Source organism: Ursus americanus, chromosome 29 (genome assembly GCF_024610735.1).
Source record: "Ursus americanus isolate L20-20 chromosome 29, mUrsAme1.1.p, whole genome shotgun sequence".
NCBI lineage: Eukaryota > Metazoa > Chordata > Mammalia > Carnivora > Ursidae > Ursus > Ursus americanus.
Genome location: NC_142155.1, coordinates 4,947,463 through 5,091,641, shown reverse-complemented (window position 1 = coordinate 5,091,641; position 144,179 = coordinate 4,947,463). Strand labels below are relative to the sequence as shown.

At 41.1% G+C, this 144,179-nt stretch overlaps 1 protein-coding gene and 1 pseudogene across 1 annotated transcript; both read left to right on the top strand.

Moving 5' to 3' along the window:
• Positions 1-48,061: 48,061 nt before the first annotated feature.
• On the top strand, positions 48,062-106,271 carry SH3BGRL2 (SH3 domain binding glutamate rich protein like 2; the record flags this gene model as incomplete). The annotated part of the gene is made up of 4 exons (XM_045805462.2): positions 48,062-48,514; positions 82,789-82,974; positions 98,311-98,391; positions 101,383-106,271. Coding segments are annotated over 4 exons (732 nt in total), but the record flags the coding sequence as incomplete, so codon positions are not given.
• A 2,270-nt stretch (positions 106,272-108,541) lies between these two features.
• LOC123797532 (striatin-4-like) lies at positions 108,542-133,318 on the top strand (annotated as a pseudogene).
• Positions 133,319-144,179: the final 10,861 nt, after the last annotated feature.

Sequence of the window (144,179 nt, the reverse complement as noted above, 5' to 3'; positions counted from 1 at the left end):
AGTTTTAAAAATCAAAATTAAAATTCACATCTCCTGGGGGAGTCTGGGTGGCTCAGTTGGTTAAATGTCAAGACTCTTGATTTCAGCTCAGGTCAGAATCTCGGGTCGTGAGATGGAGCACTGTATCGGACTCCACACTTAGCTTGGGATTTTCTCTCCTTCTTCCTCTGCTCCTACCCCACCCAACCTGCTTATGCTCTCTCTTTAAAAAAAAAAAAAAAATATATATATATATATACACACACACACACACACACACACACGTGCATATATATATAGCCATTTAGATTAAAAATATATGTTTATATGTATATGTATATATATATAAACTAGAAAATTTCCTTTGCTCTATGCTGTATTATTTATATGCATGTTTAGTTATACAATATTTATTTAATATTCCATTTTATATCTATTTTAGTGTTTTAGATTTAGAACATTTTATATTTATATTTATTTTTTAAAAAGACATACATTTTTAAATGAATGCTTATAAGTTCCACGGAAACAGGAATTTTTTTTCCGATCCACTGACACTTTCCCAGTGCCTAGAAAAGTAATGAGATAACATTAGGAGCTTATGAAATATTTGCCGAATGAATGAAGGCAGGAGCAAACAGTTACACGATGTCATAATCATCAGCTCTGTGACTATTTTAACCAGGCTGTAAGCTAGATAATGGCAGGTACTATGTTCTATTCACTTCTATCTTAAGCACCCATCACTTGGTCTCATATCAATGGCTAAGTAATTTTTCTTGAAATATTTATGAAATGTGATTTACGTGTACCACAAATTTAATTTTGATCAGAGGCAGCATGATGTGGTAGAAACAGCACTAGACCAAGACGGATAGTCTGGGTTAAGCTCTCAATTCTGCAATTAACTGGCTGTATAGTTTTGGATAATGTCCTTAGTCCTCTGGGCAGTGCCAAAATGAAAGGCTGAACCACATTTCCAATCTCCAGTTCAACTCTAATACTCTAAGATTAATCTCCCCACACCTTTGCCAAAAAAATTAGTAATTTTGCAAGACTCCAGATGTAAAAGCTTAGTAATTCACTGATTTCCAAATGTATGACATTCATCTGAAAACTCTCACTATATCCCATAGGTCACGAGGGAGTCAAGACATAAATTTGGGTTACAAGTGCTCTGAGCAACAATTGCCAACATCTAGATCACAGAGGTAAAAGGTTAAAAAACAGACGCTGTGGCAGTGGCAGAAGAGATGTGGTAGCAAAATATTCTGACTCCTGCCGCTACAGGTGAAATGTATCTCAGTGCAGATGTTTCTTTCAATTCAGAACATAAGGACATGGAGAGTTGTAGAATGTCCCTTGAGCACACAGTAGGGTGTGTGAAACAATAGGTCAATGATCATAACTGGCTAAATCATTTTCTGCATAAAACTGACCATCGCTAGTAAACTTTACTTAGTCATAAACTTTATTCAGTCATCCCTCCCACCTGGTTAAAGCTATAAAATCCATCATAGCCAACAGTCTATTTTCTCAAAGAATTCCGCTAGTGTGCTTATTGTTTTCATACCCTGCCCACCGCCACTCCTAATTTGACTTGACTTTGAATGGAAGAAATATTAATGACTCATTACTTGTTGTTAGTGAGCTGACATGTTATCATATTTAGAAAATGGTGACAAATTGAAGTTTGATAGGCAAGTTGGTTCAACAACATGAATTGCATTCTTTTACTGCTTTCTTCGTGAGTTTTAAGGTTGCTTCTATTGGGGTGAGCAAATTTGGGATGGGAATTCAAATTTTAAATTAAAAAATTGTCTAGGTTCTCTTTTTGAAGCTTGAAATATGCAAGGGTGAACGGTGGCCAAATGAAGGAAGGGTAGAAACACGTATTTTCAGAAGAGTAACGTTATGATATTTATTCTTCCCTGGCTTTCAATGTAATTTTCCCTCTTCTTGCAGTGAATTTCCTTCCCACTTGACTATCTGTAATATACTAGATAACCTTTAAAACCAAGCTCAGGTTATAACTACCTGTTATAGATTGTTTTTAAAATTTCCTCCCTTACACCGGAAAAGAAGTCCCACGTTGACCACTGACTTTTGCCGTGGCCAAAGTGACTTACTTGTCCAATGAGAAAATAGCAAATGTGACACAGAGACTTGAAAAGTGATTACACATTGAAACTAACTTTCTCTTGCTGCTGTTGGAACTCAGAAACCATGTGAAAAAGCCCAGGCTAGCTCGTTCTGTGTTGGAGACCTACCGTTCACCCACCATATATGTGAGTGAGGCCATTCGTAGACAACCAGCTCCCAAGGACATGCCAGGTGAATGTAGACTCATGAGTGAAGCTGGGAGAGACCATCCAGACATGAACATCTGGATATATCCAGCCAAAATTACTAATCTAGACTTGTGAGCTAATAACTAATATGCTATTAAAGGACTATGTTGTAGGGTGGCTTGTTATAAGCAAAAATTAACCGATATAAAAATTGGTATCTGTTAGCGGGGTGTTGCCAGAGCAAGTATCTGAAATGTGTGACAGCAGCAGCAAGTGGAGGCTGGGAAAGCTGTGGACCAAGGCTGTTAGCAAAGACAGGAATAGTAGCAAGAAAAGTGTTAGCGGAGGCTGGAAAAATGTGGAGCAGCTGATGAGTAAAGCCTGGAACAACAGTAATTAAACTGCTATGGCACGCTGAAAAACAGGGTGACCCATGTGAGGTATTAGTGAAACAATTTTTACTACCCTCCCCTGTGGTACCTGGGACACTAGAAGGTACATCTGACACACCTACGGATCTGACTAAAGAGATTTCTAGGCTGTGCCCACTGGTTTCTGGTCGCTGCATATCAGAGAGAGATGAGCTCAAGCAGGGACTGTTCGGTGTATAAATAGAATTGAGAAAGACAATGACCTGAAGGAGAAACCTTGAGAGTATAAAACTGTACTGTATTTTATTCAATTTTTAGATTTTTTTTAAAGATTGTGTTTTTAAGTAATCTCTACACCCAATGTCGGGCTCGAACTCAGACCCCGAGGTCGAGTCACACGCCCCTCTGACTGAACCAGCCAGGCGCCCCTCAGCTTTTTAGATTTTTAAATCCAATATTAATTTTCACTTTTGTGTTTGCAAATTCTGTTTTTTACGAATTCTGCCATGACGCTTTATTAGAAAAGGTGAAACTCTGAGGCTGCCGATGAGGTGTGTTGGGACCTGCCGATGAGGTATTCCCAACTGAGAAACCTGCCCAATTGCACGGCAAGCTGTAAGGCTGGGATTTGATCCTGAGCTTTCTGGATCCCAAATTAGTGTTCTTTTCAGAACACCTTTTCTTCTGCCCTGTTTTCCAAATTTTTTCAAAAAGGAGAACATTCCAATGTATGTTATTTAACTTAAAATTAAATGTATACTCTATTTTCACTTCTAAGGATTCTCAAAAAATACACAAGTTTCACAGAAGTGAACCCTTTTAATATTCAAGATGGGTGATAGAATGATACATTATGTATGAAGGGCTAGAATATGCTTTCCACTTTCGTAATTATAATAGAGAGGAAATTGTGGTGTCCCAGCAGTTCGTGCGGGTGGAGGTAGACTCTCTTTGATATGTGACCCGTAATGCTCTCCTGGAGTATGTCCTGCCGCTTCTGGCTTAGCGTCTTCCTCTTTTTCTGGATAAGCTTTTTCTCCCTTTTTATTTGGAAAATTCCCATTTAGATTAATGAAATGGAGTTTTCCTTGGCAGGAGAACAAGGAAGAAATGGATTTTCAACAACAGGAGGATATAATATTAAACCTACTTAGGAAGGGAGGAATACATTCAGTTCAGATAATTGCTCTTTCTTTTTCCCTTCCACAAAGAAAACTCTATTCTTGGAACAATTTATATGTTATTTTCCCTGGAATTAGAGAACACAGATGATAAATTTCTTTAAACCCTCATTCGCTGAATTTTCTCATAATCTTCATTCTCTTGGGATTTGGAAAAGAGAAAATTCTCTATTTAAAACATGAATACGATAATAATTAGGCCTCCTACAATGACCATTACGTGTGGCAGAAGAAACTTTAAGAATATAAAACGGCACTGTATTTTACTCCATATTACATTTTTTGAATTCAACATTAGTTTGTATTTTCCTTGAGTTCACAAATTACGTCTTTTACTACTTGTGTCATGTTGTTTCATTAAAAAATGAATGCTCATTAAATGTAGTTGATGTTTCATCATTTACCAAATATCTTAAATATTGTGGAACAAAGGGAGTTCGAATATAATCTCACAGTTTATCATATTTGGTATCGTTACAATGTATGATTTCTCAGTAAAGGCGCTATTTATTCGCAGTTGGGGCAGAAAAAGAATTCCTTGTGTGAGATTGTTCTGAGCGTTGCATGAGCTTGCCACCCCTGGTCCCAACACACTAACTGCCTGTGGGGCCCCAGAGTCATTGTGATAAGCAAAAATGCCCACACACATTTACAAATACGCTGGGGGTATGGTACTGTCTCTAATTGTGTGAGATTCATTGGTACAGACAAATTTGAGAAAGCCAAAACTCTCTCCTTTCCCCCTCTAAATTTCTCCCAACTAATTATGGAACCTCTAGGGGACATCTTGTGCTCATGAAATAGTCCCCTCCACTCTATTCCCTTCTTCCTGCTTTAACTTTCTGCAGTGACATCCAGTTCATCATTGCTAGTGATTTTTTTCTGCTCTAGCTCTTTCTGGATAGATCCTGGTATAACTGCTTCTCAGAACTTGCACGTTTCCTCAGGACTTAATTCCTATTGTTAGTATTAAGTGAGACGAATGGTATGCCATGGTGAGTTTTGGGGTGAGAAGGAAGGTGGAAGAACAGTGGAGCTGAGGGCTCCAGACCTTGTGTTCAACACTCCTCTCTCTGAATGAGTCACTTCCCGAGAGCATCTCAGCGCCTACCGGATTCTGGATTCCACAACAGCAGGAACTTCTGAGGAACAATATCTGGCTGATTGCTGGTGCTCACATATTTGAGGCTTGGAATCATACTGAATTCATCCAATAAAACTCTGGAATTGAGCAGCAGCCTCTACCAATCTCGGGGTACATTTCGAAGTGCCCCATCCAAACAGAGCCCTATTTAAATTCTCAGGCTGAGAGATCCCACTATAATTTTAGTTTTTAAAAACTTAGATGACATCTCAACTATATTCTCATCTCATGCTTCAAATTGCTTATAATTTCTTATTGTTCCAAACTCAGTATGTCCAGAACAAAATATCATCAGTCCCCTCAAACCCTCTAGAAAGTCTTTCTAGGGGCATCTGGGTGGCTTATTCGGTTACGTGTCTGCCTTGGGCTTGGGTCATGATCCCAGAGTCCTGGGATCGAGCCCTGCACCAGGCTCCCTGATCAGTGGGGAGTCTGTTTCTCCCTCTGCCTCTCCCCCTGCTTGTGTTCTCTCTCTCTCTCTGTCAAATAAATAAATAAAATCTTTAAAAAATATATTTCTAACTTCTTAATGTGTGGAGGAGGGGCGAGGAAATCAGCAGTTTAATCATACTTATGGATCTTAGGTGAGAAAATTTGAGGTAATCTTTGACTCTTCCCTTTCTTACTAGATAGTAATTATCTTAATAATTCCTTTTTAGTGACCTAATAGGTCACTAATTTCATTGATTATTTGATAAATATTTCTTAATTTGCCAAGTTATGTTCTCTTCACTTTGCCCAGATGTGTTTTTCAGAACTTTATTGCCTTAAAACTGGATTAATCCACTACCTTGTGGTTCAGTGTCTCCTCCATTCACTCTGCCCTCTATCTAACCTATCAAACGGACTTTCCCGTTTACACCTTCTGTGCCAATTTGCCCAAATAATCCTTGATGTCACTCATTTTACAAATATTTATTGCATGTCTACTATGTGCCCAAAGTTGTTCTTCCTTTCCTTATTTTTAAAAAATCCTACTTACTTAGCACAAAATTTATCTTAATTACTTCAATCCGCACTGGTCTCTCCTTTCTCTGAACTTACTCTGTTATACCTCATAGTCAGAACTAAAGTTTGGAATTTTATTTTTTATCAGTTGTTTCCACAATAAATTATAAACCCTTAGAAGACCTAAATCACATTTTACTCCATTTATATGTTTTCTATAGTATCTAGAACTAGGCTGGGTACGTTATAATTGCTTATGAATAAATACTTGTTCACCGATTTTATTGAAAGCTTAGATTCTCCCAAGATAGGCCTGATTCAAAAACGATCTAGCTGAAATAGAGTACATATCTCCATTCATTGATCTTGGCTGGCTTCCTATATGCTATGACGTTCCATGTTTTCTCAACAAAATGAAATCTCACTAATTCAATGTTTTAGGACGGATGCTACTGAGTTGACGCGTTCCTTAATCTCTCAGCATTCCCTCGAGATGGCTTAACAGTAATTTGTGCAGACTCAGCCTATGCTATAGAAAAATGATGAGGAAAGAAAGTAAATCTGCAAAAAGTTTATTGAATTGTTTTTGGGGAATCTGACAAGCTAATGGCAAAAGTTATACAGAAGAGCAAGAGAGCAAGAATAGCCAAGGAGGAAGAAGAACAGTCAATACACTACTGGAGAAAAGATGTGCACATGGGTGGAGAGAATTGGCCCACCAGATTTCCAGGATTATTTAAAGCTTCACTAATGTGTTACTGGTGCAGAAATAGACAAATAGAGCAATAAAACAAAAATTGGAACCTCAGAGGCGGATCCTCACATACAGGAAGGAAGGCAGAGCTGTAATTTTAGAGTAGTGTGGGAAGAATGGACACCTTAATAATGCCGGGACAATCTTTTTCTTTTTGGACCCACATCACAACTGAAGAATAAATTCCTGATGGATTAAATATACACAACATTTTTAACTTTCTGAAGAAAATATAGGAGATTATCTTTGCAAACTTGTGTTACAAAAAGGATTCGAGACCACAAAAGGAGCAGAATCTGTAAGATAAAAGCTAAATATAAGTCTATTATTAGTCTTGAACTTAAATAAGTCTATTAAAAGGAGAACAACCATTTATTGAAAGATGCTATTTTAAAAATGTGAAAAGACAATACACAAATTAGGCAAATATTTTTCCAACACAGATTATCAGAACGAAATATTAGTATTCTTTCTTTATATATAAAAACACTCCCAAAAAACCCACAAACTAATAGAAAAATGGGCAGAAAAAGCAGATGCCCATTTTACAGAAGAAAAACTAACGACTAGTAAACATATAAAATGTCCAATTTCGCTCATAGTCACAAAAAGGCTGAAACGCTTTTTTACGCCCAAAATATTGGCAAAAATTTTAAAGCCTGAGCAATCAACGTGTTTGTGGAGATGAGGGACAACAGGGACCCTTACACACTGCTAATAAGAGAGTGAATTTGTTAAACTCCCTTTGAGAACAATTTGACATTATCTAGTAAAGTTGAAGTTGCATCTGCCTCATACCCAGCAATTCAACCACAGATGCCTACCCTAGTCTAAAGAAACTCTCATGCCTGTGCAAGAGGGTGCAGGTACTGAAATATTCATCACAGCACTGTTTTACCAGTAAAAAATTGGAACCAACGTAAAGGATCAGCAACAAGGGGCTGGGTAAGTGAGTCATGGTAGACACATATAATGGAATACTTGATACATAGCAGTGAAGACAAACGGGCTATAGTTTCTATGCACCTACATGAAAGAAACATAATGCTGATGAAAAAGAAAGTGACAAGAATACATAGGTTGCAGTTCTGTTAACATAAAATTCAAAAGCACATGCAAAACTGAACAAATATGCTATTTAGGGATAGTTTTTAAACTACAAAGAAAAATAAAGAAATGATAACCCATAATTCAACATAATGGTTACCTAGGAAGCAAGGGGTGGATTAAGTTGAGAAGGATGGTGATGTTACTCAGGGTTACAATTTTCATTCTGACGCTGAGCAGTGGGCATGCTTGCTTTCTCTCTTATTGATACTGTACATACGTAAATCACATATTCTTTGCATATACGGAAATAGCTCAAGATGAATTTTTGGTTACCGTCTAACAGGTGTTCAGCTAAGTAACTGTGCTTCTGGTTGTGTTATGATTCTAACGTGGACTTGTTTGCCTAAATAGCCTGGCTGTATGCCTACAATGGTCACTTTAAAGATAATTTCTGCTATGTATGCCTGGTTCCAATGACTGTATAAAGACAGAACTCACTCTTCATAGTTCTATCTTCCTTCATAGAGAATTTACACCAAACTCTCCAGAGTGAGACTATCAGTGGGAACATGCAGAAAATCGGGGTAATTTGGCTGAAATCGAGGGCTGTATTTATATTAGCTCTGCATATGAATAAATTGGGAGATTTCTGCTTTGCCCTGTGCTGAGTGGTAATGGTCTATATGTCTGCAATTTTAAAATAACATTTTCAAAAATAATCCCCTTTCCCCCTCCATTTTTACCACTCTCCCCACACTAAGTATCTTTAGGAACATATGGTAGTTCCCAGAAAAAGCCAAATGAATATCTGAAACATTAATGCGCTATGCTGCTATCATCACAAGAATAAAGAAAACTGGGAATCCAGCAATCTCCTAACACAACCACTGTCGCCTGCCAGTTCTTATATCAAATAGAAATCATCACTTAGGGGAGGGCTGGTTGCACAGTGACTAAGCAGACAGATGGCAGGTGTGAGTCAAAACACTCTGGGGTGCTAGCTCGAACCACTCTGGATTACTCACTGCTGGAGGGAGAGCGAATCAAAAAACAAATTGCCCATTGGACTAGCAGGAAAATGCTGAAAACCCAACTAATGGAAATATAAAAGGTGGAGGAGATGGTTTTAGGTGTTTTTTGTAACTTCAAAACCAAATTCGTTGATCCTTCTCTGCCTTCATCTGACTTAAGCCTCTCCCACCTCTCCTAGCTGGCTGGCCCTATGATGCCCGAGGTTATTGTTTCCCCACTTGACCGCCCCCGCTTGGGCTGGTCACCTGTTACAAAGGTTAGCCCGCTGCATTCCTGGAGGGCAACGTTCCAAGGCCAGAGAGGGGGTGTTCACCACATCCCGCCCGGCCAGCAGCCCGTGGTGATTCACTGCCTTAGCGATCCGTTCCTAGGAGTGACCAAATATAATCTGTATGCATTAGACACATTCTGGAATAAAACAAAGACTCAACCCCTCTTCCTTATTTGCATAACTCTTTTCCATATTACCGTCATAAGAGAGATTAGTTTTAATGAACAGGAATGTAATTATAGAAAAGGGCCCTAGGTGGAGCCTCAGTACTGGTGGCGACAAATGGAAGAACAAATTGAAAATAAAATAAATCAAAGTCCTCCAGAAATACAAGAATTATAGCATTTTATAGTGTATGTTGCTGTTGTTGTTCTTCTAGCATAGAAGAAACATGTTCTATTCATGGAAACGTGTGTTCTGTTTAAGAATAACTCTCAAAAGAGCGTGTTTCCTAATAAAGAACGAAAGCACATCAGCGCCAGTGTTCTCTCTCTGTTGGGGTTTCTACAAGGCAGTGATGGGGAGAAGTGTCCCTAACCTGTTAGCACACTCTCCTGGACATTTCTCCTTGCGCCTTAGACAAACACCACCACCGGCTTATTTATTTTTATAGTAGAAAATCTCACACTGTAAGAGAAATAATCAGAATTATTTTTTAAATGATTTGCCTTTATCAGATTAAAAATAGAAACCATGTCAAAATTACTTTTGTTTCTTTTTTGTTTTTTTGTTTTTTTTGTTTGTTTTTTGTCCTTGTCACCACTGCCAAAGAATCAAGACAGACTTTTTAGATTTTGAAACATAATTTTATTACAAGGAATTTAGGTAGCATATAAACAGAAAAACTGATTGGTATTCATTGTCACATGTAAAGATTATTGATGCAAAAGTGAGATTTGGAAGATTTTGATGGATTCTCCAAACAATATTGAAAAGTGGTAGAAAAGTAGAAAAAGTGAGAATACTGCCTAAAATGCAGGAATTCTTAACCTGGGGAGGCAGTTCTTGGGTAGAATCCTTTGGATCTGTGGGTAGAATTCAGAGCATCTATACTGGCTTCTCTATTCAACAATCTTGGTATTTTGTTCATCATGATTTTTTGGCCTTTATTTTGAATTTTTAAAATATTGCTTTAATGTATCTTGACAGCTGAGGGCTTTGGTGCTCCTTAAGTTCTGCAGCCAAGTGTGATTGCTTCGCTCACCTCATCGTAGTCCTGACCCCGACCTATAGACTGTTACCATTTTCACAAACTTTTTCTTTTTTTAATATTCTATTTATTTACTTGTCAGAGAGAGAGAGAGAGAGAGCACAATCAGGGGGAGCGGCAGGCAGAGCAAGCAGAGGGAGAAGCAAGGATTCCCAAGCTGGACTCGATCCCAGGACCCTGGGATCATGACCTGAGCCAAAGGCAGGCACTTAACCAACTGAGCCACCCAGGCGCCCCATATTTTCACAAACTTCTAACTGGAACTTAGCATTTCCTTTAACTGTGAGCACTAGGCAACAAACCATAATAGTATGAGCATCATTTGTGACTTTGATGCCACTACTTTCAAGTTACGAGTTATTATGTCTGTGGTACATATATCTTATTATTCAATGCCTAATAAAGCAGCAGGCTCTATCGTGCCACAAATTCATTCACGTTAATAATTTGTAACTTTATTTCAATGTAATGGGTTTCTTTTATAATCTTACACAATTTATTTTATTCATTGAAATGCACTCTTCTGAAAAGGGACCCACAACTTTACCAGACTGTCAAAGGGTTCATAGTGCAAAAATGGTTAAAAGCTTTTATGGGATATCTACCAAGCTAGCTAATCTCTTGGTCAAATTATCTCTGAGCTGAGACCATTCATTAATTTAGGCAACCTATAACTCATATATACATATATTCGTACTCACATAAAGTAGATATGCAAATAAGACATTTTTTGAACTGATGTGTGGCTGAAATAAACCAAATAAATTTACCCATACATACTTTAAATGGTATGAAAACACTTAGGGAGTTTGACGAACGTTCAAGTTCCTGAGTCCTACTTGAACTCAAATCTCTTGAGATCTTGGGCCTATGAATTAAACTTTTATGCCAGGTTCCTTAAGATTCTGATTCAGATGGCTATTGTCAAATGTGCTTCAAACTCCAATCCTTAAAGATTACTACAAGAGGTTGTTAAAACCTGCTCTAAGACTTTCAAATCATTCAGAAAGCAGTATTTTTAAAACCTCCTTATATTTAATACTGCCTTCCTCTTTCTTCTTTTTTCTTCCTGCCTTCCCTTCTTCCTACCTTCTTTTCTTCCTTTTAGAGAAACTGGCTTTTTTTTTAAATCAAATATTTCAGATAACTTAAAGGGAGAATTTTATAACGAAATCTGTATATGTACATATCACCCAACCTAAGAAATCAAACACTGCAAATAAAATTTAAACTCTGTCATTAACCTTCCTGATCATTTGCCAGTCCTTCACCTCCAAGAAGTAATTAATATTCAGAATTGTTGTTTATCGTTCATATATGTATGTTTAAAATGATACTACATATATTGGTATCATTAAATAAAACAATATTATTTTGAATGCTTCTAAATTTATACAGTTGGTTATGTAGTACCTATCTCTCTAGATAGTGGCTTGTCTTCCCTCACTTTTTAAAACAATGTCTTCAGGTGCGTGGACATTTTAAACGTTAATGTGGTCTAATTGATTCGTAGCCTTTTCCCTAAAGGTTTGAATTTCTTTTTCTTAAGCAAATTTTTTTTAAAGATTTTATTTATTTATTTGACAGAGACAGCACAAGTAGAGAGACAGGCAGAGGGAGGAGAAGCAGGCTCCCCGCTGAGCAGAGAGCCCGTTGCGGGGTGGGGTGGGGGGGCTCCATCCCAGGACCCTGAGATCATGCCCTGAGCTGAAGGCAGAGGCTTAACTGACCCAGGTGCCCCTGAATTTTTCTTGATAACACAATCTTTCCCAGCCCTGAAAGCACAAAAATATTCTCAATTTTATTCTAAAAGTTTGACAGTTTTGCTTTGTACATTTGGTCTTTCCTCCATTTTCTGCAGATTTTGGGGTATGGTGTGAGGTAGGAATCCAGTTTCATTTTCCACAGATAGATATCCATTATCAAAGCAGCATTTACTGAATTACTGAATGGCTTCTCTTTCCCCACTGATCTGCGAAGTTGAATATCAAGTTACTATATGTCCTTGGCTCTGTTTCTGGACTCTTTTTTTTTTTTTTTTTAAGATTTTATGTATTTATTTGACAGAGAGAGAGACAGCCAGAGAGAGAGGGAACACAAGCAGGGGGAGTGGGAGAGGAAGAAGCAGGCTCCTAGCGGAGCAGGGAGGGGATCAGGCCCTGGGCCGAAGGCAGATGCTTAACGACTGAGCCACCCAGGCGCCCCTGGACTCTGTTCTTTCCATTGTTCTCTTTTTTCTGTTTTGTTAATGCCATACCATCTTAATTATATCTTCATAAGTCTTAGTATGTAGAAGAGGCTCCATTTCATAGTTTTTCTTCAAGAATGACTTGGCTATTCTTTGCCTTTTACTCTTCCATTTCATTGGAAGGATTCTAATTAATCCTTCATTTTAGGATCAGTTTATTAAAGTCCATTAAATAAAACAAAACAACACAAAACTTGGTAGAACTGGGAATTGTGTTGAATATGGAGTAAAATTGATATCTTTATGTTCTAAATCTTTGTATTCACATACATGGTGTATTACTATGTCTCTTTTAAAGTATATCAATATAGATTTATAATTTTCTTTCAAGAATGAGAGTGAAATAAAGGCATTATTTATGTAATAATGAACCTGAGAGTTAGCACCAACAGTTTCTCATTTTAAGAAATACTAAAAGATATAATCCAGACAGAAAGTGATCTTAAATGGATTGTGTAAGAGGTAAGAAGGAATGGTGAGCAAAGGCATTAGTGTAAATGTAGGTTAATAACAATAATGTCTAATTTGTGAAAGATAAGCAGAACAAAGCCAAAATACTAAACATGTAGCATATGATAAGTGGGTGAGGGCAGCTAAATCATTCCAGGAGGAATAATAAATATACAGGTTATTTTAGACTTTAAGTATGCATGTTAAATGGCGAGAGTAATAATTTTAAAAATAGATATTGAATGTATAACATTTCCAAAAAAGAAGCGGGAAGGAAATAGAATAAGAAAAAGGAAGAAAAAAGAAGAGGAAACAAAAGATAAAAACAGAAAAATAACAAGCATGAAATAAAATAGTAAAAAAAAAAAAAACCCAAGTATATGAATAGTCAAGCAAAAGTATTTTTAAAGTTCTCACTTTAAAAGTGAGAGAAAACAAAGATTGTCAGACTGGATTTTTTTTTTTTTTAAGATTTTATTTATTTATTCGACAGAGATAGAGACAGCCAGCGAGAGAGGGAACACAAGCAGGGGGAGTGGGAGAGGAAGAAGCAGGCTCATAGCGGAGGAGCCTGATGTGGGGCTCGATCCCAGATCGCCGGGATCACGCCCTGAGCCGAAGGCAGACGCTTAACCGCTGTGCCACCCAGGCGCCCCAGACTGGATTTTTTTTTAATTCAGCTATTTATTGTTTATAAAATGCACATTTGAAACATAAGGACTTAGAAAGGTTGAAAGTCAAAGTGAAAAAGGCTATACCAGGAAAACACTAACCAAAGTCGGTCTAGCTGTAGCAATAGCACACAACATAAGCTTTCAAGCAAAACCCACTGTTAGAGGTAATAAGATTCATTACACGAAGATAAAAGTCCTACTTTACCAGGATGATATGACATTCTAAGCTTGTAACACAGAAAGCAAGCAAAAATTAATGAGAACATGGGAAATCTGAACAAAATTTGCAAGCCTGAGCTAATAAACGTGGACAGTTACTGCTCGTTGCAATGTTCTCCATATGTTCATTGGCCCAAGGTTGTACAGTCTTTTTAAACACTTGAGGAATATTTATGAAAATAGACTATGTTTTAAGCCATAAAACTAGCCTTAATCAGGTTCAAAGGCTTGGTGTCATACAACAACAATCTCTGATGCAATTGAATTAGACTTTGATAAAAAAATACAAACATATATATAAAGAAGTACTGCTTAACTGAATATTTTAGTGGAAATTAGGAAACATTTGGATTTAAATAATAAGGAAAATATAATCAAAATTGTGAGATGCAGCAAAGGCATTTCTTAGAGGGAAATCTATAGCATTACATGATTGCAAATGAGAAAGAATAAAAGCTCTAATTAATGAGCTAAGAATCAAACTTAAGAGGTTTAAAATATAAATTGCAGAATAAACTCCAAAAATCAACTAAAAAAGGAATCAAGAAAATAATTATAAGATATTACTAAAACAGAAAAATATACAATCGACAGGAGTGAGAATGTCAAAAGTTGGTTCTTTGAAAATGCAAATGAAATTGACAAACTTCTCTCAAGTTTAATCAAGGAAAAAGGAGAGGATTCAAAGTAAGCACAACTAAGAATGAAAAAGGAAACAATACCAAATTCTGCAGATACTGAAGAGAAGATAAAACGAAATTGTGAACTTTTAATCAACACACTTGAAAAATATAGCTTATTGAAACTGAAAAATATAACTTAACCAAAACTGCCTCAAGTATAAGCACATAAGAAATAATCTCTAACCATTAAAGAAATTGAAACAGTAATTCGAAATTTTTTCCAGAAAAAAATTCTAAGCCCCATAAAGTTTTCAGGCAAATTCTACCAAACACCTAAAGAAATTGTTATTCTAACTTTATACAAACTCTTCCGCTCATCATGACCTGAATGCAGGTAAGTATTAAATTTGTATCATGAGCCCAAATCACCCGAAGATGAATAAGCTTTGATGATATACGATAAACTATAATCATAACTTTTAAAAACTGGGTGGTGGTGGCAAAGCGACACAAATAGATCAGTGGAACAGAACACATACTTGTGAGACCGACATTTAGGGAAACTTCGTTTATGCTCTAATAAGCATCGCACAAAAGTGAGTAAAGGAAAAACAAAGGTAATTATCTTCGTCTGGTTTTTTAGAAACTAGAGTCTGCAGCAAAGCTTAAGGGCTATTTCTTTACCGGCAGAGTTCATCCCAGGGCAGAAAAAGTGAAGGACTGTGAGGCTGGGAAGGAGCGCGAAACAAATACATTTCTGAGCTTCACAAAGAGACACAGCTGGGGGGCGCCTGGGGGGCGCAGTCGTTAAGCATCTGCCTTCGGCTCAGGGAGTGATCCCACAGTCCTGGGATCGAGCCCCACATCAGGCTCCTCCGCTGGGAGCCTGCTTCTTCCTCTCCCACTCCCCCTGCCTGTGTTCCCTCTCTCGCTGGCTGTCTCTCTCGGTCAGATAAATAAATAAAATCTTAAAAAACTAAAACAAAAAACAAAGAGACACAGCTGGTTGCTCAATGCTCAGTCGTGCCGGACATTTTAAGACAGGCTGTTCAGAAGCATCACACTTCACAACAGTCTCTCAGAAGAAGGATGAGAGGAGAATTAATCTGCTTGTTTTCACTTATCTTCCATTCCTCACCGGTCGAAGTCTGTCTCAGAAAGCATTAACCCCACCACAATTCCAGGCTGTATCACTTGGTCCCTTTGGGCCACTTCTGGGACACTCATGCCAAGATCTCATGCCTTGGAGCATTGGATTTTATCTAGAGGGGGGCAGGGGCAGGAGGAGCCAGAGACTCTATGAGCCCATTCGGGTTGGGCCAGGGTGCCGGATCCACTGGTACTCCCACAGCAACAGACACGATGGGGGCAGCACTGCCATTGGCACTCTCTATGGGGAAGACAGAGACAACTGGCAGACGAGGCAACAGCTCCGGCAGCCAGAGAGCCATCAGGTTCAAAGTGGAAACAACTTGTATGTTGTATTTCTATACAACGTTCAACGGATGAATGGATAAATAAAATGTGTCTATCGATACAAGGGACTATTACTTGGCAATCAAAAGGAACGAAGGACCGATAATGGTACGCCCTACACTGTGCACGAACCTTAAAAGCATTATGCTAAAGTGGAGGAAGCCGCTCACGAAGAACCAGATGGTACAGGATTTCACTTACTGGGAAACGTGCAGAGTAGGTGAATCAACAGGGACGAAACTTTACCAGGGCTGATGGATTGGGAGGGAAATGGGAAAGGACTGTTAGTGGACACCTGGGTGGCTCGGTCGTTAAGCATCTGCCTTCGGCCCAGGGTGAGATCCCAGGGCGAGATTCCCTGCTCAGCGGGAAGCCTGCTTCTCCCTCTCCCACTCCCCCCGCTTGTGTTCCCTCTCTCGCTGTCTCTCTCGGTCAAATGAATAAAATCTTTAAAAAAATAAAATAGCTTGTGGTGATGGTTGTACAACTCTGTCAATGAACTAAAAAGTTTTGAATTGTACCCTTTAAGTGAGTGAATTGTAAGGTATGTGAATACCATGTCAATGAAGTTGTTATAAAAAATTAGAAAGTGTTCGACCTCATTCAATATCAGATAGTTGCAAATTAAAACCACAGTGATACATTGTTCTGGTCAAAACAAGTGGGGAGACTTTAAAGTTTGGAAAGTGTCAAGTGTTAGTATCACCAGAGTGCAGTGACAACTGTCAGCTGCTGCTTGTGGGAGTGCAGATGAGAAGCACCACTTTGGAAAACGCTTTGGCAATAACTTGTACCCACCCTATGACCCAGCAGATCCGTTCTCTTCACGCAAACATCAAGAGACCTGAGCGATAATGTTTATAGCAGCTTCTGTTGTGAGATCAAAAGACTAGTGCAACCCAGATAGGCAACTCTGGGATGGATTCAGTTGGCCAGGGCCCGGCAGGCACTTTATCAGTTGTCCCATGGAAACCTCCCACAGTGGAGGAGAGGACACTCTGTCAATGGAGGTTGGGTGCTATTAGGAAGGGGGAATAGCAAAAAAACCCACCACCATACACAGGGCTTGTTTGTTTTCCTTTTACAATTGGTCCAGAACCCACAGGGAATATGGGTGTGATTACCTAACTCCCTCAAACTCCTGAAAAGCAATGCACCTTATTGGTAGCCCAGCACTGAGCATGGAATCATAGAAAGAAATGATATGAGGGTCGAGAAAATGGGGGCTTGGCAACTAAGTGTTTTCCGAGGTGCAAGATGGATGCTGGGGTGACAGACACTGTCTCTAGCTATGAATAGAGGAAAAGTAACAGTGGGCAGGAGGCAAATCAGTCTCCGTTTGTCCCCTATCAGGAACAGGGACAGAGGAAGCCAGTGGACCCTCCATTCCTGCGCTGGTTCAAAACCTGCATTACCCCAATTAACCGTCCCTCTACTCTCTACCCACTTGCGGGGGGTCAGGGAGAAACCAACCCGATCGTCCTTGTTTTCCTTCCTGCCCCGTCAGGCACAGAAGTAGATACTGTCTTACTGCTGGGAAAAGTACTTCCTTCTTTCATCTGAAGTGGGTTCCCAGTTTCTCTTGCCACTAATCATTTATTTTCTGAGTGTGACATTTTCATACTTGTCCTTTCTGTGTATAAATCCTCGCTAATCATTTATTTTCTAAGCGTGACAATTTCCCACATTGTCCTTTCTATTAATAAACCCTCTCTCATCGTACCATCTTCCCAGGTGACACTGATGTCGTTGATTTGCTCCCTCACCCCAGCTTCCTCTTCCAGCCACAGATTCGTAAAAGCATCTCAGGAGTCCCTCCTAAAGCTCCCACTCCTCCCCCTCGCCCAGCGGTAAACAAATCTCAGTGTCAGCTGAAGGATTTCATGCCCCGAATCTGTAAACCAGCATCACCTGTCAACACCAGTTACCTAAGGTGGTAAAACCTGTGAATTAGGATTTTTTTTTTTTTTAGACAGGTTTTGTTTCTCTATAAAAAGGCAGCAGGGAATCTTATAGGCCACAGAGGGAAAGAGTTTTAAGTGGGTCTGCAAGGACATACACATATCCATACATTTTTGAAAGTATACATATAAAATATATATAAATATATCAATAATGTAATAATGTTTCAGCATTTCAAGTAGATTTTACCTTTTAAAAGTTCAGCTATTTTGCCAATAAATATAACAAGATTTACATATAATGTTTGCATATTTTCACCTGATAGCTTGTAACAGGACTAAACAGTAAAAAGTCCTTTTCGATCTTCTACTATTTAAAGTTTCTTTGGTTAGGGGCACCTGGGTGGCTCAGTCAGTTAAGCCTCGGACTCTTGATTTTGGCTCCGGGTCATGAGATCGAGCCCTGCGTTGGGCTCCATGTTCAGTAGAGAGTCTGCTTGAGATTCTCTCTCAACCTCTCCTTCTGTCTCTCCCCCACTTTAAAATAAATAAATCTTTAAAATAAAGTTTCTTTGGTTATTGTTCATGTCATTATTTAATAGAGCTAACCATTCATAGTACACATCATTCTCTCTAGGAGATTCTTGAAAAATCATTTTATTATGAAGTATATTTACTTTATCTGTTATTACTATATGGTTCTTGCTTTCAAGAAGTATTTGACAGGGTGCCTGGGTGGCTAAGTGTCTGCCTTTGGCTGGGGTCATGGCCCCAGGGTCCTGGGTTTGAGCCCCAAGTGGAAGTGGGGGGGGGTCCTTGCTCAGCAGGGAGTCTGCTTCTCCCTCCACTTCTCCCCCGTGGCTTGTGCACGCACGTGCTCTCTCTCTCTTGCTCTCTCTCGTGCTCACTCTCTCAAATAAATAAAATCTTTTAAAAAAAGTATTTGAGGTGCTCATAAAAACCTAAAAATAATAAAACTATAATAGAAAATATAAGCCATTCAAAAGAAAGCAAATATGCTTAGCTCATTAGCAAACAAAGCTATCATGATTGAACATTAACCTGAGCTTCCTAGCAGCCAAAGTAAAAGGGGAAACAGACCAATACCAACTCTTCAAATCTAAGGGAGTTTATCCAAAGGAAACATTAATTCATTTGAAAATGATTTATTTAATACCTACAAGGAACCAAATCCTGTATAAAATACTGGGAATACAATGTTAAACATTTCAAAAATGGTCTCTGCTCTCATAGAGTTTAGGATCTATTGTGAGAGATGGACAATAAACCACCAATCAAGCAAATAAATATAAATCACAAATGAAGAAGTGTACAAGGACCAGGAAAATAGCCGAAGTTCAGGAAGACCTCCCTGAGGGGGTAACATTAAAAAAAAAGAGAGAGAGACATGAAATGTAATTTCTGCCCAGAGCTGTTTCAGGGAAGTTCAGAGCCCTGAAATAATCCTACAGAAGATCTGATTTTTGAGGTGCAGAAACTCAAAGTGTATTTGTCAGATATCCTGCTTAGCAATGTTACAGAGGGAAAATTGGAATACAGGCACCGGGTTTTTAATTAACGTGCCTAAGAATGAGGCCCTTGGGATAGAATCAAGCAAGATTTTTAATGTGAGGGTGACTGGAAGTTACATTTACCTAAAGAGGTATCAGAATCTGCTTCCAGCGGTCCTTAAGGGTGCATGCTTACCTACTCGGGCCTCCGTGATCTTGCCTAAACTCAAAGAATTAAAAACGGCCTTATTTGGCTAACTCATAGCTGTATCATTGCATTCCCTTCCATACCTCCTATTTAAGTAAAAGAGAGACAAGAAATGCAGTTTATGATAGAAACATTGTAATTCAGACTCGTATTTAAGGTTGAATAATTTAGAGATTGAATGAACAGGAAGTAGTTATATCAAACTTTTTTGTTCTTTTTCAGTTTGGCAAGAGTGAGTGGTCAGAAGAGAGTGCAAAAAGAGAGGGGTAAAGGAGGAAGAAATGGGAGAGGGAGAGAGAAGGAGAGAGAGTCAGAGGAAGTGAGCGTGATAGTAAGAGACAGCTTCTGCTTTAAAAGGAATATGATGTTGAAAAAGGCTGACAGGCAGAAAACAAGCCAAAGTGTTGTTGCTATGGTTACTGGACCATCTGTGTTCTTGCCTAGTATACACCAAAGGGTTATATAACCTGGTAGCCAGCTAAATATTAAAATGGACCTAACAGTGACATGAGTTATTTTTGTCATTTTTTAAAAGGATGATTCTAAATCAAGTTGCAATATTACGCAACTGTTCTTTATGTCTACGTCCATGTGAAGTGCTCTAGAATGCTAGTACAATTCCCCTTGAGGGCACCAAGAAATATCTGAAGTACTGCAATGGCCCTGATTTTTAATACTTCACAGATCATTGTTCCTATTAATTTTTTTTTTTTAAGTAGGCTCCACGTGGAGCCCAGCGTGGGGGTTGAACTCACAACCCTGAGATCAAGCCCTGAGGTGAGATCAAGAGTCAGGCGCTTGGGGCGCCTGGGTGGCTCAGTCGTTAAGCGTCTGCCTTCGGCTCAGGGCGTGATCCCGGCGTTCTGGGATCGAGCCCCACATCAGGCTCCTCTGCTATGAGCCTGCTTCTTCCTCTCCCACTCCCCCGCTTGTGTTCCCTCTCTCGCTGGCTGTCTCTATCTCTGTCAAATAAATAAATAAAATCTTTAAAAAAAAAAAAAAAGTCAGGCGCTTAACCAACAGAGCCACCCAGGCGCCCCTTATTAAATTTATAATTAGGCAATGTCTCAGCAATTGATACATTCATGTTTTCAACTGCAATTGATTTACAAATAAACCAGGCATAGACTAAAACACAAGAACTATCCTCTACAAGGAAATGAGACTCTCCATTGACCAAAACTCGAATTTTCCTCAAATGTGTGGTATGCAAAGAATATATGCTCCCCAGCAGAGAGAAATGAATATTCTAAATCCATCTCTCACTAGAAATAGAGCTTTCTTGTGCAAGTTCAAGGGAACTGTGATGAGAATTGTATCACAACTGGCAGAAAAGCAGCCCTGAGCCATCCCACCTACCCATGCCCCACGGCATGGTGTGCGAGAAATGCCGGCGGCGGAGAAGCCACTTCTAACCTGACGAGCTCGAATGGGGTACGTGTTGGACTTTGCCAGTTTCATCCCCAAACTGCATCCCCAAGTTGCCTTCTCTTCCACACCTCTTATTTAAGTGAAGGAGAAACAAGTAAGAAATGCAGTTTTATGATGGAAACATTGTAATTCAGGCTCGTGTTGAAGGTTTGCTAATTCAGAGGTGGAAAAATCTCTAAAGGGGGCCAATCGCTCCTGAGTGTGTATTTCCAGCCCTTAGCTCTTCCCCGGAGATATCGTGCAGGCTCCTCAAAATCCACACGTCCAAAGATTAATTCAACTTTCCCACTTCCTATCACTTGTTCTGCATTCCCTGTCCCCGTTAATATCCAAGCTAGAAAGTTCAAAGTGACCTTCAATCCTCCCACCTCCAACCACGTTAGCCACGGGACTTAGAGAGTTAGTTCACTTACCGCGTGTGAGCCTGGGTTTTTCTCAATCGCCAAATGGATTCCTTTCTTCTCCAGTTAGTGATGAAGGTGCGATGAGAACGTGTGTGGAGAATGCTCCGAACAGCGCCTGGCATAGAAAATGCTCAGGAAATGGGGGTGGTTCCATGGTTCTCCCTCACCAGGTGGCTGCGCGGGCTCCGACCCGTCTTCCGACGGCAGTCAGGAACTCCCCACTCGGCCCGCGCTCACCCTCCGCTCCCTTTACGATCCCAGGTGCTCCACAGACCATCATTTGTCTGTCGCAGTTTTCCTGTCCTCGTGTCGTCATTGTGTGTTGGGTGTGTGGGGAGCAGAAACTTGCCTTTCTGTTCACAAGTTTCCAGTCGGAGAGAAGCACGTCTGAGCAGCTGCACTCGAGGGCACAGGGAACCCACCCCTCCGCATCTGCACCTGGGGGAGAGGACTAAATCCCAGACCACGGGAGGAGCCGCGGGGGTGTGGTCTACGCTTTGCACGTGGAAGGGATGCGCATTGATTTAGTTGGGGTGGGGGTAGTAAAGGGTTTGCAAAACCGGCTTGCACCAATATGTCCCATCTCACAAGCTTTTTGCAACATGGCTTTGCCACTTCTCTCAAGAGGTGGAATCTGTTTTCTGTTCTCTTGAATCCGGGCTGGCTTTGTGACTTGTTTTGACCAATAAAATGTGCCCAAGTGACAGGTCCTATAGCTTCTGTTTAAAAGGTTTTCTAGCTCTCTCCTCACGCTCTGGGGAGGGTCTCTCTGAGAACTCTGCCTTGAGACCCCCACACTGTAAGAAAGCTCAAGGTGGCTCTATGGAGAGCCTACGTGAGGTAAGATCAACGTGCCATGGCGGACAGCACCCCCCCCCACTGACCCCCCCAGCCAATCTGCCACAGGAGATTGATGCCAGGAGACGTCAGCAGCACAGTCAGGCAGGCAACCCGCAGAATTGTGAGAAAACACAAACTGTTGAACTAATCCTACGAATGAATACCTTCATAATCTTGTTCCAATCTCCTTTTACAGTTTAATTTCCTACTCTCTGTCCTTGAAGTAGCATGAGGAATTCTTCAGAGAAGTATTAAAATCATAACTTTCTTCACAAACCACCTTGAATTTTCAATGTTGTGGTAAAGCTATAATATTCAGTCAATTTTAAGATGTGGGAAATTAGTTCAATGAGTACCCCAATTCAGATGTTCAGTGCCAATATGAAATGCATGGCACAGGATTTCAAGAAGCTGAACGAGCATTGTTACTATCTACTGACTGCCGGTGCAGTATTCCGCACATGAGAGCCAAAAATGCAAGTTTTGTGAAGAAAACTTGGAACATGTGTAGTTATTACAGTCCGTTTGTTTAAACACATTCAAAAGAGAATCATTCCTGCTGAGCGAATCAGGAAATGAAAACAGTGTCTGAAAGCATTATGGTAGAGTTGGTCACTAGGAAGCAAATTTCATCTGGAAATACAGAATCATGGTGGAAAATGTTTACTTTGGTTAGTTCTCCTGGACATTAGATTACCGACTTAATCATATTAACCCCCAGTGGAAGAAGCCAGAGGCTACTCATTTAAAAGAAATACCAATGTAATGAAATTTTAGAGTGCTATTAGTCTTCCATACCTAACATTGCAAATTGGGAAACTGAGGCTGGGAGCTAGAAAGGGCCTTTCCAGAGGTGAGAGATGGTCAGGGAGAGCAGCTGGCTGCAGGAAGCTCACTAACCCCCCACCTGGCGTCCTACTGATCCCAGGTGGGGATTGCAAAGCGTCCTTTCTGCTGAAGGAAAGACGAGTCTGCCTGCTTACGTCTCTGGGTCGGCCTGAAGTCTCAGGAGGATCCTTACACAGAATGTTTATGTGTTAGGGGCGGGACATCTATTTTGTTTTCCCCAACTCTTCCTCATCATATACACCTCTGCGGCTACATTTGTATTCACAGGCCTCTGAAAACTTTGTTTCCTGTCAGGCATTAGCTACTCCTGCTGGAAGAGTTCAGAAGTTTCTGCTCTCACGGTTCTGGTTACCCTGCATCTTTCCCACCACGCGGAGCACTACTGCACAGTTATAACTGGAGCACAAGCAGGCGCTTCACAGAAAAACCGTCTGACCCTTAGCGCCTGGCTGGCTGGCAGACCCTTTAGAAACCATTTGCTTTTTGGTTAAAATGTCACAGGTTACAGTGTCAAGGAAATTGGGTATTTGGCTTTTTAGAGATCAGAAACCCACCTTCCTCCTTTTTACTAAATACCATACTTTTTGTCATTTAAACTCAGGACAATTTCCTTGAGTTTATATAAATTAACGATTTTTGTTGTTTATTTACACAATTAAATCTGGATGGAAAGTTCTGCCAGTAGTACACATCGTATGAGTAATGCCATTGTTACCCGCTACTGCATCTTTTTTTTTTTTTTTTTTTTAAAGAAAACTATTTTGGCTTTGGATGTTCATTATTTTCAGAACTCCACTTTGGCCTCCAGTTTTTAGATAACCATATTTTTTTTTTCTAGTTGTTTCAAAGGAGAACACACTTGGCTTCTCTATCAGGATAAAGGAGACACCCACCTACAGTACATTTTTAGAATTCTTCGGACGTTTAAAAGGGACTTCACGGCTGACTTTACTGCCAGAACCCCAACCATCTTTTCCCCCAGCACTCTTTCATAAGAACGTAAACAACCTTGGTTCACGACACACCCTTACACGCAAAGGCTTTGATTGCACCCACACTCAATGTGATCTCTGTTGATGCTCTTTGGTTCAGCTGGTCTTAAAATTTTCTGCAGTGTGGAGCTCCCTACCCCCAGCTGATTCCCTGTAGCTCCCGAACCACAACAGGGGAACTCTAGCCTTGCAAGAGAGCGTGCTTAGAGGAGAAAGCCTGCAGTCTGGTGGACACATCCAGAGATGGAGCGCAGAGCACTGGAATATTAGGCTCAGAAGGCCCAGCTGGACGAAAAGCACATGCTGGGCTCCCCATGTACCTGGCAGGAGGCAGAATTCCTGGCTCTTCTTATCTCCTCTTATCTTCATTATCATCATTTCCCTCCCTTCTTTAAATCCACAGTCCTCTTGAGAACTTACCGCACAGATTGACAGCCTTACTGGATATTCCAGCCTTTCTCAGTTCTTCCCTCGGAGACTGGGAGGTGCTTCTCTGCCGCCTGACCCTAACCCTCCTGGGACAGCAGTACCCAGCACAGACGCACCGCAACCTTGGGTGTTTCACCATCACAAGAGAAGTAAGAGGAGACTGGGAAGGGCTTCCCATGGCCTCCTTGGAGGACGGTTACCAACATCACCTGGACGAAGGTGTACCAGACTCATCCCTTCCGTACCTCTTACTCTTGTAGTCCCCAGATTATCATCTGATTTTTCATGGACAACAGGCTTATTCTCCCCAGTCTAGTTTCAGTGTTAGCTTTGTATAGATAGGAAACATGTTTAACCCATTTTGTTGCCCAAAGGTCTTGGCCCATGGTAACTGATCAAGAAGCTCTGACTTAATAGGATCCGGAACCTCCTCCGAAAAGATTACAATTCAAACCAAGGCCACTAACATAGTAACGCGGGGCACTATGACAATGGCTTTGTAAAGATTCCAAGACTGTCTCAGCATAACCGAGCATATTCAGTGGGAAAATTCTGTCCACGACCTACAAAATCTCTCCCCCAGCCCCAAATTCAACCTAGGAACCTGGCTTCCTATCTCAGATCAGAGATCTGTAGATCAGAGCTCCCTGGAGTGCTTGTTGAAACTCCAGATGTTCTCCCCCCAGCCCCACTCGCCTTCTCTTCAATATCCCAAATTAGATATGGGATACTCTTGAAAAATACCCATTTATTTTAAGTTGCCTAGGTGACCATCTGATGCCTAGCAAGGTCTGGGTACACTGCCCCCAGGGAATGCTGCAGTGCAGGGTCCTGTGCTCGGAGACTGATCTACGCCTGCAAAATTGCTGGGGAGACTGAGGGTCTGGCACTCCACGGACCTAACAATCTGCTTCTTATCAGGCTGGGAACAGGGAGGGTGCAGAGTCAAGTTGATCATTTACACTAAAATATACATTCATGGGTGGTAGGAGAGCTGCCTTCTTACTGGCAAGCAATAGGATTTCCCCTTGTGTGCTGAGTTCCTTTTCCATTCATGACATTGGACATTGTGACACGTATTTGAGGCTGGCGTGCCGACAGTAAGGAGGTTTTATAGGGGGAAAATGTATATAAAGGGCAGAAACCACGTACTATTTGCAAAATCTGTTTGCCTACCAAGGACATTGCTTAGACACATCCAGACCAGTTTGACTAGTTGAGAAGGAATGGCCATACCGATACTGGCTTTGATTCAAGAATGTGCCCTGCCTTTCCAGGTTCTGGGTTCCACCTGTAGCACCCCTTGCCCTCCCCCCACTGACAGACAGCTTTCCCAAGTACAGGAGTCTCCTTCTCTCATTCCTCACGTTTCCATACACGTTTTCATCCATTCCCGGGCCTACCGCACGGTTAAGTCAACAGGAACCAAATGAGTTGGCACAACCCTTTTTTCTATGGCAATTATTAAGGGTTCATTCTCACGCAGTTGATCTAATGGCCACATTGATCCAAGCAGTCACATAACTATATTTCCGTTAGTTTCAGGATTCCAAAACACGCAATCAGCCATGTTTCAGCCTGGCTGCCTTTATTATAAGGACAGTCTTATTATCCACTAATGCAGCAGATATGCCTGTGGACACAAAGTTAAAAGAGCCTGGCTAGAATCTTCTCATCCATTTATCTGACCAAAGAAGGCAAGCTATTCAAGTCTCGTTTCTCGTGTAACCTAGCAAATGGAATTATTATTACATCTATGCACATGGAAGGCACACTTCCAGTGTCAAATTAGAGAATTTTAGAAATGTCATTATGCAACCTGTTACAGGTTTTGGAGATACGCCGCCTGAGATGATGTCTGCCTTTCCATACATTGACTTTACACTTCCTTGTTCAAAGATGGCGAGACATTTTGCTGACATTCTTATTCAGGAGCAAAGGAAGGCACGATATTACCTTTCTTTCTTTCTTTTTTTAAAAATAGTATTGAAAGATTCCAAAGAAGCAAAGTGGGAAAGTGAACTACAAATTAGACGGAGGCTACAAGTCCCAGATTGCTGTTAATTAGTTATCTAACCCTGGATTGTCACTTAACTCGTTGAGCTCACTTTCCTCAGTCAGGCATGTTTTTCATTTCACATACATTGCTCTCTCTGCCCCTCCCCCCACTTATGCTCTCTCTCTCTCTCTCACACACACACAAATAAATAAATAAAATCTTAAAAAAAAAAGGGGGGGATCTGGCATGAGAATTATTCCCCAAATATCAGCTATAAGCAAGTGCATGATGTTAAGCAAGGTTGGGTGCTGGGTTTTTCATAACTTCACCATCCACAGAAGAGAACAGGTATGTGTACAAACCCCATTCTCCCAGTTGTGGCCTATAATGATTTCTGCCAGCATTCCCCATGTTCGTTTTGTTCCCCTAACCCCACCTTGTCTGGGACTTCCACATTATTATCAAGGATTGATATTAAGTGAGTGAAAAAAATTTAACCGATTTCAAACTGCAACCTACTCTCTGATACAGTGCTGCTAAAACACATGCTTGGAATGTCTAAGTAATCCAAACCACGGCGTAATTCAAAAATAATTTCGATTTGACTTTGAAATGAAGCTTGGGATGTTGCAGAAACAAAACGTCCTCTCTAATTAAGTTCTACCTAGGATAAAATCAATTCCCATTTCCTGAGCTCACATCAACTGAAAGCAGGAAGAGACAGCTCAAAAACCTACTTGGTTTCAGAGAAGCCCAACTTGCTCGATGTTAAATATTTGCTACAGAAATCCTCTAGCAGTCCACAAAATCCACAGAACCAAAACTGTGCACTCATCAAGCTGGAACTGCGAATTGATTCTACGACTTCAGCCGGCACAGGCCACTCCCACTCACGTGCGTCTGCGTCCTTCCTGGCCATCTCAGGGCCTGGGGGCGGCCGACGAGGACATCCCACTGCTGACCCTGCTGTCAGTGGCTTTGTCCAAGGGGACCTCAGTGTCCTCCCGAGGAAGGCCAGTCTTGCTGGAATTATTATTACCTGAGTCTTACTGGGACTTTCATTACCCAAGGGGCAGGTATGGAGATATGTGGGGGGCCCTGTTAACCCCAAAGGCAAACAGCAGTCTGTTTAGACCATGGCTAATAAAAAATCAACCAGCCTGTCCTTTTCAGAATCAGAAATGAAAACAATCTGTAACCTAGGGAAGAAAAGAGCGACTTCACTTGAGTGAAACAGACTAATTTTTGAACATTTTATTTCAGTTTATAGTATACTGTATTATAACCTATAGTTTCTGGGGGAGTTGGAGGAAAAATAATGTAGAGAAGGAGTTCTATTCTTCCTCAATGCCTGAGAGCATTTGTATTTAGAGACAGGCTCCATGTAAATGCGACAAACAGTGGATGAACTTTGGAACGCCTGCCTGTCAGATAATCACTCATCAGCAGTAATAATAGATGGGACTCTCCTCTACCTTCTGTATTTTATCAAAAAAAAAAAAGTCCCATTCATCTGGAGCCAGCGCTGGTGGCACCAAAAGGACTGCTTTCCTGCTCTTCGTTCTGCCTTTTGAAAGACATAGAGGTCGGGGAGTTTATTTGACCTCCTTAGCCTGCAGTTTTCATCTGCAATATCGAGAAGGCACCTACTCGACTGACGAGAGCTATGCACAAAACAAGCGTCGACGGTTTCTGGCTGGTCCGCTTTTGGTCTCCATGGTCGTGCTACCCATGACTTAGGGTTTTTTACCCATGTCTAGGCAATGCGGGTGAACAGTGGGTACCTGGCAAGCACATGATCATGAAAAACTGCATGCGGATAATAATGTCCGTGGACATACGTCACCTGTTTTATGGTTCACAAGGGAGGGCCAAATATGTACTGTGATTTGCTACTTTCAGCAACTCTACCAAGTAGGTATTGTTATACCCCTTTTGCAGATAAAGAAACCCAGAGAGCCAACGTGAGAGGTCAAGGTGAAGGTGTCCAGCTCATTACCTACTGAACGGCAGAAGCTCCATCAAAGTCTGGGCTGTTCCCAGGTGGACACAGAGCAGATTCTCGCCCCTATCTTCATGCTCTAAGTCCTGACTCTTTCCTTGATGACAAAGCCACATTTTTAAACCAGAAATGGAAAACGTAGGTGTCATTGTCCTCATTTTGCTTTATAATAGACACCATATAATGTGTCTGGTTCCTCTCTCCCTAAGGCTAATGACGGAAAACACTACAACACAGAATATTTGTAGTCGGTATCTTCAGCTTCCTCCTCAGTTCGTTTCCTGCTCTTTGTCCGGTCTTCACACTTCCTGCTTCTCCTGAGCTGCTTCACCCTCTTTTACTGCCCTGACAGACAGGCCGGTGCGGTTGTCCCCGGTGGGGACGGTGGAGTCACGTCCCCTGGTCTATGGCTCTGCCACTTACTAACTACGTGACCACATCACGTTCCTCAAGCCAGACTTCTCCCTTTTAAGTGTGGATCGTACTCTCTTCATAATGTGACTGCAATTCAACCCGAGTTCACAGAAGGAACCTGGCCCAGTGCCCGGCTGCTTTCTAGAAAGCGGGCTGTGAATGTTAGGTGCTGCTGGGGTCACTCAGGAAAGTCATCTCATCAGCTCATCCTGGCTCAAGTGTGGCATACTTTTTTGGGGGCGGGGGGCGGTCCTAAGCTCTTTTACATCTTTGTTTCATGCTGTGCTTCCCAGAATCACCTGGGAAGCTATCCACCTTCTTGTGAGTCCGTAAGCCTGGGTGAGGCCAAGGCCACTGCCCTCAAGCGGGCCTAAGAGGGACCAAGGTTTAAAAACCACTAGTATATAAAAGGCTTCGGAGGCAGAGACCATAGGTGGTTTCTAGGCACATGACCTGGGACCTGTCACTTAACTCTCCACACCACATCCCAAAACTAGGAATAAAAATAACTCTATCTTGAGGTTATTGGGAGAAAAAAGTAAAAAGTTTATAAAGGCATCACAGTGAGATCCACTCACTTGAGTTGTGTATATGAGAGGAAACTCAGAGAAGTTCTAATTAATCGTCTTTGCGTTAGAAAAGGAAAAACGGACTTAGGAGGTTAAGTTAGTAGGTGCTCAAAAAACTCTCATTGGAAGCTGACCTAGACCTTGAACTTTAGAGCTGGGATTTGAACTCGTGTTTCCTGTGACTCAGACTCAGGATCTTAACAAAATTCCAGGCTCTAACACTTCACTGTGGAGCTCACTGTCATGTTACCTTATTAGGGTGCAATCCGCTCCGAATCTTTAGAAGGAATCGTGCTTAACACACTGCGCTCGATTGGCAATGGCCTTTCATGCATCAGAGAGGGAAACACTGCGTAACCGCCCAGTGATTTGGGAGAAGGAAGTACTAACTTCTTCTCCTCTTCCTCTTCCTCCTCCTTTTGGCTCTTCCTTCTCCCTCTCATCCTTTGGCACATACGCTGTGTTCAACGTGGAACTGCAGCCAAAGGAAAGCCTGACTCCGAAGGCCCCCGAGGGCTTCCCCCCACTCCCACCCCTCAAGGACAAATTCTGAGCTAGATACTGTGTTACCCCAGAAAGCCGGTACCTGACATTGCACTATCATGAATAATTTCTTGAATTGAAGAAACATTGGGATAACTGCCTTCTCAGCACAACCTGAAGTTGCTGGCTGTTAGCATGAGTAATTTTTCCTTAAAAACAAATTTTTTTTCCTGCTCATTTCCACCCTCAAAGTTGCAAAGAAAAGTTGGAACTTTCTACACATCTTGAATTTTAAAGCCAGAAAGATCTAAAGAGAAATGCTTTCAATCTTTCTTGACCACGATCCATAGTAAGAAATATATATACACATGACCCAGTATATACGTACACACATGCACACATTCTAATATATATTCTATTTTATTTCATATTACTGTTTGTTTTTTGTTCTATTTCATTTTTTAAGATTTTATTTATTTATTTGACAGAGGTAGAGACAGCCAGCGAGAGAGGGAACACAGCAGGGGGAGTGGGAGAGGAAGAAGCAGGCTCCCAGCGGAGGAGCCCAATGTAGGACTCGATCCCAGAACCCTGGGATCACGCCCTGATCCGAAGGCAGACGCTTAACGACTGCGCTACCGAGGCGCCCCCTATTTCGTATTTTAATGTTTGGCTCATTAAATTAGTTTCTTGATCCAATTAATGAGTTTTGACTTGAAGTTTTAAAAATAGCACCGTAGAGATTTCAGTTCTACCTTTCCATGTTATATCAGAAAATGAAAAGTCCAGAAAAATGAAGTGACTTGTCCAAGGTCACATAGCAAATACTTATATAGAACACCATTCCAAGGCAAGGAGGACTGAGATAGCATAGAGTGGAGAAGGGCAGAGATGGGGGAATGGAAGAGATCAGTAGGGTCAAAACATGAAGCTATCTGCGTGCTAACAAAAACATACACTCAGGTTCACACATACGAACTATGAGCTGGTGAAGTCAGGGAAGGATTTTGAATAAGCAACTAACCAACAAAGCTTACGTTTTCAACATAAAGGATAAACTGGGAACGGAGAACAGGAGAGAGGCAATCTCTCCTCTTCTCAGTGCCATACTTCCTCTCCTCCTTTGCAGCAACATCTTCCATCTCTTGCCAAGCATCATATCCCATCTGACACAAGCATCACGTCCCTGGATTTCCTGTTTTCCCAGGATATCCCTGTACTTCCTGATTCCAGCCTTGCTGATCTAAAAACCCATCTGAATAATCCCTCTAACATCAGGATTCATAAGTCTATGCTTCCTTGCCTTAGATGACCTCCATACGACCTTCATCACTTGACACAAGGCTATGCCTTAGACCACGCCAAGTGCTGTTCTCTGGTCTTATCCTGTGGACCTGTCCATATTCATTTCACTTCTCTACCCATCCACCCCCAATGCCAGCAAGTATGTATTAAATGCTACTATGAGCTAAGACATGTATGAAGAGTAGAAGATACCAAGCTGTATGACACAGAGTCCTTGTGCTCAAGAAGATCTTGTCATGGTATCCAACAGACAAAGAATTACAATCCAGAATGACATATGCTATACTATGCTGCTGGTGGCACTAATAGTAATAGAATCTTCTTGGTGCTTTCTATAACCTGACACTATTCTAAGTACCTTGTGGGGATGAATTCAGTCCTCTTAACAAGTAAAGGTAATTTAGCTGATAGATGTGGGAGCCAGGATTCACAGCCAGATGTTCTGGCTCCAGAAGCCTTGCTAATAACCACCCCATACCATCAAGGACAAAGAGAGACACATGCTGCTATGAAAGTCCATTAGAGGGACACCTGGGTGGCTCAGTCGTTAAGCGTCTGCCTTCTGCTCAGGTCATGATCCCAGGGTCCTGGGATCGAGCCCCACTCATTGAGCTCCCTGCTCTGCTGGGAGCCTGCTTCTTCCTCTCCCACTCCCCCTGCTTGTGTTCCCTCTCGCGCTGCCTGTCTCTCTCCATCAAGTAAATAAATAAAATCTTAAAAAAAAAAAAAAAAAAAGAAAGTCCATTAAGGGTTCCCAAATACAAAGCACTCTGGAGAAGGTGACCCCTGCCATGAGTCTTGGGAGGTCATTTAGATTTAGCCAATTGGAGATGGTGGGTTAAAAGGAAGTGATTCAAGTACAAAGAGCCAAGTTGGAGGTAAAAAATGGTAGAGAACATTATGGGTAGAACAAATGATTTAGCCTGGCTGGAATCTAGAATGCTTATGTAGGGATGGCAAGAGATAAGGTGGGCAAGACAGGAATTTTATTTCTTTTTCCCCTGACACATAATATTTAGGGCTCAAAAATGTTGTAAAATGCCATGGCCCCCTTGACACCTTTCTTTATCCCTAACAACCAGAGATTCTCCTTCTTTTTAAAATTTTACTTATTATTTTTTAATTAATTTTTACATTTATATTCTAGTTAACAGTGCAATATTGGTTTCTGGAGTGGAATTCAGTGATTCATCACTTACATGCAGTCATTAATTAATATTGTTCTCTATCCTTAATAGTCTTTTATGGATGTGGGCAGTGCGGAGGCAGCCCAGAGGACTCGTCCTCAACATCTGCGAGGACAGGGGCCTAAAGCACAGCACTCAGGCGCTCTGGCACTGGTTAGGGACCATCCTTCCGCTTGGGAGCCCACGAGACCCCATGATTGCTTGAAGTTTGGAAACCCCACGGCGGGGATCGCACGCTGCTGGGTAAAAGCCAGGGGCTCAGATAGAGCTTGGGTTTCAGCCGGTCAGCGACTGTATCATGAGTTCACACCGCGACTGTACTGCTTGGCCGATGTGGTTGGAAAAACATCAGAGTCCAGCTGAACGGAGCCTTCTTACCGAGTGACCTCCGTGAGGCCACATCGCGCGGGTAACGCCGCAGCCTGGTGCACCTTAGGGGCTAATAAAGGCGCAGACTTTAGAATGGGACCCAGATGCCACTGCGGCTCTGCCGCGTAAGAGACAAATGCCTTCGTCTCTCGGGGCTGGGCATCGTGCGTAAGAGGGGAGGAACAGCTCCCGCGAAGGCTTGCTCGGAGGATGAGTGGGCTCGCTCCTACAGACCACCTATGCAGCGCCTGATGTTCTGGAACACTCCACCGTGACGATTACTTGTCCTGCAGGCACTGCCAGCCCCTCCTGGGTAGGAGTCCTAGCACACGATACGCGGTACCCATCTAAATGTCAAATGATGTCTGGATTTACATTTTTATTAATATTTTGTATTTTTTCTTTAAAAAAAAATCTGCTTTAAACCACCCCTGATGTCTTCAAGGTTTTATTTTGTAAGAATGTGGGCTGAAGCCACCTTCTTTTGTCCTGCTGGGGAGGCAGGAGGCCCTGAACGGCTGTGAAGGACTTTCCTCAGCACAGTGACACAGCACGGCTCACATCAGATGGCGGGGCTGGAACACCCACAGGGAGAAGCAGGAGCTCATTTGCCTATGATCCTGCACCCAGCCTTTCTCCTGAGAGCCCAAACGAGATGGCTGCTGAAGGGAGCAACTGCAGGAAAAGCTGGGCGCAGCAGAAAACTAGAGGGTGGGGAGGAGCTGAGGGCAGGAGCAATAAGAACCAGCATTTACTGGGATTCTCGGCTATGAGGCAGTTCTGCTCTAGGCTCTCCATGCATATTTTTATCATACATCCCCACGGTGACTGTGTGAAAGATGGCTCATTACCCTGCTAGGAGGGTGGAGGGAGAAGATACACTGCAGCACTGTTCAGTGCCTCACCTGAGACCACACGGGTGTTTGCATGCCTGTCTTCCTGATTCCAGAGCACATTCTCCTACTGGGAAAAAGCACGTAGCCTCAAGGAGGCTAGTCCTGACTCTGCACCAACCACTGTGTTCAGAGACCAGACCTCATCTTCCTATGATTACAAAAGAGGGGCGCACAGATGACCTCCATGGTCCTGTCCACCTCTCTCATGCTGTTCCCGTCACTTTGGGGAGCTGTGCTCAGTGCAAATGCACGGAGTACCTATTTACTAAGTGCCGGGTATTTTCTCTTACCCTATTTAATTCATATTTGAATTTTCAGCCAACTTCTTTTTTAAAAGATTTTATTTTTAAGTAATCTCTACACCCAACTGGGGCACAAACTTACAACCCTGAGATCAAGAGTCGCATGCTCCACTGAATGAGCCAGCTGGGCACCCCTCGGCCAACTTGTGATTATGAAAAATATCAAAACCCTTGATTCAACAGTTATTAAAATTTTACCATATTTGATTCTTCCGTGTCTTTCTCTATCTTTATGCCACCTATTTGAAGTTTTGAAATTAAGTAGTGGACATCTCAAGATTTCACCCGTAAATATTTAGTCCTGCATCTCCTAAGAACAGAGACATTTTCTTGCATAACCACAAATCATGTCCGTACCTAAAAAAATTAACACTAGCTCCCTATTTATATCCTAGTTTAACAGTCAGTCCAGATTAAAATTTCCTTCCCTCCAAAAGCATTTATAGTTTTGTTTGTTTGGGTTTTTGTTTCTTTGGAACCAAGATCCAGTCAAGTTTTACTTATTGTATTTGGTTAAGCAAGGTAAACAAAGAGAGTCCCTTGAACTTTGGTATGTTTGTTTTGTTTCATGACATTGACTTTAAGAGGAGTCCAGACCAAAGTTTGGTAGAATAACCCATACTCTGGATTTGTCTGATTGTTTTCCTTGCGGTGTTAATGTAACTCACCTCCCCCATTTTTCCTGTAAACTAGAAGTTGGGTCTAAAGGTTGGATTGGAATTGGGTTAAACATTATTGGCCCAAGTACTTCATAGGTGACTTGCACTTCCTATCACTTCAGTCAGGAGACACAGAATGCCAGGTGGTCCAACAACAGTGATACCAAATACTATCTCTTGGCTAAACTAACAGTCCACAGGTCCTTCTGATGTGGGAAACAAAGGCAAAAGAAACATTAAATTTCCTTACTACTTACAGTCCATTCACAAGTCCTTAAAACAGGAAGAGTGACATTCCTCTAAGAACCCAGCTGCCTTGGTGCTAATACTTTGCTAAGGGTAAGAGGCAATCTTAGCCCGACCCCCAGGATCCTGTAAGTCAACTTTAACACATCTAAAAATTCCTTTGGAAATTTCCTTTATCTCCCCCCCGCCCCAAGATACGTGTTGCAATCATCCCCCAAGCATATGACCCACTGATACACATCTGAAAGGTCTCATGACTAAGATTTTATTAGACAGTAATAAACGACCTTTTCCCAATAATATCTAGGCCCCTCAAGGTCCTGGAAACCTTGCTTCCAAAATTCCTTAGAGACTTATGCTATCCCTAAGCCCCTCCCAACTTGAAAGTATATAATGGGCCACTCTTCATGACCCTAGTGCAGCTCCTTCTGTCCATGGTTCCTGTCCCCAGGCTTTAATAAAACCACCCACCTCTCTGCAACAAAGATGTCTGAAGAATTCTTTCTAGGCTGTGGGCTTCAAACCCTAACATCTTTCCTACAACACTATCATTGCAAAGGTGTGGGAATTCCTTGAAAATCTGTTTTACGAGGTATGGATAACCTGTTCCACAACATCCTTGTATTTAACGCATAAAGATCACTGATAATCTTTTTTTTTTTTTTTTTTTTTTAAGATTTTATCCTTCTATGCTGAGCAGGGAGCCCAACATGGGGTTTGATCCCAGGACCCTGAGATAATGACCTTTGCTGAAGGCAGATGTTTAACTGACTGAGCCACCCAGGCGCCCTTACATCATTGATACTTATTTCATTGTATATATTATCTAACTGGTGGTTGCAAAATGGTGATTTTCTAAATTATCATTTCTTCTTCATTTATTTGCAGGCATACCTTTGTAAACAAGAGCTTTTCTTTACCTCTTGAGGTGAATTATCATTCCTTTAAAAAGGCAGGGTTAAGTATCTCTCTTATTGCCAGCTTTCAGAATAAGAAATTGCTGCAAGCTGCTTTCAGTGGTGGCAAAGTAGTTTTTTCCTCTTCTTTGAACAGTTCAACAGACTTGCGGCTTTATATTTGTTCAACTTTTATGATCAGCTGCAGTCATTCTGGGTGCTCAGATTGCCTCAAATTTGGACAGAGGGAGCTCTTGCAAGCTGGCTGGCTCCTGTGACCTTTAAGATGTCCCCATCATTCTTTGGGCACTTCCCTGCTTTTTTGGCACAAGAAAATGTCCTGGACTCACCTTGTATTTTCCATGCCTCAGATCCAGAGTCAGCCATTTCTCCAAGGAGTCCTGGAAACTTTTATTGAGAATAGTATTTAAAAACCAAGATTTCTGTACTTGGTGAGCTCTTTGCCATTGGAGTGTCATTGATTCTAAACTGTTTCAGTGGCTAAAACTGGGAAGTATATTTATTTAAATCATGGGTTCACACTGGTATTTCCAATTCAAATGGAATATTACATGGTTTTTGTAATATCCTAACATATTCAGTTAGGAACTCAGTTCTTAATATCCTAACATATTTACCTACTTGCCATAGTCTACAATATATATATATATATATATATATTAGATTTAAAGTAGAAATACTAGAAAATTACGTGGTGAATTTAGATATTTTTTGGAGGGGAATTTTTTATTTGTCCTTAGAATATATCCAGTTAAAGATGGACAGCAAGAGTACTGTGTTCCAAGGTCACTTGAATGAATTTTCTGTGTATGTCACCCATACGATATACAGTTAGTTTGTTTCTATTTGATTTAATTTTATTTTTCTTTGTCATTTAATTTTATTTTTGAACAGGTAAAACATGTTCGAGCATTTATATGGCTCAAATTCAAAATTATATAAAAACAGCGAAATCAACTATGTTCATCCATATCCCCTCCACCCTGCCTCTTTTCCTCCCCACCGCCTGGCCTCTTTCGATAACCGATTATTTTATTTCTGTTGCTTTGATATTTTATGTCTGTGTCTGTAATTTCCTCTACTTCTTAAAAGAAAGTAAATGATATTCACTGTTCTGCGCCTTGTTTTTTCCCTTCCTTCACAATATGAACACACATCCTGGAGAAATCATAGAAGTCCAGTCCGTATCTTCCTCATTCTTTTGATATTACCGCGAACCTTATTCAGCAGTCCTACGCTGCTGTTGTTGCCATGGAGTCCAAAACAAGCAGTTGAACTTATATGATCTTACGTATGGCCCTTTTTGCCTTTGTTTATATCTTTCTGGTTCTCATTGGCATCTGAGGTTTTGACCTCTGCTAATAAGGCTTTCCAGCTGGGTGGAGGCAGGGAATGCCAGATACAGCAGACTTCCAGAAGATGCATCCCCTCAGTCCACTTGCCTTTGGTGCAGAAGAGGGTAAACAGGAGCGCTGCTGATTCCCCACAGACCCAGCTGCAGGCACCAGGGCTTCCTCCTGTTTGGATGGAGAGCTAGGGAGTGAGGCGCGAGGAAAGGGAGTGGCTCGAACACACTTTGGTTTTAACTTCTGCATCTGTTCCCTCTCCCTTCTCTAGAAGGCACAAATGGAACCATCTCCCTCTTGTGCTAATTTAAAGGCAATTAAAAAAACAAAGAAACACAGGGTTTTACCTATATTCGGAAGTCCTCTTACTCAGTTGAAGAAAGACCCTATCGCACACTGAAGCTGGAACTTCCATTTTCAAAAATGAATGTTTCTGATTTCTCAGAATAGCTTTAAATAGCTTCATGCTGACTTTCCCCTCTACTCATCTCCTGAGCTCATAACACCCACATTTATCTAGTTTTCTTTTTTTCTCCTGTATTATACTCATCAATCTCATAGGAATCAGGTTCTCTTTTTTGTTTTTGTTTTTGGTTCTGAAATGAGAAACAAATATTTTTTTCTTGCTGGGTAATTCTTTTGCAAATCTATTCTTTCAAAGTTCACTTCTTAAGTTATTTGTCCTATTTCTGTCCTACTCTTTTAGAAAAAGGTGGGTAGACCAATTTCGTTACATTAAAACGGTTTTGCCTGTTCCTAAGATGATTTTCTTCTGGCCTTTAGGAGTGTGATACGGAAAAAAGAAACGCACGCAGTGAAGTGTGGTTTGCATCGAGCCCACCCAGGCCGGGTGCACGGCTATCACCGGCCCGTGAGCTACTTGTGCTTTACACAGCAGGATAAATCAACCTCCGAATGTTATCAGCTACTAGTCCTCGGAGGAGAACTGCGGCAGGACTCAGGAGAGTCCTCTGTGCGGGTCAGCATTCTTTTTAGCCTTGAAGTCAGGCTGAGGCTGAGGCAGTGATCATTTCCTGGGGGGGGTCATGAGACGGAAAAGGAACATGTGTGGGAAGAAGGGATGGAAGAGGAGATGTGAGGAAAAGGGGGGAAAGGGAGAGAAGGGAAGGGAACAAAGGAAGAGAATGAGGGAAAAGTAGAGAAAGGGCCCAGACTATACCACGGATAGAGGTCTTGTGGGAAGAACTCTCCTTGGAGGGTTGAAATGTCCATGTTCTCCAGTTCTATATCTTCTGCACACGGTGCTATCCAGGGAATTTGAGGAATTTGGTTCTAAATCAAGCACTTGGGAAAATACAGTGCCTCTTTTTGTTAGTAACCAATATTTATGGGTGCTTACCATGTTCCGGCACTTCTTTAAACACTTGGCGTGGATTATGTCATCTAATCCTCACCCCAAGGCTAGGAATTAGGTTTTACTATTATCTCCATTTTATTGATGTGGAAACTGAGGCACGGATGCTAAATAATTTACTCAAGGTCCCACTAAGCACATGACTATAGTTGTCACTGTTTGTTGCACTCACCCCCCCCCCCATTGTCTTCCTTGCTAGCAGAACCTGAGTAATCTGGGTTAGTAATATGCCCGCCCTGCATCCTACTCCCACTGGATGAATGATAACAGACCAAAACCCATCTTGGCTCTCACACTCTCCTTACTGATACACATTTTCCTAGCTTCCTTTGCAGGTGACTATGGGACCGAGTTCTGACCAATGAGGCCGAAGGAGAAGTCCGCTCAGGGACTTCTGGGAAAGCTTTTCCTCTGTGATAAGAGGAAAGCATATTTTCTGCTTGCCTTCTTTCTTACTACTTGATGATGGAATGAAGATTCTATACTTGCAGCTGCGGCAGCCCCTTGGCAACCACGAAGCCACAAGCCCAAGGAAGAATGTCATTATGCTAAGGATGGCGAAATGGAAGGTGGAAAGTTGAGGACATTGTTGGACTGCTACAATAAATCTAGGTTCACCTCCCCGTACTCTTCTTGTTATGTGAAATAATTAAATGTCACTAAGGCTCCGGAAAATTTGTCAGGTTTAGCCAAGCATTCAGCTGCATATATGTCACCTGAAATGGGGACAGAAGTAGATTTTAGACACAGGGGGCCCATCTCTGTTTCAGGCTCCCAAGCTTCTACTCAGGATGGCAGAGGTGTTTTCTCCAGCATCTTCCACCTTCAACCTTGACTCCAAGTACCCAGTTGTTACTCTTCACCCAGGAAAAAGGGTAAAATGTAGCAAATCACAGGAAAATAGACACTGATGAGATTTTAATTACCTAAAATATTACTCTACTATCTAAAACAGGAACAACAATGATACACATTGCAAGTAAGCTTTAGATCACACTACAAAGATTCCTTTCAAAAAGCCAATTCCACGTGTCTGCATTGTTCTCACACAACCACTCACTGACCTTTGTGCTTCTACCCAGGACTTCAGTTTGTGCAAAAACATTTCACCCCACCCCCAACACATGCTCTCTGTTTTACGAATCTTTCTGTTCTCAGCATCCAGTCGAGTGCCTAGTGCCTAGGAGGACCTTGATAAATGGCATGGTATCGACGGAATTAAAATTGCTTAATAAGCCTCCTGTTGAACAGCTGTCAGTTATAATCTTCCCAGGAATTATGAGGACATGTGAATATTTTTCTGGTTTTGAGAGGTGATTTCTTAATAATTATTAAATTTTTTAAAAATGCAAATTGCCGAAGAGACAAAGTTTAATAAGTTACTCATAGAGAGCGGGTGTTCAACAAATAAGTTGAACTAAATGGATTGGGCTTTTAAAAAGCTGTATGTTTGGGGCAAATGTAAACTGTGGTTAAAGTAAAATAAGACTTTCCATTACATTGTTCTTGGAGCAAAAAAATTTAATGAATTTTTCAAATATGTGCGGTTTACAACCAGGGAGCAAGGAAGGAGTAGAATTGCATTATTAAGTGCTTCATTCCGTCATAAACTTAGTATGGCTTCTGAGTACAGTGAGTTGAATTCGTAAGGAAGTCTCGCATCCTGACATCAGTGTTAAATGGAATTCCGCTTAATGCAAAAATGCCTTCCCTCTGGAAAGATTGTATTGAGACCTGCAGGCTCTTACTACAGTTGAGACCGAAGTAGAGTGATAGCCACAATTAAATTTGCTCCTGAAGGAACTGGATAGGGATGGATGCAAAGAACTGAGGAAAAGAAGTGGCAACCTAATGTTAAGTGTTCTATATATTTTTTCTCACCCTTTGGTTTTACTTTTAAGGAAAGAGTCAAGAAATGTAAAGGTAAAGACCGCATTGTTCTTTTTGAAATCATTATGGCTCAAGGCATTAAAATGTACGAAAAGCAAATGTTCATAATTTCCATTCAGCAAGCCCTTCAAAAGCACAGGAAACAAATAGTAAAAATAATTGCTTTACAACCATAATAGCACTTTGTTTAACCTCGCTTTTCCATTTTCTTTAATTGTAGCTATATATAAACATTTTCTTATACTTCCTCTGTTGCAATTATTCTAAATGGCCTTTATGCCTAGCATAATAAGAAATTATAATGAACTGAAAACTCATTAGCAATATATTTATGAGGAATCAAAATAATATCAGAATTCAACAATAACCTAAATGTAAATTTTTGTTTATTATGATATGGTAATCATTTATAAAGGCAGTGAACTAACAACCAAAATATTGTAGAGTACCAGAAGTTCTCTTACCTTGTGTTGCCTACAACTATCTAAGTAATATCAACTTTTAATCTTTATTTTGTTATGGTGATATCATACCTGGAATGTAATCTTGGAGTGGGGGGAGAATTGTACAGATATCTCTCTCCAAAAATTGTTGATTAGGAGAGTCCTTCAAGATTAAGAAAACAAAAAAAGCAACACAAATGTTGTGCTGTCATTTCCTTCAAGTATATTCTTGTTCATCTTTCAGCCTCCGGATTCTCGATAATCTCCGCGAGGGAAGGGACTGTGTTGGATTTACCGCTGAACTCCCAGCACCTAGCACAGCATCCGGCACATACTGAGCGAATACAGCCGAAAGAAATCAACTGCACACAAGGTTTTCAGTTCCTGCTGTGGTGACCGGCCCATCTCAAAGCCTCCTCGTTGCGGTTCCAAGATGGTGGCTTATGCCATTCATGTTTCTTCCCATACGTTTATCCAGTTCTAGGGGAATCAAGGCATTGACGAGATGAACATGTCTTCTCCTGTCACACAGGATACGGAACTCTATGGGGTAGGTAGAATATGTAAAGATTCAAGAATATGTCCCAAATATTGGTTTCAAGGCGTATTCCTTACTTTATGATTTTCCTTCATTCCTTAAACATGAGTGCTCAAAGTTCCATCCAATTCAGGGACTAGTTAGTGTGTTCCTGTTAACTAAGATTTTATTTTATTAAAAAGAGACAGAATGAGCCTGATGAAGCAACATAAAAGCAGTGGATGAATTCTCTTCTGGAATTCAAGCTCCCATTACTTGACTTCATTACTGCTTCATTTCACCAGCATTCCTTTTATCTTAAGTATGGCCTCCTCTAAACGTCACTAACATCAAAAAGATTTTGTTAAGTAACTTTAACTGAACGCGGCACTGTACAAAGAGGCTCATACAAACCAGATCTTTGTTATTTAGAAAGTCAAACTCACAGACATAAAAAGGAAATATTTGTGAAATTTAGGGGCACCTGGGTGGCTCCGTTGGTTGAGTGTCAGACTCTTGATACAGCTCAGGTCACCATCTCAGGGTCATGAGATCAAGCCCCACGTCGGGTTCGTACTCAGCACAGTGTCTGCTTGTCCCTCTCCCTTGGCTCCTCCCGCCTCCCCCACTTACACTTTCTCTCTCTAAAGTAAATAAATAAAATCTTTAAAAAAAGAAGTATTTATGAAATTCATATTCTTTATGCAAAAGAAGGGCATTCTGTGATTTACTTTACATGATCAGTAATAGCTAATACTTACTGAGTCCTAACCATGCCCAAGGTACTGTGTAAAAAAGCACCTTACATGCATCTCCTCCATCACGCCCCCAACAGTGAGGAAGGTGAGGTATCCCAAGTTAGGTGACTCGCCTATGGAAGGTTCATGCAGCTGTGACATTGATTCTTCACGTCTGGCTCCGAGGTCGGTTCCTTAACCTCTCTGACCTACCCCTGCCCTCTGGCTTATAACCTCCTGTCCCACAAATCTGTCGCCCATTAACAGCCAAATATGCCAGCTCAGCTTTCAGAAGAGCCTCGGCCTGGAGCAGGGCAGGGATTTGTGACGGGCATGGGGTGGTGACTAAAGTGCTTTAGTGAAATCCGTGGGGAGCCAGAGAGTATTGGATTAAGTGCTGTTAAAAACAGAGCAGCCCTGACAGGACAGAATTATCAATCAGATTCAATTCCATTCTAAAAATAAAATCTGGACAGTCGAGACTCCTGACTTTTTTAAAGAACTCTTTATTTAATCGGTAGATAAACCTTCCTGAAGAATGTTTATGCTCCCTGATTCCCCTTCAAGTTCCGGCCTTGCTTCTCATCCCCTCTCATCCCCTCTCATCCCTCCCCAGCTTCCAATTAGAAAAGACCATCCAGTTGCTTCTAGGGCCTCCTCTGTCCTCAAGCCACTGCCGCCAGGCTAATGCCTCCTCCTCTGCTGGAAATGCTCTCACAAAGGTCAGCAGTGATAACAAACCATCATTATAATAACGCCTAGTGCTTCTTGTGGATTTATTGGGCTCCAAACCCCGGGCTCAGAGCTGTATTCACACTGGAGGGAGAAACTGGGAGAACCACAGGATCGCACAGGACTTGCAGAGGTTTGGGCTTAGTTGACTCAGTTTTTAAAAAATTAAGTTGACATTGAAATATCAAGAATATTTCAGATGAAAACCCAAAGTTTCTGAGTCGCGCTGTCCCGTTTGCTACAGTCCGCGTGGTGCAGCCTGTGCCCCTGGACCTTCCTCCCCACTCTCGTTCTGTCACCGGCTTGACCCCCGTAGACACGATTTATGACCCGCCCTTCACAGGGACATTCCGGTCAGGATTTTAGAGGTGTCAGGAAAAGACCCCCTGCTAAACGAGCCCAAGATAAAAGATGGAGGTGATTAAACAGCAACCCAAGGCAGGAAGTGAGGCCCACCTGGACTCATGGCAACTGAGACTGGAAGCAGGAAGCCGCCAGGCTCTTGGCGTTTCCCCTTTTCACTCCACAGCGGCTCCACTGTCCCCTCACAGACCGACTTCCTCTTCTTCATTTCAGTTCCCTCATTCCTTAACTTGCTTCACAACCCCAGCCCACCCCCTCGCAGCATCCTCCTTTATGTTCCTACTGCTAGTTGCCTTAGTCTTTCGATTTTCCAACCGTGCGTTCCTGAGAGGGGACCGACGAGGGTCTTCAAGCCTGGTCATACGTGTCATAAACTGCTTTCAAGCTGCAATAGGTCCCACTGAGGGGAGGACACAGCTAGGGGCCAAGCATCTGCAGCCAGGTGGGGCGGGGATACCCTTCAAACAGATACCCTCAGGCATAGTTTGGAGAATATCCTAAGCAAAATTAACACTCATAACAATCGTGAATGGAGTCATTATTGATATTCACTTTATAGACGTGAAAACGGAGGCTGAGAGAGGTGACAGTTTGTCCAAGAAATTAAGTGGCAAAGCTGGAACGTGAACACAGCCTGCCCGACGAACAAACTCCCAGCCTCCATTTTTATTACCTTTCTTGACTCCCAGGCCGAGTAATGTTCTTGCTGTTCCCTGCTTCCTAAAGCTTAGAAACTGTCTTGTGCGCTCTGTGACACACCACTCCTTTGGCTTTGTATTTTTCTGATGGCTTCTCCATTCCTTTTAATTCTTCGTTCTCTTTCCAATTTTTAAAAGGAAGCGTTCTCCAAGGGACTCTTCATGGCTTCTTCTTGTTTCTTTCTATACTTTCTTTTTAGGCAAATTCATAGGCTTTCACGTATTTGGATACAGTCAGACACTACGGTTTCTTAAGCTAGGGCTCTTGGATACATACCCTTCCACCCTACCCAAGAAACTTAGGGATAGAATTTAGGGAGTTCATGAACTTGAATGAGAAAAAAATTAACATATTTATATTTTCATTAAACTCTAACAGAAATTTACTAATTCTGGGGCACCGGGGTGGCTCAATCAGGCATCTGACTCTTGATTTCAGCTCAGGTCCTGACCTCAGTGTCAGTGTTGGGCTCTGCACTCAGTGGGGAGTCTGCTTGAGATTCTTTCTCCCTCTCCCTCTGCCCCCTCCACCCCCACCCCGTGCCTGAGTGCCCCCTCTCTCTCTAAAATAAATAGATACGTCTTTTTACAAATTTACTAATTCCTTCAATTATGAATGTAGGCAACAAGCCACTGTAATAGCAGCAAACATCTGTGATTTTGTTACCAACAGAAATCATAGGTATTTTAATATTTTCCAACTGTTGCAAATATTTCAACATTTTATTTTTCCCATTATATTTCAAAATCATAGTGGCTCACTCACACCTGTCAGAATGGCGAAAATCCAAAACACAGGAAATAACACATGGTGGCGAGGATGTGGAGAAAAAGGAACTGTCTCGCACTGTTGGTGGGAATGAAAACTCGTGCAGCCACTGTGGAAAATAGTCTGGAGATTCCTCAAAATGTTAAAAGTAGAACTACCATATGATCCAGTAATCGAGCTACTGGATCTTTACCCCCAAAACACAAAAACACTAATTCAAAGGCATGTGCACCCCTATGTTTATAGCACTATTATTTACAGTAGCCAAACTATGGAAGCGGCCCAAGTGTCCATCAATAGAAGAATGGATAAAGAAGATGTGGTGTATACATACAATGGAATATTATTCAGCCATAAAAGAGTGAAATCCTGCCATTTGTAACAACGTAGATGGAACTAGAGAGTGAAATAAGAGAAAGACAAATACCATATGATTCCACTCCTGTGTGGAATTTAAGAAACAAAACAAATGAGCAAGGGGAGAAAAAAGAGAGAGAGAGATAAGCCAAGAAACAGACCCTTAACTACTGTGAACAAACTAATGGTTACCAGAAAGGAGGTGGTTGGGGGAGAGTGGCTGAAATAGGTAATTTACTCAACATTATACATCAGTTACATCTCAGTAAAGCAAAGAAAAAACACACGCTAGCCAGATGGTCTATCATGATTTATAAAGGGGCTCAAGTCTTAGGTAATGGAGGAGCAACTTTCCTAAAGCCTATTGACCTACTCAGTTTTCTGAGTCCTATCTTTAAGTCTTGGCTGCCTGCTTTTTCTGCAGACTTTGTCAGATGGGCACCTAATCCTCCCTGTGGTGTGATACCCTGTGGTGTTGATCCTGGACCTCTAGTCTATAGCCCAGATTGCTTTCTACTCTCACTCACTCTAGCGTGTTGTTTGCTAATTCTGGGTCTCAACTCCACACTAGCTGTTGTGTTTCCCTGGACTGCTAGCACTTTTTCCTGCATACAAGTTCTAGAGATAAACTTTTTCACCAGCATGGAATAAAAAGAACTATTACCAGAATGATCTTAAAAGTATAGCTCTGATCATATCCTTTTCTTCCTCTGAATGCTTACAAATTCAGTTTAAACTTCTCAGTGATTGCACAAACAGAAACCTATTTGAGGTGGCTTAAGATGAGGAATTTATGACACGGATACAGGGATATTATGTAGTCCTTAAAAGTAGGGATGTAGTAACAGGTTGAGCCATAAACAAGGACTGGCAAACTTTTTCTATAAAGGGCCAAATAGTAAATGTAATAGGTTTTGCAGGCCATATGGCTTCTGTCTCTCTGTCATAGACAATAATGAAAAGAAATGTGTTCCAATAAGACTTTATTCATAAAACACACAATTTGCTACATAGGTCATAGTATTAGGACCTCTGGACAAAAACATTATCAGGATTCCCTAAAACTCATCTCCACCACAGGAGACAAAATATGTCTGCTTTGTTGTTCTCTTCCTACTGACTAGCTTCTTCAGCTTCTCTGGTTCTCATGTTGAAACATAGATTCTGAAAGCTCCCAGCTTCCATGACACAAGTTAAAGTTTAAGCTCTCTCTTTCCCAGTGCTAAGTCCAAATCCTTAGGGTAGGGAGGTTGCCTGGCTGCGCTTGGGTCAGGTGTTCACCCCTAGACCAACGAGCTGTGGCTAACTGAGCTCTGAGTCTTGCTTTATGAACAGGGCTTTGGGGCACCACCCCTACAACCTCTTAGATCAGAGCTGAGGAACAGATTTCACAAAAGAGCAAGGAGCTAGGCAGACAACTGGTGAGTGTCTCCTGCTGTGCTCATTCCAAACCTACATTTTCCCCATTGTCCTATTAGTCCCTTCATATCCCTTTCTGAAGCACAACCAGCTCCTTGTTGAGCTCATAAACTCTGCATATTCTCACCCTGCATTCCCCCTATCTGCCAGCAGATACTCTACTCACCTTCAAAGTCTCTTCTAAAAAGCCACCCTTTCCTTTATATCCACACAACAATCTATTGGTACGGTGTGTCTTGTTCCGTTGCTATTTCTGTACCTGCCTTTTTGTTTTGCAGACAATAGGTGCTCTGCTGACTGAGGAAATGACAACTTTTCATCCACTTTCGTACCTTTCAGAGAATAGGCTCTGAGTTTCTATTTGTTGAGTTTAACCATATTCTCGCAGCTGAATAATTCCAAACTTAAGAAAATGTTGACTTTTAACCGTGGCAGTTATGTAGGAAATGTAGTATCTACTTTTAAGAAATTATTTTAAATTTTATAAATATTCATTTCCACATGTATGGTAGCCAAATTAAAGTGCATATGCAGAGAGATATTAATTCCAGCAAAAGTTATATTTAGTTATTGTTTATAAGAAGAAATAAAGTCCCATTAGGATCGGATCTTCTGTTAATGTACTAAATTAGAAAGGAATACTACAAAAATGATGTAAGATAATAACAAAAGGTTATAAACTTGAAATATTAAAAATTGCTCTAAAAAGCAAATGCTTCAAAATGATTAGTATCTATCTGTGCAAGAAATTTACCAAAGAGCTAGAGACTTCATTATCTAATTTCTTTCTTTCTAGAACTATTAATTAACATTGTTCCCAGAACTCTGCTGAACTCCCCTGCTGAAAGGCAGAAAGTAAATACAGTAACTGCAGAGAAAACTGGTTCATTTCCACCAAACTGCGAGAGGCTTGGGCTTTTGTGAAACAGAAACCACTTGCTAAATAACTATTCCTAAACCATTAAAAACTACATAAAAGCTTTTTATTTAACAGCATCCTCCTGGGAGACTGAGCTTGGAATGTGCATCGGGTCTGAAAAAGGCACAGATTTGGCTCAGTTGTAAATATTAGGTGCACAGAGGCGAAGCCATTGTGTTGAGTAGGGGGTGGGGTGGGTGGGGTCCTGATGCCCAATGTTGATAGAAGGATTCTAATTTCGCTTGGTATTTATTTTTTCTACTACAATTACAGTTTTGCTAAAAAAAAATATATATATATATATATCGGTTGTGCTCTCAGCTGGCTCCTAATTTTCAGCGTCTACAGAAGAAGAAGACGTCTCATTTAACCAAAGAATCACCTTCCTGCAATCTCCAGACCCACTGGGAAAACAGAAGAGCGCCCAGCTCCACTGCCCGCACCGCGGCCACCTCCTGAGAGCCCCACCCGCCCCACCCGCCCCATCCGCCCCACCCGCCGGCCGCAGGTTAGGGCCTGCCCGGCGCGCTAGCGGTCTCAAGACCGCAGGTCTCCGAGGCTCGATCCTGTCTGTCGGCGTTTCTGCGTGGGGATGCTCCAAATCAGAAACCACAACACAGAACCCAAGCTTGGACTCTGAACCAAACCCTCTTGCCTAGCTTTCTTTTTCTCGGTCTCGCCGGGATCCTCGCTACCTCTTGTCACAGCGTCTCCCCAGCCTCTCCCTCCAGCCACCTGCGCGTGTAAGCGATTGTCACGCAGTAAGGAGGGGCTGGAAAGAGCTCAGTCCACCAGGCACTCCCGGGAGAGAACGAAACTACAACTCCCATCACGCCCCGCAGCCTGTTCCCGCCTCCTCCTCCCCTCCCCCCTCCTCCCTCGGCCAGCGGCCGGGAGGCTCTAGGCTTTTATCTGCGGACCGGCGGGAGGGAGTCAGGTCCCCGCGATCTTCCCCGACCCGATCGCTCAGCCCAGCGGCGGCGGCGGCGGCTCTTACCCGAGTTTTGCCTCCGCGTCCCCGCCAGCCCCGAGTCCGCGGGGGCAGACGGTCCGTCCCGGCGTGCGAGAGGATGGTGATCCGCGTGTTCATTGCCTCCTCCTCGGGTTTCGTGGCGGTGAGCACTGCGGGGACTGGCAGCGGGCCGGGGTCGGGTCTCCGGGGGTCGCGGGCGTCAGGCGCGGGTCCTGCGGTAGGCGCGCCCGGCTCGTCCCTGCGCGCCCCGGTGCGCGGCGCGTCGGGACGCGGGAGCCCGCGCCGGGCAGGTGATCCATCACACTTGCACAACAATGAAAAGGGCGGGGAGCGAAGGTGGGTGGGAGACCCCAGCTCACCCACAGGCCCACTCTGCGCGGTCTGAGACCGAGACAGCGCTGCGGGAAAATGGAGTCTGCGGGAAGCCCCCAGCTCCAGTAGTGTGGCTCGGGAATTTGGGGAAGGGGTAGCCTGAGAGCTTCGGGGGTCCCGCTTCCCTTGGTGTTAGTTCTTCCCGATTTGGGACATTCAGCCTGGTTATATTTTGTATAACCAGCTTTCATCTAGGCTGCTTCGCTACCTAGCTCCTGAATGAAGCAAGTTTAAGTAGTAATTGCTCTCCACCCTCCCTTCCTCACCACCCAGTACATTTCTTTAGTTTTATACCTGCGCAAAGAGAACTGTAAACCAGGTTTGTCCTGTCGTGCCAGGATTTTCTTTTATGTTTTGTCTTTTTTTCCCCCTGCCTAGGATGCTATGAATATTTTTCCATCTTTATGTAAATGTGTGTTTGGTTTCTTTACCCTTGTAGTGCCGTGGTCAGTTTCATCTTGAGGATGTATAAATTGTGGTCTCTTTAATTATTTTAAGCTGTTTTGTTTGGTCGATATTCTTTTTTTTTTTTTTTTTTTGAAGAGAAGTTAAATAGCTAGTTGTCAGACTGTAAGGAAAAATTCCGTGGTATACTTGATAGCCCACCGAGTTTTACGTCATGTTTTACATGGTTATTAAGACTTAGATTCCTTAGTAAGCGTTAAGCTATAGATTTAAGAGGTTCCTTGGTGATGTATATAATCAAATACATCGAAAATGCTACATTGATTGTGTAAATTTGATCTGGTCAGTTGCCTGCCCATCAACAACCAGATTGTCCCAAAATTTGTTTCTGAAGCAGGTGGGATGGAGAATGGAATAAAATATTGTTTGTAAATCCTTATAAACCGTGGAGACTTTTTCTTCAAAAAGTAATCAACACCTAGTACAAAAAGACCCCTTTTTCATTAGGAACAATAGATGGGAAACTGCACCTTATCTTTTTATGCAGGCATGTGGTGGTCCCCATACTCCTGATAGTTTTGGTATTTCTGGTTCTTTGTGGTTGCTTAGTCATACCTGTCTTTTACCGATTTCTCTCTTGAACTGCACTTCATGTGTCAGGAAACCCATATTGTTTTGTGGGTAGATTTTTTTCAAATGTACTTCTTCCTAAGAATGCTACAAAGCTGCTGGTTTCACCACCAACTTGTATACTTCGGTGATTGTTGCAGTAGCATTTTATTGCTTATGGAAGGGCTGATCGGTAGCATTAAGTAGCGTGGGTTATGTTGGACAAGTCAAAGTCAAAACCTCAGGTAATTACCTGGCTTATCCTGTCGGCAGGTAATATATCAAGATAGTTCTGGAATTGTGCATCTCTGTTTCCTCAAGTCCATTAACAAGTATTTATTGTCTGCCTATGTCCTTTTTTAATTTTTAAATTTACTGTTAGGTGTTTTGCACATGAAGCTAGACTTAAGAGACCTAAGTTTTAATGCAGGCTCTGGCTAGTGGTGTAAGCTTGGATAAGGAGCTCCATCTCTGCCTCAGTTTCTCTTCTGTAGAATGAAGGGTTGTGATGTATAACTCAGAATTACATTCTAGCTTTAACCTGTTCTGATTTCATCAGTTGGGTAAATGTGGATAAATCCTTGTCACAGCGTTTTTTTTACTTTAAATTTATACATATTAGCCTCAAAGTGAGTTTGTTCTTGTCCTTTGGTGTTTTACTGTGATGTCTCAGGTCCCCTCACTGCCCTGCCTGGTAGTAGTTTGTGTTCTGACATGGTTTGATTTGAGCTGGAAGACGTAATTTGTTATCACATATGTACAGCCCATAAATAGTAATTATCTATTTTAATGGACCTAACTTTTTTAGGTCTCCGACAATCCTCAGTCAGTAAGTCCCTCTGATTCCAATATTATCTCTTATATTAACAGACAGTTTTTCTGTAATAATGTAATGTTGATACTTTTGGTGGTGATAAGTATACGCTTATACGCAAGAATAATGATTTCTAAGAGATAATGAAGTTGTTTAGGTTAACTGTTGGCCTGGGGGGGTTAATGGGGCTTGTAGCATTAAGTTCTGTTAAGCTTTGATGGCACAGCCATAATGTTCTCCCTCCAGCAGTGTTGTGTTGACCATTGGTGCTGTTGTATTTGGTGACCAGCTGTGACTAGCAAGTGCATGGGAGAACAAATAATTTGATTTCCAAGTCAGTTTGATTCTGGCTAAACTTTATTAAACCACTGGGAAGGAATGTAACTGGAAATTGACTTTGCTAAGTCAGTCCCTGGTATTTCCAAAAAAGGTGCTCTGCCCCAAGCAGCAGCAGATTTAAACAATCTATTTAGAGAACATCTTCGTATTTTGTCTGACTTCCCTGAATTTTCCAGCTTCAACATGTAACAGTGATATTTGAAATAATTAACACCAAGGGATGGATGGTTGCCCTTTTATCCATCCCAGCTCCAGGTGAAATCTGCTTTTACTAGGAAATGAAGGACATGCCACATTATTATGCTGTGGATACCTAAAAAGCAGATTTCTTATGCAGGTGATAATGTTGCTCTCATTCATATTGCAGTGAAGGACATTTATTTCAGTCCTCAGAAAATAGTGTATTCCAAAAGGGCCATTTTAAAATTTAATTTATTCTGGTTGTATCCCCGAAAGCGGGTGTCTTGGTAACTTTATTCTGGAAATATATTAATATGACTTTTCAATTTAAAAACATTGAAATCTGTTAATTATTTCATTCATTCATTATTTAATCATTCAGCAAGTATTTTCTAAGGGTCTGCTGCTTGCCCAGGTCTGTCCTTGTTCATGTGGGGAACTGGAAGAGAGTAGAGGATGTGGTCTCTGCCCTCAAGGAATTTAGGTGGGGACCAGGTGGGGAGATAAGATAGGAGAGCTAAAGCCACCAGTAATAAAGTACAGCCCAAGGACACTTGCCTCTTTCAGAACATATTATCGGAGATAGAAATAATACAGGGGCAGAGGGATACATTGCAGGATGTCAGATAAGGAGGAAATGTGCCAGAAATCATAAAATATGCATGTGGGAGCCTTAGGCAGATGGCAGGGAGAGGAATTGAGTTAGATTTGGAGCCTGGGAGAGAGTGCAGAGCCCACCTTGTTCAGGCTGGAAAGGGAGGAGCTTTGGGTAGAAGAGGGCAGGCGGCGGCTGACCCTGTGGACCTCATTTGAGGATGGGGTAGACTTTCAGTTCCTGCAAGAAGCCCGTGATAACAAACTGTAGAACTCAGCATCTCAGAGATGTCTTGTATCTGCAGCTTGCCTGCTGCCTGGAGCCTTTTGTCCCCAGGTAACAAGGGACTCTCTGGCAGGGAGGGACCCCTGGTACAAGATTTTAGAAAAATCTTTACCCCTGTGCTTGCCTTGAGTAAAATATCTCAAAAAAAGAAATACAGTCTTTCACTCTTTGTTAAAGTTTCTGGGCTCCGTTGAGCTGGAAGAAAACCTAAAGCAGTTTTCTTGTGACGTCCAACCACCGAAAATCGCAGAGAAGGAAATTTGGGCGCAGAGATTAAGTGGCTTACCCAGAGGTCATTTATGTCAGTCACTGCAGAGCTAAAGAAGGGTTAAATGGACACCAGGTCTCCGGACTCCTGAATGTATTCATTCCTGTGTTCATTCAGCAATGCATTCATTCATGCATCGATTGACTGTTGCATTCGTCAGTCATTGAAAACCTAAGTGCCAGGCTCTGTTAGGTGCTGCTAGGTGCTAGGTGTTGGTGAGAGTCAGGAGAAAGATTTCAATGCTGGCCTTAGGGCACAAATCAGCACTAACTCTACAGCTCAAAGACTTGGGTTACAAACCGTTTACACAAAGAGAAGGAAGGGCTGATGTGACCTTGGGCAGTGTTTCCGTGGAGCAGGGTGAAATGAACAGTATATCCTTGGATATTGGAGAGGGACCATCCCTGGGAGGAAACGATGCAAAGACATGGGAAGCAAAGTTGGAAAACAGCTTTACCCAGGGCTGCTGCTGTATTTTCCAGTGCAGGTAAGAGTAGCCGGGGAGCTCGTGGAGACTGTGCTCAGAGTTGCCGGGATCCCTGCGACTGTAGAAAGCACACCCTGCTGGTTTGCATGACATACCTGCTTTGCACATGTAGTAACCCGGGAAGGGGTTACATCTCCACAGGGTGTATTCAGTGAAGCTTCACTTGTGAGGAGGCCCCGGCAAGGAGTCCAAGGCAGAAAAGTCAGGATATGACCATGTAGAACAGACTAAGACTGGGCCGTAATTCCTAATGATTCTAGTGCCAGAGGAAGCTGGTGAGGGTAAGCCTGCGTCGTGAGCCTATTTATGTATTTATTTATAAAGATTTTATTTATTTATTTGAGAGAGAGAGTGCACAGGCTGCGCTAGAGCCCGCGAGCAGGGGGAGGGCAGAGGGCGAGGGAGCAGGACGGGCAGACGCGGTGTTGAGCGCAGCCCGATGCAGGGCTCCACCCCAGGACGCCGAGATCGTGACCTGAGCTGACGCTTAACTGACTGAGCCACCCAGGCGCCCCTCGTTAGCCCCTTTAACTCACTGAATCTTCCGAGCGCGGGGGCAAGGGGGTTCTGTAGTCCCATTTTACAGACGAGGAAGCTGAAGTTAAGTGCCCTGATGAGATCGGACGCAGTGGAGGATGGGCTCCTGAGTCAAACTCCAGCGGGCAGGTAGCTCTAAAGTTTGCAGAGCAGTTCTCCTCTGTGGGCCCCGTGACACCCTGGGGGGATGCGAGGACCAGCGATGCTGACAGCCCCCACAAGAACTGCCCTTGCAAAGTGCCAGAGCTACCCTTGATGAGGAATGGTGTCGAGGGGCATCGGCAGGTGAGGGTGTGGAGTGAGGCTGGGAGTGAGAGCATGTGACGAGTGACCAGGAGAGGCGGCCGTAGCTGGGGGTGTGAGCAGGGATGTGATTGCAAGGGAAGGCCAGTGCCTTAATTTCTGAAGGGCTGCCGTTAACAAAGCACCGAAATCGGGGGCTTAACCGAAGTTTGTCTCACGGTTCTGGAAGCTACATCAAGCTGTTGGCAGGGCTGCCTCCTTCTTAGGGCTGTGAGGGAGGCTGTGTTCCGGGCCTCTCTCCTAGCTTCCGCTGGTTTGCTGACACCCTTTGACGTTCCTTGGCAAGTAGATACATCGTTTTGCTCTCTGCCTTCATGTCACATGGTGCTCTCCTTGTGTGTGTCCGCCACGGTGTCCGGATTTCTCCGTGTTATAAGGACCCAGGCCTATTGACTAGAGCCACCCTAATGACTTCATCTTAATTGATCATCTGCAGAGATCCTGTTTCCGAATAAAGTCACATTCATAGGTACCAGGGGTTAGGATTTCAGCGTTTTGGGGGGTGCACAATTCAACTCTTAACAACATGGACTATGAGGGTTGAAATAGAAACACTAATTAATAGAATTTCCCCCTTTAACTGGAAAGACTGTAGTCCCATTTCTTGAATCTTTAAATTAGCAGCTGGATATGGAATTGTAGTCAAAGTGTAAGGTCTTTTGCTAGGAAGGGAGATTTAGCAATATCCCAACTGAAGACCTGACCTCAGTTTTTCTAGTTCATTTTGCTATTTCCCAAATTTGATGCTTTCCCATTCTACAATAATATTCTAAACTTAGAATCAAGGACATGGACTCTTACAAAATTAGGGGCTTTTTACCCATTCGTATTTGGATACTTTTAATAAACATTTCTATTTGAAAAAATGAAATTTTGACAAGAATTTATCACATGGAATATAATGTAGTTTCCATATTGCAGGAATTTAAGACTGAGTCTTGTTTTTTCTGTGTTTTTCAATTTTTTGGTCAAAACAGAAAAGGAAAACAAATGTAGTGAAAAAAGTTTAGTAAGAAGCAATGCGAGATACCAAATTAAATAATATTTCTTTAGATTTTTTTTCATGATTTAATTTATTTAAGATTTTATTTATTTATTTGAGAGAGAGAGAACAAGCAGGGGGAGGGGCAGGAGAAGAGAGAAGCAGACTCCCTGCTGAACAGGGAGCCCAATGCAGGGCTTGATCCCAGGATCCCAAGATCATGACCTGAACACTTAACTGACTGAGCCACCCAGGCGCTCCTTCGTATTTAATTTACAAAACAATTCTGAAATGAATTGTGGTTTTATTTTTCCAGTAAAGTTAGACGTGGTTGACAGGATAGAAAAAAGTCTAGATTCTTAATGAATGTTTCACTTTTAAAAACAAAAATTAGTGTGACTTACCGATCATTATATGTGAAAGTTTAAAATACTTTATTTTCAAATGCAAATTTAAAAAATGGGATCAAGAAATTATTACTGTAATTGCTGTCAGTTTTTTTAAAAGTTACCCTCCATACTCTAACCTCAAAAGGAGACCCCTTTCAGGTTTCAGCAAATTTTCAGTAGGAACTGCTTTAGCGGATGTCCCATAGCTGCTGAGTTTGCTAGCAACAGAAGTTATTCTGATTCAAATTACATTCTTATATTATTTTTCTGTGATTAGCTTTTGTTATACTGTCTATTCATTATGTGAAAAAGGACCTTAGCTTTCCAAATTAGAAATTTAGTGAAAACAACTTTTTTTTCCCAATGAAATGGCAAATGCTTATTAATATTTGAGGAAGATTTTCCACTTCTGACTATGTACACTTGTTTTTTGGGGGTCTTTTTCTAGTCATAGTTTAAAAACATGTCATTGAGGGGCACTTGGGTGGCTCAGTTGGTTAAGTGGGGGACTCTTGACTTCCACTCAGGTCATGATCTCAGGGCCCTGAGTTTGAGCTCTGCATTCAGCAGGGAGTCTACTTGACATTCTCTCATTCTCTGTCAAATAAATAAAATCTTAAAAAAAAAGAAAACATGTCGTTGAGCCTTTCTGTTGAGTGACCCTTGAGACCAGTAGTGATCGGTATGGGGTGGTTGCGGGGCCGGGAGAGGTAGGGTTTGGAGACCAGAAGCCGACAAGCAGCCGCAACCCAGCAATGTAGTTTGAGGCAGTGCCGCTTCCCTTCTGTCTGGCCTCTTTTGAAAATAGGCTTACCTGAGGTGATCTGCCTAATTCCTCAGGAACTGAACTACGGTAACTAAAAGTGTTGATATTTCTTTTATGTTTGATTTTTTTTTTTTTTCCCCTGAACTCTCAAAAAGAAACCAACCTAGGAAAAGCACCTTCTGGGCTCGCGACAGTTGGCTGTAGGACTGAAAGCTGAACTAGGTGTTGGCCGCTAGGGGGCCCCCTCCCAACAAACCCAGGTGCTTTTAAGCTAGCCAGCCCCCGGAGGCTAGAGCAGTGTGGTTGGTCCCCTGGATCTGGTTCCCTCTGTTACCATTGACAGCTTGTTCAGTCCTGAAGGGACTGAACTCTTGGGCTGGCTCCGTACCTGGAAAAACCCCAAAGGGGGTTTCCTGGAACTGACCCCTGAAAGTGGAAGGGCAGGGCGTGGTGTGCATAAGGGTGTGTCTGCCTCGTTGTGGGACCTTTGTAGGCTCTCTGCCAGCATCGCTTCAGAATTCCTGAAGCCGGAAATGGAATGCTGGCCATGACTGAGGGCAAAGGGTTTTAGGTACCTCAGGATGTGTTTTCCATTTCCTCCCGGTGATGGCTCGGATCTGGAACTGGCTTTTTGTCAGCTTGGGCCTAGTGGATTTGGGAGTAGAGGGCTGAGAAGAAGAGACCCAATTAAGTGCCGTGCTTGATGGTCAGTCAGTGGTATCTGGTAAATGCAAGTTTAGTTAAGGTCAGTAGCTAGTACTGCCTACCAGTCCTATATTGCAAACCCAAGGCAGCACAACCAACATAGCTTGAGTTCGTTTGTTTTCCTTTTGGTGTTACACAAGGAGTGGGAGTATCTTCTTCATTCGTGACATTCCCATGTGATTTGAAGCTTACTAGTTCTCTGCTTTAGTAATTATGTTCATTAGGATAGTTCTTTGAATGGGAATTGGCCACTTCCATAAGCCTGGGTCCCCTATTGACAGGAGTTTTGGGTCGCACTGACATTTTATGATAAATAAACTACTTACTAGCCAAAGTAATTGTTTGGGTTGAACGTTTGCTGACTTATTTAATTCTGGTGTTAGCTTATATTCAAGCCAAGCACCTACTTCTGCCCCATCCACGGATTATCGATCATTGGAAGGCAGTGTCGTCTCATGGTCAGGGCAGAGGCTGTCCAAATCCTAGCTCTGCCCTTGATGAAGGACATGGCTTCAGGCAAGGAACCTCAGACTCTTCATTTGTAAAACTGGGATTGGAACAGTACTTTCTGGATATGACTGCATCGAGCCCTGGATGAGTAAGTCCTCCGTAGGAGGTATTTAGCAGGTGCCAGGTGCATAGTAAGTACTCAGTGCATGTTATCTCTTATCCCTCTTATATCTCCATCGACAGCAGCATAGGGGTAACAGCGCTAATAAAACAATTAAAAAATTATAACCTTGGGTCATGTAAGATCTTTAATCGTCAAAAAAATTATGTACTGTATATAAGCCAAATTATGTACTTACTAAGCCTAGGATGGATGCTGGTGTAATTTTAGAGTTTTTAGTAAATTTAAGTAGAAAGAGGTTTTTTTCTTTACTGAAATTTGAAATTTGAATTGAATAATTAATAAGAACATTACAATTTGAGGTTATTCCCCCCAAAAAATCACTTAATTCGAGTTCTGTAATTTTTGAACATTTTATAGGTACACAGCATGCCATGCATGAGACACTAAACCATATTTATTCATTACCTACAGAGTGCTTACTCTGATGTAATTGGTCACTGTTCTTTGCTGTACCTAGTACATGAATTTAGAGTCCTGGTTTGATTTAAGGCTTCCTATACTTAGCAAGTAGATTTCATCCCAAATGACAGGTCTGACTGATAGATGGTGAAGCTGGAAGAGGGGTTTTGGAGCTTTTTCTGGGATCAGCTGGGAAACAAACAGTGTGATTGACCGTTGATGTCTGATCTGGCACCAGAGGAGGGAGGACCAGGGCTTATGTCACGTATTTGCCAGCCCTCAGATTTGCATAACTGAATGTAGAGTATTTTGAGTCTGTGAGTAAAATGGAAAAGAAATATGAGACATCAAGTTGAATTGATGGATGGACAGTATCCTCTGCAAACATCTCACCCCACATCCAAGGCGAGGATGGTAGAGAAGGGCCAGGAACTCTCTGTTTAATGAAGGTGAGTGAAGAAAGTGATTCTTGTGACTGTGAAACTGAATAGTGAATTTTGATGCTTGCAAAACATTTGTGGGGAGCTTTCCTAGGTGGCAGAAGGGCAGGCGGATGGTGGTAAAAGAGGTTGGGGGCTTTGTGGGAGAAGTTGGTAGAAACAGAAGGGGAGAAAGACACTGGAATAGGTGGACTCTTGGGTACGTCCTCCTCAAAGGAACGTGGCATGGTGGCCATTTATGTTCATTCCCTTTACTCTCTCTAGCAGAGTAGGAAACTGAAGCTTAGAAATTTCAAATAACTTGCCTTGTCATAGAATCCAGAAGGTACAGACGCTAGATCGGTGTCATCCATTTTCCTAATGACCGTGTCCCAGAGGAAGGAGTCAGAAGTTAAAGAGAAATTGGAATACATAGTCTTTGAAGACACTGTTGAATGTTTTGCTGAATGTCCTGAAACCAAATGTATGATTTACCTCAAATGCAATTCTCTGGAGACAGCAGGATGGGATAGGAAAGTAATAGGGTAATATGGGAGAAGGAAAGTTGGCCAGGATAAGGTCCAGGGCAGAGATATTTAATCTCTTGGGACCTTTTGGGCCATGTGAGATCTACTGGGACAAATGGTGGTGGGGGTGGTGGTGGTGGAAGTGTGTGCTCTCATTCTTTCCATCTGGGATCCTCTGTTCTTGGGAGACATTTTCTCCACAGGCTCATCATTCCCTGTTTTCTACCCTGTAAATAATGAGTCCTTTTGGGTGGAAAGAGTTTATCAGTATATTGCAGCCCACTGTGCGAGTTCAGTGCAAGGGTGGATGGAAAGTGGGAGGCCAGAGGCAGGCCTGTTAGTGGTTGTAGGGGAGGGAAGGCCTGTGGGAGTGCAGACTTCCACTGTGTGTCGAGGGAAAGAGGCAGTCAACATGCCCGGGAAGGCAGGAGGGGCCGCAGGAGCAGGAGGGCGTTCATACACCTCATCTGCCCGGTTTAGTAATTGTAATTTCTGTGCTTTCCTTACTGTCGGCCATCTCCTCTCTATGATCAGACTCTTTACATGTAATTTACTGAGAGGGCCTCGTCAGTATGGTTGGTAGAAGAAATTTGTGTGATACAAACAAGATGATAAGTGGAAAGAAGGTGAGCTTTAGGAGTAGAGGACCTGGGTTCAGATTATGGCTCCAGCGCCCTCAGTGGCAAGGTGGCGTAGCAAGTCTTTTAACTTCTCTGGATCTCGGTATCCCCGTTTGTAAAGTTGTTGGAACTTAATGACAGGGCAGCCGTTAATAATATTATGAATTTCATTTACATTTAAGTCTATAATAATTCTCTGGACTTTGTGAATTTTCAACTCTAAATAAGCTATTCAGATTTAATGAAGGAAAAAAATTATTGTTCTAGTCAGACAGTAGGTCCTGAGTGAGATGGAACACATCTGTAGGAAGACCCGAACCTGACATTGTTTATTAGGGTCCGCGTCGGCTAGAGGTCACAGTCTAGTTGTAGAGGCTAGGACCCCTTCTTTTCTGAGTTAACACAGTGTTTTAAAATGTTTTTGAGCAAAGATTTTAAATACTGGGAGATGTCTTTCTCACACACGTACAATCTCGAATTCCTGCTCTTCTTGAGACATCTGAAGATCTCGGCCCCTGTGCCTTACTCCGTCATGCTGTGGCTGTGTCAGAGTTGATCAGTGGTGGCCCCTTCATAGGGGCATGTGCCCTTGGGGGTCTCCACACCCCTACCATTCCCTCTGTCCTCCCAACTCGGAGCCGTTTGTTACTGAGCGTGTGCTGTTCTTTTCCCCATAGTACGAAGTGTTTCTTGGCATGTATGTTTATCAAAAGTGGGAAACCACAAGATCATATTGAGAGAGTTCTATATGTGTTATGAAGAATGGAAGCCAGTGAAAGTTTTTTTTTTGTGGAAAGATGGAAATAGTAGTCCTAAATGGTTATTTGGTGCTTGTCGGCTTCATTCCTTAATGTTAACTACCTGACTCCGGTGGGCATTTGAATGACTCTGTGGAACCTACTTATTACGGGAAGTAAAAAGTGTCTGTTTCCTGTCTGTGCTTGGTGCTGGCCTCTCGGTCGCTCTACTCTCTGAACTGCTACTTGAAGTCATTATACTCTAGGACAAAACTTCCTGGAAAAGCTTAAAAATAAGCTTGATCATACCCTCAGCCAGGTTGTATCACCAGCGTCGCCGTTGTCACTTTGGTGTGGGTCCTTCTTCATTGTGGGGTTGTCCTGTGCATCGCAGACACCGAGCACCGTGCCTGGTCTCTACTCACTGGGTGCAGTTGCGACGATGAAAAATGTCTCCGGATATTCCCGAATGTCCCCTAGCGGGCAAAATCGCTCCTGGTCGAGAAGTCCTGCTCTCATCTGTAGTAGCAGAGAGGAGACGCTCACAGAGAGAAGACTCAGATTGCTTTAAAACTGGCAGGAACCGAAGAGATCATTTGATTCATCTTTCTCTTCTGCTGAGGTGTGAGCTGTTAAATTACTAGTTCAAGTCTACACTGCTTGTCCTGGTATTTCTAGAACAGTGCATTGTGGACCTAGAATATTGCACTGGGAGCTGGGAGACTGAGTCTGGTTCTGGTGATGACATTTTTTTTTCTTTTTTGTTAACTCTGTGCCCATCATGGGGTTTGAACTCACAACCCCGAGATAAAGAGTCACATGGTCTACCAACTGAGCCCGCCAGGTGCCCTCCCCCCACCCTTTTGCTGCCATTTAAATTAGCTTTCTCTTTTTAGACAAGAAACTTAGCTTCTCTGGACTTCAGGTTTCTCATCAGGCTGTTATTGTTGTTTTTAATTGAGATATAATTCACATACCATAAAAATCACCCTTTTCAATTGTACCTTTCAGTGGGTCTTCGTATATTCCCTATGTTATCACCACTAATTCCAGAACCTTTCCTCACCCCAAAAGCTTATGTCCATTAACAGTGACCCTCCATTCCCTCCTGCCCCCAATGCCTGGCAACCACTGATCTCCTTTCTGTCTCTATGGATTTGCTTATTCTGGACTTTTCACATAAATGGAATCCCACGTTATGTTGCCTTTTGTGTCTGGCTTACTTAGCATGATGCTTTCAGAGTCCATGTATGTCGTAGTATATATCAGTACTTCATTTCTTCTTATGGCTGAATAATATTCCATTGCATCAATATACCACGTTTTGTTTATTCATTCATCAGTTGATGGACATTTGGACTGTTCCCACCTTGGGTCTATTTTGAATAATGCTGCTGTGAACATTGGTGTGATCGTATGTTTTCAGTTCTCTGGGATATAGACCTAGGAGAAGAATTGGTGGTTTGTATGGTATCTCTGTGTTTGACTTTGTGAGGAATTGCCAGGCTGTTTTCCAAAAGCGGCTGTTCTGTTTTTTATTCCTGTTGGCGAGGTGTGAGGGTGCCAGCTTCTCTGCATCTCCACCAGCACTTGTTACTGTCCGTCTTTTCGATGACAGCCATTTTAGTGCGTGTGTAGTGGTATCTCGGTGTGGTTCTGATTTGCACCTCTCTAACAACTAAGAATGTTGATGCTTTTTAAGAAACTAGATCCTTCTTTTGAAGAGCTCCTCTAGCTTTGGGTTTTTAAGTTTTTTCTTCTATTCTACATCTGAACCAATATGAATAACACAGAATTGAGTCCTTAGGGATATCTACTTTGGAAATTGATTGGGTTAATCTGTTCTCCTATATTTACGAGTACCTTTTATTAATCTGTTCTCGTATATTTACGAGTACCTTTTATTACACAGTGTTTAGCCATATTCAGGATGCAGAATGGGTACATGGCATGATCCTTTCCCCTCCCACATAACTCCTAATCTGAGGAGAAAAGGTGAACATGGAAAACAGAGGGTAACACAGAGTCCTATGGAATGTAATGCTAAAATGACCTGTCTTGTAGGTAAGTCTCACAGGCGGGCATGTTTATTTGGATGAGGACAAAGTAAGTCATATCAGAGCTAGAGAGAAAAATAGCATCCTCTTGAGTTGGGAAGGTGGCTGTTTTTAAGATTCTAAAAAATTTCATTTAAATAAAAATGTCCAGTGCAAACTTAAGAGTTTACTTTTTCCCCCAGAATATTTTGTACGAGCTTGTGAACTGGAATACATGTCACCCTCCCTGTTCTTTTTTGTCAAAAGAATGAACTTGGTTTGTAAATCTGTGCTGCCCTTTGTGTGAGACTAGATGACTCCTTTTCCACCGATCTGTAGTTCCTGTACTCGGAGAGCAAGACGCATGGAGGCTCTCTGGTTAGTTCCACAGTGCTGTTTTAACAGCAAGCTTGGTTTTAAGAGATAATTAACAGGGATGAGATGATTAATAATTCACTTTTTGAATTCCTTTTCCATTAAAGGGGAGAAAAAGGCTTCATCCTTTTAACAAGATTAAGTCTGTTAGGTTCAGAGAGCTTAGAAAAACCTTATTGGCTCCCAACGGCTACCGCTTCAAGGCCTAACTTTCTGGCCTGGCATTTGGGGCCCTCTGTGACCTGATTCTGACCTACCTTTGCAGCATTTTCTCTTTCTGTTCCTTTGACTACTATATAAATACACCAGGCTTTTTTACCTTCTACCTTCTGTGCCTTTTCTCCTCACATCCCCTCTGCCTGTGCTCACCCTGCATTGTAACCAGATTCCCCTCCCTTCTTTGAAGCCTGTACCGTTTCCCAGGGAAGTCTTCCCCACGGCCCTCCCTTACTCCTCCTCCCTCCAAACTGGGAGGACTCTGCTTCTCCAGCTCAACATGGTGCAGCCTATGGAACTGCTTTCCTGGGGCCTCAACACATCCCACCCTTGGTTATAATTATTTTGTGCCCAGGTTGTTTGAACTACAAGTTGTAAGTTCTTTGAGGTCAGGGCTGTTGCATTCATCTTTCTATACCTCCACATTTCCTATTAAAGAACTTGGCGTGTAGCGTTTGCTGAATGAATGAAAAAGAAATATTGTTTCTGTGGCTTCCCTGTCAAAAATACCAAGCTTATCAAGAGTTCAAGACCATGCCGGAGTGGGACCGGCATGGAGCACAGACAGGGAAGTCTGCTCTGGAAAACATAAAGGGCTGTGAGGGACGTGATTTACAGGTTTCCCCTTCTATCCAAAAGTAGAGCATTCCTGTGAAACTTTTCGTAAGCCGAAATGGCATCAAGCAAAGAATCAGTTACCACTCATTTATATGAAAACAGTTTTGAGTGTTCCCAAACCCAAGAATATAACCCCTCTTAGGCTTTTTTGATACCTTAAGACACATCTTGCTAACAGATGCATAAAATAAATAGAGATAAAACACAGATGCTCATAGACACGGCTCAAAGCTATGGCAGCTTGGTGCTGAGCTGCTGAGTGTAGTTCTGGGGAAGGAGCTTGGGGTGCCACTCTCGCTGCTGGGGTGCTCACTGCCAAACACAGAATACTATTTTCGCTTTTTGCCTTTTTCATAAAGGTGAAAATCCTCTTTGGATTTTTTTCAGTTAGTGAAAATAGGCGCTAATGTAGGCCTTTCATAAAAGTGAAGTGACTTACTGTGAACTTTGAAAAAGCAGGGATACCTGTATTTTACTGCTTCTTAAATAAGTGACATGAAGAATCTATGTTATTAGAAGTAATTTTATTATAATATTACTTCTCTTATGCAGATATCAGAATTCTAGAATCCCTATGTGGAAAGACCTGGAAGGAAGCAGAGGGGCCTCTGAGAGGCAGTTGGTTGTTCCACATGCTGGGGGCTGGGCTGGGGGGCTGGGGGGCTGCCCTTCAGAGCCTCACCTCAGACAGCTGAGTGACGTGGGCCACAGCAGTCTTCAGCTCCACAGGGAGCCAGAAAGGGAAGCTCTGAGATGTGCCAGCTGCCTCCTGGGGGCAGAACGAGAGAATTCCAGAAGCAGAGTTTCCGGCTCTAGTGGGTGTAGAGTAAAACAGCCGACTTTTACACATAAGTGGACTCTGAGAATGTCAGTGCACCACATCAAAGTTCAGAAATGCATTATACTGATGATTCTTCGTCCAGAACAGATTAAATCAGGTTTGGCTGTTTTGCTTTGATGTGGGGTGCATTTTGGAAAAATTTCTAAACTAACATTAGTTTAAAATAAATTCAAAATAAATTTGTGTTTAAAGGGACGAGCTTCAGTCACACAGAAAACCAGAATCTCTAATTCCAGGAGAGTATAACTTATTTGCTCCTACCTCTGTCCCTGTGTTGCGACTCCTCTTTTGCCCTCCATCTTCCTTTCTCTCTACCTGCAGGTGTGATACCTACCTGTAGGCTCCTTTCCCCCATCAACCTAGGAGCTGTTTGATTTATATTCCTTCCTTTTATATTTCTGATACTGTCTGTGCTTTTGTTCTTTGCTTACACGTCACTGACCTTCATAGCCACCCCCCCTTCCCCACAGAGCGCTGCCCGGCTCCGGAGGCACCCCCTGCGACTGCCAGTTTCATATGGCAGTTCATGCTTGGCAAGCCCTATCTCTCCCCACCCCCATTAGACAGGCACTGCATCAAATTAGAGGCCTTGTTTTGTCACCTGTGTTCCTGTAGTTCCTAGGAGCCTAGCACATTGCAAGGTCTCCACAAGGTCTCATAAAAACCTAGGAGTAAACAATGACTCCTTGACCTTTTAAAGAGACTTTAATTTTCTTTGTGCTGGCTCTCTGTGCATTCTCTCTCTCTCTCCTTTGTTAATTTCTCCACTTACTCTCTTGAGTCGAAATGGAGTGGAAAATTATATGGCTGAAGATAATAGAGAAATTTGAGGTGGAAACACCAGAATTCGGAGGTACTCTTCAAGACTTCGTTTTATCTGAAATGCAGGAGTTAGGGTCATCTGTAGAAAGGGTGAGTACCTGTGGAGTTTTGAGAAAGCTGTGAAAGCTCCCAGTGGCAGTTGTGTGAGATGCAAACAGAACCAAGTATCTAGTATCTAGCTGAAGCTAGATAATTGGGGTTTTTAGCAGATAAGGCACGTGGCTTTGCTCAGTGGCCCAAGGAGGGAAGATTAAGCCGATGACATGTCCAATCCAAGACAGGCTGGGTCCATAGAATGCAGGTAAGAGCATCCAACTTTCAGGGGTGCCTGGGGGGCTCAGTCAGTTAAGCATCTGCCTTCGGCTCAGGTCATGATCCCAGGGTGCTGGGATCGAGTCCCACGTTGGACTCCTTGCCCCATGGGGAGCCTGCTTCTCCCTCTGCCTGCCGCTCCCCCTGCTTATGCTCTTGCTCTCTCTCTCTCTCTGACAAAAGAATAAATAAATAAAATCTAAAAAAAAAAAAGGGAGTATCCAGACCTTCTCTTAGAGGTGTCAGTTTGTGTCTACAAAGGAAATGTGAACTGTTTATGTGATACCTTATAAAATGTCATTGTGAAAATGATTTGGTGTCCCTCACATTACTTTCCAAATATAAGTAGAAGTAGTTTCCAGATCATCTCTTAGGATCACTTTCCACACAACTGAGGGTTAACTGATGCAGAAATGGGAGCAACATATTCAAAAACATGCTGTGCACAGAGTAGCATCTCCAGCCCTTGATAAGGGCATGGCCTTCGGCTGAAGGCCGGTAATTCTTGCCTGTGGAAAATACTGTCCTCAGCAGGATTTCCTCCTTACTACAGAGGATTTTGACTATCACAGCAAGTTTTGCTAGACCAGCTCTTCTGCAAAGTATTCTCTAATTAGCAGGAGGCACGTGTATGAGCAATTGTGTATAACTCTCATAGATAGTCTTGTAAAATAGTGGCATCCTAAATTCACATTTTATACTTGACTTTTTTCTTTAAGGAAGTAAACATGTAGTCTTGACAGAAAATGTAAAAACAGTAAAATCAAACCAACTACATCTTTCATTCCATTTGCTTATGTTTCTTATGGCCTCACATTGCCAAGTAATACAAGTTGTTGTTGTTTTTTAATCTAATTACATTAATTAATTAGTTAATTTTTTAAGTAAGCTCTATGCGCAATGTGGGGCTTGAACTCATGACCCTGAGAGCAAGAGTCCCGTGCTGTATTGACTGAACCAATCAGGTGCTCCTGGTTTTTTTGTTTTGTTTTGTTTTTTTAATGTAAACAAGTTTTTTTAAATGCAAACAAAAGGTAGTTTAATACATGTGTTGATGGAGAGATTAGTGAGAGCTGTTTACTTTGCATCAAGCAGGTGGGGAAGGAGACCTATGAGCTGACAGGTACGTGGTGAGCAGCTCCTCCGAAGCTACCCTGCTGAGTCCCGTTGGGGACGCAGATGTGATGCCCTTTCACGGTCTTCATCCTTCAGAGGAACTTATCGTTGAGATGGGGAACGGGGCAGATCCATGCAACTGTTACGACACCCTGCCAGGCTGTGTGTCATTCTGTGCTGGGTTGGCAGTGACTAGGAATATAATGGGAGTTTGGTGAAGGAGGTGATCTGGGAAGGCAGTGGTTGGGGAAGTCAGGCTTCCTCAACCCTGGTGCTGTTGACTTTGTTGTGGACATCGTGGGATGTTTAGCAGCGTCTCTGGCCACTGCCCCCTAAATGCCAGCTGGCCACTGTCCCCTAAATGCCAGTAGTACCACCTGGTTGTGAGAACCAAGAATGTCTACAGACATGAACAAATGTCCTCGATGGGGGGACAGAATTGTTCCCAGTTGAGAACCCTGGGTAGGCATACACAGTTGAGTGCAGTGTGGATTTGGGGCGAAGCCGTGAAGAATAAACAGAACTTGTATAGGAAGTGTGGATAGTATGGGGAAGGTTTTAGGTGGGAGGAAACATTTAAGTAAAACCCAGTCAGGTTCTACAAAGGTCAGTCTTGGAGTAGGGCTACTCAGAGTATGACTTGTGGACCAAACTTTGTTGCTGATATTAGCGCTGCAATTGAAGGTAAACATTTAGAAACTTTTATAGCAAGTTCACAGAGTATTTTATGAGTTTGGTTTTTTTTTTAATGCTATAATAATAAAAACTTTAGGCTTCTCTCTCTCTCTTTTCTTTTTTTTTAAGTAAACTCTATGCCCAGCATGGGGCTTGAACTCATGACCCCAAGATCAGAGCCTCTACTTGTAACATGGAGTCTTGTTGGACCCTGGATAGCATTGATGTGAGGTTATGGCGGCTGACTGCTTAGTCAGTGGCCACAGGCCTGTGCTTGTGTCTTCTCTAGAAGCTTTGGAGAGCGTCAGTGTGCTGAGATTCCATCTGCCCCTTGTCTTTCACTGGATTTACTAAATTACTTATTTTATAATTTGTACCTGATAATTTCAGTATCTGAAGTGTTCGTGGGTTTTTGTTCTCCCTTCTGTTTTTGTACCTCTGGCTCCTGATTGTGTTGTGTTTCTTGGCATGCTTAATTCTTGAATATTAGCTGTTTCCATGCTAATATTTTAAAACTAATTGCTTGAAATAATATGTGGAGCTTAAGGCTTTGTCACTTCACTCGAAATGATATAATGGGACAAGAGTTCTTGGTTTCCCAGCTCCTGAATGTCAGTCATTTAGCAGAACGGAGAAGTGGGTGGTGGGCTGCTCGTTGGGAAATCTGGGTTCCAGCCCTGACTTGTGCTGCTTACATAGTGAATTATTTAGGGTAAGTTACTTAACTGACCTCTCTGTGTCTCAGTTTTACCATTTTGTCAAAAGACTAGATTGGCAGGCTATTGAATAACTGTAGGACAGATGACTGATTTCAGTATCATGGTCCAGGCATCGGCAATGTCACATCCATTGTTTCTGCAACTTCATCATTTGCTGACGTAGTATGCAAGGTCCTTTAAAGTCAAAGAGGTATAGCGTTTGTTCCCTGCCCTCCAGAATTTAAAATTCTCTCTAAAATCCTAGTCTATTTGACTAGACAAAACCCATTAGCTCTTAGACACAAAACGAATTTGAGTAGCATGTTCTCTGCAAGTTTGGAGGAAGTGGAGGACATTCTGGACATGGGATGAGGCTGTGAGCAGTGGGCTCTAAGTTGGGCCTTGTAGGAAGAGTAGGACTTAAATGTTGAGAAGGCCAGAGGGCATTCCTGGTGAGGGAAGCAAGGTTCGGTCGCTGTGGGGAGGAAGTAAAAGTAGGGAAAGGAGAGGTGGGAGATGGCATGAAGAAGTTGGGACCTCAGATGCCAATCCCACACACCTGAGCCATTCCTCCACAGCCCCCATCCTCCTCACTCCAGCACTAGGCACCCACTGTTGTCTATAGGTTGGCCTATTCTGGACATTTTATATAAAGGGAATCGTATAGTATATGGTCCTTTATGACTAGTTTCTTTCACTGAGCATGTTTTCAAGGTTCGTCCATGTTGTGGCATGTATCAGTACTTCATTCATTTTTGTGGCCAAGTAATACCCAATTCTATGGATATATAATGCCAATTCTTGAGCCCCACCCAAGCCTTACTGAGTGAGAAACTGGGGTTGACGTCCTTTCCAAAGTCTGTTTTGATCAGCCTTCTAGGAGATCCACGTGTACCTGTGGGTGGAGAGCCCTTGCTGCAGGGGGGTGGGGGAGGGGCATGAGGCTGGAGAGCTGGGCCTTGTGGGAGTTTTTTCTTTCATCTCAAGGATAATGAGAAGTTACTGAGAGGTTTTTAAACAAAGATATGAAGCCATTAGGTTTATGCTTTAATAAAAAAATCATTTTAGCTTCTCTGTGAAAAGCAGCTTGGGGAAATCTGGTTAGAAGAAGACACAGGGAACTGTAGTTGAGAGACAGTGGCTTGGCATGGGCTAATGGGAGTGAAAATGGAGAAACACAGATAGGTTCAAGAAAAATTTTAAAAGCAGAATGATGATTAATTGCATCATCAGGGAGAGTCAAAGATGAAGTTCAGATTTCTGGGTTGGACAGGTAAGTGGGTCTTGGTACCATTACTAAGATCTTCTGAATTTTCTGATATATGAGTAATTTTTTGAAAAAATATTGTATTATTTGAGAGAGATAGAGCCCAAGGTAGGGAGGAGCTGGGGGAGGGAGAAGCAGACTCCCTGCTGAGCAGGGAACCTGATGCGGGGCTCGAGCCCAGGACCCTGAGATCATGACCTGAGCTGAAGGCAGACACTTAACCGACTGAGCCACCCAGGCGCCCCATACGTGAGTAAATCTTAAGCACCCATTCTTCCCCCTAGAAGCTCTTCTTTGTGTCAAGCCCCAGAGACATGTTGAATGACATTTGAATATACTATCTGGAAAATTCTCTCGGGAGATGTGCCACACACATCTAGAACCCTAAATGACATTAATTTGTACTAATATTGTGTAGCTCTACAAAAGTATAAAATGTCTGAGAAGGTAGAAAATAAAGTTGTAACCAAGGTGTTTGGACTCAGCTGTGTGTAGAAGTGTTACCAAGCAAGGTAAATTTGCGCACTTTAGAGGAAAGAGATGATGGCATGTTTTGTTGAGAGGAAAGAAGAGGTTTTAGGCTACATTCAATTCTCAACAGCTGAGGCGCTCTGGCTGGATTGGCCGTATGTGTGATCCAGTGTACGTCAGGATTCCAGGATGCCGGAAAGCTAAGAACATGAGATCGTGTAGCTGTCTTTCTACAGTGTTTATTAAGAATCAATTGTAAAATTGAGGAATGGTAAAATTCTGAAAAGGTAGTGATCTGTGCTTGAGAAGAACATTCTTGTCTGCCCTTAGAAGGGAGAGGGTAGGACAGTAAATTTCTGGGAGGTATGGCCAGCAGCAGAATAGGGACTTTAGAAATGGGGAGAAATGGGCAAGGTAGGAGGGGTAGAAGTTTCAGGACTTGGCAGCTGAAGGAAAGAAAGAAGGAGATGACCTCATGGTTACTAGGAAACTGGAGAAAGAGCTGGCTGTTGGAGCTCCTGATGGAGCAGTTGTGAAGAGAGGGGACTGCTGGGAGAGACACTGGCTTAGTTTTTACCATGAACAAGGAATTATGTGGGATTAAACATGTAAGCGTGGTTTTGAAAAATAAAGTTACTAACTTGAGGTGGCAGACTTTAGATACTCCTTTATCTTTTTAATTTTATTTCAGTTCTGGTATTATCTCACTTAGTTATCTTTTAAAATTATGCCAAGCATTAGAAGCAAATAATGTCTCACTAACCTATGATCTGGAATGTGAAAGGAGTTGACTCAGCTATTCTGAAAATACTTGTTCCCAAGTCAGGAAATACATAAAGGTAATGTTTTCATTAATGGTGGTTAGATCTGAGGTCATGGGAGGAATTGTTCTGCCAGTGGCGGGGCAGTAGCAATGTCTCTCTGATCTGTTCTGAATTATTTCTTTAAACTCAAGAACAATAGACCATAAACTCTGACACCTACCTAAGATTCAGTTAGGGAACTAGATGAAGTGATTGGATTTAATTACATATAAACCTTCTTAATCTTAATCTGTAATTCCAAAAGGGAAACAACTGTGACTCAGAATAAAAAAGGTATTTTAGTTGACATTGGCTCTCAGTGTTAAATACGCCACTCCTGACTTTAAGTCCTAGGGCATAGCGTGGGGACGTTGGTTAATTCCTCTTTCCTTGACTGAAATCTCTTGTTCTCCCTATTCCACTTTCTAGTTTTAACTTTCGCATTCCTTTTCTTAGTTCCCGTATGCAGCAGAGACGGGAAAGTCAAAAGGTTATTCTTGTGAACACACGGCAATGACTAGCACCTGTTTCTTGAGCTCCATTCTGCTCTCCCCAGGGCCCTGGACGGAGGTCTGCTCCGCTCCTCCCTCTAGGCTGCTTCAGCCTGCTGCCCGGGCAAGGATGGGAGCGTGTGTGAGCAGGAGCCTGGGTGGAAGATAAACCCTCAGAGAGCACGTGCTACTAGTGAGAAAGTGTTATGTTCGTATTTAAAGGAAACCCATTCTCAGTGAAATGTACAATCCCAAAGAGTGGACCCTGCGTTTAAGTCAAATGTTAAAGTTTGGGCACTATCAGGGCTTGAATATTGACTGCCCGTAACTCACAGCTCACTTGGGAAATGAGCTGTATGTAGTAAGGCAGAGGCAAGTGTTTACCCCTATGCCTGCTTCAGTGCCTGACACCTGCCAGACCTTCAAAATGTCCTGGCGGAATGAACAAATGAGTGAATCAAGGAATGAATAGAGAAAGAGAAGCCAGGTGACTGTGGAGTTGTACTGGGTCCAGGTATCCCCAGTGACCAGCAGAATACGCTTGCTAAAGAACAGAATAGAAGATGAGGTTCATGGCCTTAGAATAAAAATTATTAAGGGGCACTTGGGTGGCTCAGTCGTTTAAGCATGTGCCTCTGGCTCAGATCATGATCCCAGGGTCTTGGGATCGAGCCCCACATTGGGCTCCCTGCTCAGTGGGGAGCCTGTTTCTCCCTCTTCCTCGCCTGCCACTCCCCCTGCTTGTGCTCTCTTTCTCTCTGTCGAATAAATAAAATCTTTAAAAAAATAAAATAAAATAAAAATTACAGTAACAGTAACTAAAGCGTGCATTGAGTCTCTTCAGTGGACCAGGTACTACTCTGGGAGCATTACGTCATTTAATTTTCACTGCTGCCCTCTGAGCTGAATTATGATCTGCATTTCACAGACAGGGAAACGGAGGCTTTGATAGAGTAAGGAACTCGTCTGGGGTGATACCGATCCTTCCCTTTCTGCCTGCCCAGGACTAGAACATGACTCAGAGCAAAGTGGCCCAAATGAGGATCGGGCCACTGCCCTTGGCGTCATTGTCACAGCGTCCTAACCATTGTGAACAAAATGCAGATGAATCAGGGCCCCTCCCAGATCTCAGAGCCAAGCTTGCCGGCGCCAGACTTAACTCCCCACCTTCCTTATTCTTCACACTGTCCGTGTTTTTAGTGCTACCAAACCGAGCGTGGAGAGGCTCCCTTCGTTTTGTTTAATCACAGAGCGTGTGGTTTTCATTTAGGTAGGTTATTTTTGTAGCAGTGTTCAGTTTTGGACTTGTAGGCAGTTCTCTTGTCATACTGAGTCATCAACAAAGTTGTGTTTTGTTAATAAAAACAGGGAAGGAGGGCAAGTTAGGGGAAGGAGGTGGATTGGTGGGTTGAGTTTGTGACAGCATTGCTTTTGTTGTTTTGTTTTAGCCGTCAAGTTGGAGGTGATGTGGGGACAGTTAAGCATACATTTCCTAAAAGGCTTTGGAACGTGGGATTGACCCTTTTGAAAGGGACCAATTTTGAAATGCAAATTTTAGATACATTTTCATAGAGGTGATAATTCAAGTTGTGGAAGTATGTGATGTCTTCAAGGGCAAAAGTACTAATATGAAGAGAAAACAGATTGTAAAGGATATTGCCCAGACGTTAAGATGTCTCTATTTTGCCAGATTCAAGTGCTATAAGTGTATGCTAATACTCCTGTCTTTTCTGACTCTAGATTTAGTACCATGTGTCATTTATGTTAACCCACAGAAAAGATATTAGCAGTATAATATGCTACTATGTTTACTGTGAAGCTCAGATTCGATTTTTAGGATTTCTTCATTAGTCTGGTGGTAATGCTCCACTCCCAGGCATGCTAGAATGCTTCTAGGCAAAGGGTATCAAGATTTAAGCCATACTTTTAGAAAATATGGTGGGATTTTATTCCCTCCATTTTTGCTGGTTTTGCAAGATAGGAATTTGCAAACTTACTTTTAAAACGTAGCATAAGAAAAAGGCACTGAAAAATTAGAATAATAGAATTTAATGTTTCTCATGTTTGGAGCAGAGATTTGCCTTCTGGCTTAGAAGTTATTTAGACTCAAGCATCATAAAGACTTACACGTTATCATCTTGTGTGCATGCACGTGCGTGTTTCCTCTGGTCCCCACGGCTTTCTTAGTGCAGTCGTCTCTCTGGAGTTTTTTTGATCACATACCCTAAAAATAATTTTAAAAATTCCTTGAGCACCTATCTGCAATATGTATATGTTTTAAATAAATGCTGTGTATACACTACTATACTAATAAAAGATATGCATCATAAAATGTCCACAGAATAGCAATAAAAGTCATGGGGTACAGTTCACACAGTATTGTTGATCTTATTTTTTAATGATAAAAAAACGTTTCTCTCATCAGAAACAGTTTTTCTCAGCAGGAACCGTGTGAGCTCACAGTCAATACCACCGTGATCAGGTGGGCATTAACAGGTGCCGTTGTTGAAAAGGTGCCTCCCCGAGGCCGGAGCTGCCGCTGGAGGGTGAGCAGCGCTGGAATTAGAGCGCAGCGGTGATCGCTTTTCGGGTCCCGTTCATTAGTCATGCGAAAGCTGTTGGATTTTGATAGTTAAAACTATACTGTCTTGCCTGATGTCAGTGAGTTGTTTCTGAAAACCAATTGAAGGATTTTACATTTTTACCCTGAAAATTTTGCAAACTCTGGGAAATTTTCTATTTGAAAGACTTTTAATTAGGAAGTTCTATTTCTAGGTTTTCATACTGTTTTAATAGATGACAAGCACTGTTTTCAATAACAAAATAATAATATCAAACATTTCCTAAAATCCATTCTGTAAAATAGTTACTTGATGAAGTATCATATTTACCTTGAATGGATGAGTCAAGAAAGAAGAGGGTGGGGGCGCCTGGGTGGCTCCGTCGTTTCGCGTCTGTCTTCGGCTCAGGTCATGATCCCAGGGTCCTGGGATCGAGCCCCACATGGGGCTCCCTGCTCGGCGGGAAGCCTGCTTCTCCCTCTCCCGCTCCCCTTGCTTGTGTTCCCTCTCTCGCTGTGTCTCTCTCTGTCAAATAAATAAATAAAATCTTAAAAAAAAAAAAGAAGAGGGTGTGTGTCTGTATGTGTGAGAGAGAGTCTGGTGTATGTTAGTATGTTAAGTAGCTTACTACTGATACACTTGTCATCATAAAAAAAGTCAGCACATTTGGAGCAGTTTTCTTTTTTAATTACAAAAAAACCTTGGAACATACTTAACTTTCTAATGGTAGGATAATGTTCTAAACATTAGACTAAGTACTTAACAGAATTTATGCATGCAATAAGATAACTCTGAAGATTATAAAAACAAAATATATTTGTAATACAACTGAAATATCCTACCCCAAACGTGTATGTTATGGCAACTATATAAATATGTTTCTAAATCTTGTATCCTTGGAAGATAGTATAAAAAATACTTGCTTCAGGATGATGAGATCATAGGGGTTTTTTAAAATAAAAAATTATTAAATTGCAGATGACTTACAAAAATGGAAAAAAACCCCAATGCAGATGAAGAAAACAGGACCAAAAATGTGGACCGATTCAAAAGAAAATGTTAGAAGTATTTATTCAAACTCAGTAATGTTTATAAACATATTGAGTGCCTATCAAGTAGCAGGGACTGTGCTAATAATACACAGATGAAAAAGCACAATTTTTTCCATCATTAAAATGTTATTGCTTTAATTTATACCATATAATATTGGCTGTTTCAAAAATTGTCCTGTATTTCATAATCCATCTGTTTCTGACACTCTGATTCCTTAAAACTCAAGTTTCAATCTCTTGCTAGACAGCCTTTCTCATTGTTATCTTTGACTTGGTAACCTGGTATTTGCTTTCTAGTCAGATAACCTGCAGTAGACACCGGGCATACAGTACTTTACGTGTAACCTCATGTTTAGTTAAGCAGTGCTAGTACGTTGACGGTTAGCAGATGGCTTGCTGGGGTTTTTTCTCCCCCCTGCCCCACTCCCCAACAAGGAACCATATTGGCGAGTGTTCACCTGCCCCTAAGGGAGAACCTGGCGAACATGAGCTTAAAAGAACAGAAGTTTTGGTCTCTCCGAAAGTCTGCAGGCTGATTTGTTCGGGGCCTGTGTTTCTAGGACTCTCTTGGCCTTTTCCTGGTGCTTACAGGCTCAGGGTGGAAAAGCTGCCTCCCACCTCTAGCCCTCACACTGAGGTTCCAGGCAGACAGGAGGACAAAGGGCAGGGACAAAGGGCCTAGTATTTGCTTCCATGTGCTTGATCAGGAGAGCAAAGCCTCGTCTAGAAGCTCCGCTCAGCAGACGTGGGCTCACACCTCCGGGGCCAGAGCTGGGTCACAGGGCCGCCCAACTGCAAGGGTGCCTGGGCAAACTAGAACTTTGGTTTTTCAGCCGTCGCAGAGGAGGGGCAACTGGTCTAGCGTCTGCCCCATACTTTCTGCCATCTGCATCCTCTTTATGACAGTATAATGCCTAGTGGTTCAAAAGTGAGGTGTTAAAGAATTGGCCATGAAATTTTTGAGATGCTCTGCTCAGTTGCTGGGAAGTTCCTAGGGTCTTTGACAAGGGAAAGATCACGAGTCCTTTCCTCCCTTCGTGGTGGCCAGGAGTTGTCTTAGGGCCCTTTCCCTGTCCTTAGTTCAGGCCATCCCCTCCATTGTAAGTTTTGTCAAGTTATAGGAACATTTTTACTTTCTGTTTTCTTTCTTCTACCTTTGACTTTTTCTGTGGGAGATACATAAAAGGTCCTGATCAGTCCTATATCTACCTCAAGTCAGAAAAAAGAAAACTGTGTATTTGAAGTGTGAAAGTAAGTGAAATAAAGAACTGTTACATTGAATACCTAAAGCCTTTGAAAGTACCCAGAAGTCACTTTATATTTTTTTGCAGAGGGCCCCATCTAGGGCAAAGAAGGGAATGCTCGTGTGTTTGAATGAAGGAAACAACTGAACAAGTACCTTGTGTTGCATAGCTCTTTTTGTATTTAATCCTCTCATAAGTCTATGAAAAAAAATTGGGTCCATTTCACAGATTTGGCAACTAATGCTGAGAGAGAAGCTTTGTAATTTCTCCAAGGCTACCCAACTGACAGGGCCAGTATTAAACTCTGGAAAGTCTAACTCAAAAATACACACTCCCCTTCCACTCTCCAGTTTTCCTTGTTCACTCTTCTATCTGTACTTCATTTGTCTTTAAACTTGCTTTCCCACAATTATGCACATTAAATCTCAATTAAAAAAAAACAACTATCTTCTTCAAATTGATTATTTCTCTTTATTTGCTAGTGACTCCCAAGGTCCCAAGGTGCAGCTTCAGCTGTGTATACCCTAGAATTCAAACATGGCTAGACATGTCTAGAAGCCTATGGAAGGATTCTAGCAGGGGCTACTTAGTTACCTGAATTAACTGTCAGTCTTCTGGGAAAGACCTACTCTGAGGAGAAGAGAGAGTGGAGGAGTGCAAGTTTACTTAAAAGTGCCACAGAGTAGGGGTAAATCTGACTCAAGTACAATGTAATTTATTTAGCCTGTCCTCTGACCCAATCGGAGGGACTCCTGGAGCCAGGAGGTTGCCAGTGAAAGAGCTACAGACTTCTTCACTAGGATTTTCATGGGTCAGTGAGTGTCCATGCCAGGTCAGCCAATTCCGCAGCACCAGCCCAGACAGTTGATAGCCTGGGTGCCTGTGGGGGGGGGGGGGGGCTCACCGGGGCCTGGGTGCAGGCCTTGGGGTTCTCAGCGGGGCCAGGTCTGTCCTGCAGGGATTTGGAGTTGAAAGGCTAGACGTTCATTGCCTTTGTTTGGGCTGTCATAACAAAATGGACTGGGTAGCTTATAAACAGTATAAATTTATTTCTTACAGTTCTGAAGGCTGGGCGTTCAAGATTAGGGTGCCAACGTGGTTGAATTCTGGCAGAAGCCCTCTGCTGGTTGCAGACTGCAGATTCCTGGCTGTGTCCTCACGTGGTGGAAAAGGGCAGGGATATTCTTGGGTCTATTTCGTAAGGACACTAATCCCAGTCTTGAGGGTACTGTCCTTCTAAACTAATGACCTTCCATAGACCCCCACCTTGTAATACCATCACCTTGGGGGTTAGGTTTCAACATATGAATTTTGAGGGGAAACAGAGACCATTTATTGATGCAGGGCCCCTTAAAAAGCTTGTTTCAGAGCTTCTGGAAATATTGGGGGAAGTGGATGGGGGTGATAGAATCCCATGGTAGCGGTTGGAAGCAGAGTCAGGGAAATAGTGGTATATTTGCTTCATTCTCAGTGGCCATCAGTTTGCAGATATATCAACAATTTAATTAAAACATTTGGGCCAAACAAAATACTACATTATGCACTTGGAGTTTTAAAAATTAACTGACAATAGCATTTAGTTAAACATATAGTCCCATACAACTTTCTTCTTCAGTATCATTGGCAATGTTAGAAGCAAAGCCTTTTTCACATTCAGGGTCTACAGATTGTTCTGAATTATTTAGACAATTTACAGTTACATGTAGCGTCCTACACACACTGCTTTTTAAAATCATACGGCTTTAGCATTCATGGAGAAATACTGGCATTTGATCTACGTTCCTTTTTGGCTAAACTTCAGTTACATTTGTTCCTAAATTAAATTACCAACTCAGTTTGATCTCTAGAACAGCACCTGGAAATCTTTGATGTTCAGGGCTGGAGTGATAATTCTTTAATCATCCATTCAGTTAATATATACTGACGGCCTCGTGCATTGCCAGTCTCTGCGCTTACAGAACCGACATTGTGGAGAGAGATGAGCATGAAGTCAAGTACACAGATAAATAAATCAAATTTTAATAAATTTAGACAGCAGAACTTCAGCTAAGGTGGTTAGAGAGGACTCTTCATGGTAGATCATTCTAAATGACGAGACAACCAACACCGCGGAGAGTCAGGATGAAGGCTTTCTGTCACTCTGGCCCTTCCGTGTGTGAAGATCCTGTCTATTCGTTAACAACTGTGTAGTGAGTGCCACATGCCAGACACGCTTCGAGGTCCTGGGGACACAGCAGTGAACAAAACAGGAGACAAAATCCCTGGCCCTGTGGAATTTATATTCTATTGGGGGAGATAGAGAAATAAATACGGAAAACGTACAGTATGCCAGGTGCTAAGTGCTAGGTGACAGATGAAGCCTTGAAGGGAAGCAGGGAGTTGGGGGGTGGGGTGCTGGAAAAATGCAAAACCTGCTTGTCAGGGAGGGCCTCATTAAGAAATTGAACTTTGAGCCACCAGTGGAGATCTTTGGTCTAGCTCAGGGCTGGCTGGCAAACTTTGTGAGGGACAGACTTTTTCTTCAGGTTTGGGAATCCCGTGCCTCTGTTGCAGCTCTCAGCGCCGCCCTGGACGGTATGGAAATGAGTGGGTGGAGCTGTCTTCCAATACAACTTTATTCACAGACGCTGAAATTTGTATTTCATGTGATTTTTTACATGTCATGAAATACTATTTTTTTTTCCAACCCCATTTAAAAATATCCCATTTTTGACCATGGGCAATATAAAAACTTATGAGCTCGATTTAGCCTGTGGGCCATAGTTTGCCTTCCCATGATCTAGCCTAAGAGATTTTGGAGTATCTGTTCCTTTTAATTGGTTTGGATAATGGCGTATGTTTGAATAATAAAATCCAACTCTCATGCTTTTGTAGATATCTTCCTGTTTTGGGTCCAACAACTTTTTTTTTTTTTTTTGGTTGTTTTATGAAGAAAAGAATGAAAATTCATCTGTTTATTCAGTGACAAATATTCATTTCACTTGAATTTATGTCTTACAGCTTTTAATTTCTAGACTCTGCTATGCAGTAATAGCTTTTATTTTCAATCCATCATACTACAGTATTTCTGAAGACATTTTAAGTAGCAGTTAAGAATTTTCTTCAGGTAAAGCTATAGAAAAACTCGATCAAGTGGCTTAAGCAATTAAGGGTTAATTTGTCTAATACAGAAAGGTTTAGAGCGGGCTGCACAAGACTGGTGTGGCAGCTGTACCCAAGCTCCTGTCTTTCTGCTTGACCATCCTTAGCATATGGTGTTTGTTTTCACAGTTGCAAAATGGTTTCTGTACCTCCAGGCACCACTTCTGCGTTTCTTCAAGAGAGGAGGGAGAAGGACATAAGGGGCTTCGTGTTTTTAGTCATTAAGTGGAGCCTTCCGGAGAACGTCTGCCTTCTCTCTCATTGGCCGGAACCGTGTCATGTGATGACCCCTGGCTCCAGAGGAGTCTGGGTAAAACAGGGTTTTGTAGCGGAGCATGTGGCTTTTCCAAACAGAACCAGCCTTATGTTATTAAGAAAGGGAGGGAGATTGGCTACTGGGTAAAAATCCAGCATTATCTGCCATGGCTTCTGAGTGTGTTAAAAAAACAAAAACAAAAAAACCACCTGAGTTATAGGTCCTCCATCATGGCTGAATTGACATGGGTGAAGACCCTGACTGCAGTCCCACTATTGCCCCACAGTGTACTTCTCTTCCACTTGTTCCTCACATCTCTTTTGGTATTGATTGTAGGGTACATTTTGTTTCGGGATAGTTGAACTGTGGGGAGGAGAAAGCTCTTTGTGTCAAGGAAGTGACTGTGTATGTTGTTGTTATTTGAACTCCGGTACATGCAGTGCCCTCGACAGCTTCCTGTCGCCGCATGGGAATCCTTCTGTTACCCTGCAAGCCGTCTCTTCTCCCAAGTCCCTGCCGCCGAGCTGGCCTGTCGCCCTTCCACGTAAGCCAGGGCTCCCACAGTTGCAGGCCGCGTGCACCCCAGCAGATCTTAAAAATAGCCGGTGGTGGCCGCTCGTGACTCATCTTCCTTCCTGATGCTAATGCCACAGAGAGCCACTTGAAAACTTCCTGCACCGGGTTAAATTTCTGCCCTTTGCGTATTTTATTGATTTGCTGTAGTATTAATTTTCTGTGGCCTTAGCTCTTTCTTAAGAAAAATTTCTTTTTAATCATCTGGCTTTTCTTAAAAGTTTGAGTAAACATGGAGGCCAGTGAGTAACAACTCCTGGGGCTTCAGGTCCTGTTGGAAAACCTGATTTATAGAAAACAGCACCTCTCTAGAGCCGTATACTACTGTTCCCTTCCGTGTGAAGCGCTCTTTCCCAACATAACTTTCTTCTATTTAATCTTTTGAATATTGACATATTCACACTGTTGAAAAACCTTTCAAGTTCACACATGGGCGAGTGAAGACTCTTGCTCTTACTTTGTCCCTGTCGCCTGGTACCCACTCCCCCAGCCCCTAGACAGCTATTTCTGTCAGTTTTTTATGTAACTTTCAGGAATTCGTTTTTTTTTTTAACATAAATACAAGCAAATACAAATGCGTTCCTTTATTTTCTCTATTTTTAAAAAATGTTCCTAGTCTATGCACAGTTCTGTTCACCCCCCCCCCCCCCACTTACTAATGTACCTTGGAGATCTTTTCAGAGCAGTGTTAACAGTACATACAGAACTACTCTTTTTTTAAGTTGTTCAGTATTAAAGTGATCTTTTTGAAACACAAACCTGGTCCTGCCTCTCTGCTTTCCTCTGTTAAACTAGAGATATAATTATTTACATTTTACTCCTTATACTACTGTCAGTTATCACCTTTGTTAGTAACTATCCTTTGCTTCTTCAGCATTGTTAATGTGTAATGATGCATTTGAATTTTTATTTAAACAGCAACTAATTTGTTCCTTTCCATCTCCCTCAGTTTTACTGAGATACCATTGACATATAATATTGCATAAGTGTAAGGTACACAACACAATGATTTGATATATGTGTGTATTGTGAAATGATTACCACAGTTAGTTAACACATCCATCATTCACATCATTTGAATTTTAATATTCTGTGATACATCTTTCAAATAGTGGCTGTAAGGAGGGAGGCGTGTTGAGACATGGACACTTTCATACATCGCTAACGGGAACTTAAATTGATGTGGACTTTTTGAAAAGCAGCTTAGCATGGGTCCGTTAGGAGCCTGAAAAACGTCTCTACCCTTTGATCTGAGTTTCATTCATAGGGCTTTGTCCTAAAATAGTGTAGAGAGTTACAGTCAAAGATTTCTAAATAAAGATGTTCACTACATGATACTTCTGGTGGTGAAATTTCCAAGTATTATAAATACCAATAATTGAGTAGTGGTTAGCTAAAAACACGTGCATGATGAATTGCTAAGCAGATATTAAAATTCATGCTTTTGAAAATTTTTTAATGACAGGACAGTACACAGGGTATATTTTTGAGTGAAAGGGGCAAGATGCAGCTGTTTTGGTTGAGTGTGATCCTATGAAAGGAACGACCAGTTGAGCTGTAGGGGATTATAGTCCAGCAATAAATGCTGGGGGGGGGGGGGGCGGGGGTTAGGGGGCTGGGAAGTAAAGAAACTGTGTACATGTCTTTGCTCTTTCCTAGTATTGAGAGTATATGAGTGTCTAGGCACTCACATTTGGGGAAGATGTAGAGGTGGGGTGGATATTATGTGTATGTATATACATTATATGGAAAACTCAGGTTTGACTGTGAGTCAGTTTCATTTTTGATCACTCTCATGAACATTTGAAATGTCTTGGATATGTAAAGCTCTGCATATGGACGTTAAATCCAAACCCTTTCCTCCAATTAAATTTTGAGATGATTGTAGGTAACTTCTTGTTTGCTTGTTTTTACAATTTCTAGACTTTTAAAAATGCAAATACATTGCTTTCATAGTCAAAGGAACTGGATCATGAAGGACATTGTGCTATGCTAAGAAATGTGTGTGTGTTCTTCCAAGGGCAATGGGGACCCACTAAATAAATAGGAGAATGACATGATCGTCTTACCAAGAACACATACGAAGACCTTGATCAAAATAGGTGACCACTTTTGACCTCAGTATCAACCTAGTTTTTCTGCCTTATATAGTTACAAAGAGAAATTAAGTAGGATGAATAATACCTTTTTTTTGCAAGCCAAAGTTTCAGAATAATATAACTACATTTCTGAAATTGTGTACCAGTGAGGGGAAAATGTTAACTTTTTCAGAAATGAGAACTAGCTTAATTCAAGAAACTGAGATAATGCATCAAACTACCATACGGTAGTTTTCTTGTTTTCTGATACTACCGAGTGTAAAGATGTCCTATTTGGCTAGCTTTGTATTTCTGTCCATACTAACTGTGCCATCTTGTTAGTCATTCATAGACTTCAACCCAGTGATCAGAATCTCTGTGCTCATGACATACAACAGATTCCCATCTCAGAAACACGTCACTGAGGCTTTTGGGGGGGAAGCTGGAGGAAACTGGTAGGGGCAATCAGTATGTGAAAGTTTGTTCCTCAAGCATTTTATTTTTTAGATGAGAGGTCTTTCTGATGTCTTGACCTCTCAAAAGGGATTCTTTTCTTTGGCCATTAGAAAATTACTTCACTGCTTAAGTTTGTTCTCTATGTACATTTGCCAGAATCGTTTAGAAAAAGCAGGCTTGTTGAATCATGTTTTACATGCTGTGTTTAAGATAGTGAATATTGTCACCCTGTCTGAATTACTTAATATGTACCCTTAAATAAGAAGATTGATAAGATTTTGAAAACCTACAGATGTGTTTGCAGCTCTTCAAGAGCACATCTGACCCCTAGTGACTGAAGAGGGAAACATGAAGATGAGAGGAACAAAAAAGGGTTAAGAAATGGAGTTCAAAGTAAGATGATGCTTGTTTACTCTCACCTTAGAAGCAGAGAACATTTTTCTCTTGTGAATGATGAAGGGATGCTTTCATGACAGTGGCTACAGCTGTGGAATATCTGAAAGAGACTGCTGAGGGGGATAAAAATGTTGCTGCTCCCGGGAATCAATGAAATGTTGCCATCTCGGATGGGCTATAAAGTGGTTTTGGCAAAGGGAGCTTTCATGACTGTAAATGTCAACTTCTGTAAGTGGGAGGGAGAATGGTTATGGCCTACTGAGACCTGAGTCCCTCACCTCATACATAATCTGATCCTTCCAGCTTGTGCCCCAGAGTTTTGGGGAGTGTGGGAAGGTGAAGAAATCATCGTTGTCAGGATTTGTGTAGATTTCTGTGGGATATCCAGAGAGTGGATGGTGCATGGTACCTACGAAAATTGCCTTTTTATTTTTTTTTGCATCAGTGACCTCTGACAATGAGAAATCAAATCTAATTCAATTTGGAAATATCTACATATTGTTTCAGATGAGCATTTCTCCTTATTTGTTTGTCTTCCATCTTTAGATAAAGAAGAAGCAGCAGGATGTGGTTAGATTTCTGGAAGCCAACAAGATAGAGTTTGAGGAGGTGGATATCACAATGTCAGAAGAACAGAGACAATGGATGTACAAAAACATCCCCCCAGAAAAGAAGCCTGCTCAGGGCAACCCTCTGCCACCTCAGATATTTAATGGTGACCGATACTGTGGAGTAAGTAGCCAGATTGTTGCCACACTATTTCTTTGGGTGATTCAAAGCACAGTTACCTAGAGTGAAGTTGGGTTTCTTCAGTGAGGACTGTGACCGCTTCACCTGGTGCCATTCAGGTTCACAGTCTGACAGAGGGTGTATGAGTCCAAGGACACAGACGATGTGTGAATGTGAGTCTGTACACGTCTGTCTTCTTGTCTCTCTGTTTGAGGAAAGTGGTGGGAAGGGGAGGGCAGTGTGTGTGTGTTTATTGTGTTCTAAATTTTAAAGCAGATTTTTTGATTAATACATTTTGGGGAGAAGAGTGGAAAAGATAGTTATTCTTGAATCTTTATCCCTCTATAGGATAAAAAATTACTAATAGCTGATTATAAACCAGAGTTTGTTTTTTATGCTAATGAGCCAGATGGATCATTATGAACTTCCGAAATAGATTAGGTGCCTTCCTCCTGTATGTAGCGTATGAGAAGATGAAGTCACTTTTCTTTAATGACCTATTTTCCTTCTCACTGGGTTAAGAAAAAAAAATCAAGAAACTTCTTTCTAATGAGTAGCTAGGATTTGCCCTTTGTCATAGTCTAAGTGTATAAGTAAGTGTTTATTTTGGGACCTGTACTACAGTTCTTTACGGCCTGGAGAAGGGGAAGGGGCTATAGTGCTGAGGTGCTTCAGGAGAAATAAATAGCTGTGTTGGATTGGAGTGGCGAAAAGGGATGACAGTTCTTTTGATACCTTGGGAGGAAACAGTTTGCATGTGCATAAGAGAGAGGGAAATGTTGAAATGTAAAGCCATAAAGATTGCGCCTGGAGTTCTTGCATTCACATCAGAGGAGAATCCTGCGCAGGGCACTAGATGTAGATTTGAGTTCTCCTACGACCTCATGTTGGCTTTGACACCTTGGAAAGTCATCTTTCCCTTAAAGCCTCAATTTTCTCATCTTTAAGCAAAGGATGATACTATCTGACTGACTTCACAGGATATTGATGACTGTAAAGTACTTTTTAAGAATAAAGCTTACTGTTTTTGGGGAATTTTTTACATGGTGATCTCATATTTTATTAGGGGAAGTATGTGGTAACTGAGGGTGTATCCCATTCATGATTACAGAGCCTAGAAAATGTACTCTTGTGTCTGCAAACCAAAATGAGATATTGTTGGAACTGTGTATAAACTCCACAGTTCAAAACAAAGCAAAACTATTAGTCAAATAGTGCTAGAAGACTTAAAACACAAATCGAGCAGCTTTCTGTCCCTCAGACTTCCCAGGTATGAGAATTCCTTTGTTCTGGTCTTGTAGTTGAGTGGTAATTCGTCTGGGTGTAGAATTCTAGGTTGGAAAGACTTTTGTTGGTTTTGCTTCATTATCATCTGGTTTCTAGTGATGTGGCGAAGCCTGATGCCATTTTCCTTGATCTTTGTATGTTTTTGCCAGTTTCTTCTTTGCAGGTTTTTAATATCTCTTAACTTATATTTGTATCCTAAAATTGTTTGGTGAATTACCATAATGTAATCTATTTTTCATTCACTGTGCTAAGTGCTCAGTAGGTCCCTATTGTCCAAGAATTACATGATTATTAAATATGTTTTTATATTATTTTCCTTGAAAAATTTGTCCCTGCTTTCCCCCCCATTCTCTTTATCTAGAATACATATTAATTTAGATAGTGAACTTCTTACACTGATTTTCTAATATTCTTATCTTTTTCTTTTTCTTTCATATTGTCCTACTTTGTGTTCTACTTTCTGGGAGATTTCTTTAACTTACCTTTGAATTTTTTCATTGAATTTTTATGTCATCTTTTTTTTCCCCTTTCTTATGTTCAGATTTTTTCTTTTTAATAATGTGCTTTTGTGAGATGAGTACAAGATCTTAGCTCAGTGGAGATATTAAATATGATTTCTTTGAGGTTTTCTTCTCTTACCAGTATTGTCCCTGTTCTACTAATTCCCTTTTTTGTCACTTTGCTTATTTTGGTCTTTTCTCTCAAGTGTGGTGGGCTTTCCTCACATGTCTGGTGATCCTTTTGTTTAAGAGGTGAGGCACTAGAAAGCTAATTAGAAGCTGTGTTTGTGCTTATATATGCATGTGGGCTTGTTTCCCACCAGACTTCTCTGTGGCTTGACTGGGTAGCCTGTTACATTCTTGTTGTAGATATTGATAATCAAATCTACAGGTCTTTCCTCAGATGATGATTTCATTTTTCCAGAGAATGGCCCTTCAGTCTCTTGCTCTGGGGATATCAGCCTGGCTACCAGAGTTCTGGACCTGTACGGTGAGAGGCCTGGAGGGTCTCGGTCTCTGCCATGCAGTTTCCCTTTATATCTCTGTTTTCATGTTCACTGTCTCTTCCATGCTGCTGTTTTTAAGTTCGTTGCTTCCCAGAAGCCATATTTATTAACAGGGTACCTTCTAGTTCCTTGGGGGAAAGTGAGGCACCGGGGTCTAATTGCTGCTTAGGTAGATTTTCAGACAGTCTCCCTGTTTTCTGCCTTTGCCCACTCACCCCACCTTCACAATAGCTGATGCCTCCAGTTCCTGATGTTTCCTGGGGGGCCCCGCAGCTTGTTCAGACACTGAGGTTTGACCGTCCTCTGCTCTCTGATTTCCCTCACCATTTCTCTCCTCACTTCCTGCATACGTTGTGGTTCAGAGCTGTAGATGTCTCCTAGTTTTGTTTTGTTTTTTAATGGTGTTTCTGGTTTTTTAAAAAAAATTCTTGTTTTGTTGATTTTTCAGGATAAAGGAGGAAAAGACATTCATTTGAATGAATGTATTGAATGAATAAAAGGATGTAATGTGAAATAAAGTTAATTCCTTACCCTTGCTTTCACTTCTTTATGACTTGCTAAATCTCTGTGTGTCTTTGCCCTACAGAGTGTATGGAAATTTTGTTCAGATAGACTGGGAGCTGGCTAGAGGCTTACACACTGATTAAACTGTGCTGGATAAATGGCATCTTCTCTGCTTGAGCAGTGTTGGTCCTGTGGGGTTGGTGACAGCAGCACTGGTACACACACTGTCTTTACAGTCCGTGCTAGCAGGAGTTTTGAAGACAGTGTCTGCTCTTATCACGGTCAAGTAAATTCAACTTTGACAAAAGCAAAAGCATTAGAGGGCAACTAACCATGGTCTCATTCATCCTACCTGCTCCTGTGCACCTTGCTTTACCTAGTGATTGTTTACGAGTGGTCTTATCTGGTTGGATAACTTGTGGAAACCTACCACACTGCAAGTGACAGGATCCAGTAAGCATGAAGATTCTCCTGTTTCCAGGAATTGGCTGGAAACTTACTCCTTTATTTTAAACTGGGTGAGCTAGCCATGGGAGACATAAACAGCTGCTAAGCTACTTGGTAATCAGTGTAGACAATTTCCTTCTCTCTGCCCTTTAGTATTTGAATAATCTGCCTGTTGGAAAGAATTCCCCACTGAATTTAAGCTCCTTGGCATCTCCAGTCAGTTCTTCTCACCCCAGAATTTGAACATTGAGGGAATAATGCAGCAACGCCAGATCAGCTGGACAGGGGTCTTGGGGTCAGGAATAGCCATGGCGGGTGTCCTAATGGGGCTGATCCTGGGGTGTGGCCTGGGAGTATTCTTGGCTACCCAGACATAGAAATTTGTCTTATAAACTGTTCTCCAGCTTTAATGTGGATTCAGAGCTTCCCACTCTACTGCCACAAATTCCTTTCCTATTCAGTTGCTAATGTCCATTTCAGTTGTTTGTAGTCAAGAACCCAAATTACACAGACCTGTTGTTCTTGCTATTTTCTGGGAGTATCCCTCCCATGAGCAAGATTCTTCTCTGGAAATGAGTAACCTAAAGGTAAACATCCCCATTCCTAGGCTTTCCTGATGGGTTTTATAGTGTCTGATTTGGATTTTGGAAAGCTTAGGGTCCCCATGTTCAAGTTTTAAATTTTGTTCTCTCTCTGTGGAACTGGCATGTGTGGAGTGCACCAGAAATGAAAATACTTACATATGCACTAAAGGAAAGTATTTACTCCCTTTTCATTTCTTTTCTCCCTCCCTATTCGGGGGGGGGGGGGAGTTTGGATTTTTTAAAATATATTTTTATTTTATTTTACTTTTTATTTAAAAAATGTTTGATAAAAACATACGTTGTAAAAGTTACTATCTTACTTTTAAGTGTACAGTTTAGTAGTGTTAAGTATATTCATTGTTGTAAAACAGATATCCAGAACTTTTTCATCTTGCAGAACTGAAACTCTATACCCATTAAACAACTCCCATTTGTCCCCTCCCCCCAACCTTGATAACAGTCATTCTGCTTTCTACCTATGAATTTGACTATGTTAGATACCTCATGGAAGTGAAATCGTACAATGTCCTTTTGTGACTAGCTTATTTCACTTAGCATAATATCCTCAAGGTTCATCCATGTTGTTGTGTGTCTTAGTCCATCAAGGCTGCTGTAACAAAATGCCACAGACTGGGTATTTTGCAAACAACAGAAATTTATTTCTCACAGTTCTGGAAGCTGGAAGTCTAAGATCAGGATGACAGCATGGTTGAGTTCTGATGAAGACGCTCTTCTGGATTGCAGACAGCCAACTTCCGGAAGTGTCCTTATATGGTGAAAGGGGACAGGGGAGCTCTTATATAAGGGCATTAATCCTATCCTTGAGGGCTCTACCCTCATGGCCTGATCATCTCCTAAAGGTATTTGGGCATCAGGATTTCAACATATGAATTTTGGGGGGATACAAACATTTAGCTTATAGCATTGAAGCATGTGACAAGATTTCATTTCTTTTTAAGGCTTCCATTGTGTTCCATTGTACATTCATTGATGGATTGGGTTCTTCCACCTCTTGACTGTTGTGAATGGTACTGTTTTGAACATGGGTTTGCAAATATCTCTTTGAGATTCCACTTTCAATTGTTTTGGGTATATCATAGAAGTGGAATTGCTGCATTATATGGTAGTTCTATTTTTAATTTTTTGAAGCATCATCATACTGTTTTCCATAGCAGTTGTGCCATTTTACAGTCCCATCAACAGTATGCAAGGATTCCAACTTTTCCATATCCCCACCAATACTTGTTATTTTCTTTCTTTCTTTCTTTCTTTCTTTCTTTCTTTCTTTCTTTTTTTTTTTTTTTTTTTGGTTTTATCTTGTCTTGAGAGCAGCCATCCTAATAGGTGCGAGGTGGTATCTCATTGTGATTTTGATGTGCATTTCTCTGATGATTAGTGACGTTGAGCAGTTCATGCACCTATTGTCCATTTGTATATCATTTTTAAAGAAATGTCTGTTCAAGTCCTTTGCCCATTTTTAAATCAGGTTATTTGATTTTTTGTTGTTGAGCTTTAAGAGTTCTTTGTATATTCTGGATATTAACCCCTAATCAGATATCTAATTTGCAAATATTTTCTCCTACTCTTAGGTTGCCTTTCACTCTGTTGATTTATTCTTTGATGAACTAAGTTTTTAAAATTTGATATAGTCCCATTTGTCTGTTTTTGCTTTTGTTGACTGTGCTTTTGGAGTCATATCTAAAAAATCATTACTTGCCAAATACAGTGTCATGAAGCTTTCCCCCCCTATGTTTTCTTCTAGCAGTTTTATAGCTTTGGGTTTTTTATTTAGCCTTTAATTCATTTTTAGTTAGTTGTTGTATATGGTAGAAGGGTTCAACTTCATTCATTTACATGTGGATATCTAGTTTTCCTAGTACTATGTGTTGAAGAAACTGTCCTTTCACCATTGAGTGGTCTTGGGGAACCTTTGTTGAAGATCGTTTGATCATATATATGAGAGGTTTTTTTTTTTTGGACTCTATTCAGTTACGGGGTCCATGTGTCTAAATTTTTCTTTTTTTAAGATTTTATTTATTTATTTGACAGAGAATAGGATCACAAGTAGGCAGAGTGGCAGGAAGAGGGAGAGCCCAATGCGGGGCTCAATCCCAGGACCCTGGGATCATAACCTGAGCCAAAGACAGACGTTTAACCAACTGAGCCACCCAGGCGTCCCTCCATGTATCTATCTTTATGCCAGTACCACACTGTTTTGATTACTGCAGCTTTGTAACATGTTTTGAAATAAGGAAATGTGAGTCCTCCAACTTTATCCTTCTTTTTCAAACTTGTTTTGGGCTGTTCAGGTTGCCTTGAGATTCCATGTAAATTTAGTATTTTTTTTCCTATTTTTGCAAAAAATGTTCTTGGGATTTTGATAGGGATTACGTTGAATCTTTAGATAGCTTTAGATGGTCTTCCAATCCATGAACATGGGATGTCTTTCCATTGATTTGTGTCTCCGTTCATTTCTTTCAGCAATGTTTTGTAGTTTTTAACGTACAGTCTTTAACCTCCTTAGTTAGGTTTATACCTAAGTGTTTTACTCTTTTGGTGTTATAAATAGAATTACTTTTTAAATTCCTTTCTTGGTTGCAGAGACACAAGTGATCTTTATATGCTGTTTTTTTGTTCCTTTGACTTTGTTGAATTTATTAATTCTTTTATTTAAAAAAAAATGGTAGTTAGAAATAGCAATGCAACCAAATTTCATTTATCTGGGTTCACATTAACCAGTTTGTGGATTAACCATCAAAAGGGAAGAGATAGTGACCATTTAGATAGTCAAGACAAGTTGGTGCAGGTTTGGCTAAGGATGCCAATACTCAGAATTGCTCATTGGACAACGGTGAGAAGAGATGGGATGAGGTAGAATGTGTGGCTGGAGTTACTCACGTAAGTCCTGTCATATAAAGAAGAGAGGACAGCTCACTGAGAGATAGATGACAGAATATTTTTGTAGAAAAATAACCATTTTGATCATTTTCCATGGGGCAACTTATAAGATTGTTTATATTTTAAAACCATTGAATTACTGTTATTACTTTTAGGTGATACTTGTAGAATGTTAAATTTGTACCTAAGCATTGGGTCTACTGCTAATCAAATAAGTTTATATTAAAGCTGTTGGCTAGTTTGGTTTAAGTAATGATTTGGGGACCAACTCTGACTGCCTTTCCCCATATTACCTTGGTTAATTGGAGCCTGAAAATAGACTAGAGATGGGTTAGATTAATCTCAAGGAAGTGCAGAAAGGCTGAATGATGAGGAATGGTTCCTTGTGGCCTCTCCTCTCCTATTCTTTCTTTCCCATCAAAGGAGACAAGGAGATGTATTAGTGTCTTCTAATCATTGGTGGAGGCTCAGAAGCACACCACAGAACACCTAAATGTATGTAGTTGTATTGTTTCCAAGTGCAGTATTTATGTAAGACTTTTGAGAAGATTGTCTTGGGATAATACGTTTTAAGTGTGTTTGGGCATCTTTTGAAGCATGCAGAACCAACTCCCTTAATTATCAATTTTCAGATCCCTGATTCATACATATGATTTTATTTTTAAAAAACCATATATTTGAATTTGAATGTATTGAATTTGAACATATATATATATATATATATATATATATATATATATATATATATATATATATTCTTCATCTTGAACCCAGATTCTGGGGGCACCCAGATATATGTGTATATATATCCACACATAAATACAAGAAATGATTTTCAGCCAGAAGTCTCATAAGAAATTGTTAGAGATATTTAAAGAGATTTTCATACTGAATTGGTTATCTAACATTATTATTGTTGTTTCTTTTTTTCCCCAGCGCCAAAATGAATATGGAAGTAGAGAATATTTGAAAAATGAGAATGAGAAAGAGGGAACAGTAAATACTACCTTTCAAATACAACTGCAAATATTTGGCCTATGCACATTCTCTTTTCTTACAAGTTGATTTATAAATTTTTAAAATCACATTTTTTGATCATATTATATGATATATTATATATATCATATGATATATGTTTCATATAATATGATGTATTATATGTTATATAATTATATATTATATTTTGATCATAATTTATCATATTATATATACCATTTTGTACCCTGCTTTGTTCTCTAACAAAAATAGTTTCCATGTCATTATAAGCTTATTTTTTAGAAGTTGCATCTTATTCCCTTGGGTGGATTATTATAATTAACTTAATCATTCCCTCGCTATGAGTTTGTTTCCAGTCACTTGAAATAATAGTTTGCAACTGGCAAGCTGTTTTGAAGAATGCATTAAATTGAATGTTATTTTATAAAATACATTCTCATTTAAGCTGTTCCATTCTTTTTCTTTTCCTTAGAGTCACTTTTCTTCCTTTCCTTATCAGTTTTCTATCAAATAACAAAAGTATTTGGGGATGTACTGTTACCAAGATATGAAGGGCTATTGTTGGTGGCCCCAGAATCTGGGTTCAAGGTGAAGAAGAAATCATTTGGTGAAATGAAAACTAGTAAAAGTTAAAACAAGATGATTATTATATGTGTTGCTGGTAAAACCAAAGTTGAATTTTTCAGGGCTCAGGGGTGCCTAAAGTCATAGAGTAAAGACCACCTATCTGCCAGCAGCATTTGGCTTGAAGATTTTGAGTACAATTGCAAAATATATTTCATAATAGCAAAAGAAACACTGATATGTTATGGGGTGGGATGCCTGATTTATATGAATTTTTAAGATTAAACAAGGCTTCAAAGAAATTTCACTTTTATAGGGGCTGCCTCAAAATATCCTCCAGTGTTCTAGATCAGGGGTTGGGCCACCTAGTAAATAGTCTTTTCGGACCACCAATTCTCTGCTACATCTTCTTTTTTGTTTGGTTTTCTTTGTTTTATTTTCTAACCATTTACAAATATCAAACCATGCTTAGCTCAGAGGAGGGGCCATCTAGAAGGTCCATTGTTTCCTCTACCTCCTGGAGTTCTTTAGTGGTCACATTTGAGAAACCCAGGATTAGCTGTTTTCCAAGTCTCCTCCGTGAAAATGAAGTATGTCCTCTGGCAGGATGGGGTAGAATGTAGTGATAGAATTTTGACTGATGTTGAAGACTGACTGGCAGTAATTTTGTGTTACCAGAACTCTGATTGTTGGAGTCAATAAGGAAAAGAAAAAAGGAAAGCTAAAGTTTAAAATTTTCGTTATCCACGGGAGATTGTGCTCTGTCTCTAAAATACGGATGTTATTTATGTAGGCTTAATGACTATGTCATCTACATGATAAGTAAGGCAAAGCCCTGAAAGTTACCCCAAACTCATTTTCCTTGGTTACCAAATCCTGTAATTCTTATCTCCTCTGTAATTCCACCCTACTTCTCTCTCAGAACTCAATTCAAACGAGCCTTGTTATTGAGCTTTCTCTAACTAAGGCTCTGGTTATCACTGCCCCTCCCCTAGGCCCAGCACACCTGGGCCTCATTCCTATTACGACCTTTATCTCATAGAATTTTTTTTTCATGTCTTTCCCTTTTGAGGTTCCTTGTGTTCACCTCAGTAGGCTCTGTGGCACATTTATCTTCGTTTCTGCATAATGCTAGGAACCCAGAACATACTTACCAAAAATTGGTTGTATGAATGGGTGAATAGCTACACAGATGTTTTCAGCTGAGCAGGTAGCTAACCTGTTCTGTTGGGTCCCGCCTTGTCAAAATTCTGAGCATTTGCATTCCCATTTTATTAATAAAAGTCAAAGTCAAATGTCTCAAGGGGAAGCTCACTGAACTAAATTTTACAATGAAATCTATTTGGAAAACCACCTCTATTAGAAGCTCACCTATCCCACAGGTAGAATTTTCTTAAGAAACTTCATTTGAATTTGAAGATCTGTATTCCAAGGCCTCCTGTCTAAAAGATAACTTAATCAAGGAGAATCTTCTTCAGATGTTTTACTGTAAATAATCTTATATGACATCCTCACAGATATTAGGAAAGGAAGAAGTCAAGTGATGGGGAAGGGGTGATAGAAATTCCTCCTTATCGCTTGCTGATCAGCTGTACGCCCAGAAGCATAACAATTTAATTAGATATTCTTTGCGGTTTTATCTCTTTTATATAACCGTAGTTTTTATTCTTCTGTCTATAAATGTTTAATCTCCCATTTTCGCCTCACTGAGATGTTTGCTGCAGTATTCTACAGTGATGAATCCCTGGGACGTGTCTTTCATGAAAATGATGGCTTGTGCTGTGAATATTGAAAACCTTCCTCCAGACAGGTTCAGGCTGCCCCAGTTGCATGTTTAACAGTGTATCTTAAATAGGGTCCACATTCGAGGTTTTCTTTCAGTTAAAATGTTTCTCTTTCTGAGCCTTATGCAGTTAGAGTTAATGAAAGGAAAACAAAACTGTTAAAACACTAAGGCCATGTTAATACCATCAATATTAAGACAATAAAGGAGGGTCAAAAGTGAAAAGTCGCTTTTCTTCTGCCCTGCTTTATATGTGCCCTCCCCTGGGCTCCCAAGAGATAGTCTCTCCTGTGAGGGTCTGCGCTGTAGTTTTCTTCGTTATCACCATTCTGTGCCTATATTCCTTGATTTAAAACTTTAGACAGCATGTTTTTCTTTGAAAGATGAAGAGGAATCTGCATTCTTAATAGCTTCTCTCATTTCTCCCCCGTGTTGATTCTCTCTGTCTCTCTCTCTCTCACACACACACAGAGCATTGCTAAAGCTTACATGTTACATTCTCCTCTGTGACTGTAATAACTATTACAAAATATAATAAACAGTTAATATTTATTTTGTTATAAACTATAAATGCTCATCTCTATAGCGCTGTTAAGTTGTGTGTGCATAGAGGAGGCTGTATTATCCCATTCTACTAAATCTCTGTGGCTTAAAGGAGAATGACATAAATGTCAATATCCAAGAGATTCTCTTAATTAATTTTAGCCTCTTCACTTAACTCCTCTGGGTAGTTCTTAAAATGTTATTGCTGGTTCCTTTTCCTATGTTTAATGCAAAATTTTTTTCCCCTTCAATGTGATTTGGTGCTTGGGTAGATGTATTTGCTTGCTCTGCCATCTTCTACCAGCGTGGTCAGAAATGTTAAGCATGCATTAGGAATTTAAAATCCTCGGCTTTGGGCTTACCCATATTTTTGGTGTCTGGCACAGAAATTGCTGAATGAAGCTGTTTCAGACAAATACATCTTACATACCCTACCAGGATTGGAACTGTCAACTATTCTTTCCTTCTGTATCAAGATTCTATGAAATAGAACATAGCATTCATGGTCCTTAACCACTAAATCAAGTTATTCTGCTCAGAGGCTACCCTCAGGCTTGAAAAATTTTAAGAAGGAGCCTCTGCCCATTTTCAGCTGCAGCAGCAGTAACGCTGGTCGTCTTTGAAACAATTTAAACAATTTTTTTTCCTTCTTTTGGGTAAACCAAATTTGCTTTGGCTCCATTAGAACCGATTGCTGCCACCATTTCCTTATAAGCCATGTATTGTTTTTATCCCCCACCGTCTTCTGTTTGGATATGCCCTTGGCATGTAGAAATAATATGGGTCTGTCACTTAATTGTCATTGACTTAGCGTGGGAAGCCGTACAGCTTAGCGGCGTGGCTGCTGTGGGTTTTCCTCACTGTTCTCCTAGGGAGCACCAAAAGGGCAAAGAACTTTAAGGTCTTTGTCTCAAACGCTTGTCTAGTCCATAATAGTCTAATCGTGGTGTATGGGTAATGTACTTAAGTGAGCTCTGTGGAAGAATGAGGCTATTGTGCACGTCACCTGTTGGAGATTTTATCATGAGCTTATAAATTTTCTGACATTGGTTTTCACTTGAACGCAAACAGAAGTATAGGTGATAGAAGCTTTTTTCCCCCATTTTAACAGCTGTTTAGCTTGCTTTATTTTTCTTAATATTGAAGCATTTAGATGTTTCATTAGTAATAGTGCTCAGTTATGTTGATACATATATAGTCCAGAAATTTCTCTTTTCATAGCACTAGAAACAAAGTGAGTTTTCATCTTTTGTCTTTTGTGTAATAAAAATGTACCAGCTTCTGAAACTGGGCAACTTTATCTTGAATATGCTTTGTGTATTTGTACCCTTCTCCAAAGGTGATATTAACTGATCATTATATTGTATAGTTACAGGAGGTCGGTTGTGCTGAAATGTGTAATTTGCAGATGGGTATTTACAGACACTTCGGAGAGAGTGTCTTTGACTATAAGGAATTCAGCAAGCCTATTTAGAAGCTTTATAGTGAGTTTTAAAAATACAATACTTTTAACTTTTGCAGTACAAACCTTAATATATTTTTAAAAATAGAAGCCTGAGAAGTGAAATGAATTTGATAAAAAAGCAGATCTTTCTCTTTTATCGGGGGATGCCTAAGGCCTTAAGAACTTACATCTTAATAGGAGGTGATTTAAAATTTTCTAATACTATTTTACTCTTGAATTATTTCAATCATACTATTTAATTTATTATCTCTAAAAGGAGGTATTAACTAATAAGAAATCCTAGAGTTTAATTTATCAACCACCTACTCTTTGCCTAAATATGACAAAAAAATAACTTAAAACATTTTACACTTTGAGATTCATCAGACTTTTAAATATCAGAAAGTAAATTTTTTACATAATTCTTAAGAATCCATAGTAGAGTGGGATTCACTCAAATTATGTTACTAGCATGAGATTCCTAAAACGTGACACATCAGTCATTAATTAGCAAACACAACTCGTTCATCCACTTGACAAATACTGGTACCCTGGTGCCTGTCAGGTACTATTCTAACATTCACTTTTAAAAATTATTGGCTTTAAATTATTCTGCTTTTAAAGTTAATTACCAAATCTTATATTTGTCGCTTTGAAAGGAGTTAATTACCTGAAGTGACAATTTTTAAACTGGTGGAAGGATCCAGTTCAATATTCAGGTAAGAAGCCCCCTAGCCGTAGTGATGTTAAAGGCAGAGAAAGTACGCATTGAACAGGACTATTTCTTGAACCCAGATCAGTGAAATGGTACGCAAGTATTTGAAAATACCTTTGTTACAAAGACCATTTGTAACAACATTTTCAGTTCATGGGATTTTGCCTAAGTTCTGTTAGACCTGTATTATTTGTGACATAGTTTTTCTTATAAAAGATTATAAACTTTTCCATAAAATTCTCTGCAGTCTGTGGTACCCTGGCGTCCCTAGAAACCTCCAGCTGCCCAGTCGGTATCTTCTTCACTTGGATGTCTCATACCGTTGCTCAGACTGAACACTTTGAAACAGCTTCAGCCTTTCTCTCACATCTGCTTTTTCTCTGGTCTTTTCTGTCAAGTCACAAAGGTCAGAGCTGCCTTAAGCCTTAATTCTCCCTAACCCCCACCCCAGTTCCACAGTTGATATGATCAATTCTTCCTCCAAAATCTATCTCCAGTCTGTCCACTTTTCTCTGTCTCCATTATCATTGGTCGGAGTCAGGCTGCCACCATCTTACCTGGATTACCACGATACTCTTTTGACTTTTCTCCCTGCTTTCCTTCTTGTTGGCCTGTCTCTGAGCCAGTCTCCACACAGTTAACTTAGCTATTGTCTTTCTTTTTTTTTCTTTACAGATTTTATCCATTTATTTAGAGAGTGTGCACGCGAGTGGGGGGCGGGGCAGAGGGCAAGAGAGAGACTCTCCAGCAGACTCCCTGCTGAGCATGGAGTGCAATGTGGGGCTCAATCCCAGGACCCTGAGATCATGACCTGAGCCAAAATCAGGAGTCAGATGCTTAACCTACCAAGCCACCCAGGCACCCCTAACTTAGCTATTTTCTTAAAGGAAAGTAAATCATTCTGCTCCCTTGCTCAGAACCCATACATGATTTCCTTTTGTACTTAAGATAAAACTCAACATCTTTTTCTTGGTTTTACACAGTCTAGCATGTGCTCGTCCCTGTCAGATTTGCCAGCTTCACTCTTCATCAGTGCTGTTCCCTGTCCTGAATGCCCCTGTCCCAACCCTTCACTTGGTCACCTCTTCTCCCCCTTCAGATTTCAGCTGAAAATGCCATTTTTGAAGTAGGTTTTTTTGCTGAGCCTCCCTTTTCAGATGGATTGCTCCTTCTTGTCATGTCAAGGAAGGCTCTCTTTGGCAGTGCACTGTAGTAGGCCTGCTCCTAAATTGCAGAGGGAGCGACCACCTGAAGATCTACAGAAGGAGCCCAAGTGGAAGGCCTGAGGCTGAGATGATTGTGAATTAAAATCAAGCTACCTTCAAAACCACATGAGACTCAACTTACTAAAGCATTTGAACAAGAGAGTCTCTATACAGAGTGAAATAATTCAAAGATTTTTTCATCATTGAGGCATCCTTTGCAAGAAGCAAATCTCCATTCTCTAAGTAATGGACTCTCATTTAGATTCCTAGACAGATTTCAAAAATACTTGTGATGCCATTGGCTCAGCTCAGCAGTGGATTCATTAGGCCTCAGTGACTCTGATATACAGGGTACCCCATCCCTTGTTTCCTCTTGGCCAAGAAGAATCACAGAGTCCAAAACCACATTGATTTCAGTGTCAGTGAGAATTGGCCCCAAATCTCAGCTCTTTCATGGATAGCCTGTCAAACTTGGACAAAATATTTCTTTGCTCTGAGCCAGTCTCCAACCTGATGGTCTATGGTGGGGTTTAAACAAAGTACTGATTATAAGGCACCTAGCGCAGAGCAAATGGCTACGATGATTCTGATCATTGTGTGCTTACATATATCCTTCGATAAAGTTATCAAAGGATGACTTCTACCAAATTTTAAGACTGCTTTACATCAACTTAGAAACCATATATTATATCTATGCAAACGTTTGAAAAGGAACAATTGATGAACACATTGACCAGAATTCTTTGTTGGTTTCTCTTGTGAAAGTAGGAAGAGAAAAATGATTCTGTGTCTGAGGCAAAGATAAATGTTACAGAGGATATAGTTTCCTCTAGGTTTTATTTGATCTTTTTATTCTCTCTGAAGACATAGTCTGAAAGAATGTGGAAAACTTCAAAAGCAGAATAGAAGCACTTGCACTGACACATGGAGACCTTTATGGCTCTCTGTTTACCCAGTGATTTTTTTTTTAAAGCCCTAGATAACAAAATATCAAGAATGGAATTGGCAGTCAGCCTTTCATATTGAAGCACAAGAAGTAAAATCTTTGATCAGAGTGATTTAACACAAATAAATGTTAGTTTGGCACAAGAGGGAAAGGGAACGTGTTTTGATTTCACTTGTGTTGTCAGTGTTTTACATTTTAATCCTATCACGGGTCTTGCATTAAAAACATGGTACACCCATCGTCATACTCAGAGAAATTTTTATGCTCAAGCAGAGCAAACCCAGTAGATTTATGTAGCCCTTCCCTGGCCTGCATGGAGTAATGGTGGATTTTTTCGTTTCCATAAAGAATTTTTCAAAAGCACCAAATACTGATAATTATTTGCTTTTTTTTCTTTTCTCTTCCTCTTTTTTCTAGGATTATGACAGTTTTTTTGAAGCAAAGGAAAGCAACACAGTCTATTCATTCTTAGGCCTGAAACCACGGTTGGCATCAAAGGTAGGTAAATCTTTTCTTGTTTTAAAATTCATCTTTCTTGAATTGTCTCTACGGGTTGAGACTGAAGGTGTTAGAGGAATGCATCTGTAGTCTCCTAAATTTTTAAATTTTTTCTCTTGCTCAAATGCACAGTCAGGGACTGCTGAGCATAAAAACACACGAAGCAACCCAGGTATTTTTTGTCCTCCAATTTTCAATTGTTGTATATTAGAGTATATTTTTATCTACCATTTATTTTATTGATAATCTATACCCCTTCTTCCAAGAAGAATTTAAGATAGTAAGTGCTTTCTATTTTAAAGTACAAGTTTATATTACTTTACATTTTTTGAAATAGCAGAATCAAAGCCGTATCTTTAAGGTTTTTAGCATATTTAACTCCTTTACATTGGAAGGGAGATGGTCTGTAATAATAAATGGTCAACCTTGAAAAAAACACTACACTTCCTAAATTAAATCAAAATGTTTTTTGAAGCTACTTTATTATGTCATAGATCTTTGATGGAATGTAAAAAGCTCAAGCTTTTCTAATATTTAGACCAGAAGTTGTATATATTATTATAACTTTGTGAAGCATATAGATTCACTTTCAAAACAAAAAATAGCATTTCTTTATTAAATAAGGTAATATTTTGATTATTTCTCCCTTTAAAAAATACTATTTTATTCTGATTAGGAAAGTAGCCTCATTTAGGAAAGGTTCATTTAGGAAAATACAAAAGTGTAGAGTAGAAAATAAAAATCACCTATTATTCCACCACCCAGAGATAATAAGTGTATTAACCTTTTGGGTGTATTTTCTTGCAATCTTTATATACAAAGCAGTTGAGGTTTTGACTATATTTCAAATTGAGACTGAACTCTAAAGTGTCTATTTTTAACACTGCATTGAAATGAAAGTACATTACTGGGTACTTTGATGTCTGTAAGCAATAGGTCTTTTGCGGCTACCCAGGATCTGTACCATTTCTGGAACACCTATGGGAGCAAAGCAGAGACTATCAATAATATAAATTACACACCAGCACCCACAGTTCAGAGCTGATGTGAAATCTTGCTTTGCTTTTACATTACTAAGTCCACAGATGGTTGTGGGTGGTTTCCATGCATATGTTTTAAACAGTGCAAAACCCACACATATAATATTTAAAGGTTCTTAAAACTATTTTTATAAAGATGGAACATTGGAATACTTGTTAGGAAAATTGTAGTATTTTTGTAACATATTTCATCCAAAGATATTAAACAATCCAGATTTATCTTCAAAGACCTGGAAAAAAAACATGGGTGGGAGTAATCTAAAGGATGCATAAATCTAGTGGACATCATTATCTATGCAAAAACCTTATAAAAAAAAAGTACTGTGTGCTTGCCGTCTTTGTTCTCATTTTTCCCTGAGGATGTAGATTCCTTAGAGACTCTGAAGGCTGATTTTTTTACTCTTTAAAAATATTTATTCTCTCATAAATTTCCCAGGAAGCCTATAATCTATAAAATATGCATTTTTACATGACTTGTGGTCACAATATTGAAGTTGGTCTTCTGATGCCATTGACAACCACTTGATTTCAGTGGACCATTCCAAAGGCATTAACGGCTCTGGGCAACCCCACCGTATTCCAGCTCAGTCACGTGACCAGGAGCACATGGAACCAGAGTGGAAGTCCACGGGGCAGTGTTTGTGCAGCCCTCTCTTGTGAATCATTCAGGGCCTTAAGGGTTCATAGCAACTCACAGTTTGCATAGGAGAGAAGTGAAAATATGATTAAGAGCAATTCAGCTTCTCTCCCCTTCCTACTTGTTTATTTTTTTACCTTGGTAGTAATACACACTCAGTCCACACTCAGCAGTCTAGACAGAGCATTCACAGGCACAATGTACTAAAAGTTGGAAGCCCCCTTTTCTCCTTCCTTTCCCTCCCTCTTTGCAGTATGCGTACATAAACAATAGGGCTAGAAAGCCTGCCAAGGAACATATGAAACACCATTAGCATCTGTAATTGCTCTTACACAGTGAGGAGAGAGTAGAAGGATGGTAGGAACAGAACATTCACAAGCCCAACAGGCCCAGGTATAAGGTAGACTCCGGGCAGTTCTCAAAAATGGACAGGGCAGAGGAAGGTAAGAGGTCACAAAATGGTGGCCTATAGGCCACATTGGCTCTGGATGCGTCTGTCCTGAACAGAACTTTGAAAAGAATTTAAATGTGTTGCTAATATTTAAAATACAGATTTCTCACTGTTCTCAAGAAATTGAAAGTATGGAAACCCTAGGGGAGCCCACTTCCTCCTTTGGCTGGTTGGAGCCAGTAGAAGCCAACCCACCATGGTACATACCTAAGAGAAAAGGATATAATAATTTTCAGGTAGAAAACCATCAAGTTTGTTGTTTAATTAGACTCAAAGCTGGGCCTGGAGTAGAGGTTTCTGCTTTGGGATCCCTCCCCATCAGGGGTGATATTCAAAATACATAACAGCCAGTAAATCCTGGGCACTGACCAGCCAGAGCTAGCTTGAGCATGTCTCAGAAGCCCCCGCTATGGCAGGTGTCTGTTTAGTGGCTGAAACATGGAGCTGTCCTAGGAGGAGGGCCAAAGGTGGCCCTTGGGGAATTGGGGCAGCAGCTTATTTACCAAGAGTTTTGGCCACACTGGTGCTGTTCTTCACCTCTGGTTGCCCTCCACAGGCCCCAAGTGAAGTACCCACACACATCCCACTCACCTAGGTACAAGTGGAACAGTGCCTCTGAGAGGAACTCAACAGTCATTGGAACACGTGGCTTCCTTTCCCCTTTTATATTTGGCAGGTGGGTGGGTATGATTGAAATCGGTGCTGATCCTGAAATCTAGGATTTGCTGTCATCAATCACATGGGGGTGATTTATTGTGATTCCCAACATTTCCATTCCTGACATTTCAAATATCATTGCCGGGGTGAATTTTCTTGACAACCCAAGGCAACAACTGACCTTTTCTTCTTTTTTTAATAAATAGGCAGAACCTTAGAGAAGACAAGTGGAAGATAACGGAGATGCATTTTGGAGCGCCCCCTGGTACTCAGCACACACCTGCTTACCTAATGCATCACTGTGACTAAAGCCACGTGCATCATCAGTAACTTTGCTTGCCATGGAAAAGGTGTTTTTGGAAGACATGGGTATAATGGGATTGCATGATTGCTTTAAACCAAATCAGGACTGTGGTGGTTTTTTCTTATTTTCAGAATTGCCTGCCGTTGCCTCATTCACCTGGAGGTACTCTAACCTGTTACAGGTGTGCTTCCTTCGTGACAGAAAGATAAAGTGGGTGGCACCACTGGAGAGAAAATGTTGGATGTGCCCTAGGTTGTGTTTGATGCCAGTTTGCTCAGACCTGTCTCTCTTTAAGCAGCCTGGATTGTCTACTGAAATTAGTTTGCCAGGCTATTAGAATCTTTTGATCAGAAAGAAAAAAAAGCAATGCTGGTTGATGAAGGGCTGAAGATCTTTGCTGCAAAAGTCACAACTGTCACTCTTCCAGGGGTTTGTAATAGCACCTATAGAAAAAGATGTTCTAGCCTCCTTTGGTAATGGACACTCTTATTTCCATAAATCCTCCAAAATCCTACAGATGTTTCCAAAAATCACTGTCGCAACAATGTGTGATCAGAACCAAGTTACAGGGATAAAAATAGTGGGTATTTTGGAAAATACAGGCTTCCTCATCTCTTGCAAGGGAAAAGTTTCATTTAAATGTAAAAGACAGCTTAAAAGGTATATTTTAGGAGGTGTACTAATTAGATAGTAAATTTATAGGGAAATGATCTGACTCCTATCTGAAGGGATTTTCAGCTCTAGCAACTTATTTATGCACAAGTAACATATTTTTAAAAGCAGCTTCCCTAACAGCTGCTTATTCTATTTTGTGAATGGATTATATTTTTTTTTGAGAAAGGAAGATCTTGGTTAGATATATTTTGTGAGCCTTGATCAGGCATACTAAAAGATACTAATATTGGGGTACAATTTCATTTTTTTCCTCGGTTGCTTTTCACGGGACCTCTTAAGTGCTTGCTCCTATTTCTGGCCAATGTACAGTCCCAGATTCTTCAGAGTAATGTAGATGCATGTTCTCATTCCATATATGGATACCAGTGAGCTTTCCGAGCAGTGTAGATGAGAAAGGGGCTGTCAGAATAGCTCTGAATTGTACTTGGCATGTAGACTCTCTCCTCCCTTTGGAGCAGATGCTGAACGTGTCGACTTCCTTTGGGCAGAGGCTGCTTTTCTCCATCCTTGTCCCTGCTCACGGTCTGTAGGGTTTTTAGTTGCCAAACATAAATAGTCTTGAATACGATAAATTTTTAGAGGGTTGCCTAAAATATTCTGCTGTTCTTAGCATCCTGATGCTAGACCTGTCATTCAGATTCTGAGCAGGATGTAAAAACTTGAAAGGACCTAAGAATGAAAGCCCTGTCCCGTGTGTTCTCTCACCCTCCAACTAACTAAATGTGGACCACTCTAACAGACTTGTCGAATGCTACCGCTGAAATCCCAGCCTGAGATTTGCAGCCCAGGACTACAACCAGAAGAAGAGCATGCCGGAGTTCTTGACTGGAACAAATACATGAGCCACAATTTTCTCTCCAAGGAAAGCTGTTGTGAAATCATGGGTATTACTGCTTAGTTGGCATTAAATAAGATCCAGGTCAAATTCCATTTGATAAATCCCAGGGACTATCCAGGAAACTTTTTTTTTTTTGAACTGCATATTGTGTTTGAGTAAATGTGTCTTCTGATAAGACTTAGAGTTTTGCAGGTACAACAGTTTTTAAAAGCTTAATGCTACAGTGATCTAACTTACATTTAGTCTGCTCTTGCCAATGAGCGCCAAGAACCAACTTGGTAAGACTGAGGCCTTGCAAGTTAATTTCTGGGGTTGTGGAATCAACATGATACTTGCTAAACAAAGACAGCTACTCAGCTTTGTTCGTCCTAAAACTTTTGCAGTACTGTGGTTATAGGAGGACCAGAATGGTTCTCTTAAACAGACTAGATGGATGGTATTGCTGAATTGCTACCGGTCACACGTCGTCTTCCCCTCACCTCATTATTGTTATTATTATTATTATTATTATTATTATTATTTTTAAATCAGCGTAGAAATAGGAGAGACCAGCCCGGGCTGGTCCTGTACTTGCTAGGAGGGAGGTGGGAGCACACTGTGTAGCATTTGCTGCAGTAGCCAGGCTCTGCAGAGTACTGACGGATTGCTCTCTGGGACCACGTGTTCAGAGAATATCGTCTCTTTCCTTGTACTGTTTTACCAGCTAAATTCCAAATGTGTAGTGATTTCCTGTTCCCTTCTTTAACTAGCTGCCTTTAGATTTGAATATTCAGAGTCTTAAAAACCTAGGAAAGAAATAGGTGGGAGTTGCAGATGTAGATGTAATATCAAAGGTGTTTCAGAATTTTTATTCTTGTAGTAGGCTTATTGGGACAAAGGACATCTGCTGCTAAAAATAAAACGATGCTAGTTTAAAATTAGGTAAAATACATAGTGCCATCCTGCTAGGTATATGCAGACCAAAAGAAAATTTAGTTGGGGAAATACTTATTTTTCCTAATTCTGGTGTTCTATTAAAATCAAAGAGGAGAAAAGGAAGATTTTTTTTCTCTCTCTCTGACTCTGACATATTTTAGATTTGTTTCTGTTTTATAGATTCCTTCAAACACCTAGCTATTTTTGTATTACATGAATTTAAAAATGAACTAAATTTGTTTTTGTCTTCTGTTTTTGAAAGGTACCAAAGCCTCTTTCTTTTTTTTTTTTTTTTAATTTGATTTTGCTATATAGGGTTTTGCTTTTTCTAGAAATACTTTAACAGCATTTCTTAGGTGTCAGGGCCACTCTGATCTGCATAATTATTGTTTTTAGATTTCAGTGTGTGTGCGTTTGTCTCTAAAGGCACTAGTGAAATCTCAGATTCTATATTCAGCATTAAAGAGAAATAAATTCCAGAAAACACATATTCTGAAAATGGAGTGTCTGTTTCCTCCCATTTCTTATACCTTTTCTAATTTTAGTTCTGTGTTTGGTTGAAACCTTCCTGTTTAGTTGGGATGTTATCCTTGTACTCCCGTTGATGAACCTCATACCTCAGTGCTGCACATGAGTTGTAAAAATGCGGATGGATCATTTGACCATTCGAGGAGACAAACATGTATGTGGTCCTGTGTGTATGTGTGTTGGGAGGTGATCACAGAATCCTCTCAGGCAGTGACCAGGACCAAGGACACATTAAATCTCTTATTCCCTTGGTTGGTTCCAATAGATGACTGTAGTTTCCTGAGTACACTGAAGCCACGGGCTGGTGGATTTGTTCCCTTAATTGGGTGCAAAAAACCAAGTACAGTGTAGCTGCCACCCTTAAATAGCAGGGCCCCCCTTTGAAGCAGCCCTCTCTGAAAGCAGGAGAAGACATTTCTGAAAGCAGAGTCTGAGGCTGATCTCATCATTGAACTATTTCAGACCTTAAACAATCAAGACAGAAGGAGGGCGAAGGAGGATATAAAAGAGAACAGGCTGTAAGTTGAAGGAAAAGTGCTAAATTGTGAAACCAAATGAGCCAGGTAATCACATCCACTTACACCTCAGATTTTCAGTTTTCCTAGTTCTTCTAGAAATGCAGGTCAGGTTGGTTTGGTCATTCTTTCAATCAGCATGTGTTGAGCCCCTGGAATGCGATGGGTACTATCTGAGCAGGACAATAGTCTCCACCCTAAAGGAGGAGAAAAACAGACTCAAGAGCAGCAGTTACTGCTGAGTGATGAATGATAGAGTTGAGGTCAGTTCGTGGCGCTCCGTTCATCATCCGAAGAAATGTTGTGTGTAATCTTCTTCCAGGTTTTAAAATTATTTCATGCAATGGAATATATACGCATATATATATACACACACACACTAAAATATAAAGAGTAATAAACCCTTGTGTGCCTGCCACCAGCTCATTGCCTTTCCTTTGAGGCACTGTGTGCTCTTCTCTGACCCTCTCCCATCCCTGTTTGAGAGTGGGAGCCCCTTTTCTGAACTCTGTGGATCATAGCCTTTCTCTCCTTTATCATTTTACCTCCTTTATTATATGTACTTTAAATAATAATAAATGGCATTAAACTGTATCCTTCTGTCACTTTATGTTCATTGCAGTTGGGCACTATCATTTTGTAACAAGTGTCCTGGTTTATTTTCACTGCTAAGTATTACTTAGTTGTATGACTGTATCACAGCCTTTCCCTTCTCTTGTCCCTGGATATTGAACTGCAACTTTCTTTGAAATAGAAAAAGGCAGTGTTGCTATGAACATTCTTTTATATGACTTCTGGTGCACATAACAAAGACTGGTTGTATACCTTGAGTAGAATTGCTGCGTCCTACAATAAAGCACATTATCAAATAAGGCCAAATTGTTTTCCAAAGTCATGGTACCAGCTTCCACTTTTACTGGTATCCTAGAATTTGCAGTACTGTAGATCCTGTCCAATGTTCGGGATCCTCAGAATCAAATTTTTGCCAAGCCGAAAAATGTAAAATGGTATCTCATTGTGGTTTCGTTTTGCACGTGTTTGATTACTAAAAAGTTGAACATGTTTTCTTATGGTAATTCCTAAGTAAGAATTTGGAAATTCTTCTTCATGTCTCTTACCTTTTTTCCTATTGTGTTTTGTTTTTTAATTAATTTTTAAAAGTTCTTTATACTTAACCTTTTATTGGTTAACACTTATTTAACTATTAAAGAGAAATTATATTTAGAGTAGAAAAATCTTCTGAAGCAATTTCCAAAAGTATGAACAGCATGTGAAACTTTCTTCTACTTGGAGAAAATAAAGTTAAATGCATATATTGTATGTTCTTATTGTGTGCTAATTTTCAACTTGTCAGAGAAGCCCAGAGAAGATGTACTTTGGAAACCCCTCTGTGCTCTAGCAGGGTTCTTTCTTTGAAGCTATTTTAAGGCTCATCAATTCTAGTTATTTGGTAGGGAATTAATGTCATGTTTGGTCTTCTGCTACAAAATGTTATCGAAAGGAAATCTTTAGATAGACTGCATGTTTACATATGCACATTTCCTTAGTTTACCAACATATAATAGACTTACACTAGGCCAAAATGACATTACACTTCAAAGGACATCAAAAAAGTTCATTTAAGTCATAGGGAGATTGTTTTGAGCCTAGACTCGTAATTAAATAATCCTTAAGCTGAATGAGCTAGATCTGTAGCCTGTGAATATAACCCAGTGTGTTGTGCTCAAAGCATGTTTTCATGTCTGTGAACTGATTGGTGGTTATAAGAACAAGAAACTACAGTGCAGTCTTACCTCCTGAGGCTTCTGATGCCCAGGGGACAGCATTTTTAATAGACTAAGGACCTTGGCCTACTAGAAGACTTAAGGTGAAAGAATGTAAAATATCTTATTAGTAATTTTTATATTGATTGCATTTTTAAATAATATTTTGGATATATTGGGACAAATTAAATATTAAAATGAATTTCACATTTTTTTTAATGTGGCCATTATAAAACGTTAAATTACATTATGGCTCGTGTTGTAGTTCTCTTGGATGGTACTATTCTGTACCAGCCTCTTTACCTGAATTTACAATAGAATTTATAAAACCTTTAAAAGGTTTTTGGGGTTTTGGCAAAATGCTCCTTCTTTCATTTGTAAAATGAAAGAAAATGTGAACATCTTTTGGAATATAATTTTCTAATACTGCTGCCAAAAGAAATGTTTTTCTCGTTTTGCTTTTTTGTCCTTCTAGCTTGAAGCACTTTTGTAGTGAAGAGGAAGGTTCTTTTTTTTTTCCCCTGGGATAAAGAGTAATCTGTGTGTGTTGTAATATGGGGCATCTCTCTGTGTAGCCACCCTCTTGTTCCTTTATTGCCTTACAAAGTTGATGTCTCCTGTTGCATTGGTCCACATCTGTGAACAGAGTCATGGTGGGGGTTTTTCTATGTTTTTTTCTGTTTTTTAAAGAGGGAATTTAATGAACCGTACAGATGCATCTGTAATCTGCGAAACAGTGCTGAACATCAGTAGGATTTTATCCTAGATTTCCTAAAATGTTAATTGTATCTGTAAAACTCATTTGAGCTCATAAGAATATATGGATAATCTCCTTTTTGAACGTTTCTTTCTGGTCTCATTGCCAAAGATTAAAATAGAATGTGAGTATTAAGGAAAAATATCTGCCTTTTTTTGCCCAGGGTTTTAAATCATTTTCTTGTTGCTACTCTCAGCAAAATAGTTTTGGGGGGAAAACCTGTATTACTTTTGTCATTAAAATAATTGATGGTGACAGTAGTTGTTCAGTAGGAGAATGGGGTTTTGTTGTTTGTTTTTTTTTTAATTATTTTGTTTGGGACCCTTCCCTGAAATGAGAGCAGTTGTATTATAGCCCTTGTAAGTCAACAGATGCCAACTGTCTGTGTTTCATGTAGCTGTTTTGCATGTTGCTTTGGGGCTCATTATGTGTCATTCTCATGAACTACCACACGTATGTAGGGTCTACCTTTCAGGATGGATGGAATAACCCCATGGAATCTGTCTGAGATCAATTATAGATGAACATTTCTCATGTTACTTTGATTTAGCTTATTGATTTAGCAAACTGTTAAATTGGGATAGTATTTTTCTTCATATCAATCCATGTCATGCCACGTACTAATAACATCAGTAGGTTGAAATACAGATTCTAGGCTCTGGATTCAAAGCCAGATTCCAAAGATGACTCTGAGATCAATAAGTGGGGCAAAAAAGACCAGTAATTTGGCATTGACTCTGTTATCCTAGACCAGACTCACCCTCCCCTCTCTCCCTGCCTGTCTTTAGTGGTAAACCACTCTTAAACAATCTGCTCCTAGCCACGTCCTAACCAACTAGTCTGGGTAGCAGAAGTGAGACGACACGATATTTTTACTCCCCACATTGGCAGGCAGAGGGAATGCCTTCAGCTGCAGCTTCCCCCGCTGTACTACTTGACATGCCCAGTACGTATTTATTATTACACCATCACAATCACAAATCAGAAACTGAATCCTGACACAGGTTTCCCATCCTCGTCATGAGGTGACCGGGCAAACAATTTTGGCAGTTAGGTATCTGGCAGGTAAAATGTCTATGGCATTCAGACTTGTGGGCTGCTTCCAAATGACAACAGGAAACCTGTTTCCTGTCGTTGACCCATTTAGAGACCAGGCTGCCTCTGAGACAATTCCAGAGGGGCTCCATCCTCTAGAACACCAGCACGTAAACCGTTACATCTGCAGCGAGGGCGGACAGACCTACTGCTGGAATCAGACAGATATGCAGGCAAAATGACAAGTTGTGATAGGGGAACTTGGGTGGGAGTGGTGTCTACCTCAAGAGATGGCCATCTTCCTGAAAATGGGTAATTTCAGCAGAGAATAGATTTTAAATGATGGTGAAGATCTGTTTGCTCCAATGTTGTCACCGTTACTGAAAACTTTATTGCATTTTCATTGCAAATAACTCTTCATTGAATTGTATTTTCAATATAGTTATAATATACATTCTGATTTTTTGCTGATTGAAAGAGCATCCTTCACATGATTTATAGTAGGTCTTAGAATCACCAAATAAGCTGACCAGCCAAAGCCCAAGAACTCTGCTAGTACGTCATATTTTGTTTTTCTTTGTACCTCAGCTTACATTTTTTACCCGGTAAACATCTGAGAAAGAGAATAGCACTTTCCCATTTCAGTGAGGGTATAACCACTAGTCACCAGTTAAGCCCAAATATGTTGTTATAAAAATCAGATCCATTATCTTTCTTTTGTATTAAGACCATTATGTGGGTTTGTTGATACCCAGCATTGATATTTATGTTTGAATGATGTTGGTGAAAGTGTAGTACTCTTTGTAACTTACCTATGAGCATAAATGTTCACTGCTTACTATCTCAGAGGCTGCTTTTCTTGGTGTTTTTTATTTTATACCATTTGGTTTGGGTCAGCTTTATTTTAAGAGAGACGAATTACTTGTATGTCCTTTTTTAACTTGTATACAATAAATCTGTTACATAAAAGCTGACGCTACAGTCAAATAAAATACATGGTTTATTAGTATGTGTTCAACAGTTTGTCTGATAGTTAAAAGTATGGCATGAACTGGAAAGTCTGGTTTTTTTCTTATCGTATCACTAGTAACGCCTATTCCTTGTGTCCTTTCTGCTGACAATTACCAGTTGCGAAATGAAGTGTGTTTTTATCAGTCGGTAACCAACCAGGAGGTAAACACCACATGGTTATTTGCACAGGAAATTAAATACAAAGAATTCCCAAACACTGGTAAAGGAGTGACTGTCAGATGTAAGAACACTGTCTTTTACCCTGGGGCTAAGGGAGAATACCAAGGAAAGACAAAGTTGGGAGGGAAGCGGGACTTCAGAGCTTCTTAGAGAGGTACAGGTGCAGCTCACTGGAGGGCACAGAGGTCCGCTGGCTGCCCAGGCAGGGCTGGCCTACGGTCACAGTCCAACAGCAAGCAACCGCGAGTGCGGTCAGGAGTCCGGGAGCCCCAGCCAGGCTCTCGCGCTTGCAGAAGGAGTCAAGATGCCAGTGCAGATGGGAGACGTGGAGCCTGTGCCCATGTCAAGGGGGCTGCAGGGAAGTTATTGCCAGGCCAGGGCTCCAGGTCTCTGGGGGACCCTGTGCTCTGGGACCCCCGAGAGAAGGCAGCACCATTAGACCCACACCACTGATCCACCGTGCAGCAGCCCCACAGGAAAGCCTCCAACCGAGAAAGCTAACATCGTACTGGTGAGGAAGACTTGCTTAAAAGAATCCTGTCCACCATTACAGAACACGTGTTGGAGGATGAATTTGGAACTAAGAGGTGATAAACTGATAGCTGGCATGTATCATAAATGAATTCTCTTAGTGACCTTAGTGACTTCTCTTTGGGAATTAGCCATGTTCATTAAGAGTAAAAGGATTATCAGTGGTTTGTGAAGTTTAGGCAGTTTAAGTGAAAATTTGCATTACAAGCAATACTGATGCCTTGTTGTCAAGTATCCAAAACTTCATTGTGGGAAGTCGGCAAATCAGTTGTTAACTAAGCTGATGAGAATCATGTCACAAATAACAAATGTTACAGAAAGATGCAAATCTCAGGATGTAACCATGACCTCTAGTCATCCTTACTTTGTGGTTCTCAGTTTCATGTGGAAAATGAAACATTATTTAAAGGAAAAAGCATGATGCTGAAGTATAGCTTCTGGAAATGACTCTTCATGTAATCAGTTATCAGAGGATACGCACCAACCTATTTTTAGAGCATTGGTCTTAGCCTTGCACTAGAATCTCTAATTCCTCAACAGTAAATACCCAGAACCCAATACTTCCATAAAGGACATAGCTATTGGCTCTAATCTTTCTGCTTTTAATTTACTCCTGTGGCAAACAGAAAATTGAAAAACTTCTCTGTAAAGTCCGACCTATTCACTCACCCTAAAAGATCTTACTTCTAATGGAAGACAAGATAGAACGTTATTAGGAAATAGAACGTGCCAGATCCAATTAAATCCAATGATTATGTGCATTCTGGACTCTCAGTTCGTGGTGGCTAGTGATTAAGCGGGTGGGTAGATGGAAAGATAGATGATCCTGCCAGATATTCTTCCTTTTATTAACTTTTAAGTGAACCTGGTGAAAGAGAAATTAATTTTGCTGAGAAAGTAATTGGCTCCCAAGGACGACTACTCCAGAACACTCCGTTCCTTATCTGTCCCTCTCTCTAGCGTTGCTATGGAACACTTGCTTTGCCCCTGTTTTCTGTTTTTATTTTTCTCACCAGTATTTGCGGGTTTTGTGTGACATCGAGGCATGTTAACTAAATCAAGAGTAACATATTCAGAGTACCAACACCACTCTGGACGTGACTGGGACTTTAACAGTAGCTTCCAGGGTGGCTCTGTCATAGCCGGAGCTTCCAGTGTTGATGTGATGGCGGTGCCACCAAGCCCACCCGTAGACAGGATTTCTACAGTGGGGACGAGCCTCACTAGAGAGACTCTGCACCCTTTTAATTCTTGGGCTCTTTACAGGTGTCTGTAAATCAGTAGTAACGTTAGTCTAAGTTCCAGGAGTTAATGACTCTTACTCCACAAACCCAGAGTTTGCCACCCATTAGTACACATGCCAGGGAGGTATTATTTTACAGAACGATTAGTTAACAAAACATTCTAATTTCTCTAATAGGCAAATGGAAGGGTCACTGCTGGCTTACAGTGAAAACAGACCAAAATCTGATATTCACTTTTATTATGTAATTACCCATTTTTTCAATGTAATTGATATTCTTTAATATACATACTCTTTTTTTTTTTTTAAACCCTTCACTAGCACAGCAAATTCAGTCACTAACATAACCTTTGGGTTGTTTCTCTGTTCAAGGAAAACCCCTGGCCTTCCTGGGCTCCTTATTAATTTTAGCCCTAAAGTCAGAAATCAATACGAATCGCTTTTAGAAGCCTGACAGAAGTCTGCCAGTTTAGCCGTAACTAGATATAGCCCTTAAAATGAGCTAACTGCTGTTCAGTATTTTTCTTGGGGAGAGCAAGTGGGTGGATGATAAAAACAGCATGTTCTCTTGTCTTACAATAACCTTCATTATAGTCAAAGTTCTTTGCCTAACAGTAGCTTTGGTTATATTCAAAGCTTTCAGAAAATGACTGTATAAATATTAAATGCAACATTTGGAAAGCTCTCATTTTCTTTATGTGTGTGTGTGTGTATGTATGTGTGGTTTTTTGTGTGTATACACATCCATCTATATATATCTTAGTGGAGATTTGTCTCAATTTTTAGTTCTACTAAATCTTAGCTTAAAGAAAAATGAGGCAAGAAGTATCTTTAAACGGAATGTTCTTTCCAGTTATTCAATGTAAGTCTCGCCCCAGCCTATGAAATGTGACCTATAGCAGCCATCAGAAGTAAGCTGCAGTAATTACAAAGTCAGGGACAAGAATCATAAAGAGAGAATGACAGGCAGGGTAGAAGTGGTGGCAGAGCCACGGCACAAATAAGGACACATGAACAGAGGAGGTAATTCTAGCGTAAAGAGAAAAAGGGGAACAACGAAACTGATGATTTTTGTAAAAGTCTGTCGTATGTTTTGAAGTCAAATCAGACAACTCTTCTGGATTTGGCAAGATGGAGAAAAACTATAAAATCAGAAAGGAGCAGTCCTGGGGGGCGGGGTTTAAATCTTTCTGAACCCTCTGAATTCTCCCAACCAGCTGCCTTCTTTCAAATTTTAAAATACCATATATTTACATTAATTTATTTTTAAAGATTTTATTTATTTTTGAGAGAGAGAAAGAGCAGGAGAGGGAGAAGCAGGCTCCCCGCTGAGCAGGAAGCCTGATGCGGGACTCGATCCCAGGACCCTGGGATCATGACCTGAGCTGAAGGCAGATGCTTAACTGACTGAGCCACCCAGGCGCCCCATATATTTACATTTATAAAGTTGTAAAATTTCAGAATGGGGAAGACCCAAATATTAGTGACTAGTGAACTTTCAGAGTATTTCCAGAACTCTAAATGCATCTACTCTTCAGTGTTTGCTGCTTTCCACTTGCTTTGAAAATCAAATCAACTTAGTAGCCTCCAAAACTGCATGCAGATCTAAAGGAAAGGAAAACATTAAAATGGTGTTGTACAAGAAAAACAATTTTTTGTGAATTTATGGAACTGGGTGCATCTTTAATGAGTATTTTGAGAGTCCAACAAAATCCCCCATGTTCCAGTGCTGATGTGGAAGACAGAACAAAAGAATAAAATTAAAAAGTTGCTATGTATATCATTTATTCTCTTAGTTTGAATTTTGCACAGAAAACTAGAGCTAGAATGGAATATATATACATATACATGTAACAGGTGAAGAACTATATATTATATATATATATATATATTCCCCTCCCCCACCCCGGATAATCTTGAAAAAAATACTACATGCTTTGCATGTATATAAAGGGCCAGGCACCCTTCAACAGGACTTGGCTGGTGGCGACACCTAGAGGCCTGACAGCTGAGTACGCGTTAACAGAGCGGACTGTTTGCATTTCACTTGTCACCATAGTGATTAAAAACCCTGTGAGGATAATGGTGAAAAGGAAATCTGCCTTCCAGTATATATTTATGTATGTTAAATTGGAAATGAAGACCTGGGGAAGGGGAAACTGCAGTATTTCAGAAAGTCACCTAAGTGGGTCAGGAAACGTGTTCTCAAAGGAGGGGGCATTCTTGCATTTTTGGGGCAGGCAGGGAGAGAGCTGGGGGTGGGGCGCAGGAGCTGATCGCCAGGTGTGTTATGTTTGAATTTACCTTATTGAAGTGCTCCTTCTCAAAGAGTTCTAGGGGAATTTAAAAGTAAACTATAGACCAAATAAGATTTCCCACAGCACCAACCACAGGATCTTACACTGATAGGTGATAGAAAATATTTAATTATGTGTGACTTTGTATTTTGGTGGAGTGACGTAGTGGCAAGCCCCCAACCCCCTCATCCAGCCTGACCCAGCTAGACTAGCAGATCTAGTGACATTGCCTGCAGCTCCCCTCGCAGCTCAGGGAGAAAGAGCAGATAGAACAAAAGCAAGAGAAGACCCTGAGTAATTGTTTAATTCATGCATTCTGTAAAAGAACATTAATTGAGCACTGTATTAGTTTCTGACTGCTGCTGTTGCTGCAAATTACCCAAACTTAGTGACTTAAAACAGTGCAAACGCATATGGGGGTTCAGGAGGTCAGAAATCCAAAATGGGTTCTTATAGGCTAAAAATCAAGGTGTTGGCAGGGCTGCGTTCCTTTCTGCTGGTTCTAGGAGAAAATCCATTTTCTTGCCTTTTCCGGCTTCTAAGAAGCTGCCTGCACGCCTCAGCTCAGGGCTGCATCACTTGGCCTCTGCTTTCACTTGACATCTCCTTTGCTTCTGGCACTTCTTCCATCCTAACAGGATCCACATGATGACATCGGGCCCACTCATACTAATCCAGGATAAACTCTCTGTTTCAAGATCATTAATACCACCTGCAAATTCCCTTTTGCCAATGTAAAACAGCACATTCACAGGTTCAGGGGATTAGGACGTGGACATCTTTGGGAGGGGGAGGGCATGATTCCTTCTACCACGAGCACCTGATAGGTGAACACTGTGCCAGCCAGGCGCAGGAGATGTAAGGTCCCTGCCTCTAACGAGGGGGATGGGGGTCGTGCAAAAAATCAGATCTTTCAACAGGACCAACAGTGCTTAGGTAGGTAACTCAGTAAGAAGCTGGCTTCCTAATCCAGGTGCCATTTGACCTAGCTCTGGAAGATCAGGGAGAGTTAGCTCTGGAGGTGAGGAAGGGAGTTTAAAGCAAAGCAAACAGCATATGCAAAAGTGCAGCAATGTGTGAAGTAGCACAGCAGCTTCCATGATTAGTAAGATGTCGGGTTGTGCTGCTAGAAGTGGCAGGAGACGAGGCTGAACCAATGGCTCAACTCCGTTAGGAGAGATTGTTCTTTCTATGATAATATCTGTTCTGGGCGCAGAGAAAGAGGTCGATGTTCTTTCACACAAACGTTGCTTCCCAGTGTCTGTGGTGTAGGAAATTATGGTCAACCCTGATCAAACAGCCAAATGTATTTTAATCTACCTTTTTATTAGGCACTTCTAAATGATAAAAGAAAAAGGAGTCATAAAGCTAGAATGAAGATAAGCAATTGATAATCCAATGAAAATATTAAAAGACAATATCTAGAGAAAGATGTATAATATATTTTTCATAAGACTCTTAATATAGTTCTGTTCTCTCACCGCTGGCCTCATGAAAATTTTAGTGAGATTTTCATTAAGAAAAAAAGATTGCCATGGTAAAGACCCAAAGGTGAATTGTTAAGAAATGTGAAACAAATGTGATATTATTGAACCATTTCACACTAAAGAGCTTGTAAAACATGCATTTCCCTGCTATTATGGAAATTTTATTTGATTTTTATCTTTTGAATATAGACTAATCCCCAGCCGGTGCTTCTTGCACTGGCCTACAAAAGAAATGAGAAATGTGCTAGAAAACCGTGAGGGTCAGCGGATCAAGGTGGAATGAAGGTTTGGAGCAACTGAGGCATCATAGGTGTTTTCCCAACAACATCAGGAATTGCAGACTATAAGGAGCTATGGGATTTGGACATGAATCTGGAACTCTTGCTACTCAAAATGTGGTCCAAGGAGCAGCAGCAACACCCCAGCCCCAGTCAAAATCACGTTTTTAACAAGCTCCTACTGATTCAGAGTCACACTGAGGTTTGAGAAGCACTGCAGTGGATGGTAGAACGTATTGGAAGATTTCAAGCAAAGTGTCCAAGAATCATGATTGCGTTTGTATAAAATCACAGAGCTGACAGTGAGAGGAGAAGATGGGCTGTGAGAGAAGGGTGATCTGGGGAAGAACAGAGGTAGAGACCAATTAGAAAGTGAATTCAGGGTTGATAAGGACTGGAGCTAGGGTCATGGCCATGGCGATGTCTCATTAGCTGTTGAGGAAAGGGAGGAGTGAAGGGGGACACACATAATTTCTGGTTTGGTTGATGGATGCAATTAACTAAAATAGGGGAAATAATGAGGCTGCTTTCGGACACTGAGTTTGAGATGCTGGTGAAACACCCAGGTGGTGAAATTCACCATTGGACAGTACAGTGGCTGGGCTGAGATAGTTCAGGAAGTCCAAGAGAACAGAAAATGAATGACCTCTCTGAGAAATAGGAAAAACCAGGGGAAAACATTGTATGGAAAGCTGAGAGAGAGAAGAGTCTCAAAGAAAGATCAAACCAACCCTAAACACATCCTTCGGATGTGACATTCTGGAATTTTTGGGTGAGCTCCTTAGTAATTTATAGGCCCAGAACATGTGAGAAAGAATTGCTGAAATTGAGAGATAATGAGTAGAAATGGAACAGGACCAGTGAATGCACAGAGAAAGTTACTAGAGAAAAAAAATCTAAGTTGGGGCAAGTAGACTTGTAGTAGCAGGTGTGATTTTAAGGACCCTTATGGCAGCAAGCAAGCCACTTGAAAAGGAGAATGCTTCAGCCGAAATCTTATAAAAGCCAACTGAAGCACAGGGAGCCCAGAAAAAAGAAACGAAAGTGAGAAAATGGAGATCAGCGGTGTTAGAGGCTCTATGGAGATTTTTACAGAAGGAAAACAGAGAAGTTGGAAATAATTGATAAAGACGGGGGACTCTAAGCTGTGGTCGTTAAAAGTGTCTTCAGTTTTGTGCTCTCATTAAGTGTATGGAGTTAAGCCTGTCTATTGTCTTGCAGCACTAACTTCTCAGCTGGCTGTACGTGCCACACAGTGTGTTGAAAACTCTCCATCTACTAGGCCCCCCGTTACCCCGCTGTATTTCACTCTAGGTGTAATTTTTTCGTGCATTAGAAACCAGGTGGACTTCAAGTTATTGTACTTTCTTAATGTTTCACAGTCCGTGAGCTACAGAGATGTTTTTATCATGGCAATGTAGCCATGTATGCTCTGAGATCTATTCTACTCAAGAAGCAAAGCCCACAGGAAGGCTTCTATATAAGTGAATGGCAGATCCTCACAGACACATGGGCAACTAGATATAGATATAGGGATTTTACCTTCTATTCTAGTCTAACTCACTAAGACTTGATTTTGAAGCTACACTTGTTTCCCTAATTGTTATGTTTTTTTTAAAATAAAGCTAAAAATGACAGAGTAATTACTATCTTTGTAGGAGTCGTTCCTTTTACTCAATCATTACATACAAAAATGTCCTCCTCCAAACAAAACATCATAAATCTGAAAGGTTTTTAAATTGCCTGCTAATGCTAATTGGTTTAGTTCAGTTGCTGGCCGTACAGGGGGACCTCCTGTACACGGTCCTCATTCATTTAACACTACTTGTTTACTGTCATCTTTCCCAGTTAACACATCTCCTTTCCACCTGCATAGTGTACATAACTGAATTCACCCAGTACTGAACCCAGATTCGATCATCTTTCCTTAAACCTACCTTTATCATAATATCAGCGCTCCTCAGTGGGTAACCTGGTATTTATTATCAGCCCACATAAACGGCACTTGTAGCCCCCCCAACCCAAGGATAACTTGGATGTGAAGCCAATAGGACCAACCTGCCTTGTTAAATTCAAACAGTGTTAACAGAATACTGATTTGAAGACTGAAAACACGTTGGGCATGGCTGGATCGTGGGACTTCTGCCATGTTGCCAGAGCTCTTTCTCTCCAACTCTCTGCTCGAGTCTGAGTCTGGCTTCATTCCACAGTGTGTCCTCCACACTGAAGGAAAAACAGCTCTGCATTCCATAGTCCTTAAAACTAAGAACCATATATCAAATATCAGGGACGACCTTGGCCAGTCTGGGTCACATAGCCACCCTACAGAACAGCCTACCAGAACCACATGGAGTGTGGAGAGGCGGTTCCCCAAAAGATAAGTTGGGGGGCTATTGCCATTTGTCAATAGCCATGCTGGTCAGATGAAAATGACAGATTTCTGCTACATCCCCAAAAATGAATGAAATTAGGCATTTGGAGATGTTCTGAAAATGATCAAAAGTCACAGATCAAGAGGCAGTAAGACCTTGTGAATAGAATTTGATTTAAGGTAGAGTTAGGGGCATGACAGTATAAAAGAAGATTATACCCTAAGTGATCACAATATGATACCGGAAGTAATGTGTAGGGAAAGAGAGAAGTCCTTACAGAGAAAGACAAAGAGCAGAAATGTCAGTTAGCCCCAGATGGGGCCCTGACAGGATGATGCAAGTTTTTATTTAGCAAACACATTGAGTGCCTGGTATATTCTAAGGTAGTAGCTCTCAAACTTTCTGACCATGAGCCACGTTGAGAAATACATCACACATATCAATCCCCCAACACATACATACCATATAACTACAATAAAACTGTATTAAACAATATTTACGTTTTCAATATACAGTACGCCATGACATTTTCCATTCAGTCTATTCCATATTTCTTTCTTTTTTTTAATTTTTAATTTTTATTTTTATTTTTTATGTAAAGTTCGATGATTCATTAGTTGCGTATAACACCCAGTGCACCATGCAAAATACGTGCCCTCTTTACTACCCATCACCAGCTTATCCCATTCCCCCACCCCCCTCCCCTCTGAAGCCCTCAGTTTGTTTCTCAGAGTCCATAGTCTCTCATGCTTCATTCCCCCTTCTGATTACTCCCCCTTTCTTTATCCCTTTCTTCCCCTACTGATCTTCCTAGTTCTTATGTTCCATAGATGAGAGAAACCATATGATAACTGTCTTTCTCTGCTTGACTTATTTCACTTAGCTCTCACACCATACACAAAGATAAACTCCAAATGGATGAAAGACCTTGCTGCACAGCCAAGGAAACAGTCAAAAAAACTAAGAGGCAGCCCACGGAATGGGAGAATATATTTGCAAATGATATTACAGATAAAAGACTGGTATCCAAGATCTACAAAGAACTTCTCAAACTCAATGCACGAGAAACAAACAAATCATAAAATGGGCAGAAGATATGAACAGACACTTTTCCAATGATGACATACAAATGGCTAACAGACACATGTAAAAATGTTCAAAATCACTAGCCATCAGGGAAATTCAAATCAAAACCACACTAAGATACCACCTTATGCCAGTTAGAATGGCAAAAATTGACAAGGCAAGAAACAACAATTGTTGGAGAGGATGTAGAGAAAGGGGATCCCTCCTACATTGTTGGTGGGAATGCAAGTTGGTACAGCCACTCTGGAAAACAGTGTGGAGGTCCCTTAAAAAGTTAAAAATTGAGCTACCCTATGACCCAGCCATTGCACTACTGGGTATTTACCCCAAAGATACAGACGTAGTGAAGAGAAGGGCCATATGCACCCCAACGTTCATAGCAGCATTGTCCACAATAGCTAAATCGTTGAAGGAGCCGAGATGCCCTTCAACAGATGATATTTCTAAAATTCCTGTGTCTGAGTTTGCCAGGGCTGCCATAACAAAGTATCACACACTGGGTGGCTTGAACAACAGAAATTTGTTTTCTCATAGTTCTGAGCCTGAAAGTCTCAGATCAAGGTGGCAGCAAGGTTGGTTTCTTCTGACACCTTTGTCCCTGGCTTATAGATGGCTGTCTTCTCCTTGTGTCTTCCCATGGTCTTTCCTCTGTATGTGTCTATATCCAAATTTCCTCTTCTTATAGGACACCAACCATTTTGAATTGGGACACACCATCATGGCCTCATATTAACTTAATTACCTCTTTAAAGGTCCTGTCTCCAAATACAATCACATTCTGAGATACTGGGGATTAGGACTTCAACAAATGAATTTTAGAGGACACAACTGTGCCCATAACATACTGATTTCTACCCAGTGACTTAGTTGCACAGCCCTCTATTGGATTGTGACATGCAGTTTGTAAACACTGTTCTAGGAGAAACACAGAATACCTTCTGTCGAGTAACTCACTATCTAGCTCAGGGCTCAGTATGCTTTTTCTTTCTTTTTTTTTTTTAAAGATTTTATTTATTTATTTGACAGAGAGAGAGACAGCCAGTGAGAGAGGGAACACAAGCAGGGGGAGTGGGAGAGGAAGAAGCAGGCTCATAGCGGAGGAGCCTGATGTGGGACTCGATCCCAGAACGCCGGGATCACGCCCTGAGCCGAAGGCAGACGCTTAACCGCTGTGCCACCCAGGCGCCCCTCAGTATGCTTTTTCTGTAGAAGGCCAGATAGTAAATATCTTAAGCTTGGCTAGTCACATATGGTCTCTGTTGTGTATTTCTTTGTTTTTCTTTATAACACTTTCATTCTTAGCTTGAAGGTTGTACACAAACAGACTACGGATTTGATTTAGCCAGGGGAGCAGTAGTCTCACTGCCCACTTGGCAGGCACTTCATTCCAGCCTCATAGAAGAGGACACCATATTAAGATAATCTAATTCCCCCATTCAGATTCTAATTTTCCTTATGCAACCTCCAGAAATAATTTGGCTCTCCAAGTAGATTGTCCAACTTCCAAGAAAAGATGTACAGATCAGAAAACACAATATTCTGTATTACTTAGCAGCTATTTTCCAATTTCAATTTAATAAACTTACAACCTGATTGTCAGATGTGTGTGTGTGTTTATGTGTAATGTGCTTGTTTCAGTGAATCAGCTCGGGTCAGCATATGCTGAAAAAATTTAGTGTGGAGACTTGTACTCCAAAAGCTAGATCTTGGAACATGGTCAGCACAGGTTATGCCATTCTAGGGGGCCCCCTCTAGGAAAACATGCAGCATCCCTTTTCCCAGCAGTAGGCCTGGGCTCTAGGAGGCCTGGCAATTTCTGCTTTGCTCTGGTGGGCTCTAGCTACTGTGTAAAGAAACTTAGGCTACATTACTGAATAATGGCAGACTACATAGTGAGACCCAGCCAACACCCAGCTGTGGTGTGAGACATGTGAGTGAAGGCACCTTGGGTGTTCTTGGGTGTTCCCCAGCTGAGTACCTGGCTCATGCAGCCACCTGTGTAAGCCCACCTGACACCGCGTGGACAGAACCCCCCAGCCAAGCTGCTCCATCCCACAGAATTAGGGGAAATAATAAATTGTTTATTATTAAATTATTAAACAATTGTCCTGCATTGGAAGACAGCAGAATGGAGGAAGAAATAACTCAGGCAAGCTCTCTCCGTAATCCTGATGATACCCGGTCTCCATTAAGAATAGTTTGGGCTGCAACTACTAGACAAAGCCCTGATTACTGGCTTAAACAACATGGAAGTTTATTTCTCCATCATGTGAAAGCCTAGAGACACTGAAATAACTAATCAGAAAACAGAGTGCTGGGTGCCTGGGAGGCTCAGTCGTTAAGCATCTACCTTCGGCTCAGGGCATGATCCCAGTTCCTGGGACTGAGCCCCACATTGGGCTCCCTGCTCAGCAGGAAACCTGCTTCTCCCTCTCCCACTCCCCCTGCTTGTGTGCCCTCTCTTGCTGTGTCTCTCTCTGTCAAATAAAATCTTTAAAAAAAAAAAAAAAGAAGAAAGAAAAAGAAAACAGAGTGCTACAACTTTTCTACTTTGGTCAAAAGCATGCCCTTTCCAACAGTAATTCTGTCACGTCATCTGCCCTGCCCTCGGTTGGCATTCTCACTTTCAAGTTACTAAGACGATGTTAACTCTTTCAAAGTTGCCCCCACACTAGCTCTGAATAGAAGTACATGTGGATTTGAGCTTAGAGCACCTTAGAGGAAAGCTCCTCAGATCTTGTCTCAGCCTCACTGCTTCAGGCTTGAAGAGTGACCAACTAATGATAAGTATCTTTCTGGAGAACCATGGATCATCCAATAATCACAGAGGCTAATTTGGTCACAAGTGTTAGGCTTTGGGGCCCTTCACTGCACAACCTTCTTTCAAGGCCATACGGGTAGGGGCCTAGCGATGTGCTCCCATATCATCATATACGTGTACAAAAGTAACCAGAAGGCTGGCCAAGACTGCTCTTTCTCTTCTGACTACTCTCCGTCATCCTTTCTCTAGAGTCAAGTACATCAGATTGGTGAGGAGCTAAAATATGGCTAAAGGGGAGCTAAGCTGGTGATGCACTTAGTCTGAGAAGTATTTGTGTGGTTGGCAGTCACTTCTTTGTGCAGGGAAGTTACTGCTAGCTGCCTTGGTGTGGGATGAGCTCCAAGAACACTCCCACTCCGCACTGTGCTGATTCACAGCATCACAGCACAGTGATGCAGGGCCAAAGGTGGAATCACGCTAACATGTCCTACTCCAGCTGCCATTGAAGCATATGAGCTTGGAAGAAAAAAGAAGGTTTGTGATACGGAGCCATAAGCTGGTCTGTGGAAATGTGTTCCTATCATCAGTGTGGAACATTGCAGACAGAGGATTCAGTTCTCACTGATACCATGCCGAGACAGTTCTTTCTGGTCAGGAATATAGGCAATAAATAGCACATACAATTAAGAAAGCACTACACACTTTTTTCATCTTTTTGATGGGAATTATGCAAAATAAAATGTAGTGGAGTTCCTACGTTTGAAAATATGAATCTGTACTGATGAGTGCGGGCATCTGTACATGAATTACGCATTTTATGCATCCTAACACATCGGATGTAGTCTTAGCAATTTTAATACAAGCTGTCCTGCCATAGTCCGGTGGCTCCAGACAAAATGAGCCACATAATAGAGTGTTATCAGTTCAAATCATATTTAAGATTAGTCACTCACTGCATAAAAATATCTGAAATGCCCTGAAATCCTGGAACACATACATGTCTTCCATTTAAATTTAAATTTTTTCAATTTACTAGAAATTTTCTAAAAATATACAGGCCAGTAACGATGAGTTGTGTAGATTTTTTTTTAAAGTTCAACCTTTCTGCCAGTGGAAAGAGTGAATTATTTCTAATTTTTCTACAGAAAGTTGACTTAAAAAATAATTTTCATATAAAGAAGTAATCAAAGAACATACAACCAAAAATGTAGGAAAAGGTATTATAGATATGTGTCAGACATTTAATTATTAGAAATATGCTTGTTTTTGGATTTGGGAGTGTTGGTATTGATGAATTTCTTAAAATGTGTATTTTATGTGATATTTTTTTCTTACTCTAACCATTAGTTACTTTCATACCTAATTTTGAATGAGCTCTAGGCTCTATAATATTTGAATTGACCCCTGGATAGTAGAAGAAAATCTCCATCAGTTCAACTAAATAAGAATAACCTGGCCCCCAAAAGAACGAAGCTTTACGTTACAGTGTATAAATGTGATGCCGACATTCGAAGATGGTGCTTTCTGGGCGCACAGACACAGCCCTCCCAGAGCTGTAGCAGGGGAGGCTCCCAGGCTTGGTGGAAGGTCACCACGCTGGCCGGCCTGCCCGCTGCATTGGCCTGCGCAGATGGACGCTGTGTTTGGCACTTGTGCCATAGGTCTTCAAAACACTTGTTACTTGAAAAGATGGTGCTCCTTTTTGCATTTTTCTTTTTTCTGGCCAAAGTGAGTGTTAAATAAACTTTAAGTTAAAATTCCATCCACACGCATATCTTTCCCCCATAAAGAGTGAACTTCACTGTCTATACCTTCATTTTCCTGGTTTCCGGCTTTAAAGTAAACATTTGTCTCAGAGCGATTTGATTTTAAGCAGAAAAGACAGAGGCATTTAATTATCAAAAATAATTATTATCCAAAACAAGTTCTTTTCATTTTAAAGTACATTCCCTGGACAGTATCTCAACTCCAAATACGTTAGGTTAGTTAGCAAAAAATGTTTTATGCATCACCCTGTAATTAAGGTTCAGGAAGTGGTGCTCCCAGCAGACAAGGAAAATATTCCTTTATTTTGACATCACGCCATTGTTGAATTTATGGAGTTGGATTAAGCACCAGAATAACTACTCACCACTTATTATTATTCACTGCAGGAACTGCCCTGAACTTCATGATTTTAAAATAACCTTTGAAATAAACTAGACATTTAAATGTGTTTTATTTTCATCTGAAAGATGCACAGATAATTTTTTTCTGAGCTAGCAATTTGTGGTTTCCTTTGAAGTTTTGTTTCTTATTTACTTTTGGAAGAGTTTTAGAGTTTTTATAATCTAATTCTAATTGCCTAAGAATGACATCAAAATGTAATGGGAAGAATTTAATCCAGAAATTATTTTTTTGATGGAAAACAGAAGAGCTCTGACAATAAGCCAGTTGCATAGTTACATTTTATTTTTAAGTTTAACCATCCGACTTCCCTCTCCGTTGGCAGAAATAAATCATGGGAACTTCGATCATTATATCCTCTTATTCTTTATAGAATTTAGTTTACTTAGCAGTACAACCACTCTATTCTAATCCTTCATTCAGAAGAGTAAGGGGCATCTGTGATTCCTCAGTCGTGTAGGATATTTTTTAAGGAGCCAGTTGTCTGGGCCAATGCTTCTACTCATTATCTTTTTGAAGAAGTTCACCAAATCCTTGTGTAAATAAAGCCCTTGTTCATGTGGTCAGCAGTTGGCTAAATGTGGTGCCTAAATTCACAGAGCTGGCTGCACAATTCTCATCTTTATTCTTGGACACATGTTATATTTTGTCCTTGGAAGCTCTAGAAGATGTGTCTGTTAGCACAATTTCTTTCCTATCTTGTAAGGTCTAAGGTGTACACTATTTCTTACTGCTCATCTCTTTCTTACTGGAATATCGGCAGACTTGTCTGATTTCTTTGTGCTCACATAACTTTTCCCTGTGCTATTGCTTTGGCGAATACCGATTTCTTATCCTTTCTCTTTACACAAACACACGGTATTTCTCATTGTCAATCTGGGAAACACTTTATCTTGGCTTTCAAAAACCTCCCCAAACCCCTGTCACTGCCCTATTTTTCTTTATCTCCAGCTTCTCCCCATCATATCCACCTGCTTCAGCCTAGCCAACCTCTCCTCTTTTGGAGAGATCAAAAGAGGAGATCTCTCTCCACCTAATGCCCAGCCATTGCTTGTCCATTTTCCCATCTGGAATGTCTTTCTTCCCTCCCCTCCCCCCAGTCAGCCTTTAAGCTGCAACCCAACTCCTTCCTTCTTTCTTTGGGATGTCTTTCTTGACTACTTCCGCTGATTCTATCTCATCCGTGGTTCATAACTTATTGCCAGAATTCCTCATTTGCCACACTTGTCACCAATAATCCAATATGCTTCCTTATCTCCCCAAGGAGATTATGTGTTTTTCTGGAGAATGAGGGCCCAAATTTAGGCTTCCCATCCTTCCTTCACATTGACTTTAGCAAAGGGCCCTCTCATAGGAGGCACTACACAGGCATTTGTTGAACCATCTGGTGCTGGACTGTTCTGTATTGCAGAGGGATACTTGCCTGATATTGAACTGATCCTCAGAAAGGTTAGATGATTGATTGCCTTAGGCCACACAGTTTTCTTTTCATCTGTCCGATTTCCTGGTATCATCGGCAATAAAAATGTAGCCATTCACACTTGATGGAGAGGTTTCCTTCCTGTTAAGTAATTCTCTACTCCTCTCATGGTCGCTAATCTTCTAAAACCTTCTCTTTTGTAATAGTTCCCCATGAGGCAGTCTTGTTTTAGTGCAACCCATTCCTGGCCTGAATATTTTGTGATATCCGGTATATAGATCCCTTCTCTCACTATATTGATGAGATAGTACAGGAGTTGGCAAACTTTTTCTATAAGGAGACAGAGCATAAATATGTTAAGCTCTGCAGGCCATTTGGTGTCTGTTGCAAACACTCAACTCTGCCATTGTAGCACAAAATCAGCAATAGACAATTGTAAACAAATGAGGTGGCTGTGTTCCAACAAAACCTTTTATGAATGCTAAAATGTGAATTACATATAATTGTCATGTGTTCATATTATTCTTTTGATTTTTTTTTAAACAATCATTGAAAAGTATAAAAACCATGCTTAGCTGGTAGGCTTTACAAATACAGATAGGTGGGCCAGAATTGGCCTGTCAACTCCTGATAAAATATATTAAAGTGCCGCCAGGGTACTTAAATTAGAGGTAAAGTTGGCTTGAGCCTGGTTCTCAGGCCTATGGAATTTCAAATCTGTCCCAAAGGTTCCTGTCTGTTCTTGGTGGACGTACAACCTCCTCCACTTCTTGTTCCTTCTTCCTTATAATATCTGGCCTCTGTTCTATACCAGGAGGACCCCTCCATGAAATAAAGCGCCTTTATTGAGCTCCTCAAAAAAGTCCCCACCCACACAAGTCACCATGAACAAAACAGACTTTACTGAAGGTTTCAGAGGAGTTCATCACAGAAATCTAAGACATGTCAATGGAATAGGACATTACACTTCTTAAAAGGTCATTCTATCCTTTTATCCATCCCCCCTCCCTCCCAAAAATATTATGTCTTCTTTTAAGAGGACTGGTTCAACTTTTTACAAGAGCAATACCTTTTCTCCCCTTTCAAATTTTAGGCATTCATTCATTCAGGATGTATTTATTGAATGTTTACTACAGTGCTGTCTAAGAAACTTTCTGTAATGATGGAAATGTTCCATATTTGCACTATTCAGTACAGTAGCCACTAGTCATATGTGACTATCGAGTACTTGAAATGTGCCTAGTGAGACCAGGAACTGAATTTTAAAATGTATTTTATTGAAATTAAATTTAAACAGCCATAAATGGCTAGTGCTGCCATCTTGGATAGCACAGATCTTATATGTGCAGGCCACTTAGATACCCTAAGAGGTTCTATTCATACTCAGTTCCTAAAATTTAGCACAAAGCTGGGACTGGGCCTTCACTGTTAGTGTGCAGGATTTAATTAAAATGCTGTTTTATCATGGCTGTCTTGTAATCAGTAATGTTCAAAGCTTTAACTCTTCACTCATGTCATGCAACTGAAGATAGTCCTTGGCTTTCAAGGTTCTCCCCTACTTTCCACTTCGGTAGTATACAGAGGTATACAAAGGTAGTATGCAAAGGTTCATTCACCTGAAGGGCACATTCCTCACAAAAAGCACATCTTCAGCTATGTGTCCAAATGCTATATTGATTCCAGCTGCTTTTTTTAAGCAAGTACATAGATACAACAGCTGGTCTTTGTTCTTAATGCCTCTCCATGTAGGCTTAATATTTCATCTTAAATACTGTTTTAAAATGTTAACACGGGAATGATCCATATGGAAACTATCCTATGGAAATATTGATGGTTTGTACACAAGAGGATTAATCTAGCTGGATTAGGAAGACTTCAAAATAGTGCTAGAGTATTTCTCAGAAATGTCGATGGATGCTTAATTTAATCACTATAGATAAACACAATCTCTTGAGAAATGAAGCCATACTTTTGGCATAGTCACAAGGATATAATTAACCTGTGCATTATAGCAAAGCTGGAATCATTGTTACCAGGCCACTTGGAAAATTCTGCCAGAGAGTATAATATTCAAATACATGTGGACCTTGAAGAAGCTTAGATCTACAACCCCAAAGACTAAGTTAGTGTTGGAATCTACTCCAAAATTATGGCTCACAACAAGACAGTATCTAAGAAGTCCAGCATATTCAGGAGACCAGTCATGTTTAGTCTTCCCTAGTTGTCTGAGTCACTTAGCAAGTGGTAGGGCTCAAGACACAAGATATTGACGACTACCTTCCGGATTAAAAGATAGATTAGATATAAAACACCCAGTTAGTATCTTGTCATACAACAAGCACCTAACAAATCTTAGTTCCCCTTTCCCTCACTTTGCTCCCTGGCCTTTTAACTTCAGTTGTTAGGGAGGTGCATATCTAAAGGAGCCCTCTTCCAAGGATACTGCAACCAGACAACCTACCTCTCTGGAGTAGAGGTGCCCTGGAGGGATTGTGAAATAGGACAGAAGTGAGAAATGGCTCTGACCAGATGGTTCCAAACAAGGCCACAAGCAGTAGGAAATGGTATTCCTCTCTACTGTCAGTATTATAAACCCAGAACACAAAGAATTCTTACAGAGAATGTTCCAGGAAACATGAGCTCAAATTAAAAACCAAGCTCAAATAAAACCTTAAAGAGCAATGGCTAGTGTGGTGGAAAGAATATTGCCCAATAATCAGGAGAACTGGATTCTAGCTCTCACTCTCTACGGATCCAAGCTGAACACTTTGACACTGAGTCTTAATTTTTCATTTGTGAACAATGCGTGTTGAACTAGGTGGTCTCAAGGCAGTATGATACTTTGTCATTCTATCATATTTCACTACAAGAATGATTTTGGTAATAGCTTTATTAACCCTATTAACAAAACAGCTGTAGCAGTATCTTTACCTGCATTTGAGGAAACAGTATCACTAGGGCTCCTTCACTCTCACTGTGGTCTGAGTCTACAATTAAATCAGGCCTGACTTATCCTTTTACACAGTAGACACTAGGGTCCATAAGACCTTTAGGACCCAAGAAAATGTTGTAGTTTTAATTTCTTTTAAAATCAGTAGAAAAAAATGAACATAATAATGATGAATATGTAACAATAAATGCAGCCTTGAGTGTGTGTGTGTGTGTGTGTATATACATATACATATATATATATATATATACACATATATATATGTGTGTGTATACATATATATGTATATACATATATATTTTTTTACCAATAAATACACATATATATATGTGTGTATATATATATGTATATACATATATATATTTTTTTTTTTTTACCAATTCTGTCACAAAATATAATTTAATTTTTTGTTGTTGTTGTTTAAAGGAAGAAAGGGTCCATGGTCATAATGCAGTCCTATCCATTATAGATTCTAATGTATAAGAATTTATAATACCTTCTATTACATAAAACTTAGGAGAGTCTATATGGGTCTTTGCATTCCAGGTCCGGTAGTTGGCACTTGGTGGTGACACTTAGAAGTAAAGTTACATTTGAAAGTTAAACCAGCAAATCAACATAGTGAATGAGACCAATAATTTGCAAAAGTTACTTAAAATGCCAGAACTTCCAGGAAGAGGCAAATTAGGATATCTGTGATAGTAATTACAACCATTATCGACCATTTATGATGTGCCAGGTGTTGTATTAAGCGCATTATGTGCATTAGCTTATTTATCCTCACAACAACCTTATAAGGTAAGTGTTATTATAAACTCACTTTACAGAGGAATAAACAGGCTTATAGAGATTAAGTTAACGTGGTGAATGTCAGACATTGGTTAAATGGCAGAAACGGAATCTGAATATGGAGTTTGATTTGGGAGAACACAATAAGGCCCCAACAAATGCCACTCACCCTGTGAAAGCACATGCAAGCCTCCACATATTAGCAGAGCTCAGCACGGGTGGAGTGAGTCTGCATGGAGCACAGGGAAGCAGGTCATACAAGGTGGACCCTAAATGGATGAACTCTAAAGACGAAAGGTAAAACGTGAAGGCTGATCGAAGAAAATGTTATTTATTTCATGGCCAAGTATTAGATAAAAACCTCTTAGGACACAAAGCAGCGGCACCCTTGTCCCTCTGCAGATCAGCATGATTCTCAGGTAGGTAATTGTCAATGGGCCTTGCATGAGAGAACCTTGAAACTTTTTAAAAATTAGTAACAGATTGACAAGGGTGTAGTAATACAATTGGAGAACAATTGCCTTCTTAAAAATTTAAGTTTTCAATGGTTGCAGATCAAAAGAATGAAGACATTTGAAATTAGCTATAAGAACTATAAAGAAATGACCATTCCAACAGATGGATGGGAATCATAAAAGAGAGATCCAGCAGAGGAGGAGATACCAGGACTGAAGGAGAGAAGACTCAAACGAAAGCTTCCCTTAGCCCCAGTGTTTTAGGGATTCCTAGTGAGATAACATTGGAAGTTATTACAAACATCACAGCACATAGTGTTCATAGTTTGTAGTAAAGAACTATGCCCGAGAGTAATTTGTTTACAGTTCTTATTCCATATGGTCTTCATTAAGTCATTCTCAATTCTTTTGTGATCTTTCTTGAGGCTGGGTTAATGACTTTCTCTAATACTCTAAGAGCATTAATGTCTGTATCAGATGGACCTCACTCAGTTGGTATATTAACCATGTCTTCTATTTTCCGATAGTTTGTTATCTTGGGACCCTGCTGTCCCCAGAAGTAGTACCCCTCTCAGGATTAGCTAATTCCTAGACATAGCCAACTTGCCTGTAAGCATACCCTTCATATGCAAACCAGCCAGTCTAGTGTCTATACCCCCCAACCATATCTTTTAGTGGGCTCTCACACTCTGGGACACTATCTGTCTGCCCTAATCACCCCACGGTCAGGTAACAGACAACCAGGGATAACCCCTATGCTCCAGAGCCTGCAACCCATTTTTTTTTTTTTTTTTTGCTGATATTATTTAAAACTTTTCAATCCTGAACCTACTTACCCTGCCTCCGCAGTTTCTTCTCATGGAAACCACAATAAAGGCTAGTGCCCACATTTCCCCCTGGATCCCTTAGCTTTTTGACCAAACCCATGTGGCCCTCTATGGCATGGTATGCCCCCACCTTTGGGGAACTGTGTGTATAACAAACTATTTTTTCTATGGCTGTTGTCTCCTGATCTTTTGGCTTTGCCATACCTGAATAATAATAGAATCTGTATTTTAAAATGATTGTTAATTATCTTTAAGAATCTAGTAACCTTGGTGGGAAGATCAAGTTAGAAGCTCTTTTCACTCAATACCCTTAGCCAGCTTTCTTCTTATCTGCATTGGGATACACATTACTAAGGAACTTAACAGTGTTTTTCCACACCGTCCATAGAAGAAAAACATGCTTTTATGCAAATGTTGATATTCTGGCCACTAGATAAAAAGAATTTCTGCAATAGGGTAAACTGGGTGAAATATAGTTATATCCAAGCCTCTTTTGTAGATGTGAGAGAAAGCAAAGGAGAAGGGGGCCATGATTTGGGCATGACCACTTCACTGATAGTTAATGAGAGAATGCTTAAGAATGCATCAAAGAGAAAGGAGGGTGTGAATGCACTCCATAAATTGAAGTCAGCAGCATTAGCTGGCACACAATAAGAATAAAAATATTTAAATACGAGGAATATGAATCACTCTCATGGGCCGGATGGAGATTTGCAGAGTGGGGCAGGAATAAATTATATCTCAGTACAATGTGTTTCAGTTTACATAGTTTAGGAGACAAGGAGCCCCAAGCTGGAGTGGAATACACCATTAGCCCTCCTCTCTCTGTGTCATAGAACCAGAGGCCCCTTTTCCCTTCCAGACCCCCTGCCCCTCAAGGGGTCAGTGGATCCAGAGAACAGTTTACTCACTTTTCTGCAAGCCAAGAGAAACCTGGAGAAGGAGTCAAACCCTTCAGGTGAAATGGGATGGCTACAAAATAACAGGGTGGAGAAGACCATTTCTGTAGGGAGCAACAGTGCCTTTGTTTCCTCATCTGCCAAATAGGGTAATAATAGCACTCCTCTCTGAGGGTTTTGTCAATTAAGAGATGTCTGCAAAGCACAGGGCACACAGCCTGGTCCCTGCGGCTGCTCATTAAGAGTTAGCTGTTGCTGCCAGCGGGCGCACGGGGGGTCCCAAGGCCTCTGTGACACAGCAGGGAGTGGTCCCCGTGGTCGAGGCCGCCAGCTCCTGCCACTCACTTGGCTCTGGCGTGGGCCAGTCTGATAGGGCAGCCCTGGCCTCTGGCCCTGCCCTAGGGCCCCGCCTGGCTGGTAAGGGACGTGGTGGGGTCAGAGTCCCCAAGCCTACGCGGGATCCTGCACTTTATCCTGCACGCTTGGGAAGCTGAGAAGGCCCGCGCCCAGTGCAGGCTCAAGTGACCTCCCTCCAGGGAGAAAGGAAAGGGCAAGGGACTGTCAACACAGACCTGGTGCCACGGATCAAGATGTTAGAATATGCGCGGAAGCAGGAAAGGGCCAAATATGATAAATTGAGGTTCATTACAGACCCGAACCACGGGGAGAAGAAACCAGAACTGTCCGAACAAGTGTCCAATGGCCCCGTCGAGTCGGTCACCCCAGAGAACAGCCCGCTGGTGTGGAGGGACAGGTGGCGGCTTCTCCGACAGTACCTGGAAGAGGTGGGCTACACACGGACGCCCTCGTGGACCTGGTGGACCTCGTGGTCCGGGCACGTGTGGTGCCTACTGGGCTATTCATTGGAGCTCAGGGAGGCCACAGAGCCCAGGCAAGGGGGCCGCAAGGCCACGCCGGCCCTGGGGGCTCAGCAGCGGCGAGTTGCTGCTGGTGAAACAGATGGAAGAGCAGACCAAGAGGAATGTGGTAGGCAAAGATGGCAAAGAGCGCTTGGGGGGCTGGGTGCTGGAGCAGATCCCCTTCCTGCAGAACTGTGAGGATTGGGAGAGCCATGAAGCCGACCAGCCGGACAGTGTGCAGCACAAGAATGGGTGAAGTTTCCCCCAAAGCCTAATGCCTGCACTGGAGGATGAGGTGGAGGAGGAAGGACAACTCCGAGGACACCATCAAGGAGTTAGATTTTCTGGGCTTGGGAGAGGATGGGAGGCCTCTCCAGACCCTCAAAGCTGTACCGCAGAGGGACCCACCATGAGCTGCAAACCAGGGGATCAAACTCGGGGGAATTTCGGCCAACCTTTGGGATGTGGTGAGCACATGCCCTCATCCACAGCTGGAAGATTCCAGACCTCAACATGGACCCCTACAATGGTCATGAGTGTGCTGAGCCATGTCCTTCTTGGAGGACCATGCAGAGGCTGTGTGGGGCCCAACATTTAGTCCCACCTCCCAGTGCCTGCACTCCTATCTGTCAATGGCACCCATGCACATCCAGGCCCCTGGCAGCAGCAACTCAACCCGCCTCTGTACCTTCCCCACAACTAGCAATCACAGGATCCCCACCTCAGTGGCCTTCACCAACACTGAGCCTGCCCACATGGTGCCCTTCTTCTGCTCTAGTAATACCACTTTTATGACCTTGACGCTGGCAGTATCCTCCTCATACAGGAGTCCAAGGGGAGCAGCAGCCCAGCCCAAATCAACCAGGTGGTGAATCACTCAAACCAGCCCCTCATCATCACCACCCATGATGACAGAGTCATCCACTTCCTGGACAACCAGACAGGGAAATCTGTGCACTCCAGCTTGCCAATCTGCATGTGGTCACCTGCCTAGCCATGAACCCTAATGGCATATTCCTGATGTTGGGAAGCCATGACTATTCCCTGCATCTGTGGAGCCTGGATAACAAAACATGCATTCAGAAGATCATGGCCCATTGCAAGAGGCACGAGGAGGCCATCCAATCTGTCACCCACCACCCCAACAAGGCCCTCATTGCCAGCATGGGCACTGATGCCCTGGCCAAGATCTTTTTATAATACACATCTGGCCCAGTCCCGGCCTCCATGCTGGCTGTGGGATTGAGATGACTTCCAACCTCAGTCTGGAGGCCCAGAGGCCCAGCCTCTTCCCACCTTCCACAGAGTCTGGTGGTGCTTTCTCCAGGAGACCCTCCCCCATGGCCTACTCTTCCCTAAGCATCCAGCCTGGGGAGAAGCTTCCTTCAAGAATCACCCTCCAGGATGGCCTCTGAGAGTTTTCTCTCCGTACACTGACACCCAGTCCTGGTGAGGTGTCTTCTGACACCCTGAGCGGCCTTCTTGAGCACAGCACAACCAGGGCTAGATGTCCTTGAGGATCAGATTTCCCAAGATGCCAGAGGTGCAAGCTTCTCTCATTGAATCCCCAACTCCTCTTTTCCATCTTCCCAGACCTGGGACCAGATGCCATGGAGCCAGCTAGACCCTGGACTGTCCTCAGTGGGAGTGACAGGCCTGGCACACCCCAGAAGCTTGCTCAAGCCAATACCCTTCCCTCCAGTTCCTTCAACACAGCTTTCCAGAAACTACCCAATGCCTCCAGGGCCAGTAACTGCCTGAGGAGCAGATAATGGCCTCAAGGGAGATGCTTACCCTTACTTTCCCTACCCATGGAAAGAGGGCTTTCTCTTGCCTCTCCTTGGGTCATAGTGGGTGGAGAGGGGTCCCTCATAACTCCCTGTATATCTCTATAAATAAATGAGATTTTAGTGGAACCCTGTCCCCACCCCTGTTATCACTGTGTGATAGTTTGTCTTCTCTTCCCCTGACCCTCTACTCTCTTCCTCTATTTATTTCACTCCCTTTTTTGGGTTCCACCCTGAACTCCTGGGCCCTCTTCCACGTTCCTGTTTATAAGCCTCATCCCTTCTGCCCTGGACTTGGATGTGAAACTTGTCTCCATAAGCCCTTTGGAGTAAGAAATAAAAAGAGTTATCTATTGCTATTATCTACATTGCTATTATATATTATCTTCATTTTACAGATGAAGAAACTGAGGCTATAACCTAAAGGTTACTGGTGGTAAATGACCAGGCTGAGCTCAAACCCAAATCTACACACCCAACACTATGCTGCTTCTTATGCAGTAAAAGGCATTCTTTTTTGTAGGACTGTAGTGAGACCTGTATAATTTACATTTCTTCCTCCCTTCTTCCTTTGTTCTAAGTCCATGCTTGCCAAGCAGACATCTGATGCCCTCCTGGGATCCTGGTGTCACAGGGGGTGCTCTGGGTAGCAGAAATTTGTGACCTGACCATCAATCCCAGGATTAATGAACTGACATTGTGCTAATGCATAAGATGTTCTTGCTTTGCTTTTTGTCTTGTGTATCACTCAATCCTGAGAACTCCAGGAGCACTGGCACAATTCAGTTCCTGACCCTGGAAAGCTGGTGCACAGACCTGAGCTGTGGTGACCAACAAGGAATCGCCACATTATGCATTGTGCTTTGGCCTGGTCAGTCTTTCTACCTCATCCCTCCCCACCTGTCTCATGCACCATGAAATTCTCCTGACAAGGCCCCAGTTTATTTTTCCATCTATGTCATTCTATGACCTTAATGTGGGTCAGTAATTAATATTCTTTTTGATGCTGACATAATTTCCCTTCACCACAGCTGTTTTTACTCCAATGAAAAGTTTTAAATGTGGTCATGATTCCTGATTTTTCACAAGTTAGAATTCCTTGATAACATTCGTAGGAAACCAAGGGATGCACTTCTGAGTAGGGGGAGTGGAAACAAAGAGAGACCTCTATGGCAATCCTCCAACTGTTGGGGAGGAAATACTGGTATTGAGTCAATGAGATTTATTTGCTTTATTCCATGTTTGTGAGAATATTGAGAATTACTGTCTATAATTGGTGACATCAGGATGACTGGTTTTCTGGTGCACTTAAGTTCAGGCCTCTGCTGGGATGTGTTGGTAAAAAGAATACAGCAGGCCTCATCTGGGGCAGAAGCTTCTCTCTCAGATCATCCTGACATCTGGGACAAGCCTTGGCCTTCCCCTGAGGCTCAGAGAAGCATGAATGTTTAGATGAAACTGGGCTTAGTACCATTTTTCAGAGAAGGTTTCTTATCCTTTTTTTGGAGGAGCGAGGCAGTCTTTGCCATTGTTCCAGCCAATGGTAGACACTACATAAATTTACATGGAAACAAACAAAACCCCTCTGTGGGTAAATGGGGGGAAATGCTCACCCAATCTATTATAAAAGATGATAAAACTAGTTGTGCCCAATCTAAATGAATTTAAAATTCAATCTTTTTGCAGATAAATGGGGAAGTTATTTTCACTTTATAAAGTTAATTCTTCATGGGAAGTTTCCTTTAAAGGCCGGACATTGATTAATCTGAAATAACACAGAAAAAAATATACATAAGCACAACTTCAGATACATCTTCTTCCTTCTGCCCTGTATCTATGTTCCAGCTACATGACATGTTTCTCGCTCCTAAATCTACCATGCCAGTTCATGCCTCTGTGCCTCTGCACAGGCTGATCCCTTCTCTCACACAGTCCACCTGTTGGAACTCTACTTGGATTTCCAAGCTCTTGCCAAGTATTAACACTCACATGACACTTTTAATTAGGACTGATCTTTCCTTCGTGTCTTTCTACATCTTCTGTGTGTGTTCATTGTGAACACGTTTTCTACTTCCTAATTACAAGGTCTGAGTAAAAGAACCAGGGTTAGACTCTGTGTACTTCCCACTCCTACATGTCTAATAATTGTCTTGCATAGAATGTTCTCACATTTTCCCCCCTAGGTACCACTTACAGCAGAAGAGTATATGCCTTCAGATTGCTTTAAGATGGAATTTCTTTGAAGCTGTTCTTTCTCTTAAAAATTCATGTGAATTTTACATTCAAATCTATCATGTAGTATTGGTAATTTTAATATGAAAATGTTTAAATTTTCTCCTGTGTAAAATCTAGACTCCAGAAACCACCCCACAGTTTATGCTTTACCTAGTTAGACTTTCTAGCACATGGCCCTTGGGATACACTTCTCAGTTGAAAAGAGTATAAGTAGAAGCTTTAAAATGTTTATTGAATTGAATTAAACAAGTGTAATGTAATGTAAAATGAAGCTTTTGTTCCAAATGCCAAATAATTGAGAAAATATAGTCAAGACAGAGGCTGCCTTGTCACTATTAAGGATAGAATAACATCTCAAAGAATTATTTAAAATAGCATAAGCTACCCAAAATGCATCATACTCACATCTGCTAATGTTCCCCCCAACCCCTCCAGTTCTCACGTCCAACTTGTGCAGTGATTATGTTAACCTGCTTGCAGCTAGTTGCTCTGAAAACCTACAAAGCAGAGTCCCACAAAAGGCAAACTGCTTTCCTTTTAGTCTTTGAGCTTCTGGACCCACGTCTCTTTCCATAGTTATGTTAGATTCAAACTGAAAAGAGTTTACAAATAACTGACACCTAGTATTAACATCTTATCTACCTGCTGAGGAATAGAATTCAGTTTTAACGGACATGTCTAAAAGAGACTTCTAAAAAGACCTGGGAGAATACCAGATTACCTTAAGGAATAAATAAATTGCTGAATTGGAACATACAGTATAAATAAATAAAACACCCCTAACTCGTACCCTCTGCTGAAATAGATACTAATGGTCAGGCATTTGAAGAAATCATTTCCTAAACAACATTCCTATGCTAATATATGCCCAAAATATGCTAAATGCCTCCCAAAGATCTTTATGATAACATCATAATAATGGAATCCAGTGTAATATAGAATTCTCTGACTCTGTTGGGAAATGTGTTCGTGCAAGAACCAGACATTGTTCCTCATCACAATCTCGAACTACAGTCAAACTGATAATGGCAAAGGGCATTTGTAACCGAACAGGGTTACCTGAGCACAGATGTGACCTGTTCCCTTTGCATCTTTACATATCTCAGCAAGAACCTTACTAACGTCTGCTGAATGGAGAAGGGAAGTAGACCGGTGCCAACAGCTACATGATGGAGCTTCTATCTCTGCAGTAGTGACTCCCCCTACCGCTCTTAAATTCCTCATCTAATCTAGCATGATGTACTTGGGTCAGGCGTGACAGGAATGCCTTTACATTTTCCTCTCCTTGAATATTTGCTTGTATTTTTCCTTCCTTGCCTGCTTACAAAACCAGCAGAAACAGGATTTTCTTTAGTCTGGCTTTGACGAGGTCATGGAATGCCTGGCGTCCACTGCTCCTTTCTGAACACATATCAAGCTGCCCTGTTCCTTCCGGCAGGGCTCTCTGAAACAGCCATGCTGTCGTTTATGGCTTGGCTGCCTTTCCGGTGCTGCCCTTATTCTAAGTATTTTCTGTTGCACTTGGCTGAAATTGTATATAATGCAGTAAAATCACTGAACCGAGGAAGATCTGCCTGCCTGTTTCTCCCGCAAGGCAAACAGCATCCGGAGGAGCAACTCATCATGGATCCGGTGATATTTCAGTCACACTGTGACCGCGCAGGCAGGTTTAATCAACTTCCCCACACACGTAATTCACAGTGGATCCCTTTTGTTTCACTTATCATCAGAATGAATACACACAGGAAAGCTCATTTAGCCCCCACCATTTGTCACCGGCTGCAATATTAAACATTGATTTTATTTTCCCAGATCAGAAATGATGAAATCAGTATCTAACATGGCAAGTTTATATTTGCTCATACTTTTCATTCAGATTCACTGACAAATTTTAAAACATTTTACATTGCATAAATGTTTATAGATTTAAATGTCAGTACGGTTAAGAGTTAATTGCACATGAAACTGATTGCATTAAATTTTAAAGTGAGAGTGTTTATTATTAAACACATATGGAGATATTGTATTATTTATTGTTGTGATCCACTAACTCACCCATTAGTTAATTTGTTCATTATTCATTTGACATACGTTAATGCAGCATTTAGTATTTTTTGGAGTGCTTGGAAGTAAAAAGTTACGCATTGACATATGAAAGTGTTTTCAAACTATAGAACTTTATGGTTGTATCTGGAAGTCCTTTTTGTGTTTCAAATATTCATTCATTCACAAAATGTTAGGCACTCACTGCGTACCTCCCAAGCTCTGTGGTAAGAACTGCGAAATCACAGACAAATAAGAATCAATCACCTTCCCCCGACGGCCCCTTCAGGAGCTCATAGTCTGGTGGGAAAGAAGCAGGCACAGAAAAAGACAGATTTTGTAAAGAAGTCATAGATGAGGTTCTTTATGGTAGATTCATAGGTGGTCTCCTGCTCCATGGGCTCCACAGAGGAACAGAGGAAGTAGAAACCAGAAAGAAGAGAAATGTCAGCTTTGAAATGGCTTGAGGTATTTAGGAATGTTGAAAAATTATAGTGCCTGGAACAAATAATAAGAAAAGTAACTAGAGAAATGGAAGGAGGACCCAGGATGTGAAAGTCTATTTGTTGTGCCTCGACTTCACCCTATAGTCATGGGTCCAGCTGCCATTCAATTGCTTTGTACCTTGTGTAAGGCCCTTGGTTTTTCTGAGATCTAGTTTCCTTATCCATCAAATGGGCGTAATGATATCATACTCCCAAATCACGTCATGGGACTGTGATGAGAATCAGATTAAATAACGAACAGGAGTCATTTTTAAGACAGTGAAACATGACACACAAAAGAGGTATTATGATTATGATTTAAAAGCTGAGATAAACTTGAATTCTGTGGCAACAAGTCATCAGAAAAAAATCTTCTTTCCTGGAGCACCAGATAGTAATAGCTAATTTATAAGCATGTAGTAGAAAGGTCTTTATTTAAACATCAATTTCTTGATTGAGAATTGACAAAAAAAAAAAAAAAAAGCCTCTAAGTGAATTGACTGAAAGTAAGTAGAGAATAAATGGCTCATAGCTCATGGTTTGAAGGGTGCCCCTAGAGTTGTGCTGTGTGTAACCTGCACAACCATACACCAGGGTCTTTGCCAACATAAAGCTTTGGTAAGAGAGTAAAGAGAGAATAGTGGAAAATCACTATTTGAAGAGATTTGAGCTAGCATTTTCTAGAATTGAAAGACAGGATTTACTGACCCAACAGCACACTAAGAGTACTGAGCTTGATAAAGATAAATACATACTTCCAGCTCTACCACTGATTGGCTGTGGACACTGATCATGATACTTCAACTCTCGGCGCTCTGGTTTCCTTATATATAACACGAAATTACTTATTTATTTATTTATTAGAGAGAGAGAGAGTGCATGAATAGAGGGAAGGGGCAGAAGGAGATGGAGAAGCAGATTCCCTGCTGAGCAGGAAGCCAGAGGTGGGGCTCAATCCCAGGATTTTGGGATCATGACCTGAGCCAAAGGCAGATGCTGAACCGACTGAGCCACCCAGGCGCTCCTATAACACGAAAGAATAACACTACTTTCTTCATAAGTTTGTTGTGAAGTACAAGTGAGTTTGTATTTGCGTTTAGCTCACTGGTACAGAGCAGGCACTCAAAAAATGTTAGCTATTATTACAAAGTAATGATAACTAGATTGACAGCCTATTTGTCACTGGCAACAATGGAGTAATACACTAAAATCCTTAAAGTGCTAAAGAGGCAATAACTATCAACCTGGAATTTTATTAAGCCTAGGTAAACTAGTAACATCGAGTAAAAAAAAATCAAGATATTTTCAAACCAAAACTAACAAAGCGTACAACCCATAACCCCTCATTAAGGAATTGTTAATGGATACAGTATGCAAAAAGAAATGAATTCATAAGGCCTGAGTTACAAGAAAGAAAATTTACCATAAAAAAGGATTACAATAATTCTGAATTAGTTATTGAAGAGACAGCATCTACTATTTTTTGTGTTGAAAAAATTAAAAATGAAAATCAGATAAAAATAATAGGAGGGAAGGAGGTGTCCAATGAATAGTTAAAGCCTGCTATGATATGTATCCTACACAGAAAGACTGAAATACTATTAGAAAAATATACACTTAAATATTTATATTTTAAAAATAAAGGTAATTTGTCACACATAAAATACAAGATATGCCCTCCAAATCGGCAGGGGAAAAATTAAAGAAATAATAAGGATAAACAAACGTATGAAATAAAACAGTGGAAATAAGACATCACTGTTTGCAATAGCATAAGTCAGGAAACAACAATACCAAGAGAAGACTGGGGAAATGTGTGTACTGTTGTTCAATAGTAAACAACAGAGTAAGTCACATGAATGAACTGGAGCGGCAATCAAAGGGCTAAATTGGCAGAAAAACAAGTTGCGAAGGACATACTGAGTATGATAACATTTATCTGAATTTCTGAAGTATAAAAACATGAGAAGGAGAGGGGAGAACTTGGTTAAAACCCAAGAAATTTATCTAGGGTTAATATTCTCATGCATTTGTACTTTTTTGGTCATAATTTCTTAGACTTTTCTGATTCCTCTTATGGAAGCTTAGATGGTTTTTTAACATCTGTCTATTTGACATTGTGTATTTTCTCTTTAAACTTCGAATTCTTTTTAGCCAAATATGTCAACTCTGCTCTGCACTTCTCACAGAGTTCTTGAGCAAGGGGGGGGTGGTGGCTGCATTTAACATATGATAACTATCTCTGCATCCCAAGGAATGATGTCTCTTTTCCAGTCATCTTACAGCCTCACCGCAAACTCAGTTCTGATATGCCATCACAATCACAAACTCAGAATTATTCAGGTTTTGGCCTTAGTTTAATTGCAGATCATACATTTTCAAATTATAATTTAATTTGGACAGTCACTAACTGTCCAGAAGTATTGGATTAATTACTCAGTGATTGTTGCCTTTCTTAAAATCAGGGATCACACTGATTACCTACCTCTGTAGTATGCTCAATGCTAACTCCCCACTCGGGTTTCACATTTGGCACAGTCTATTTTCAACTATATCATAAATTCACAGAATGTCAGAACTTTGGAAAAAAGAGGTTTTAGAGACCTGTTGTCCAACAAGCTCATTTAACAAATGCAAAAATTCAGTTCAAAAAGTTGAGTAAATTACTGAAGATCGCACAACCACTAAATGCTAGCTTTCATCAGGACTTAAGTACAACTGTCTTGATTTACATTTTTAACCATTGGGAATTTAGAGTGTAATCTATTGTGTAGTTTTAAGAGGCTTCAGGCACATGGATGATGGGAAAGTAAGGTGTGATAGCATACTTCAGCTTTTCTGCCATCTCTTAGTGCGTTCTTTCATATCTTTCATGTCAGAAGAAAACTGATACAGTTGGAAAATCAGGTAAATACTAAATGTTTAATAGTTTAAAGTTGATTAGATTTCCAAAAGGAATTTAAAACCCATACAGCACAAGTTCCTTGTTTTTAATAATCTAGTACTTCCTCATTGAAACTTCTAACCACTTTCTACTATCCAAAGCAAACATAAAAAGAAAATAAAGATTTCTTATAAGTGCAACTAAGTGCCAGTTTGACACCCCAATCTGAGTAGGGCATAGGAACAGACTTAATGGGACATCATATGCAGAAGGACTAGGGAAAGAGGACATAAAAATGAGAGTTTCTAAATGAGAGGGAAAAGGATTACTTAGCAATTTTTAGAGCGATTTAAGAAGTTTCGGGACTAGCCTTAAAAATAAGCAATGTAAAAACTTCCAGTGTTGGCCAAGATTGAGTAAACCTACTATAGTCTGTCTCACTGATTATAACTAAAACTCTGGACAGAATATAAAAAGTAACTGCTTGAGGAGTCTGAAAAGTAAACATAGCAGGCTGATTAGGGAAGGAAGTTAAAACCTGCAGCACAAACCACCAGCCATGGTGATGACTTTCCTGTATTTCTTTCCCTCTTTTGTCTGCCAGCTTTGCCATGATGATACACCAGGTCTAGGAACTGTGCAGTGGGTATGGACAGGAGAAACTCTGAGAGAAACCACTCTTCCTAGCCAGAGGACTGGGGAAAGGATCAACTGGAGAGGCCAAGAGATCATCCTTTCCCCTCTTTTTCCCTCTGCCTTGTGCCGGCCCCAGCTGTGAAGCTGCCCTTCTGCAGCACCAGAGGCAGACATGGCATTGGCATCTAAAATCCCAGAGACAGTTCACTCTCCAGCTAGAGGAATCAGGAGAAGGAACTCTTGTGGTGTCTTTTTCACACTCTCTCTTATCAACTCAACTCGAGGGCAACCCCAATTGCACAGAATTGCATTATAGCACCAGGGCTTGAAACTGAGAGAAGGAAATCCCTTAATTCTCTGTATGTACAAGTCACAGGCTGCCTCCACAAGCTGTGCGTGTGTAGGACAGACCCAAAGAAGCTTAGCAAAAGATTTGAGAACTAAACCGTCATCTATTCTTGCTGCCCTAGTCTCAGACTGACCCTTCAGTGGTTCATGCACATAGACTTCCAGAACCATCGGCTGGAAAAAGGAGAAGGCCTGACTACTGCAAGTTTTTATAAACAGCGGAGCTCAAAGTCTGAAGTTTTAGAAGTCTGCACCATCACCAGGGTTGTGCCTGGCAGGCTTAGCAGTCCTCCTGTGGGGAAGGAAGGTGGAGGCCTGGGAGCAGGCAGCATGGTCTAAGGATCCCTTGGGTCACCTGGAGAGAAATAGTTCCCCTTCTTCCAATGCATTTGGGAGAGGTAGCATGGTCTCTCTGGGGACAAAAGAGCTGGTGGGAGCCAATGTGCTACTCTGTTCAATACCATAGGAACAGACACCAGCTGAGGGTAGCAAACCTTGGTCCTGGCCTTTTGCTGGGCTTTACCATAAATTCTGAGTTGCTGCACAGTTGTGCAACCACTTTTCTGGGACAAACCAGCACCAGCCACAGCACGTAAGACCCTCCCCCAGAGAATCAGTGTGGGTTCCTGTCATGGGGGTCTCTGAAATTTGAAATTTTGAAACCCAGACTCCTGCCAGAAATAAAACACAGGAGTACTGTGTTGCCTGACAGGGAGACAGCTCAGACACAGACAGGGTGAAGGCAGGAATTTGACAGAAGCTGGTGACACAAAAGGGGAGATTGTTTTCTCTTCTGTAAGGGCTTCCTAAAGAGTGGCGGGTGCAAACTCCTTGCTCAGGGGACAAGAGAGCAGGGTGTTGCCATTTCCCCCCCACTCCTACCCATCAACGCTGACTTCAGTGAGCAACACAGTGCCCCCCCCCCCCAGTGGAGGCTGGAGCCACTTACACCAAGCCCCATCCCTGGCACCCTGCATGTGCCTCTCCACTAGGGCAAGTCTGTCTGAGAATCAGAGCAGCAGGTCCCTCTTCCAGAAGACCAGCATAAACCCCTCCCATGCACCAAGTCTACTGATAACAGAGTGCTGCAAAACTTCAGCTCTAAGGGAAATAGGATCTAGCTTCTTTTAACAACCAGACCAAAACACACTTAGTTAAAATTTGCTACAGAGTGGACAAGGTCCCCAAACCCCCCACTTCAGGCAAGGAGAAACTCTGCAGTGGACTGACCTGAAGGAAGGAACAGCCAAAACACAACACCTGGGTCTACACTCTGAAATATCTGATGCACCAGGCCCTGGACAGTATAGAACCTCTTCTTAATATAGCTATTACTGTCAGAAGAGGACTATAACAGGTTTTCCTAACAATCACAGAAAAAAAGAAGAAAAAAAAAAAAACCAACAGTGATGTAGACAAAATGACAAGATGGAGGAATTCACCCCAAAAGAAAGAATAGGAGGAAGTAAAGGCCAAGGATTTAATCAATACAGATATAAGTAAGATGCCTGAACCAGAATTTAAAACAACAATCATTAGGATACTAGCTGGGCTTAAGAAAAGCATAAAAGACACTAGAGAATCCCTTTCTGCAGAGATAAGGGAATTAAAAACTAGCCAGGCTGAAATAGAGCATGATATAA